Source organism: Acartia tonsa, chromosome 9 (genome assembly GCF_053477335.1).
Source record: "Acartia tonsa isolate MP-2025a chromosome 9, ASM5347733v1, whole genome shotgun sequence".
Lineage (NCBI taxonomy): Eukaryota > Metazoa > Arthropoda > Copepoda > Calanoida > Acartiidae > Acartia > Acartia tonsa.
Window position 1 is genome coordinate 8214388 of NC_137268.1, and position 126147 is coordinate 8340534.

Here is a 126147-nt window from a genome sequence, read left to right on the forward strand (position 1 = left end):
ATATTTAAACAAATTTAAAGTTATAAAACACTACTATTTTAACATAAAATATATACAAGGTGTAAGCAAATTAGTTGTGTTCAATTAGAAATAAAAATTAATTGTTTTTAAAGAGCTAAATCTTTCTGTTTTTTTTTAACAATTTCTAATATCTTTTAAAATCACAATACATTTTTACAATACAAAAATCTATTAAAATGATCCTTTTTCCATTCCAACTTTTTTCTATATTTTTCCATTTACCCTAAAAATAGCGATGTCGCGACGCGACAAAAGTCGTCGTGTCCAAATTCATAACACAGTGTCCAAAGTAGCGGCAGCCGTTACCCTAATATCCGGCGTCCCTGATCTGTTAGTAAGATATAAGCTAAACCAAGGAACGGACACAGTATTAATACCAGTTAGTCCAGAGCAAATACTCCAACATTAAACATCTTGGATTATAAATAATAGAAATAATAAAAAAAACATTAAGTGAAGAAATTAACTTTTAAGTTATGATATATAAAAGTGTTATAAAAAAAAACAGAAATAAGTTATATATAAAATGTGTTTAAATGACTACAAAATGTTGAAATTCAACATAATTCTATAATAATAAAAAGGAAGTTAATGTTATTTAAACTAAACATGGATATTCTACATCCTGCCAATCGGTCATCTGACAGCCTAACAACCTGCAGATCTGTCCAGCGGTTAACAGGCAATGACCGCGGTCATTATGATATTAATTGTGAAATTTTTAGTGAATCTACTTTGAATAAAAACTTATTAATAAACTATGGGAGCTTCGCGCTAACTATGGAAGAACAGAGGAAACTTGGTAAGTTTTTTATTTTATTTATTTTTAAATATAAATCTTAAACACAAATTAGATACACTTAATAAACTTTAGCATAAGTACACAAATTGAAAAAAATAATTGGCATCTGGCCAATTTTATTAATATTTTGTCAGATTTGGACTCAACGGGGAAATTTAGGATTTGATCTAGCATGGAAAAGAAAGAAAGGTCTCTAATGTAGATTAGCCCCTACACTGTTTAATCTTAATAACAACTATAGAATCGCCCCCAAAAGCGAAAAGACAGTTTTTTTTCTTGCGATTCTCAAATTTTCAACCAGTCATGACGTTTGAAAATAAAACTGTCTGGAAATTTGTTCCTATCAATAAATAGCATTTCTTTTTACTTTTAAATTCATGTAAATCACAAAAATATATTTAAAGCTAACAAGCTTTGCTTTACAGGGAGGGAGGGGACATTGGGTTGGTTATTACACTAGTCCCCAAAGTTTTACATATGTTTTCTTATTTGTTGTCTTAACAACTTTGGGGACTTTTATTGAATTTTTATTTGTTGTTCCTTGAAGTTAAGTGTCCAAATGTTTCAAACATTAATCGTAATCTACAGTAGGGGTAATTTTGTATGTTATCATTGGGGAAGTACATTATTTTATCGGCCATTGTCTTATCACTTTAGATCCTAGTTTGTTTTTATTAATTTAGTTCAAAAGGTAGAATCACAAAATGGCAAATAGGTATACATATTTTGGGGTTAGATAAACCTATTTTGCAAGTATTTAATGCTTTTTTACTATAGAAATGATTGCTTTAATATAAAAAGCAAAAGAAAAAAAATGCTCAAATTGTCAAACAAGATATGTAAACTGGAAGCAAAAATGTAAAAAAAATGGGAAGAAGGGAAATAAAATGTTATGAGGGGGGTTGGGGGGGGGGCTTTTCCCATAACCTTTCTAAGGAATTGTGATATGTCATGCAATAAGAGATAGATAGATAGATTATAGGAAAATTCTTATTGCTGCGTTATGCAGTTTCATTGGATTACAGAGTCATTTTTTCATACTGATTTGCAATTTGTTTCTCTCGATATGTTTTGTATCTTTTTTATGCTATGGCATTCAGGGATCTAAAGGGATAAGACAATGACCGATAAACAAAATTACCCCTTTTGTGGAATTAGTGGTTAAAATATTTAGACACCCAACTCAATAAAACAATCAATAAAAATTCTATAAAAGTTTAGCTAACAAATAAGGAAACATTAAACTTTAGGGACTAGTGTAATAAACAGCCTAATGTCCCCCCCCCCATCCTGTATAGAATTACATCATGTTCTAAGTATTTTGATATTTGTTTTATATGACCTAAAAAGTTTGTTCTAAATGAGTAACTTTTATTTTATTTGCCTTTTGAGTAACATACAATTGTCTTAAAAATAAAATTTCTTATCGCGTTTCAAAAGTGTTCTGGATATTTTGAACGTTAAATCTTTTTTTAAGGGGGGTGGGTTTATGTGTGTTTAAAAAGGAGTGATAAAATACAATTTTAAGCTATTATAGTTCACCTATTTTATAATCAGTAGAAAAATTTAGCTAATAACCATAACTCGAGTAAAAGCACGTTCCCCAAAAAAACTTCGTTCTAAATCTTTTTTTCTAGCTCAAAATATAAAATTAATTCGTGTAAAAGGCATGAAAAATCCTTCCTGTTGTTTTAAGCATACTCTTATATTATAAAGTAGTAAGGTTTTTTCTGAATCTAAAGACTTCTGAAATTGCTGATTGGAGCTTTTTAGATGCCTTAAGGGTGGTTTTAGACCATCAATATAACCTCCCCTGCCCTAACATAGAGGTTAGAGGCGTCGAAACTAGTATTTATTAAAATTTAACATAAAATAAATCTTTTCAAAAAGTCCTCCTGCCTTAATTTTTTTTCTAAAAAGAAGATGACATTATCCTAAGGGGTGAAAGAAAGAATCATGGGGGGTGGTGAGTTTTGTGGCGGGGGATGTAGGGGGTGTGTAACAACAACATTGATGGCCTGAGCTTTGGGGGCTGTAAAATAAAGTGCTCAAAATTCTAGGTGGGTGGTGCAACCTTTCACCAAAAACTGTAAACTATTCAGGAGATATTAAAGGATAAAACCATTTGCATTTTTTAAAATAAAACCTAAATTTAAGAATCTAAAATATGCTTTACAAAACATAAATTAACTTTTAAAATATTTGTAGATATCCTTAAAAATTGCTGGAATGTTCAGGCCTTTAGTGATTTTTGTGTACATTTCTTTTAAACCAATTCTTCTACATTTGGCTGCCTTTCTAAAATCACACTAGACCAATATTTTGCCAATAAAAAGGATAGTTTTGTGAGGGGTCAACTGGGATATAATTTACCAAAGCAATAATTAGCTTGATGAAATATTTAAAAAAATGTCACTAATAATCATAATAAAATTTGTGTCATCTTCAAAAAAATACTGATTTTAAACGGTCTTTAGCATTTTTTTATGTCAAAAAAGAATTTTGTTATTTTTTTTTTTTTTTTGGGGGGGGGGATGTTAAAAATTTGTCATTTGTTGTGACGTTTTAACTGTTAAACCCTTTTGTATTAAAGATGTGTTTATACCAAATATACAGATACTAGTTTATTCAGCTTGAACCAGTTTGGCCTATAAAAGTCAGGCCAATAGTATAGATAAACTATTCTTTAATAGATCTTCATTTTGATCAAATAAGAAACTCGTATATAGTCTTATCAAAATCAAGAAACTAATATTAACTGAAAAGATATTTAATAAAAAAAGAAGTAAATAAAAAATAAAATAAGATTTATCTATCTATCATATTAGCACGACGTTCATAGGCTTAGCTGTAAAAGATGAAAAAAAGCATCCGCCCATCTTTTAAAAAGCCTGTTCAACTGATAAAAGCATCCATATGAAGCTTAAGACACCCAAATTTTGTATATTTTAAATTTTAAACACAAACACAAACACAAAATTTTAAGCATTGTTTTGGGAATTAAAATAAATCTTTTTAACATGGGGTATTGATTTCGGTTTGCGCGTTTTTTTCTGCATTTCAAGTCTTATGTATCAAGACATAAAATGTAACTTTAAGATGCAATTTTAATTGCAAATCTTTTTTTAGAGATAGGACTTATTAAGAAAAATATATGTGTTATTTTTTTATAATAAGGGAGGGGGGGGGGGACATTGGGCTGTATATTACACCGTTTTTCTTATTCGTTAACTTAACAACTATGGGAACTTTTATTTAATTTTGTTTGGTTGGTTTATTAATTTGAGTGTTCTACTTATTATCATTGGGGATGTACATAAATTTATCGGCCATTGTCTTATCTCTTTAGATCCCTAAATGAAAACGTATTTTGTAGGCTGAAGGGGTTGAAATTTGTATATGAATTTTCATAATAAAGTAATAGACATACAAAAGCTAAACGCACACGAATATTTATTTACATATAGAGCTGTTAGGACAATTTACTAAAAAGAATAAAAAAAAATATTTCAAGTTGTTATAAAAAATAACAAATTATTATTTAGTAATACACTTTAAAAGTTGTTTTTAATGCCTAAAATTCTATAAAAATATTTATATTTTTTGATTTTATTCCGTTTTAGTAAAATTACCATGCAGCTAAGGGTTTTTTAAGGGTATGTCCCAATTTAGGGAAAAATAAGTTTTTTTGTTAGTATTAGAATATTTAATTTATGGACAGTTTACTTGCAAATGTTTAACACACGACGATCCTATAGTAGTATACCTCTTAAGCACCTCCCCCCCCCCCCCCATAAAAAATAAGATTTTAACCTCCCCCCTTCCCCCATGTTAATAACTTTCTTATACACGTGCTATATTATACCCCCCCCCCCCCCCTACAGGTAAACAGCCCTCCCCGTAAATTTTGACATTTGGTGTTAAGATATTCATCTATTACTCTTTCTTTCTTTTTCTAAATTCCCTTACACCCACCCCCCCCCCCAAATTTTTTTTGCAATCTCAATTAGTTAACTTCTTATTAGGTATACCTATTCTAGATAGGCATGTTCACAAATTTGTAACTAAGCATTTTAAAGAAAAAGGGTCAAAGATAAGCGTAGAAACGAAGTAATATAGTAAGGCGGGAGGGAAAGAAAAAATAAGGCTTATTAGATAGATAGATGGATAGTTGAATAGATAGATTGATATGTGTATAAGGGTAAACAACACATAGTCCAAATTCCAATGTGGCATTCTAAGATGTCAAGATTTAGGCGAAATTATTTCATTTATTTTCAAGCCCTATACTATACTTTACATATCAGGGAGGGAGGGGACAATGGGATGTTTATTACACTAGTCCCCAAAGTTTATTTGTTGGCTAAACATCTTTGGGGACTTTTGTTCATTAAGTTGAGTGTCCAAAAGTTTAAACCACTAATTGTAATCTACAGAAGGGGTAATTTTGTGTATCATCATTGGGGATGTACATCAATTTATTGGCTATTGTCTTATCCCTAAAAATCTTATACTGTATTCAATTGGTAATAGTCTAATCCTATAGTCATGTATTATGCTTTAAAAAAAGGAACCCTTTCAATGCTAATTTTGCTAACATATTGTATCTATTATGTCATGACTTATGTTATTCTAAATTGATAAAAAGGCGGCGTATGTGAGTGAGTGTGAGTGTGTGTGTTTTCTTTACTTATAAATAGCATCACCTACACACATGTTCATAATTACAGACCCGGTATTCATTCGCCAATAAACAAGGAGTTAGGGAAAAGACAATGGACTTTTTTATTCTTACAAGTTTTATTTTGTCTTGCAATCTCCCTAAAAATGTAAAAAAAAATCATAAAATATTTTTAAGATTGAAAAAAAGCTGATTTTGATATTTATTAATCTAGAAATATCAAATTTTGGTGATGATTGCCAAAAATTCCATTTTGAGTAGCGATATCACATTGATTGTTTATTCTAAGGTTAGGAAAATAGGAAGTTAATGAAAGATGTCTTAAAAATAATTTGCTAAAGAATCTTCAAATTTTCCATAAAAAATCTGTCAATATTTTTCAGAAAAAATCTTTGAATTATTATTTGTAAATGTTCTTATTTTCAAAGATTTAAAGTAAAGATTCCATGAATATTTGTTTTGAAAAAATACATGGTTCGACAGCCGCGCTTTAGTCACAAATAAATCGACGTTTTATAACTTTAAATATCAGCTAGATGTCTTAACATGTAAGACAGTCCATCAGTTGATTAATATTTTCAGAGCTTCGAAAAGGGTTTTAATTGGCGGCTTTTGCGCGGCTGCCGAGCCCTGTTGAAAGAACTCACGATCCTATCATTAACGCATTCATATGCTAAGTAGTTTGATTTAATAGGTAGGGAGGGGGGGGGGGGGATAGGTCACTTGTAAGCAAATAATAATTGATTTTTATTTTTAAAGCTTAAAAAAACTTTAGGAATTCCTTTCTAAAACTAATTTACCCTTTTTGTGGCGATTTTTTTTGTCTATTATCCTTTTGATAACATATATACAAATGTTTTCTTTTTTTCTCAAATGTAAACACTAAACAAGTGGCATTTTACATAATTGCAACAAAATTGCAAAAATTAAAATAGCAAGTTGGCTGTGAGAAATAAGAAAAAGAGAAATTAATGGAAATTTTGCTTGAAATTTGACATTTTAATGAAGAAAAATGTAAAATTTTTACTATCCATGGAAAGCTGTTTATAATACGGTACTATACATGATTTTTCCGGTTGTAATCCAGCGGATATTAATCGGTTTCGCGAAGCCATACTGGAAAAAAAGGCCTTAATTGTGTATGTGATCCCTCTCTTTTTCTCTGTTAATTGGAATATCCTTAACATTTAAGCCAGAAATTTCCTATTAACATTTGAAAATATGGAGTTTTTCTAAATGTCAAAACTGACTTTTATAAATGTATATACTCAGCGAGGTGGGGATAGAGCTCTTGAATGAAAATTATTAGGCTTTAAAAGTTCCTAATAAATAACACTATTTCACCTTCGGGAGATGAAAAATTGCATATTATGCCTTTTTTATCAGGTATCAGGTATCAGAATGTAGCAGGCCTCAGGAACTTGGGCGGCTTCGCCATCTTGTCCAAGGCAGGGACCAAACTTGTGCTACGCACTTGTCCACAGACCCATCATGCCTTTTTTAACTAACCAATAAGTTTGAGGCAAAATATATTTTTCACATGCCATATACCTATCACTGAAAAAAAAGAAAGACATGTTCTGTGGTAAAAGGATAAAAATAAAATAAAACAAACGTGCTGCGTTCAATCATTTCATAACAATTTTGTACATTTTTTTCTACCAGAAAAAAAATCTTTGAATGTCACATTTGATTCTATAAAATATGGGACCTCATTTTGAAAAAAAATTGATACACCTACCCACGTTCATAATACACGACAAATAGAGAAGGCCTGAAATGCCAAATAAAATTATATCCAAAAAGGTTTTTTTTCGTCAAGAGGGCAAAAAATGTTTGATATATGGGTTCTCTTGGTTTGTGTTGGAGACATTACTACATGTTACAAAATAATAAACCTTAAGAAAATAACTTACCTCCAGTTATCAGTAGAAGATAATCATTATTGGAATAAAATGCTATTATGGAAATCAAAAACAGTTTAATTGCCATATTCTTACTAGAGTATCTTGAACTAATTTCAACATAAAAGTAGTGTATTTTTATAATCTTATAGTGGATAAACCATGGCATATACATATATGTACAAATAAGTATGTATCATAAGGGATCTAAAGGGATAAGACAATGAACGATAAATTGATGTACATTCATAATAATGTTAAGCAAAATTACCTCTTCAGTAGATTACAATTAGTTTTTGAAACGTTTGGACACTCATGAAAATTCAATTAAAGTCGCCAATGTTGTTAGGCCATCAAATAAGAAAACTTTGGGGACAGGTGTAATAAACAGCCCAATGTCCCCTCCCTTCCTGGTATGTATGATCCTTCCATAGTTAAGGTTTTAAAAAGTGGCATGGGCCTGAAAATTAGAAATGCCAGGCCGTGGCACGAAATGTCTTTTGCCTTTTTTTCTTGAAAAAAAATTGCAGTATGCCACAGAAAAATTGAGGAAGGGTTAACTTACATAATGAGACATATACAAATCCGCCAAAATGCAAGATGATGAAGAGTCATAAAAAATTAGGTTGAAAAATCGTCCATTATGGTTTTTTCCCCTCCCAATAATGCAATAAGAAAATGGTTATTGTCATGCCAAAATCATTAAGACGCATTGATTGAATATTTACTGTAAGAAATCATATTCCAGTATGGCCTCGAAACCGATTGATATCCGCTGGATTAAAGCCGGTTCTCAGCCATAGTTAAAAATCATGTATACCATCGTATTACAGACAATTTCCCATGAATATTAAAGTAAAAATCATTAGATTAACACAAGTTTTCTTAGACTTAGCCTTCTGCCCCTAGGGTCTAACAAAACTGGGTTTAATCTTAAAATTTTTCACTTTGATATCTGCGGAAAGCTGTCTATAATACGATACTTTAAATAACCATTATGGGCCGTACTTCTAACGACACATTAACAAACAATCGAAGCATAAATATTTACTTATAATGTCCATGTCTAGCGTTGAATTGAAAATTTTTACAGACAAATTTTCATTTATTTGGTGCATTTTGGTTTCAACTTGATGATTAATTGTTGTTGCTGCCCAGTGCTGAGCGGGAGAGACTAATGGACACCTTTATATACACATACAATCAAAATGAATGATTTTTTCAAGAATTTAATGAAATGGACATTTTGCAAAAAAAAATATTATTTCATTTGAATCTTACCTACATAGAGATACTCTGCTTTTAAAACTTCTAAACTTTTTAAAAACTGCTTACAAATAATTTAAAAAAAAAATCAATTCCTTTTAATTCTGTGAAAAAATGATAAAAATGAATATAAATTCCCTTTGCATATTAAATTAAATTCATAATTTTACCAACACACAATAGTCATAACCACGTCATGGTAAATAGGGTAAAAGGTAGATTTTATTTTCCAGTATGGCCTCGAAACCGATTAATATCCGCTGGATTAGAACCGGCTCCAAGTCATACTAAAAAATCATGTATAGCATTGATTTACAGACAATTTACAATTAATATTAATATAAAAATCATAAAATTAGTATCAGTTTTGTTAGCACTGGCCTTCTGCCCATCGGGGCTAGAAAAACTGCTTTTAATCTTAGAATTTATGATTTTAATATCAGCGGAAAGCTGTCTATAATTCGATGCGATAAATAACTATTGTGTATTTCTTGTTATTACATGAATAAATGAAATATTTGTAGTGCATGACATTTTTTCATATTTCTAAACTTATTTCTTTGCTTTGCACTGGCTATTTATTTCTTTTTTGGTCTATAATATAGGGAACAAATTTTTTGTATGTTTTTCTGTCCCCCAACTGTTACAATGTTGTAAGCAAAGCATCTCTATAAAAAACTGTAAGTATGTCCTTTAACAGTATCCTGTATTTAAACAGTTTCGCAATAAATTTACTTACAATTTTGTTTAGACTTTCATATACTAATTTTAATTTAAGTGGCAAGTAATGTTCGTTTATCCTACCGTTTCAAAGCTTTGCTTTTAATAGATGTTGTCATCCTTGTTTAATACTTGCAATGTACACTTTATTGAATCCAAGAATTGATCATTTTCCCTCCATATATATTTATGTTTATTCATGCTAATATCATTGATCAAAAATTTTACGTCATTGGGGTAAACTGAGCAGCCAGTGTTGACACTTTACTTCTGTTGCAGGGAGGGAGGAGACGTTGGGTCGTAATTACACTAGTCCCCAAAGTATTATAATAACGTTTTCTTATTCTTAAGATTAACAACCTTAGGGACTTTTATCCAATTTTGATTGGTTGGTTAATTAAGTTGAGTGTCTAATCACTAATTGTATTCTACAAAAGGGATAATTTTGTGTATCATCATTGGGGATGTACATTGATTTTATCGGCCATTGTCTGATCCCTGCTTTTGTTGACACTTTTCAAAAAGGTGTCCAGAAAGTAATTTAGTAATTGCTTTTAGTAAAATTAAATTCATTATTCATAAAGTTATTACGTCACTGCTGGCTTAATATGATTAAAAACATATTTTTTTTTTGGGGGGGGGGGTTTGTTATTGTTAAATTATATTTTTAAAACTTGAATCAATTAAATGAATGTAAGAATGTACAGTTTTATTTTATTTTCATTCATAAAATAAGTTACAGCAGGGAGGGAACATTGGACTAGATATTACACTAGTCCCTAAAGTTTTATAATAACGTTTTTTTTATTTGTTGGCTTAACAACTTTGATAACTTGTTTTGAATTTTGTTTGGTTGGTTTATAAAGTTGAGTGTCCAAACGTTTCAATCACCAATTGTAGTATACAGAAGAGGTAATTTAGTGTATCATTATTGGGGATGTATATTAATTTATCGGCCATTGTCTTATCCCTTTAGATTATTGTTGAAAAGTGTTTCTTTATTTAATTAGCTTTCAAACAGCCATCAAATAATGTGTAAAAAATCAATAAAATAATGCCGTTTGATGATATAATACACACAAAAAACACATGTACATATTAAATAAACAGTTAATTCGTAATAAATAGGTAAATAAAGATTAGTTTTTCCTTCATTGAAAGTAATAATCATATTTTGTTATACTGCTGGGCCGAGACTTTTTTATTTTTGTCAAATTAGTTTTTATTATCTTTTTTGTCATGCTATGACTTTTGCCTGTATTATAAACTTTTTTAAACATGTAAAAGTTTCAGCTAGAGGGGAAAATGGGAATGATAAAATGTACTAGGACAAATGTATCCTAGGGAGATCGTTAGGGGCTGTTTTTTTTAAACTAGTCCTAAAAGTTGTATAATAACATTTTCTTATTTGTTCACTTAACAACTTTGTGGACTTTTTTTTGGGTTGGTTCGTAAAGTTGAGTGTTCAAGCAACTAATTTTAATCTAAAGAGCGGGTAATTTTGTGTTCCATCATTGGGGATGTGCATCAATTTATCGGCCATTGTCTTATCTCTTTAGATCCCTAAATATTTCCCAAACATAATACACATTTAAAAGCAAACAAAAGCGGCATTTTTGCCATTTCTATTGTGACATATTTTAACCAAATAAATATTTAGTTTTTTACTTAAAAAATGAGGAAATATGGATTTTCATTGCTCCGCCTATATTTCTAAAACCCCGCCTCCTAAAAAGAAGTAACATTAATGTGATAATTTAACACTCCCCCTCCCCTTGATGCACCAAAAATTCCTCATTTTTAACTCCACCCATTATGAGGGGGGCTTATCCCAAATTCTTTTGATAACCATAACTAGATAAGAGTGATTGGATATTATATGTGAATTATAATCTAACTGGTTATAGATATGATAACCAAAATTAGATAAACATCGCAGGATAAGGGACCATGGGAGGGGGGTTATATTCTATTCAGAGATCTAAATTAAGAGTTAAATTCATAACAATAGCCTTACCCCCCTCTATACTTAACCCTAGTATTATTGGATAAATTAGAAGGGGGGGGGGGGGGTTAATCCTAAACATACATGAAATAATTCTATAAACATTTATCTAATGTCCGGTTTAAGGTTCTCATAACAACAACCATAGACAACCAACTACTTGATAATTAACCTTTTAAAGCTTTCTTTTTATAATAGCTAGAAAGTCATATTAAATATTTACATGAAAAATTACTTATATCTTAAAGCATATAGCAATAAATGACCATTTATTAAATTATAATAAAAATGTTTAAATTATTTATATAAATACCTGTATATACATAATATATATATATTTATTATAATATAAATAGAGAAATAAAAATCAATATATTGATTTAGGTTTAATCATTATAACTAATAAACTATCCAAACTACCTTACCCCCCCCCCCCCCCCCTCCTTAATACAACGGAAAAGTCGGTGGGATTCCAAAAGGCAAATGAAAATAAATAAAAACCTTTATTTATCATAATATTATTATAATAAGTTTGGAAATTAAAAGAAAATAATTTAGAAATATAACCTATCTCTCAATAACAATTTAGATCTTTTTTATCTGAAAAAAAAATAATTTTTGATTTCTGAATATATTTGGAAGATTTTTTCTCCTACTAGAAAATCTGATTATCTTTCATTCTGTTTCAATGATAAAAATTCAAGAAGGTTTATTTGAAAATAAAGTATTATGCCTTTTTTTAAATAAAATTTTACATTAAAAATTTTAGAATTGTCCTTAGATTTTATATAATCTTTTTCAATTTTTATAAAATATTAAAAATTAAAATTAAAACTCCATGATCTAAAAACCTCTATGTGATGACAAACTATAATGTTGATATTATTTTTACGCTACAGCGATTTAAATCGCGTGCTCCGACCGTTTTTCTCCCGTCCTGCCACCTTTTTTTTCATCGAGTTGCAGAAAATTTTAATCATTGATACTTCAGAATCAATTAGGCACAAATGTCTTTTCACATAAATTGCATTTTTATGTAAAAAGTTATAACCTTAATTTTTTGACAAATTTTTGAGTTATTTTATTTTCTATTTTAAAAGCAAAGTTAGGCGACAGTAGTAATTTGAATTTATGCCGGGTTCTAATTATGCACTTTGCTGCCATTAGCCCCAAGTAAAAAATATACTTCAATAGTAACAATGACCGATTTGTGCAATGCCTTTCAAAAATATACATGTAAAAATACATTTAAAAGGGATATTTTAACCCCCCTTCCCCCGTCTTTTTCTCCCTTCAAAACATTTTGCTTGGAAGCCCTCTAATTTGACCAAAGTACCTAAACTTTTTGACAAATATTATTTGAAAAAGTAGTTTATAGCACGAGCTAGAGAGAGGGAGAGAGAGATAGAGAGATGGGGGGAAAGGGTTATTCTGCTGGTGTTGTCTGCCATTTGTGTGCAGAAATCTCGCGGATTTTACATAACAAAATTTGCGGATTTTTTCCTAAAATTTTTTTTTATTTCTAATCATTTTTTCAAATAACAAATATACTTAGAAAGCTTAAAACATAATTAATAAAAGTTTAATTTCTAAAAATGTATCCCTTTAATTCTTGTAAAAAATAATATGGTTTGCATAATAGTCGAAGGGAAATATGCAATTATACTTAGACTACATTAAAACCTTGCTATTTTTATTAGCACAGCCACTCTTTAACTGTATAATACTTTACTGTTGTTAAAACATTTTGTTAGTTCAATATCGCTTTATGTAATTGATTTTCATTTAAGTTTATTAAATTTTTATCTTTTTATGATGTTTATATAATAAAAACATCTCTTTTTATTTCTGTTTTTCAGTCCTCTATCTGCTTTTTCAATAAAAGAAGATCTATAGTTTTATCTGATTTGAAAGCAACAAAAAAGGTTAACTTTTAAATGTTTTTATTTTATCTTTAATAGCTATGTTATTGCCCCTAAAGAAATTCTAATTTTTTCTAATGGTCAGTCAATTTAGAAAACCCTTTTAGATTAACCTTTTAATTTAACTAAATTATCGATATATTTTCACCCCCTATAATATATCTTTATCTAGCTTTTAAATTAATGTTAAAATATAAAAAAAATCCATGTATATCTCACCATTTAACTAATTGAACTTAAATTTTGCTAAAATTTATATAGGGGTCAGAAATTTAAGGAAATAAGGTTTTGTTTAACAGAGAGAGGGGGTTTAATGGGGGAGGGGTTGTTAGAAAGGGAAAACCTTTCCTCTTCCTGTTTCAAAGGGTTAAGAAATATTATTGAAGGGGAGGGGGGATTTATTAAGCCTATAGTAGGCACTAAGGGGAAAATGTCCATAGGGGGAATGTCCAAGCAGGGTATGGGGTGAGAATGGCAGATGTTGCGTTGTCCAGCTGGTAAATTTAAGTAAACAGTGGCCATTATTATTATTATTATTACTTGATAACTTACACTACAGACTATATTTCAGTTTAAAAATATAAAAAATTAAATAAAAGTTAGAATTTGTCTTAAGATGTATGTACTGTACTTTTAGGTCATAAAAACTGTATCTGTATTGTATAAATGTGTGTTATATGGTTCGCCCAAGAATTAAAGGGATTTGAGAATTTTTTTTTGATTGGTTGGTTCATTAAGAAAAGTGTCCAAACGTTTCAATTACTTATAATAATCAACAGAAGCGGTAATTTTGTGTGTCATCAATGGGGATTACATTGTCTTATCTCTTTAGATCTCTGATTTGAGTTTGTAATAGAAATTATTCAAAACCTTTTGATTCCTGAATTCGCCTGCCAACTAAGAAGGCATCCCTTTAAAAAAAAAACTTGGCCCCAAATTCATCATGTTTTAAAAGTGTGTGTGAGTGTAAGCCTCATTTTTTGCCCTTGATCCCCTCTCGAGTACATTTTTTGCTTTTGCACCTCCTGGTTCACACTCCGTTTTACAGGGATCTAAAGGGATAAGACAATTACCGATAAATTGATCAACATCCCCTGTGGTGATACACACAATTACCCATTTTCTAGATAACAATTAGTGGTTGAAACGTTTGGACACTAAACCAACCAATACAAATTTAGTAATTATCACCAAAGTTGTTGAGCCAACGAATATAAACGTTGTCATAAAACGTTGGGGACTTGTGCAATAACAGTCTAATGTCCCCTCCCTTCCTGCTCCGTTAGAGCTTCCAAAAAACATCTTACAAAAAACATTATACATTTTTGATAAATGTACTTGAACATTTGTAAATCAACTATTAATACTTAAGTGTTAGTTAATTTTCAAAGGTTTCTTTAATGTAAATTACATAGATTTTAAAATACAGTTGTTTTAATATTTTACATATTAATGCTTTTAATATTATTTTTTACCCTGCCTTAAAATGTTTTAACACTTCCGAATTGGATATTATTTCACTGCTTTTAAATTAACCATTTTTACATATTGTTTGCTTTTTTAGCACACGTTGGGGGCACTCAAAATTATTAAAATGTTGTATTTTATAAGCTATTTTTAAGAGTAACTGGTTAGAGTAAGGTATTAAAGCTTGAAAAGTATTGAAATCTGATATAGTAGTTATGCATGCTGCAAATATTAATAAAACATTTTATATAAAATAAAAAGCTAAAAACTTAATATTTATTAAAAAGGGTAAAATTTAAAATTTGTTTGTGTTCTTACCAAGGGTGGCTTAGTGAAATTTTGATGGGTAGTTTATATATGATACTACTACTACAACTTTTATTTTTGAACATCTGACATTTTGACCACCCCCCCCCCCCCACCCTTCCCATCCTTCTATTCTTTATCAATATGGTTCAGATACAAGCCATCTTCCCCTATTACATCCCCCCCCCCCCCTACACGTTTACTATAAAATTAATAAAGAATACATGGATATGTAAATCGAGAATAAATCATTCTTTCCTCTCTAACTATTAAGAACCCAGGAATCTAAAGGGATAAGACAATGGCAGATAATTTGATGTACATCCCCAATTACCCATTCTGTAGATTATAATTAGTGATTGAAACGTTTTGACACTCAACTTAATTAACCAACTAATCAAAATTCAATAAAAGTCCCTAAAGTTGTGAAGTCCACGAATAAGAAAACTTTGGGGACTAGTGTAATAAACAGCCCAATGTCCCCTCATTCCTATTCCTTAATCCCTGGCAATTACTATAAGATTAAGTTAGTTTTATTGTGTCAGATACCTTAATGATTTACAGTTAAAGGACATTTTTCTTTTTGTTACATTTTATTTTTTAATAATTTGATTATCAAAAATAATTTTATACAATGTGTATTTATTCAAGAACCATATTTGTTCAAATTTGTATGGGGTGATGAGCTCTAAAAATTACCATTTTTAGAGCTCATTTTGGACAAAGCAAAAGGGCACAAAAAAGGTTGAAAAAGAAGATACTTTTTTTTAGCTAAATTTTGACCCAAAACACACATTTTCAAGTTCAAATTTTTACTATTTCCTCATTTGTTTTTTTGTTTAAAAAAGTGTCAATTTTTACACTTTATGCTTTTTGCTTGAAAAAATGTTTTTTTTTTCACACTTTACAAAACTGTCAGTAAAGAAAATTAAACTAAAAAAAGTAACATTTTGTTGACTTAAACCAATTATAAAACTGCCTTTCTCTTCCTTTTAATCTTTTTAAGTTGAAACCCTGTTTTAAATATGACATTTTTTGGTGGCACTTTGTTGCATAGTTAAGTTACACATTGCAGTGTCAACAATTCATTAAAGTATGAGAAATTATGTCTGTAAATTGTCTGCCTAGTGCACAGGCCTAATACTGGATCTAAAGTCATATTAAAGTCTATTTTTACTGTATAATATCACTCTTTTTAAAGCCATTATTCTTACTGTAATGTTATTGAAAAATTTTCTAAAGAAACCAAATTTTGAGTGAGGAGAAAAAAAGATAGTATGCTTGATAAATAAAGGAGAATTGAGATAGAAAAGTGGAAGGCAAAATTTTGTCGCCAAATTGTCTCATATGCTTGAGTTCAGAAAAAATAAGAGCATGGGTATTTTTAAAACATTTAACCTGTTTTCTTTCATGTGTGGCTTTTAACATTTAAGAAAATGTTATGTAAAGGAAAGCTTTTTAAGTATGTTAAACATGTTAAATTCACCTTGAATTAAAAGTGAAGATTCCTTAGATTAAGATTTTAACTTAAAAGTAAAAGAAATAGGTCATTTAGAATCTTACATTACATTGCTTGCTTTTGAATTAACATTTCTATTTTGGACTGTCGCCAATTTTTTGACATTTTAAAATAATTAACATTTTATTAAGAATTTGTATGATTTAGTAGGTATTGTCATATAAAATGCATAAAAATACTACAAATGTAAAAATGTCATGCCCTGTTTTGAAATGTTTGTCTTTTTATTTGGATTACATTTAGTGGCCAATCTGGACCGTTTTACAGTCAACATAAAAAGTCGTTTAAATGTTTGTTTATTTTTCAAACATGCACTTGTCATAGTATGCTTTAAAATGTTTATAATTTTATTGTAGAAAGTAGCTCTATATATTTATGAAACACATACATATATAAATGTATAAAGCATGAGTTTGAAGAAATAAAAATATTGCGGCTCTGTACCATTAAAGACTATTTTCTAGCTATTAAAAGCCTTTTCTCTTTGTTCAGGATTTATTTTATCATTTTGTCCAAGTCATTCAGCCTGAGCGCTGTAATGAATTACAGCTGGTTTCAATAGGCTGTAACATCATTTTAAATTGTTCAAAAATTTTATGGAAAAAAAATCGGGGAAATCAAAAATTTTGAGGATTTTTTCAAATCTTTTCCAAAATTTTTGAAAAAAAAACTCTCAGATGCTTCTAATTGTGATTTAAAAAAGCCTAAAGAACTCTGCAGGGGTAAGGGGAGGGGAAAGGGGTTAATTAGGATAAAGAAATTAATGTGTATGAGTTGAAAAATGCACAATGAAATCAGATTACGAGGCGCACCAACCAAAAATGTTTCAGACAAGTTTTTTTGAGCCCACCTTTTATTTTTTAGCTTTAACAAGACATTATTTTTTGATTATTATTTTGTGTTATTACATTTTATTTTACCTTACACTAAAGCGACACGGATCACGTCGATTTTTTTATAGCATCTTATTTCAATTGCTTTGGACAGTTAAAAAGTTAAAGTTGTATATCAGTAGTTCAAGTAATCGCCACCAGGGATTAGGAATGGGCGACGAGTAAAAAATAATAAGTCTGAATTATCAATTAGTATAAATTTTGCTTCCAAAAAGGAAATTTTAAATGGAAGTTTGATAAAGATTTTTATCCCTTACCCATGAAGGAAAAAAGACACACTAACACACATATCTCATAACTGCATTACAAAATGCCTCTCTCTCCTTTTCTCTTTCTCTCTCCCTACCTCCAACTTGCTTAATATTAATCTCCTTAAATAGCCTTAAATTGGTCAATTTTTTATGATACTCGCTACGAGACACTAAGTATTAAGTAAGATTAAATCAATGCAATTGGATTTCAAGGTTCTTCATGGCAGGGAAGGAGGGATATGGCTACTATAGAAAAACTTTTTTTCATGCTATGTAATTATCCTATTAGAAGTAGTAAGGATTTTACAACAAACAATGATTGAGAGAAACAGTTTAGAATGGTCCATCTTGATAAACATTCATCTTTACTAATTTTTAATGAGCGATCTTTGGCAATTAGAATTAGCAATGATAGTTGAAAAAATATTTCATTTTTAGCAAATATAGGGTACCAAACATTAAAAAGATAAAAATTTTCTTTGAGATAAATGAATTCAGGGGTATCATTATTAAAATAATAGTCTAAATATAAAGCAAGTGCATTTATGAAGAATTTTGGGTAAAGGCAAAAAAATAATGAATGTTCTATACTACTTTCTACATTACATAGATTACATTTGGTAGAGTCACTATGACCAAAAAGACCTAGTTTTCGTTTTGATACAAGAGTGCGGCATATTTGTTCAAAAAAGAAACTTTTAAAATATAGGGGTAGAGGAAGAGAGAATAATTTATTGAAACTCAATTCAAAAGACTCAGTGTCAGGAAAAAATAGACCATCTCTCAAACGAGTTTTTATTGCAGGATGTTGTTTTTTGAATTTATTTCTTAACATGATTTTGAAGTGTAGAGAAAATATTTGTGGATTAAAATTGTTTAGGTTAATGAGGGGTTTTCCTAAATTCATAAACTCTTTTTTGGTGACTACTGGAAAGTGGGATGCAATAGATTTCAAAACATTTAATTTATTAACTAGAGTAGTACATGCAGGGTTATTTGTTATTTTAGTATGTATAGTAGGAAGTATGATAATTCTATCTCCAATTATTCTGTGGTCAAAAATATTTGCAACTGTAATGATATTATTTTGTTTAAGAAGGGAAATTTCATTTGATGATAATTTGTGTTTAAGCATAGAAGTAGAGGTTAATGAAATTTTTAAACAAGTGTTTTTATTAGTTTCCAAATCTTTTAAAAATGATATAATTTGATTAAAATATCTATCATTACAGTTAGGGTATATCGATTTAATGGAGTTCTTATTTTGAAGAAAAGTAGAGTAACCAAAGTTACTTAAAAGGTTATTTAAATCTACATGTTTGTGACGAAAAATAATTCCTAGAATTGAATTTGGATAAATAAAAGCATGATGTAGAGTGTTAAGTAAACTGGGAATAAAAATAGATAAACTTTGATTTTCTGGTTTTAAAAATTTTAATCCTCCATTGACAAAATCAAGTTCAATTCTTTTTTCTGAGACTTTGAAACGATGTGATATACCATCCATAGATTTATTAGACCACAAGAATTTAGAAATGATATTCCATAGTTTTTTTATTTGTTCAATATTAGGACAGTAAACACGAAAAATATGGAAACACATTGAATTAAGTAAAGACATGCAAAGATTACGTCGTTTGAAGATATTGTAACTATTTCTAAGGGGAAGAAACTTTGCTTTTTTGTTCAAATTATTCAATAATTCATCATAAGTGATTTGGGCAGCATTTTTCATATCAAATGATAAATGGATACCCAAATGTTTAAGGCTAGATTGAATAGTTTCTTAATGATTTTCTTGAGTTTCTATTAAAACAAAAAAATAATATCTCATACTTCAAATGTACATGATTTATATTCCGTAATTCGTAATTTATCTATTATAAACATTTAAAAATACATAAATTCATAGTTTGTTTCATGTTTAACTCGAAATAAATTATATAAAAACAACAACAACAACAGAAGTAGTAAGGATTTTTGTATGAAGCTAAATATTTTAATAACTACTTAACTGATGGAGTTTTTTTTGTTTTAGGTAAGCTTCACACAGAACCCTGGATGTTCTTAGGCTAATCTATTTGTGGATTTAAGCCTTGAGATGGTTTTTGGCTACTTTTCTACCCCCTTCTTAATATCACTTTGGAAACAGAGCTCTTAGCCGCTAGGGGTGCAGTTGCTATAGTTATTACTAAACAGATTTTCAAGTCCTAATTAAAAACAATTTTCCTTTAAATTAGTTGATTTATCATTTGGAATTTTTGAATACTTAAGAATTATATTAATTAAAATATAAAATTTAAAGCGGATCTTTTTTAAGTATGAGTCAACGAAAAAAGGCATCTTTGCTCACTTAAGCCTGTCTGCAAAAACCAAAATAGCATTTTTTGATTTAAAAGAATGGCAAAAATTTGCAGTAGGGTGTTTTAAAAAGTTTACAGAAACACATAAAAACATAATTTAGTTTTTAAAGTCGGCTAGCTTGAGAATTTTGAAAATGTTAGGGTTCCAAGTTTTTATTGAATAACAGCGAGTTTTCTGTAATTTGCCTAAGGCAAATATTTTCCACGGGGATGGTATCGAACAAGGGTATATATTCTTTGCAATTGATAATAGATTTTTAAAAATGTATGATTTTTAAAATAGATAAAAATGCGCAGAAATTCTTTTGAATTATTTTGGAAGAATATTTAACATTCGTCGCGTGGCTATTTGGAAAGGGTTACACACCGCACCAGTATTGGGCAAATAATAGGTCCAACCAAGTAAATTTCCTACATTTTTTGTTATAAAAAACCCGCATTTTTATTAATAACAAAATATTTTTTTTTGTAAATTTTTTATTATGCTGGCCAAATAAGGTTAATTCATGATTTTTTACACCAAGTTAGGCCAGGAGAAAAAAAATAGGGGTAATGTTCATTTGCAGTTTGAATTTAGGGCCAAAGGTTACAAGAAATGTTGCAGGCCTAAAAAAGTCTAAAAAAGAGTTTACCATAAGGTTGCAAAGTGGATGGAGTTACAATCTAAAGGAATAAGACAATGGCTGATAAATTGATGTACATCCCCAATGAAGATACACAAAATTACCTCTTCTGTAGATAACTATTAGTGGTTGATACGTCTAAACAGTCAACTTAATGAACCAACCAATGAAAATACAATAAAAGTCCCCAAAGTTATTAATCCAACGAATAAGAATATCCTTGTTTTTTTCATTGAAACTAAACGTAGATATCTTATGCATAAATAATTTTAGTTTTCATCAATTGAAAAACATTTTGAAAGTATTATGTTTTATAATAGAAGTTTTTATTAATGTTTTGAGTACTAGGTTTTTTTTCCAAACTTTTTAGTACCCATTTCTTGGTGCTAACATGCCTTTTACATGGTTGTAGTTGTGTGTGTATATATATATATATGTGTAAAAAAGTGTATAATAGATGGACAGATTCCAAATTGTATGCCCCTCGCATATATTGTTGATTTTAACGCTTGTTAGCCACATACAGAGATATAGCACATGAAGATAATATTGTAGTATAGACAGCTTTCCGAAGATATCAAAATGAAAAATTGCATGATTAAATCCAATCAGCCCCTCGGGGCTAAAAAAACTGGTATTAACTTTAGGATTTTTGTTTAAAATTCATGAAAAATTGTCTGTAATACGATGCTACACATGTTTTTTTTTATGATTGAGAACTGGTTTTAATCCAGCAGATTTGAACGTTTTCGAATCCATACTGGAAAATATTTCTATTACAAAAGTTATCAAAATGTCTAAACTTAATTATAATATAGGTAAATCATTTATAAACAATTACTAATAATCAAATAAACATATAATAATAAATATTCAAGTTCTAACTTTCTTTAAATTGTCAAGGAGGAACTTTTAATACGAAATCAATTAATATAATAAAATATTTATGGTAAATCGGTTTTATTTAGGTTAGCTACACTTACCCACATACACACACACACTCACACACACACACACACACACACACATATATACATACACACAAATACGCACACACACAAATACACACACACACACTCACACATGTAGACGCCAAAACATATTCTTTTGGTGTAATTTAAAAATTTAATTCATCATAGTGTATTGAACTTAATAATATTTAAAGTAAAATTATCAATTTTTACAACAAGACCCTTTTTTATCATTACTTTTGCTGCATATGAATTTTAGTGTCTTAAGCAGGGAGAAACTTATCAGTAATTGGGTAAAATGCCCTCCTTTCCCTAAAAAGGAATAGTTATTTATCGCATCGTATTTAAGACAGCTTTCCACGGATATCAAAATGAAAAATTAGAAGATTAAAACCAGTTTAGTGAGCCTAGAGCTAACACGCTGATATTAATGTTATTTTTTCTTATTTCAATTTTCGTGGAAAATTGTTTGTAATACGATGCTATACATTGTGGCTGAGTAAATATTTTAAAACTTGCTTACTTATCCTTAAAAGTATAAAAGGAGAAAAAGAGGAGGGGGGATGGGTTTAAAAACCACCATCCTTACTCCACTGTTTAAAAAACTGTTCACAAATTATGGTTAAATTGCGCCCCTAAGCTACTGGCTTGACTTTTATACCCACAACAATTTTTAAATACTCAAAACTTTGTAGAAATTTTTGCCCATATTATTAACTACTTGCAGTTAAGTCTACTTTTTTCTGAAAAATGAAGAAAAAAATTGACTTTAAACATTAATGCGTGGAAGTCGTATTCAGTCGTTGAATTTCAAGATTATTTGATTTACATTTTTAGCCATTTTTTAAGTATGTTAATTGTTTAAGAACATTAATATTAATCTACTTAAAAAGAAGTTTTAAAAAAAACCTATTAAAAATATGAAAATCATCGACTTAATGTAGTTTATTGAACATAATTTATTTGTTCATAAAATGTAAGGAAGGTAGCACCTGCTTAAACTCATAGAAAATACATTAACACCAAATTTTTTATATTTTTTACTAAAACGTTTACTAAAATATATAGGTTCATTTTTTGCCTAAAATTTAATTGCTATTTTAAAATATGTAAAAAAAAAATTTCACAAAAAGTTTTCCAAACAGTAAAAAAAATACTTCCCGTCCCCTCAATTCTTATGTATGAAATTCTGCCTTTGTTAGTAAGTAAAGAAGGGTGAAAGAAAGGGTTGTTGATTACTTTAATGTCCATTGTCCAATCCCTCTATCACTGCCACTTTTCTTATGTTCTGGTGGTATAATAAGAAATTTGTTCAAGCGTAATCAATATTTTGGTTGGTGGAAACATAAAACAGCAGATAACATCCGACAGACAACCAACCCTTTCAGTGAAAATTCGCATAAAGCAAAGTAGTCGTCTCTGCCTTTTTATTAGTCAAGGCATTCTACTTTTATAAATCATTTTAAGCTTGCGTGAAAAAAAAGAGTAATAGGTTGATAGAAAGATATAAATAACGCGAAAAATTAGATAATATTAATTTTATTTTCAAAAAAAGATATAATACTAAAAAATTTTTTGTTGTTAAAAATCACCAGATAGTGCTAATACGATGACTACCCTTCTTAAAAGATGTGCGATGAAAGGGGTAAAAAAGAAATTAAGGGGGAGGAAGGGGTGGGGGTGGCTTGTTTGCAGCGAGCGTAAAACCGCTAAAATAACCAACAATAAAATCATTTGCAATATCCACACAGAAAAAGAGAGAGAAGGATGTTATCTATCTTTCTATCTTATTTTCTATCCACCTGTCTATATATTTTTGCTATCTTTCTATCTTTATGTGTTTATAAAAATAAAATATAAAGCGCCTATAATTTTTGACACCTTACCGTTTCTTAATGATAGAATTAAAACACGTAACTGTAAAAAAGTCAAAACTTATTTCTGGTTTAAATCAATTTTAAGCAAAATGGTTAAAATCCAGAACAGTTTTTATTTCACGGGGGGCTTAAAAAAATCCTCCAAATATTTTCTCTCGCCCACTTCTTCCCCCCTTTTCTCAGCTCACTATGTGATCGTTTTAATGGGCACCTATTCTTCAAATTAATTGAAAATGACAACGCACCTAGTAGTCAGGCATTTAGCGAATTCGGCTTTGCAACAAAAAATAGCGTATACATTATATTTTACGATTGAAGCCTCGAAACCGATTAATATCTGTTGGACTGGAACCGGTTTTTAGACATACTGAAAAATAATGTATATCTTTACAGCATTACAGACAATTTTCCACGAATAGTAAAATAAAATCATGGAATTAATTTCATTTTGTTAGCCCTTGGGGGCTATTAAACTGGTTTTAATCTTTTTATTTTACATTTTAATATCCGCGGAAATCTGTCTATAATACATTGCGATAAATAACTAATGAATTTTCCTATCACCAAATCCCTTATTTTTGTATCATAGTAACTTGGAAAGATAACCGTTGATATAGAACAAGTATCACGTTATCCCAAGCAATTCCAAGCAGTTGAATAACAATTAAAAAACATTTCATTTCCATAAAATGTTCCATTAAACAAGAAGCATATATTCCAAAGCAATAATATGATAATTTAAACATTTAATTTCCGAAAATGTAGCATTAGAAAAGATTTAATTTTTTCTTATGGAAAAACGCATTTAATACTTGAAATAAAAAGTAATATTATTGTTCATACCCTGTGAGACTTTGTTATTGTTATTACATCAACATAACATATGTTTTATTAAGTTCTTCTTTCCAGTATGGCTTAATATCCGCTTGATCAGAACCGGTTCTCAGTCATACTGAAAAATCATGTAAAGTATAGCATTGTATTTTAGACAATTTTCCACGAAGATTAAAATAAAAAGCTTGAATTTAATGAAAAATTTCCGTCAATACAACGCCTCAAAGTTTAGTGGGTATTAATTTCCCAAACTGCTTATAACTAAAACTAGAAAGTTAAAGTCCATGGGTCATGCATTAAATATCAGAGATCTAAAGGGATAAGACAATGGCCGATAAATTGATGTCCATCCCCACTCCAATGATGATAAACAATTTTCCCCTTATGTACATTAAAATTAGTTGTTGAAACGTTTGAGCACTCAACTTAAATAATCAACCATAAAATTCACTAAAGTCCCCAATATTGTTAAGCCAACGAAAATGAAAACATTTTTAAAAACTTTGGGGACTATAGTAATAAACTATAAATCATATAGAGTTTTATTTAATTATAGAGAGATATTATTGCCTTTAATGATCATTAAATGCAGCCGAGTGCAGTCTCTCTAATGATTTCCTTAATTTGTTCAAAGGACTTTTTTTATATTGTATAATAATGTAGTGCATGATAGTTACATCAAGACAAGTTAGTCTCAATCATGCAACTTTTTCTGGGGGCTTCGCGCCGGTTTTTAAAAATATTTCTTTTTACTTTTGAACTGTTTTTAGATCAACATAGATTCGTAGTCCTTTTACCCCTTTTGTAGATTAAAATTAGTGGTTGAAACGTTTGAACACTCAACTTATTGAATCAATCAATAAAAATTTACCCAACCCCTCAAAGTTTTTAAGCTATTGAATAAGAAAACGTTATCATAAACTTTGGGGACTAGTGTAATAAACAGACAATTGTTCCCTCTAACAAAATAGATTTCATTACTAATATCAAGACCCATCAAGACCCATCTTTCCAACAAATTTCTTTTTCAACACATAACATTTGTTTGCAGTTTCAGAGATCTACTAAAAACCCTCATCATTTAGCTTGTAAAAAATATTTTATTTCTGAACATTTCTTTAAACTCAAATTAACTGTGTGCACACCCCTCCTCAACCGAACTTTATATTAAAAAAATGTCCCAAACATTCGGACAATTGGGCGTTCAAATAGGACCTAGTGGTAGTTAGAATCAGTTGAGAACAAAATCTTAGCCGTTCCTTCTTGCCAGATATAGCCATTTTAAGATTTTAGTCAAATTACACTAAATAACCTGATACAAACTTCACTCTACTTTGAATATTTTAGTGTAATTGTAGTGGGACAGCCCCAAAATAGAGAATATTGGCTCCTCTGACCAAACTGACTGCCTGAAGTTCCTAACAGTAAGTGCCTTATTGTGTTAACAGAAGTTGGGATTCAAACCCATTCCCAAAACTATCCAATAAGAAATACACAGTCCATTCGAAGGTGATTTGACTTTTGTGTCAGAACCTAAATTGGGACATAGTCCATTTCATTACCCTAGGTTAGGTAACTTCATTTCACTTTTCAATAAAATCTAAAATGCAGCAGTTATTGAGAAAATTAGATTTGAAAATTTCAAGTTCAATTTTCACCCACTAGGAGATACCGCATAATCATGACAAGAAAAGCAAATATTATCTATTTAAAATTTTGAACAACTTTGCTTTTATAAAGTTTGTCATAAATTCTCTCTATATATGATTTATTTAAGGCTGAATTTCCGTGACCTTAGCAAAGCAATTGATAAAAATGGCCATTAATTAACTCACTTCATGAGTGGTTTTATGAAGAACTTTATAAAAGCAAAGTTGTTCAAAATTTTAAATATATAATCTTTGCTTTTCTTGTCATGATTATGCGGTAACTCCTAGTGGGTGAAAATTAAAGTTGAAATTTTCAAATCTAATTTTCTCAAAAACCGCTGCATTTTAGATTTTATTGAAAAGTGAAATGAAATTACCTAACCTAGGGTAATGAAATGCACTATGTCCCAATTTAGGTTCTGACACAAAAGTCAAAGCACCTTCATATGCACTGTGAATAGCTTTGTATTACAGCATGACGAAAGTAATGTGTCTATAAGGCTCGGGCAATGGATGCCCCTCTGGATACCCTCTGCTAATCCTGGCTGTTGTTGGTGATCAGGAGGGTCAGCTTGTTGAACTTGTACCTGGGGTTCCCCACAGCCAGGCCTCTGCACTGGAAGTTTGGCCTGGTCTTGACCACCATCTCTGTCCTCATGGTTATTTTGATGTGTATGGGCCTTCCCCAGGATTGGCAGGGCTGGGGCCACTGGCTTAATGGGAGTGGGGTAACCATGGCTACTCTCCCCACTGATCTATACCATCAGCATGGGTCCATCAAACAGTAATGTATCTCCCCAACTCCATCAGAAAGAACCCTCCCAGGGATGCTGTGAGTATTGGTGCAAAATATATGACGTAACAAAAAAAATAGCCACTGAGAGGCCACTATAAATTTTACCATTGGTCAATAATAGCCTCTCATTGGCTAATTTTTTTTGTTACGTCATATTTTTTGCACCAATATCACAGCATCCCTCCCAGGTTCAGGGTATGGTTCAAGATGCACACCAGCATCTTGAATCCTTAGCCTAAGTGCGGCCCATCACTTGCAGCTATCCTTCCATGGCAGCGGTGCTGATCTGGGATTGTCAGGGGAGCATCTCATCATAGCTCTACCCTGATCTTGATCCTCCAGAAGATCATGATGGTGTGTATCTTAAACTATGCCCTAAACCTGGGAGGGTTCTTTCTAAGGAAGTTGGTGGACACAGTTACTGTTTGATAGAGATGAAAGTAGCCATGGTTGCCCCCACTCCAATTAAGCCAGTGGCCCCAGCCCTGCCAAGCCTGGGAAAGGCCCAGAGTCAGAGCTCCTCCCAACACCAGGGACTAAGGGCAAGATTAACTCTAGCCGTACAATTAACTATCTGGCCAAGTCAGTTCTCATGAGGCCACTGTCAGACACAGCCATTGTCTACATTTGTTCAGAACTGACAGATGACCAGGATATGGGTAGCATGGAGTTGCTGGCCATTCCCATCAAGGTAGGGCCCCCAGAAGTTGAAAATGGAAAACTGGACAGGGGCTGTTCTAAGTTGTACACCCCCATGGTGTTCAAGGTGCCCCAAGGAGCCGCAAACTGGATAGGGTTAGGTTTACACATCAAACTGCCCCCCAGGAGAGAGATGGTGGTAAAGACCAGGCTCTACTTCCAGCGCAGGGGCCTGACTGTTGGGTAACCAAGGAACAAGTCCAACAAGGAGCTGACCCTGCTGGTCACCAACATCAGCCAGGATTAGCAGGGGGTATCCAAAGGGGCATCATTGTCCGAGCCCAATATACAAATAACTGTCATCATGCTGTAATATACAGCTATTCCTTATTGGATAGTTTTGGGAATGGGTTCGAATCCCAAATTGTGTTAATACATTAGGCACTTCCTGTTAGGAACTCCAGGCAGTCAGTTTAATCAGAGGAGCAAAGCTACTCCATTTTAGGGCTGTCCCACTACATTTACACTAAAATAATCAAAGTAGAGTGAAGTTTGTATCTTGTTATTTAGTGTAATTTGACTAAAATCTTAAAATGGCCATATCTGGCAAGAAGGAACGGCTAAGATTTTGTTCTCAACTGATTCTAACTACCACTAGGTCCTATTTGAACGCCCAATTGTCCGAATGTTTGGGACATTTTTTTAATATAAAATTCGGTTGGGGAGGGGTGTGTGTGCATTTGCAAATTTTTATAAAAAAACTTTTAAAACACAGTTAACATTTCAAAGGATTAAGCTTCTTTGATATTCAGGTTATCTTTTAACTCAAATCAATTATTTGCATCATCAAATTATACTTCCAAAATTCTCAAATAAGTCAACATTTTATACCATGTAGTTTTCATTTCATGTTTCATCAAAAAATGTACACATTTTTTCACTTTTTTGGTTAATTCAAAAGAACACCAATTCTTCCTCCATCCTAAAACCTAAACAAAGCAGGATATCATAAAGATTAAAATTTTTCCCATCTCAAGAATAACTCCACCCATTTTTTCAACAGATTTCAAAATCCAAATCTCCACCCATAAACAACCAAGGACAAAGATAAATCCACAACCTTTTCATAACCCCCCCACTCCTCCCACTTTTTTTTCTCCTCCCAGTTTTTTTCTGTCTCCGCCTTCAACCAAACTCACCATCCAAAACTCCGCCTATTTCCTAACCATCAAAAAAATTCCTTCAATAAAAACTATGCCCCGCCCCATAACTCAAACAAGGCCAAGAATTATTCCCTACTCCTCCTTTTTAAAAAACTAATGTTTTAATCTTTTATTCCAAACTTTTTCAGTAGTCATCTGTATTCTATGGTGATACCTAAGATTCAAAATAATTTGTGACATTGTTCTATATAAATGTATGTTTAATATCTTTGATCACATTTGCTGTTATCTAATGTCTCATGCCTATATTTTTTTAGACAAAATGAATTGAAAATGATTGCTAAAATCGAAATATATCTTCATGTCTTAGAATAGTGTAATTTTTTAAAAATAGGTTGAAAAACATACTAACTTTAAAATAATATCAAAATATCATGAAAGTCTAATAAAATATTTTTTTCAAACATTAAAAACTGTTCATTAATAAAGAGAGAGAGAAACGTGAGGAAAACTAAAGATTATTAAAGCTAGACTATAGACATTTCTATCGTTATAGATACAATAACTTTACATTATATTCAAAGCATATTCTAGCTATATATTATACTGTTATACCATGTCACTTACAGACTTTAGACCCAAGTATTTATGTATCGATTAAACAGTATTTAGAAAAAATTCTCTCTCCAAATTTCCTGAACTGTAAAAAAAGGCATTCCCAATCCTATGTAAACTTTTTTTTATCAACAAACCTCGTAGTTTAAAATGGCATATAGAAATTTAAAACCCTAATTGCGTCTCCAAGTGGTATATAAATTTGTTTATATGTGAAAGGGTGGTTATGGGGTTTATTGAGCGATATTATATCTGATAATACGAGGTGCAACCAAGGCCTGTATATTCTAGTAGCAAATTATCCAGAGACAGAGAGAGAGGAAGACAATGGGCTGTTTCTTACACTAGTCCCCAAAGTCTTATAATAATGTTCTCCTATTTGTTGGCTTAACAACTGTGGAAACTTTTATTAGATTTTGATTGGTTAGTTCATTTTTTTTTAGTGTCAAAACGTTGCATAAACTATACATAATACATAATTTTGTGTATCATCATTGGGGATGTATATCAATCTATCGGCCATTGTCTTATCCCTTTATATCCCAGGGGTTAACATTGCGCAAAATATTCTTATGTACACATGTATGACTTTGAGCTAAACCCATAGAAGAACAAGAGTTTAATCTATTATTTGCAAGTTAAAGGGCGTTCCTAAATAAATTCTTAACTGGAACTTTTTCCCAAACTAAAGCCACCTTCTGCCGTAAGTTAATTTTGTATTTTTTCCTTTTTTGATGTTTTTCGCCATCCAAATTTATTTAAAAGGCGATAAAAGCTGACTTTTTTTCATTATTTTAATCTAAAAAAAATTTGTTGAAATAATAAAATTTTGAATTGGGTCATAATGGATTTACATGTCACCCCGATAAACAAATTCATTACAGGGCTAGATTAATTGAAGATTATTTAGTCCTTTCCTAAAACTACCCCCAAAATATATCAGTCTAAGCAACCCACATATTATCATTTGGAAATAAAAATTTTCTTCAGTTAATCTATCCATGAAACCCTATTAAAAAAAACAAATATTTTAACATTATAACAAACGCTTAGTACTAAGTCCATTACTTCAGGGATCTAAAGGGATAAGACAATGGCCGATAGATTGATGTACATCCCCAATGATGATACACAAAATGACTCCTTCTGTAGATTACAATTATTGGTTGAAACGTTTGGACACTCAACTTAATGAACCAACCAATGAAATACAATAAAAGTCCCCAAAGTTGTTAGGCCAACGAATAAGAAAATGTTATTATAAAACTTTGGGGACTAATATATACTCTTCAGTTTCCATATTCCTGTATCTGTGTGTGTGTGTGTGTGTGTGTGTGTATGTGTGAGTGTATAAAGTGTAATATAATTAATTTCTCTTGACATCTCATGTTTTGTCCACCTTAAATTCAAATTAATTGGCGGAGAAAACTGATTAATAATTAATGCAGCCAGGGTTCGATCCTTAAAAAAGTTAAAAAGTTCGTCAAATGTTAACAGAATTGAAATAATAATGCAGTTATAGGACAAAAATCAATAAATATTTAATGAATTAATCAAAATGTAACTTTTGTTGACATAAATAATTTATAGATAAAAATTTAAGGATCGAACTGGGGAATGAAGAAGCTACACGTACACAAGCTTTTTATCAACTTTTTTATCCTCAAAATTGTTAAGCTTAATAATTCATCGCATGTCAATAAAGATTATTTTGGTCATTTTTATGCTTTTATGATTTTTGATAATTAAATTAAGGTTTTTTCTTTATGAAAAAGAAGTTTAATAAATTGTTTATTTTTTCAGGTTTGTTGGACTCGGGGCAGCAGGGAAACAGCGGCAGCTGTCGATGTAACCGCGATGCTTCCTCCAGCTGCCGCAGCAGGGAAGCCTCCCCGCGGCCATCACCATCTCCCCTTCCCTCCCCCCACCAACATTGCAATAACGGCTGTGATAATCATCAATTTGTCAGCGCCAAGGCGAAGAACAGCCCGGGGAAGAGCAATTGTGGTCATGAGTGCGACCACACTGAAGACCCCTCCTCCGTGATGACGTCACAATTATCACCATGCCAATTGCAGCAAGCAGCTTCTTCCTTTTGTCGTTCACACCAGTCTTCGATGCCGCGACGGTCATCAACAACCGCCGATTTATCCAAATCTACAACCGCCGCCGATAAAACCGGCGCCAATTATAGTCATACTAACCAAGCTTTTAATTCATCAACACGAAGATCAGAGAGATCATCAAGGAGTTTAGTGGAGACAATCTTTAGTCAGAGTGGACTGTTTTTGCTGTCATTTTACTTGCTAGTCATTTTTCTATCACCTGCAGGTTAGTATCAACCAATCCTTGCAAATAAATATCTTTTTTCCTCCAAGCTTTTTTTTGGAGATTAGAATTACATGCTAAAAAAGATTCTCATTTCAAACTTGTGTGCATTACTTGCTCGCTTATTACATTTTTATACACCCTTAATATTATATTTAATCTAATTCTTCATTTTAAGCCAAAAATATCGACCTCGTTTGGCCCGAAAGGTTTCACCTTTTGCCATAATTTTGCACTTAAGAATTTGGAGTATGTGTGCAAATTTTTTTATGTGAGTGTGTTTGGTTCAAGGAAGAATCAAGGGGAGAGGGGGCGTTTTGATCTTATTGCAATTTATTCAAGGATTGTTCTGCAAGGATGGAAATTTTACGCCGTTTTAGAAGTTTTAACTATTACAAACACACAATCATCCATCCATTTATTTTAGTTTGAATGATAAAATATTGAATTTTTCTTCAATTTTCTGACCTTTAAGTAAAAAAATCTTCCAAATTTGAGGACTGACGTTAAATACGGGCGTAATTCATAGGCCATACATACACTACGCATAGTACCTCTTCTTTTCACCACCCACGGACAAATATTCTCTCCCGGATAAATCTTCCCTCGGACAAAACTCGCCCCGTCATAAACCCCCTGCTTAGCTAAAACTAACACTTCTTCCCTATTTGACTTTGCAGTTTTTTTGTGCAAGGATTTTGCAAAAAATGTTTGGGAATTATCAGGTTAAGCGACATTACCCAACAATTTTGTTATCATAGAACTATAATTAGATGAATAAATTTTGTTCTGATAGTTTATTTTAAACTTTTATGTAAAGTGAACCTTGCAATCGATCAGACAATATCTGCCAACACATTTAGCTATGACTTTTCATTTTTAAAAAGGTGCTAGCTAAAAAAATCTGCATATTAGAATGAATAGGCAAGTTTTGCAATATTTTTAGGCCTTCATTAAAAATATTTTGTTAGAATAAGTAGCAGGGATGTGGCAATCGCAAAGTAATAGTTCCTTATAAAAACAATTACAGCATGCTATTTTCCAAAACTCAAAGAACAGATAGCTTTTGTTTTTGTTAAGATTTCTAAAACTTATTCCTTGTTGGCTGCTTTTAGATGGCCCTTTTTTATTAAATGTATGTATGTAGACATTAAGTATCTAAATATGGTCATGATAAATGTATACCCCCCTTTATTCCAACTATTTAGGGACTCCCTCGCCCCCCCTCTCCTCTCCCATACAAAATCTTTCCACCTACATATATTCTAAAAAAGTTCACTACTATCAGCCCTTCAAAAGGAGCATTTTTTGAGTAGGATATTTAGATATGAATACTTGGATTCTATCTTCAAAAGGAACCTGATTTTTTAGGACTTTTGTTCTAAATTCATTCATTGCTTTATATAATCTAGGGCGAAAATATTAGATCATATGATTTTTCTATGCCTATTTAAACAAACAGCTGTAGATTTTTTCACCTGTTTAGACAATTTTGCATATATTAGTCATATTTTAATTACATATACAATGCATGAAAAAACTATTGTGAAATTTAACAAAAGATTTTTTATAAGACTTCGACTAAAAAATCTAAAAACCAACGTCTAAATACATTTTTTCCCTAACCTATTTAAGTGAAAATTAATAGCTGAAAAAAAAATGCAAAGCAAACATATATTTTGATATCAATCCAGCCGCCAAAGTTAATTAAAGTTAAAAAATTATGATTTTCGCAAAAAAAAATTTATGTAGAAATTACATTTTTCATATAATTTCATACAAAAATTTAATAAAAAGTATACCTAATTGTTAAGTGAATCAGTTTTATGTTTTTGCAACTTTAATTAAATATTTCTTGAACTATAACTATGGCACATTCTCAACAATTAATAAAATATTTCGCGATGCACACACACATTCACACACACACACACAAGGAGGTCAGTGTACCGTAAAAATTAATTCAATTTTCATTAGGTAGAATAGATTAGCAAAATAATGTCCCGCTTAATTATAATTAAACTGTTATCACATTATTTAAATTAATACTTTTTTAAACATGCTAATTTTTATGTTTTTTTTTCTCAATGAATTATTATTTTTAGAACCTGTAGGTACATTTTATCCTTGTATTTTAAAGCCTAAATACTTTAGGATTAGGTATAAAAAATCTAAATTCAAATAACATGAGAGCACGATTTTCTTAGGGTGTATTTCCTTTGCTAACTCTTCCCTATTACTTTAATATACTGTAAAAAATATTTAGATTATTTTATAGGCTCTAAAAAAACATCAAAAATATCAATATTTTATGTATTTTTATTATCCTAAAAAATGCGTTTAAGTAAGATGATGTTTTTTTACAGTATAGGACAAAATCCTTTTTTTTACTCGTTGTGATTTTTATCTATATGTGGTATCTTTTAAATAAACAGGGTACCCCACACGTGCGCCCTAAGTTTTGCCAGGCCTTCAAGGTTGTTTATTAAAGGTAGATCTATTAGCTTTTTATTTTGAATTAAAATTTTTGGTGGATTTAAAAAAAATTCCCCGATTTTTCTTGAATATTTAGAAGATTTCTGTGCGCATAGCATGAAATAATAACGTAGCATCCTGTATGTATCACCCTGTGCGTCACATTCTAAATTGAATTTCCAAATCACTTTAATCCTTTTATGGGTTTGTAAGGAAATATGTGCTGTCAGTTATACATTCAGTGTTCATTTAGACTCACTAAAAAAATGCTTTTTTAAAGCAATTATAAAACAAACCTAATTTCTTCAATGTTTATAAATCGATTGTAGCACTTTGAATTACAAATAAATTGGTCTTTTAATCGATTATCATGCTATATTTGCTAAAAATTGTTTAACAATTGAACACTTCTGTAAACACACACATAGCCTTCTTTTTATGCCATGCACATTAGAGTTATTAGTAGAGATTGCAATTCCGTTTTTGCTATGCATATTAGTGCCATTATTAGAGCTATCTGTCCCTTTTTTTCATGCAGCAAAAATTGTTCATAACTTTGACAGTACGTCTTTTTGTCTATTGTTTTTTCTTCTAAATTCGACCTCATAATATCAACAATCAACATAATTAATAGGTCTACTGTTTTTATCTATGTATGTAATATACTTAATATACTATTTTTAAGGACATATAAGATGCTAAAAAAAGATACCAACAAAGTCCTTGATATTTTAATATGCAAAGTTTTTCATTTGAGGACAATAAATAAATAGCCAACATTAATATTGAAAATAAAAATAATATACATATCTGCTGGTATATAGGACATAAAAATACCATTATATAACTCGATATATGTATAAGAAATAAAATTAGGAATCATAATACATTATAACTTGTACTTTGTTAAAGACTAAATAAGCAAGATTATTTACTAAAAGTAGAGAAAACCATTTTTTTTATTATTTCTCATATTTAGTACTTATTTGCCTAACTCTTTAGAAAAAAACCTTTAAAATACAAAGTCTTTACGTGCCGTAAGTTTTATTTGACTGAAAACCGCCGTATATGCATGTGTATATATGTAAACGTTTTTGCATATTATATGCAGTGGTTTTTATACATATGTTCTTACAAAAAATCTAAATTAGAAAAATTTTAATAACTAAAAGTAGAAACAATTCATTAAAGCTTAAATATATTGACTAAAAAAGGCGCGAATTGTTAAAAGAAAAAAATTGGCAGATTTTTCTGCTGTTTAAAAAGGACACCTAATATGCAAACATGGTAAATTTCATTGCTAAATTAAAAGCTAATTTAGCAGAAAGAGTTTTACTATCCTTTAAGTATTCTTGGCGAAAATTTTATCTTTTTTTGTGGATTACGAATTATATTTTGAAATATTATACTTAGTAAATGCTACATAATTTAATTCAACTAGTTATATAAAAATTTAGAAAAATTAACCTTATTTTACTGAATTCTAAAAGTTTTTCTTATATTAAACATGGAATAAATTCTATTATACCACACAAGTATAATTTGTACATTTTGTTTACTTATCATTTTGACATTGTGCAGCAAATAGCTTTCCAGCAATAAAAAAATATACACCCATTCATGGGACCTATGTGAAGCTTAACTACCTAAAATAGAGGACCCTATTAGTTCAGTAGTCATTGAGATCTTAAGTTTTAAACAAATAAACCTTACTTCTATGTAATATAGGATAGAGACGCTTAAATTTTAAGTGATTTAAGAAAATATAGCATGCTGTTTTTTATTGAAGTTTTGAACCCGCACCCCCCCCCCTAAATGCAAAGTTACTGATTACTGAATATATTGAAAGATTGGAATCCAACTGCTAAAACAATTATTGATATGTTACAATTCTGATTGACTTACAGGGAAAGGGCACAAGAAGAAAAATTGACGATGTTTGATTTATATCCCCAATGATGATACAAAAAATTACCCCTTCTGTAGATTACATTTAGTGGTAGAAACTTTTCGACCAACCTATCAAAATTGAATAAAAGTCCCCAAGGTTGTTAATCCAACGAATAAGAAAGACTTAGGAGACTAGTGTAGTAAACATTCCAATGTACCCTCCCTCTCTGCGATTATAGGCACATTCTAATAATGATATTAGAACCATTTTCTTTTGTCGATATAAAAGCAGCTCTAAACTTCAACAGGGTCTTAAGAAAGGGAGTTATTTTGCACACACTAGCTAACAAGAGAGTTATTTTAATTCAAATGCAATTTGAATTTTTGGCTTTGCAACCCTGGTGTATATAAATGATGGATATAGTTGTAAACGTAATAAGTCATTAGGTAATCACAAGATCCGCCCATTTTGCTTCAATATCATTGCCGTTTATCTCTTTTTAAATTTGTGTACAGCAAAACACTTGTCACAAAAGTATTATGATTAAGTTTTCTTATTTGATAGCTTACCAACCTAGGGGACTTTTATTGAATTTTGATTTGTTGGTTCAATTATTCGAGTGTCTTAAAGTTTCAACCACTAATTGTTATCTTCAGAAGGGGTAATTTTGTGTAACATCAATGTGGATGTACATCAATTTATCGGCCATTGTCTTATCCTTTTAGATCCCCGAGTAGAATTGTGAAGTCAGACCTCGTAATGGGAATTATCTTATCTTCAACTTGGAATAAACCAGATAGTTTTATTACGCTATTTCAGATAAGGGGCGTTGCGTTGCGCGACGAGGGGTTGCTTGTCTGTTTGTCTTTAAAAAGGGGCGAATGGGATAAAGAAAAAAGAAACAAAAAATGTGAATCAAGTCCAATTTGTATAGATAAGCTTTGAGTGAGATATTTAAACTCAAGAAAATGTATTCTGGTAAAAAAATATTCTTAATTTCCATTAAATTTCAAAATAAAGGAATTTTGTGCGTTTAAACTTTTCTTCTGTTAACGTCGCGTAGTCGGCTATAATGACAAGTTAAAGAATGGGTTTAGAATTTTTGTGACTAATTTATGAAAGTAACGAAAATTGCTTGAATAGGGGTCTTTTAGTCGCATTAACCATTGTTAAACAAATGGTAAAAGACATTTTCCTCAGGGATCTAAAGGGATAAGACAATGGCCGATAAATTGATGTACATCCCCAATAATTAAGCACAAAATTACCCTTTCTGTAGACAATAATTAGTGGTTGATACGTTTGGACACTCATCGTATCGAACCAAATAATCAAAAGCAATAGAAGTCCCCAAAGTTGTTTAGTTAATGAATAAGTAAACGTTCTTATAAACCTTTGGGGATTAGTTTAAAATAGCCCAATGTCCCTCCTCCCTGGGTAAAAGACATTTTCCTAGGTGGCAGGAGGCGGGGGTGCTCAATAGAAAGGGTGGGGCACAAAACACAAGGATAGGGTGCTATGCAAAGTAGCGTATCTTTTTGAAACTTTAAAATGTTAAAAATATGCTTTATGTTAAATAATAGGTATGATATATTTTTAGATTTTGCTAAAAATATCTTTTTTGATAAAAAAAGACGCAATTTAAACTCGTGTGGTCCTCCCCCCCCCTCTATACAGACAACCATCCTTTTTTTTATTTAAAAGTTAAAACCAATAAGTTTTTAGCCGGTACAACAAAAGTTCTGACTGGGAGACAATTTATTGCTCTTTTGTATAGGGGCGTGTGTGCTAGGAAGAGGGAAATGGATTAGGTAAAACCGATGAATATCCGGTGAATTAGAACCAGTTCTGGATTATCCTGAAAACTCATGAATAGCATCGAATTACAGTCAATTTTCCACAAACATTAAAATAAAAATCCTTAAATTAGTACTGTTTATGTTGGCCCGGGCCTCTAGCCCCTCTGGTCTTACAAAACTGTTTGTAATCTTATATATTTCTCATTTTAAAATCCACGGATGCTGTTTATAATACGATGCGAAAAATAACAACACCTAACAATTTATTCTTTTGAATAATTGTCATAATTCATTTGAAAGGGCTTTTAAGGGTTCTTTTCTTTTCCTTTCTGCTATACATACAAGGTACAACTGAAAAATTTGTATTGGACTTTTTCTCTTTCTTCTACCCAATGGGGGGTCCCTAAAGATGATTTTTTGATCACTTATTTATGCTAAAACGTCTCTGAAAAGGACAGTTTTTGAAGCCCAACAGGAAAATTGATTTTTTTATTATTAAACATTTTTGCATAATATTAATTAGGGTATAAAAAAAGAAGTAGACTTTTTTCCGCCAAGTCTGTGAGTTCAGCTGCCTCTCTCTCTCTCTCTCTCTCTCTCTCTCTCTCTCTCTCTGTGCCTTTTTTTGTAAATATTTTTGTTTGCTTTTCATCGAAGGAAAAAATTGGAAAAATTGAGACATGAAATTTGTTATTTTCTAAACAGGAATAAACGGTAGGGAGATAAAAAGGGATAAAAAATGGAGGGGAAAATGTTTCACTTGAGAAATGTTAAAAAAGACGTCGAAATGCTTGATTTACATGTTTATGTTAAACAAAATAGTTTGATTAATTTTTATATCTGACATATTGAAAAAGAATCTATGAAATTTTAACAATTTATATTTAAACCAAAAATTATTATGCCTTTCTTAGAACTTTTTTTTCAAAGGGAAAAAAGATGAAGGAAAAAAAGGGGACATAAAATAAACATAGCTAAAGTCCAATAAGAGGACAGGAAATAAAATATCGCATTTTTATATTTCATCAACCAAATATAAAAATATAAACAGCTTTATTTTTTTAAATCAAATATTTAAGGAATATATTCTACAATAAATAAATCTTATCTTATATAATTTTACAAAAAAATCACTTTTTTGCTAAAAACAATGGCTTGTATTGGAAAAGCTTTTACAAAAATTAAGCGGTCACTTTCTGTTAATTTTAATGCACAAAAAATGTGCGAAAAATTTGCTAATTTGGCGGCAATTTTCTTTTGGGCAAATTGATTTTCTTTGCGTATTTTTTAAATCCCATATTTCTATCTTTCTTCCTCAAAACACATTGGTAAAAAATGAAATAATCTGATTTTCTATAGGTTTTTATCGGTCAAAGACAGCGCTAGAATTTCGGCGAACTACAATTTTTTTACCAACTCGAATATTCGATGTGTGCAATTGCAATAGAGAAAATTGCGAATTTTATGCGAAAATAATTCATTTAAGACTTGTGTGTGTGTGTGTGTGTGTGTATTTATTTGAAAGGAAACATTAAGGCGATGTTTTTTACCATTTTGAAGTTACTTTAAGTTGTTTAATGTGGGCGTTTGGGTTATCCCCCTCCTCCCCCCCTCCCAAATCCATGAAAAATCTAAATCTATTTAAATCACATAAATTTGACTTTGCATAGGAAAGCCATTTCTTAGCTTTTAATGGGCACTTGTCATTCATTTGCTATTGCTATATATAGAGATCAGTGTTGTTTATAAAATACTACAAATTTTTTTGGAAATTGTAAAACGGACAGACTAACAAATAAGTAAGATAAAAGGGCAAAAAATAGCCTAAACAAACCCAGACTCATTTATACAATTGAATAGTCTAAAACCCTCACAGGACCTATAAGAAGCTTCGCTGTAAAAGAAAACCATTTCAGTTCAGCAGTTAGCGAGATCCATCGCTACAGACAAAAAAGCTTACTACTTTATATAATATTTTTATTTTATTTTTATTATTATATGAGAAAGGTTTCACAGGTTTATTAGAAGCTTTTTTGTCACGTTTTGTTGTTTTTTGGCAGTTTTCCCGGACACCTTTTTAGATGAAGGATGAATACTTTATATGCTTTCCGTAAAATTTGCTTAATTAATGGTGCCAGGGACTTTAACCCGGTGATAAACCTACACCCACCACCTTCATTTACACCCAGCATCCGCAATGCAAAATAATGAATGGGGGGGGGGGGGGGAACTTTAAATCTTTTAAACATTAAAACATCCTTAACTGTCTTTTTATGCATGACGATTATTCTCTTTCTCTCTAAGGGCTTTAAAAGTGAAAAGATTTCCTTTTTGAAGCTTATAGACATGTGCATGTCAGGGATCTAAAGGGATAAGGCGATGGCTGATAGATTGATGATACACAAAAATACCCCTTCTGTAGATCACAATAAGTAGTTGAAACGGTTAGGCACCCTTCTTAATGAAATACCAATCAAAATTTAATAATAGTCCCCAAATTTGTTGACCCAACGAAAAAGAACGTTATTATAAATTTTGAGGACTAGTGTAATAAACAGCCCAATGTCTCCTACCGCCCTGTGTATAAACAGTTTTGTTTATTTTAAATTTGGAGACGACAATGGCCAGCTTTATTTCTATATCACTCAACCACTTAAAAATGATATAAATATTTAGGGAAAAACATTTTGTTTTCATAATATTTAGTCAATAAACAAATCAATATTTGTACTCCAGTTTTTAGAAGCGAAGCTACTCTGTAATTTTAAGTTCATTACTCTTTTTACGTTCTCTTAGCCTTTCAATAATAGATCTAAAAGCTTCGCTTTAATGGATGTTGTCATCCTTTTAAATCAGAAGAGTACAGTATTAATAAAAAGAAACATACATACATGATTAAAACATGCTAATTATTGTAGAAAACTATGATTATAGAGCCTCATTAAATGAAGAAAAACAAACATTATAAATTACAGCTTAATTAAAGCAAAAAATGTAAAATAGAATTTGAAAAATCACGCTATTCAGTTTTATAATTTATAACCACCGTTGATATGTTTTTGTATGTTTATCAAATTGCAATTTTTACTGCATTGAAAAATCATAAATAATAATAATATGAAGTAAATTTAATGAAAATTAAATAGAAAAAAAAGAAACTAATTAAATGAAATAATTAAAAAGGTCTAGCTTATGTCTAAATGTAAAAGCTGAAACTATTTTTTTCTCTCATTATTTATTAAAACAACAATTTTTCAATAGCATAAACTTTCCACATATTTTTATTTGACATTTATTTTTAACATTTTTATATGAAAATATGTCTCAAAACTGCATTGAATATGTCGCTGTTTTTAAATACCAATCCATCAGAGGACTGAATAGTTTCATGAAAGGACTGCGCGGCGGAAAATTGATAGGTTCTGGAATTTTGGCAAATCGCGTCGAAAATGAAAATTATAGGTCCAAGTAATTGTAGATTGCATTTTAATATACAGTAATAAATAAAGTTTTAAGTTAAAATAAACTATCTATCCATATATTCGTTCATTTGACCATCAACTTATCTATCTATCTATATTTTGTCTATCTATCTTTTTATTTTATCTATCTATACAATTATATAAAATAGATAGATAGATAGAACATAAATCAATAGCTATTATGATATATTGAACATGGTTTTTAGTATTAATGCATTTAAGAAATATTTAATTACTGTCATTTAAACTAAGATTGATATTGTCATTACCATTGCTTAACATATTAACAGCAAGACAATATTCAACCGAGAGAGAGGGGACAATGACACTAGTCCCCAAAGTTTTATAACAACGTTGACTTATACGATAGCTTTTAAACTTTGGGGACTCAAGTGAATTTTGATTGGTATGTTCATTTAGTTCAGTGTCCAAACGTTTCAACCAATAATTGTAATCTACAGAAGGGTAATTTTGTGTCTCATCATTGGGGATGTACATGAATTTATTGAACATTGTATTATCCCTTTAGATTCCTGAAATTTAAAATTAAAATTTGAAATCAAAATATTAATTTTTTTTCTTCCAAATATTCTTGTCAATCAATTTTTTTATTATCCTCCCAAAAAATTGCAAAACTACCATCTAAATACTTTTTTCCCCTTTAAACTAATTGTCATTACCTAAGAAAGACTCATCAATTAGGATCCGTCTGTATGTTTTCTCTATGCATTTCTTTTTAGGATAATTAATGTTTATGATTATTAGTGGACAATTTGCAGTTTTGTCAAAATAAAGGGATCAAAAGAAAGTTTAAAAAGTACCCATTCTTTTAAATACTCTTTAAGGTCCCCTTTTTACAGGGAACTAAAGGGATAAGACAATGGCATATAAATTTATGTACATCCCCAATGATGCACAAAATTACTTCTTCTTTAGCGTAAAATTGGTGGTTGGAGTATTTGAACACCCAACTTAAACAAAACAATCAAAAGTCCCCAAAATTATTAGCCAACGAGTAAGAAAACTTTGGGGACTAGTGTAATAAACAGTTTTTATTTGTCAGAGAATCGAACCTTTGACGCCTGTTGTTTCAGCGAGAATATGTTGTTTGCAATTTTTATTATTTGCACAAGTTTTACAAACAAAATTAACGGGGAACGTGAAGCAAAGAGATGGGAAGGGGGGAGGGGAGTAGTCAATGGACGTGAGGTTTGAATTAAATAAAAGTGCAAGGTGGATTTCAGCATTATGTCTTTAATTCTAATTTTCAACTTTTTTGTTGTGCTGTGTTTTTGTTTAGAAAAGGAAATTAATGTTTATGGATGCTTCCAGCCTACCAGGGATTCTAGGGATATGACAATGGATGTTAAATAAATCTGACCCCCAAAATTTAAACAATTGCAGCATGCTATAAAAAAGCAAAATGCCGAAATACAATATAGAAGACGAATCGGACAAAACAAGATTTTTTGTCAAGTAACATACATATCCCTGTAGATTTTGCATTATCATGTACTTTCGTTGTCAAGCAAAAATTTTATTTAAGAGGTAAAATAGATGTTTTTAAAGACTAATCTCAGCGTTCCAATGTTCTTTTTGAATCAAGAGAAATAGAAATATAGATAGTTGATTGAATAAACCAATGAAAGTCTAATTCTAGGACTTTAGACTCACAATCTCAATTTTCTCAGTACAAAAAGTGTCTTTACACTATTGTCCTTTTTTGTCTGCTGAATATTTGTTTAAAATTTTGCTTGGATTGGTCGACACACGCATCAAGCTTTTTGGATTGAATCAACTCCGCGTGACTTTAGGACTAAGCTGATTTCTGTTGTCAGCCTGTGATAGTAAAGGGTCAAATTGAAACATATCAGGGATCTAAAGGGATAAGACTATGGCTGATAAATTAATTTACATCCCCAATGATGACACACCGAATTACTCTTCTGCAGATTAAAATTTGAGGTTGGAATGTTTGGACACTAAACCCAACCAATCAAACTTAATTAAAAGTCCCCAAAGTTGTTGAGCCAACGAATAAGAAAACATTATTTTAAATCTTTGGGGACTAGTATGATAAACATCCCAATGTCCCCTCCCTTCCTGATATCTAAATCTATCTTTAAATTAAAATCAAACATGAAGAAATTGAATTTTAAGTAAATCTTAATTTATTTGATGGTACAAGTTAATAGAAGTTGTCTAAATTTGAGATTAAGTTTAGAATCTATGAATTTTGATTACATATTACAAGCCAATATGTGAAGTACCGCAGCAATAACAAGTTATTTGATTTAGCAAAGTTGGACGTACGGAAAAGCTCTGATTATGAAGTAGCTGTGCTACTAAAAACCGTGGGACTCTGAAATCTAACTTGGCTTATTATCTATTCAGCTATGTCTTGAAAATTATTAATTTCACTCTCGATTTTGTTGTAATAGCTTGTGTAGCATTAGGAATAATAATCAGAGATTGTCTTTGGCGCATTTTTTTTTTACAAAAGTTAGAAAATTTTAACATTATGTTATTAAAAATTACTGCATATTAGCAGGCTGTATATGTTATCAACTATTCAAGTTTTTATCATTTGTTTTATTATTCTACCTAAACAAATTGATAATTTTGAGTTTATTTCAAGACCTATTTAACCAGCGGACCTTATGGTATATTCACCTTGGTCGGGTATATCACTAGCCAAATTAACATGGTGACAAAGGGGACCACACGAAAGGGCACCCCCCCCCCCCCCACCCAACATAAATAATAAACCTTTCCTTTATATTCATAGATACTTGTACACCCCCCCCCCAAATTTACCCAGCTATGGGTTTATGATACCCCCCCCCATGTTTTTGGTTCCAGCTGTGATGGAGGAATTTCTTGGTTTGATAATGGGATTATTAAGTTGTTGTGCTCCGTGTTGGTTCCAAACAGAGACAGGTCATCCCAAGAAAAAGATATTTATAAGTTGATGTTCATCCGCAAGGATGATACACAAAATTACCCCTTCTGTAGATTACAATTAGAGGCTGATATTTTAAATACTCTACTTAATGAACCATCCAGTTAAAAAAAAACCAATAAAAGTCCCCGAAGTTGTTAAGCTAACGAATAAGAAAAAGTTATTATAAAACTTTGGGGACTAGTGTTATAAACAGCCCATTAACAAAAATTAAATTAAAGTTACAATTTTAAATGACTGAAACGTTGGAGGCTAAAACAATTGTTTTCATGTGCCATATCTCTTTCCATTGTACCTTAACCATTCGAACATAGTAATACATGGTATATTTTGGTGCTTTGGTTTTTCAACCAAAAATTTTAATTACAATAATTCTCAATCTTTTTTTTGCTACAAAACTTCAATTGGCCTTTACTACATATAAATGCTTCTTATGGACAAATTTGTTCTCGTTAAAAATCAATTTGCGGATTTTTTTTGTTGCAATGTAATCATACTGAAGATTATAGCCCGTGCCTTAACTTTCTTAACCCCTCCCCCCTAAATAATATTATTTGGATAGCTATAAAATTTACTATAAACTCATTATAAATTTCAATTAAAAATCAAGGTTTAGATAGATATGTTTATTAGAACTTAATTTAAAATTGGAATATCAATACGCAATTTAAGTCCAATTCTAAGACGTGAGAGAGAGGGATATTTAACCTGAAGATAATAAGTTACAGAGTAGCTTTACTACTAATTGAATATGAAACATTGAACCCATTAATTTAAAGACATTGGCAGCCTATAATTAAGAATTATAATTGAAACCAGATAGCCACGCGTTTCATAGGAAGCAGATTTTCTTCAAATATTAATAATACAATAATTATAGGTGAATATTTTTCAAAGTGGTCATTTTCACATCTGCTAGTCACCCCCTACCCAACCCCTTGCTGCCCCAATTAAGAAGAACAAAATTGTCGCTCTGGATAATTGGCAATAAATTGATTTTAATTAGAATTAAGTGTTTCGAAGGTCATAATGGTCAATGACAACCAAATGTCTTTGGCTTTTCTTAATAATTTAATGAGCTTTATTTTAAAATTTCAAATAAAGCATGCCTTAATTTCTTCAATAAATAAACTAAATTACTTATTTTAAATTTTAAGGCGTTTTCAATAAAATTCACAAATTTTTACCTAACCAAGTGATGAAAGAACAAAAAAAGATTATTTATGTATAAAGCAAAAGAGCTTAATCTTTAAGCATATAAAAAAGGTGGTGAAGAGGGAAATTCCCTCTAAATCCCCCCCCCTGTACGCATTTATCTACACTTTATATTGTGAGTGCGATTGCAAAACCGATATTTTTAGCAGTAATTTTTTTAGGTTAAAATGTTTTTGTTAACTTAATGATCATTTAGGGTTGCCCTACAATTATCTCAATTTTGCGGATTTTTTGGCTATTTTTTTAGATTTCTTTTTATGTGGACACTCTTTATATAGTGGTGAAAAATGAGAGGATATGAGGGGGGATGTGTATATGTGTAGGGGGCAGAAAAGGGGAAGGGTGTAGGTATGGCAGGTGTCTCCATGGATGGATGCTCTCACCTGCCCCCCCTTGTGGTAAACTCAGACTAAATAGATAGATAGCCCCTTCAGCGGGGGACGAGGGTGGTAAGGGGGGGGGGAATAAAAAAAGAGATGGGTTGTAACACTAATAGGTGCAATTCAAGGGGAAGGGGGCGGGGGGTAAAGAAATTTCTCAGACAGAACCTTCTCTTTTATTACATAATTAATACCACCCACCCCCAATCTTTATTTTATGTTCACAAAAGGGTAATTATGATCATTTTTTTGGGGTAATACCATGTGATATAGTCTGATGTAATAACTTTACTGAATATGTCCAGTAGAGGGGGGAGGGTGCCCTCCCATAAGGGGGTGTTAAAGGCACTATGATGAGGTCAATCGCCCCCCTTATAACAACATAACAGACCCTTACTTCCGTAAAAGCCTTAAAATTACTGCTTTAACTCAAATAAGGAAGGGAAAAAAGTTTGATAATTTTTTTTGACTACAGGAAGGGTCAGAAATATGAGGAAGTTTGGGGCTTTTAAAACAATTTTATATGGTTTTATTTCAATTTTATTCGGTTCATACTGATATAAATTAGAGCGATAAGTGGGCATAAAATTTGTTTATGTAAATTTACTATAGGCTTAAATCTTAAACACATAATACACACCAGGAAGGGAGGGGACATTGGACTGTTTATTATACTAGTCCCCAAAGTCTTAAAGTTTTCTTCTTCGTTTGCTTATCAACTTTGGGAACTTTTATTTATTTTTAGTGGTTGGTTCATTTAATTGAGTATCCAAACATTTCACCCCTTAATTATTATCTACAGAAGGCATTATTTTGTGTATCATCATTGGCGATGTACATCAATTTATTCGCCATTGTCTTATCCCTGATAATGTAAAGGAAGGTGGTGTGTGAGGGGTTTACACCCATCCTATTTGGACTGTGTGCAAATGTATGTTACTGTTCCACTGCTCCTAGCTTGCTAAATTCAACAGTTTGTAGGCCATACTGACGTACGGATAAATGGTACACTTGGCACAATGCTCAATGTACATCTTACAAAGATTGCAGGAATAGGCCAACAGACAAAAAAAATTAATCTTTAATCCCAATATTTTAAAGCCATATTAATCCAAGTTCGTGAAATTTTTTAATGGAAAATAAATTTATCTGCCATTGTCGCATCCCTGTTTCCCTGAAGGTACATCCTTTATTTTTTGCCAGTGCCGTTTCCTTGTTACTTTGATAGATTTGCATTACACCAGTGGCGTACCAAGGGATGGAGGATATCTATCTATCTATCTATCTATGTATCTATCTATACTATCTATCTATCTATCATTTCTATCTATCTATCATTTCTATCTATCTATCTGCCTGTATATTAATCTATTTGATCTATCCATCTATATATCTATCCACCTTATCTATCTATCTATCAATATTGAACTATATCTATCTATCCATCTTGTATTTTTGACAAGTTCTAAAAAAAGGTTGCGCTTCGCACTAGTTTTGGAAAGGTGTTTGATCTTTGGACATCCAAGTTAACTGTTTACCATAGGATTGATTAATTTGGGACAGTCATATGTTATGTTCTGGTTGTAATATTGATAACGATTACATCTCAATTGTTGGATAAGCTTTATCACATTTAAATAACAGTTTTGACAGGCGAAAAAGTTAGGACAAATAAATTTAAGTTGAAATAGTTCGATTCGTCCGAATTTTACAGCATATATTTAGGATGTAAAAATTTTATTTATTTAAAAAATATTACTAGGGTGGCGGGGGGAAGAAATGCCCCTACTCTCAAAATGAGGACGCCTCGTAAAAAGGTGAAAAACACAACTTAATTTTGCACCAATTAAAAGCAGATAAAACAGTTTCATCCCCTTAATTATCTCTCGATTTCAAATAAAATTTTTAGCCTTTTCATCGCTTAAGTGTGTGTGTTCGTTTGTGCGCGTTTTGTGTGTGCGTGCGTTGAAGTTTAGGCACGTTTATAGACCTTATTTAATCACAGCACCTTATCATATATACTCCTACTTAAAATCTACTGTAATTCTATAGTTTTCAATAAAATTAGACCCCAATATGAGTTGGAAGGTTCTGTAGGATCTTTCCGCCCACGCAGTTTTTTTGCCGCAAAATTTTTGAAGATTTTCCTTAAAATTAAACAACGCTAAACCGGTTATTGTAATTTTTAAAGACTCTTAAAATTTATATAATATAAGAGTAATAAAAGCATAGATTTTTAAAGGCCTAAAATAACCAGATTTTCTCATGTACTCAACTTTTGAAAATTTTTGGAAAAAACCTTAAAAAACTGCGTTTGCCTAGTGTGCGTCCATTCCTTATCCTTCATGAAGAAAAGAGATACAAACATTATAAAAAATAGTCCCCAAAATTTTTTTGATAACGCTGTATTATTCGTTGGCTTACCAACTTTGGTGACTTTTATTAATTTTTTATTAGTTGTTTCATTGAGTTCAGTGTCCAAATGTTTTAACCAGTAATTGTAATATACTTAAGGGGTAAATTTGTGTATTATCATTGGGGATGTACATAATTTATCTTATCCCTTTAGATACCTGGGTTAAATTAATAATTATCATGTCGTTTGACTTTGTATATTTTGTTCTAATATTTGTATTTCCAATTATGTAGGTAATAAGTATCCCTATCTTAAAAGCTAGCTCCTAAATTAAAATCTCTACTCTAATTCTGCAAAACTAGATCTCACAAATGCTCATTAACTTTTTGTCCTTGTTCAAAATTAATAAGACAACTTTTTTGTTCCAGTTTTTTTGAAATGGCGGATTTTAATTTTTAACTTTTATGGAATTTTTCTTGATTTTTCCCTATTTCTCTATGTATTTAATCATTTTTTATTCATTTTCTAGGTATGTATCAAATGATGAAAATGTAAAAATTGACAAAAAAAACATATGTAATTAACTGTCGCAAGTATAAAAGCAAACTAAAAGGAAGTGGCGTTTAATCATTTAAAAAAAAACTCTTATTGCATATAAAAAGCTTTAATGCATTTTAATCCTTTGAAAATATGGAATTAAAGGCATTAATAGCGCATTTTTCTACCCTTAAGTGAAGTTCTTTTTATGTATTTTTTTTCATTCATTTCAAATCAAACATGTATTTTTCCATACCGCTTCCCTCTAATTAAGATATGTTTTTTTTGTGTAAATTTCGCAAAAAAATAATACAGGAATATTCCTTCTGAAAATAAATAGAAAGATATTACAAGAAACCCTGTAAGGAAAAGGTTTAATTGGTCTGAAAAGGCAAAAATATAAATGCATAAGGGGTGTGAAAAAGCCTCTTAACAAAACATGACATTTTTAGAGATACATTAGACTGCTTGTATTTTTTTGAATTCACCTTATAAATAAAGCTGTATTTAAACAGTAAAAAAGCATTTTTATATCCTCTAAAAAACCTCTAGTAGAAAATACCAAGATAGTCCTAAAAAAGGTTGCTAACATGTGACAACATTTTTGATATCATAGTTGACATAAAGCTTTCCAAAACATGCTTCATTTAGCATAAAACTCCTTACTCTTTATATGTTTATTAGCTCTTTTTAGGCTAAATAGAACACACTAAATTGCATGATTTAATACCTAAAAATGCAATAAGTTTAGGGGATATAAATGTTGGGAGGGGGGGGGAATTAACATGTGATATAAAGTGGGGTGGAAAAAAGGCGAGGAAATTAGAAAATTAGCCACTTTTTTGGTCCGTGTGTGTGTATAGGTGTGTGAGTGTGTGTACACATCTAACTTGAGAAAAGGTTGTATAAATGCTTGATCTTAAAACCCCCTGACAACCCATCCCTCCCCCCCCTCCTAACACAAGAAAAAAAGCAACATGTCCCATGCGAAATTAATGGGGAGGGTGATTACTACACACGGTTAAGAAATGGAAAAGAAGTCATATAAAATGCACATTAGACTTTTGTCATCGGGGATTTAAAGAGATAAGACAAAGGCCGATAAATTGATGTACATCCCCAATGATGATACAATAAATTACCTTTCTGTATGATACAGTTACTGCTTGAAACGTATGGACAAACAACTAAATGAACCAACCTATCGAAATTCAATATGAGTCCCCAAAGTTGTTAAGCCAACAAATGAGAAATCTTTAAAAACTTTAGGGACTAGGGTAATAAACAGCCCAATATCCCCTACCTCCTTGGTTTTTAATACATATAAATATAAAAGTATGGAGGTAACATTTGAAAAAAGGTGCTAAAGCACGGGGGGGGGAGGTGTGTGTACTATATGTCACATGACCAGGGAGGAGGGGACCTTGGGTTGTTTATGACACTAGTCCCCAAAGTCTCATAATAACGTTTTCTTATTCGTTGACTTAACAATCTTGGGGACTTTAATTGAATTTTGATTTGCTGGTTCATTTAGTTGAATGTCTTAAAGTTTCAATTACTAATTAAAATCTGCAGAAGAGGTAATTATGTGAATCATCATTGGGGATGTTCATAAATTTACCTACCATTGTCTTATCCCTTTAGATTCCTGCTCCTGACGGAATTAAGGAAATTAAACATTTTTTCTGCGCTACAGATCTGATATGTGAAAATGGCTCTGCCACTTGTAATTCCGTAGTTCATTTATTTGGGGTTAATTCATTTTTTCATCTCATCAAGACCTTCCCCGCTCCAAAAATGAATATAGGGGGGAGGGGTTGGAGTACGGGTAGTGTCCCCCATTTTATTTCCAGCTATAAACAAGGAAATAAAAAACATTTGTACATCCCCCACGAAATAAACATTTGAAATAAAAAAAGAAAAATTACAAAAATTATTTTTAATTCATTACACTTGTTTAATGATACTAGGACATATATTTGATTTTCATCTGTTATTACAGTAAAAAACTTACATTTCAAAAACAGATAAATCTTTTTTTTCATGTTTTGCCTTTAAAAGAATACAGGAAAAAATGAATAAAAATTAATAATAAATATATCCATTTCAAAGTGTTTTGTTACAGTTTTATGTATTAAGACATTTGATATTTTTAAAAACTTTAGAAATTTCAAGTTCAGCTATATATCCTAAAATTAAACAGATTAAAGTTGAGTGTCCGAATGTTTCAACTACTAATTGTAATCTACAGAAGGGGTAACTTTATGTACTATCATTAGGGATGTATATTAATTTATCTGCCATTGTCTTATCCCTTTAGATCCCTAATTTTACATAGAGCTATATTCAATTTACTAAAAAACTGTAATAATTATGCCATCGTAAATTTCAACCTTTCTTTATTTCTATTACACTATTGGTGTATATTGTATTGCAGGGATTGTAGGAATATCAAAATGAAAAAAAAATAATCTTCTTCTGAAGTTTTTTTTAACAAACATTATAATGTGTTGGACGTATGACTTCGAAACCAATTAATAAACGCTGGATTAGTACTTTCTCTCAGCCATACTGAAAAATCATGTACCGTATCGTATTATATATAATTTTCTACGAATATTAAAACAAAAATCATTAATACATTAATCTTTAAATTTTCATTTTCATATCTGCGGAAAGCTGGCTGAAATATGATTCGACTATTATAACTATTCTAGCTTCATAAACAAAAGATTTGAGGGAATCAATTTAATTTTGAATGAACCTATCCTTGTATCCTAGGTTATATACATACAAATGTGCATATGGCTATTAGGGCAGGGCGTTGTGCTAGTACGTACAAATGCAAGCATGATAAAAAAAGTTAGCAATGGAAAATGGTTCGCATCGTATTATAGACAGCTTTCCACGGATTGTAAACGAAAGATTATATTATTTTTTATTTTATTTTCATAACCGTGGAAATTTATCTGAAATACGATGCTATACATGATTTTTCGGTATGGCTGATAACCAGTTTTAATCTAGCGAATATTAATCGGTTCTGAAGCCATAATTTGAAGAAAAAAATCTAGTTAATAAAAAGAGCAAAATTGATAATCGTCAAGTATAATGTTATTAAAAAAGTTATCTTCATCTAAGATTTGAAATTTTTGTTAACTTGAGTGTACGTACTCTCTCGCTGGTAAATCGTGTTGCAATATCATCTATAAAACCATTTTACAGCCACAAAAATCATTGACCAAACACTCTAAAAAAATACATTAAAACTCTATTAAAAAATTGCAATTAAAGTTTTTCTGTGTCTATTGTTGTATTATGATTCTTAAAAACAAGATACTTAAACAAAATATTTTATATTATTTTTTTTAAAATTAGGTTTTTTTTACAGTATTTGATTTTCCCTCCTTTAACGTAGTTTTACAGCCGTTTTATAGGTTCAATGTTTACAAATATAAGCAACATTAAACTCAAATCAAAATACCGTTCTTTTTTTAATGACATTTTGATTAAAATAAATCTATAAAAAATTAACCATATTTATTTTTGAACCGCGTACAGCTGTATAATAAGATTAAAAAACCTAAGCCTAAAATTATCAAATTAATTATTGGGATTGAATTTAATTCAATTTACTAGCTGCGTTGTTGTCGTCGTTTTATTTGTATGTAAATCACTTGTTTTGTAGGCTATTACGCTGGTTATTGACAGGTGCCTACAGAGGGAACATCTGCCTGTTTGACCGCCACTTGTCCTGCAAAACAACAAATTTTTAAAAAAAATCCGCAAACTTTTATTGGAAAACATTGTGGATTACAAAAAATACACAAAAATATACAACAAAAAACATACTTTTCTTTTAAATAATTAATAATAAAATTTTTGCTATATGCAAAAAATGGCTGTTTTTAAAGACCAACTGACCGCTAAAGCTACAGTGAGACAGTTACTTATTAGGCAAAAAGGGGGAAGGAACCAAATTAGGGTGACCTACTAGGGGCGGTATTTAGGTCAGTATTGGGCTTCAGAAGGGGCTTGGGGAGGAAATATTAAAACATCTGCTCTGATATGCCATTGGAAATTATACTTTTCAATTTGTAATCAACTTTAACTTTCCGTAAACAAGTGAAATTTCAATAAAGTCAATTGAAAAACGTTTAGGATTAAAAACATATATTTTTTTCTAAAATTTAGCATTTAAGTATCCTTGAGTTTTTTTTTTAAAGAACCTTGATTTTTAAAAGTAACAATAACAAATATGTCCATAAATAGTGCAGCAATAACATTTTAACAACAAATAAAAAGTTTATTAATATTTGAAGATTATTTATAAATACTTTCCAACTGATTCAGGCGGAGCGACGTACATAATATGACATATTTAAATTATAGAGTAGCTTCGCTTCTTAAAAAATATATACTATTATTGATTTTGGGACTAGTGAAGCGACACTTAATTTCTATACTATGTTAAATAACCCAGTAAATGGCTTTCAAAATGGTTATTGCACCCTTCCTCCTCCCGTAGCCAGCTATTTACTTAATTTTCAACTAAAGGTCGAAATTAAAGTCTTTTTTTTTGTTATAAAAAAAATTCATAAAATAACATTGCTATTGTTTTTCTTTATTGATGATATGCATTTATGAATTTTGTGATCATTTCATATTAAAACCAAATCTCTAACTTAATTTATATATATACTTTATTTTTCCAACTAGCAGCTACCTTGAAAAATTGAAAATATTGATTTTATTATTACTTTAATGATAAAAGGGATATAAAGTGGTAATATATTTTATTATCCTTAATAATGATAAAACAACAAAAGAAAATAAAAAATCTGCTAAAAAGTGTTCTGCTTCAATTGGTATCACCCTCCCTTCCCTGATTTAAAAAAGCAGACTAGTTTTTCTCTCCTTTGCCATTCCCCTTTATTTGTTTTCCAATCAATCAACACCCCCGCCCCCCCCCCCCTTTAATTTGGCGGGTTTGATAATAATAAATGTAACAAATCATAATTTTAATTCTCTCTCTCTTTATATAAAAATTAAACAGAGGATAATAAATAAGAGTTGTATATCCCAGGAAAAAAGGAATTTGGAAAATGCGAAAATTATTATTTTTTGTAAAATTGTCTGAAACTTAAAATTATACAATCAAATGCCTAAGAATAATAAAACAACAATATTTATTTTCTAATAGACGCCTTATCCCCTCTACTTTAAGTCCCTGATATTTTATGTATATGTATATATATATAACAGGACATTTTTTGTCCTCTTTTATCTCCTTTATTTATTTACGCCAAACTATGATAAGGTCCCCCCCCCCCTAATTTTATTCAGATGGTATTTTTACAATATGAAATAGAAAAAAGAGTAGTAAATAATAGGTAATTATAAAAAAGTATTTGGCTATTTACACTTACCCTATAGTTGCACGACCTTTAGTTAAAAGTATAATAATTTTGAAAAGAATAAAATTAAATTTTTCATAAGCACACCCATTAAATTGTTAGCCTATACACAAGGAGTGTAACTATAAATTACAAGAAACTACCATCGCTATAGTCTAGTATTCCAAAGAATAATATTATTAATGAAAAATGTGCATATTAACTAATAATATGAAGGGATCTAAATGGATAAGACAATGGCTTTTAATTTGATCTAAATCTCCAATGATTATACACAAAATTACCCCTTGTGCAGATAACAATTCATGGTTGAAACGTTTGGAGAATCAACTTAATGAACCAACAAATTATAATATAATTATAGAACACAAAGCCAACGAATAAGAAAATGTTATTATAAAACTTTGAGGACTAGTTTTTATAACTTTGGGGACTAATTGTCTGTGTTGGTGGGAGCTGCCACCTTGGTCAATCCTTATCATATTAATGACACCATTTACCGGCAATTTAAATTCAAAATTCATTTTATTTCAAGTCCATCTATAGAATGGCTCACAAAACCTATCTGGGTTATTTTTTTAGGGGTTAAGTTGGTTGACAATTTTTAGATTTTTAATATTTCATATATGCTACCAGCTAAATTGCTAATTTATTCGCCAGGCTAAAAGCAAAAATTTGGACCAACCTAATGGCTATTTAGTATGAATAAGGCAGTCCCATAATAGCGAATGTATGAGAATAAAATTTCAATAGTCTTGTTCATTGTTCTTGTAGCTAGTAGTCCAACATAATCATAAGTATATTCTTAAAATGATAGCATGGAAACGTGGTGTTATTAAAATTAATATCTTGACCAGGGGATCCAAGAATTTTGCTTTGGTGGTTTTCCAATTGTGTCCAGTCAGTTTTCTGATTTGTCAAGCTTCATAATTGTCACAGAAATTGGACAGTTTATGGGTATTTATTACGTCAAACCCTCTTGGTGGGCTAAATTATAAAAGAACGAGGGGACAAAATACAGCAGGAATATTTCACCCAAAGAAAAACGTTTATATCATTAAGATTATTATCAATACACTGATACACAAAATTAGCCGTTCTGTAGATTACAATTAGGGGTTAAAACCGTTGGACACTTAACTTAATGAACCATACATCAAAATTCAATAAAGAAACAATTTGCTGAGCCAACAAATAAGAAAACTTTGTGAACTTCTGCAATAAACAGCTTAATGTCTCCACCTGCCCTATGAATTGTTATCTCAATAGTAGAAAAGTTGCAATTGCCCCACCCCTGCCCTCCTCCAACCCTTTCTAAGAATTAACAATACTATATGAAAAAGAATACCTTAATATTTTAACATGCTGTCAATTGCTAATATGTTAATTAAAATCACATGTGTAAAATAGAATATTTTTACAAATTAAAACAAAATTATTTTAAAATTTATGGGAATATAGAGCAAAACCATACTAACATAACCTAACCCTTAAATAGCTTACATAATTAAATACTTAGGGAAACCTATATTAGGGTTGACTTCCGTATTTTCGGTCAAATTATCCTTTCATTGTTACTAAATTATTGATTTAAATAGATAAAATTTAAAGGAATTAATATTTATTTTTATGTTATGTTAAAAATATATTACATTCAATAAGGAGGTCGGCACAATATCGTAAAATATAATTTCATAATTATTGGCCAAAAAAATTATTATGGCTTATAGTTAGTTTGGTGGAAAAAAATTAAGACATAATCATAAAATATTATGGTTAGATTTATACAGCTGATTATTCAGGGTTTATTTACTAAAAGCCATAGAAATTGGGGTTTAGTAGTAATATGTCATTGAACTTATTATGATTTATTCCTTGTAACCTTAAAATATGTTTCTTATTTCTATGATTTAAACTACAATTTCTATCAATTTTTGGTAGATATTTTTAATAAAATTTATAATTAAATAACTTTTGTTAATTAATCCTTGGGATTATTAACATAAATGTTGTTAACACATGATAGCTTCTATAGGGTAGACCAAAATTTGGTTTTTAAAAGTAGCTGAGCTTCTCAAAAACTTAATTAAAATAAGATAATTTTAAGCATTGAAAAATAATTTTAACGCGTTAATTCTTTTTGTTTTTTGGCGAAAAGGTGATTAGACTGCTTTTTTTGTTGCAGTAAATGGCCGATAAAGAACTTTTTGCTGCATTCATTTGGATATTTTGTTTCTTGTTTGTTTTTCCAAAGATACATAATGTACATCTCACATGTATTCATTCTTGTTATAGTTATTTTTTTTCGTAAAAAAAACTTAATTTTTACAGCTTTTTTATGTAAGTTTTGGTTTATTTTATGTCCATCCGTTTGTATGTCTATCTGTCTGTCTGTCAGTCCGTACTTAGCATCTAACTATAAAGGATATAGATAGGTAGGAGGGTTCGGGGGGGGGGGGGGAGATAACATGATAATGGTAGTTCATGGTTCAATAGTTTTAAGGATAGAAAGATGATTATTGCTAAGTGGTCTATGTGTCTGTATATTTTTATAATTTTAAGGGGGATGAGAGACTAAAAAAATTGTAAAAATTACATTTTTCAAAATTTTGATACAAAAAATTCCCCTTTCACCAACTTCAATAATCTTTTATTTTCATCTCTTTAGGAGATAAAACAGGAAGGAGGTGGAGAAAGGGGGGTGGGGGGGATGTAAAGGAAATGCTTCTGAGTTTAAACAAAGAAAAGTATGCCTTTCTACCCCCCCCCCCCTCCCCATGATCAACATCCCTTATAAATGTCCAAATTTCAATAACTCCACCCTTGTTTTGACCCCTTGTTCCCCCCCCTCCCCACCATCACATTTTGTGTTATATGTTATCAATATTTGAAAAGTCAAAACTAATTGGCATCACAATGTGACAAGGATTTGTCACTAAACGGCTGGAAAACGGCATTTCTTTAACTTTTTGGCAGCTATTGTAGCTAAATCCATATAATTTAGAATCTATTAATCTTGAGGGGCCGAAAACCCAGTGTAACAAAACTGGTATTAATTTTATGATTTTTATTTTAATATTCGCGGAAAATTTTCTGTATATAACGATGCTGGAAATTATATTATCAATATTAGCTTAGTGATTTTAACGCCTTTTTTCTATTTCAGATGCTTGCTCGTCCCGTTCCACGCCAAAACCGCGTCCGCCTTCGCCTACCATGCGGCCGAACATCACCTTCCAGACGTACGCCTGTCCTCCCGCCTATGCCGCCTGGTATTGCCTGAACGGCGCAACCTGCTTCACCGTCAAAATCGGCATTTCTATCCTCTACAATTGCGAGTAAGTACCATATCTTGTTATCAGGGATCTCAAGGGATAAGACAATGGCCGATAAATTAATGTATATTCCAATGATGATATACAAATTTATCCTTCTGTGGATCAATAGATTAGTGGTTGAAACGTTTGAACACTTAACTTAACAAACCAACCAATCAATATTCACTTAAGCCCTGACATTTTTTTAGCAGATCACAGAGCTTTTTTAGAATCAGACAAACCAAAAAATGCATATTTTTATCAGGTCCATATTTTCCTTTTTGTTTCAAAGCAAATTATAACGTTGGACTAATATAATATAAAGGCTTTTGGTTCTGTTCAAATTAAGTTAGGTAGAGTAATCAAAAACATCGTTTACTCATTTATTTATTCATTTAAGATTTAAATCTATTTAAATCTTGCAAAGTACAATTATATGCCGTAATTACTAACAATACAGAATTTTTATTGGTGAAAAAGTTCTATACAAAATATGGGTTTGCTAGGTCTTTACATCAGTTGTCTATTGTTTTCAAGTCTGGCCCTATAAGTATCGTATATGCACTTATTCTTGTAAATCATAATGATCAAAAGGCAGCTCGAGCCCCAGCCCTATAGGCCGAGGCGAGAGTATCAAAATAGAATCTGCACAAAATTTCTCAGAAACCCACCTTAACATTACTAATCACACACACACACACACACACACACACACACACACACACACACACACACACACATACGGATCTCTAGTTAGAATAACAAAAATAGTAATTTTTCTACCATTCAAACGATATACTTTCCCTTTCGTAGCTGTGCTTGATATTTTTCTGAAAAACAAATTTGTCCTTCTTTATTGTTATTAAGGCTTTTCCATGTAAATTTAGTAAAAGTTTTATTGGGAAAAACAGTAGTTTTATGTTAGTTTCTATTGAACTCTAATTATAAAGAAAATATAAAAAAGTTCCATCTGTAGGAAATGACTTGGTATCATAAACTAACCAATGTCATCATACCCAGGGAGGGAGGGGACATTAGGATGTAATTTACACTAGTCCCCAAAGTCTTAAAGTTATCTTCTTCGTTTTATATTAAGTCTTTTGAGGCGTGTATTGAATTTTGATTTGTTAGTTCATTAAGTTGAGTGTTTAAACGTTTGAACCACCGATTGTTATCTACAAAAAGGGTTATTTTGTGTATCATTAATGAGGATTAAAAAAGTTTTTTTTTGCCATTGTCCTATCCCCTAAGACCCCTGCATCACACTAAAAATTAAACTCCTAATACTAACTTTTATTTTTAATTCTATGAAACTTAAAGTTTTCGAAAAGATCTTTTTATGGAAAATTTGTTTATTTTTCTTTCTTTCACAAGAATTATTTCTAAAACCAAATTGGTCTGAATTTTTCCTTATTGAAAATTTTATTTCTTCGAACCGTCTAAATTTCAAATTCCATAATAATCAAATAATCAAGGAGGGAGGGAATATTGGACAAGTTATTACACTAGTTCCCAAAGTTATGATAATGTTTTCTTATTAATTGGCTTAACCACTTTGGGTACTTTTATTGAATTTTGATTGATTGGTTCACTTTCTTCTGCTTATTGTAATCTACAGTAGGGATTATTTATTGTATCATCATTGGGGATGTACACCAATTAATCGGCCATTGTCTTATCCCTTAAAGACACTGAAATGAAGTTATGACTTCAATTTATCCGTCAGTCTGCCAAATGTGAGAAAAAATTAAATTATCAGTGATTTGAAATATAAAGAAATTTGGCCCAAATTGTAATTATTTTCATTGAAAAAACAAAACTCATCATGAGAAAATGAAATTAAAAAAACTTGCATATTTATTGTCTATGATAATTCACCAATCAAAACGATACACAGACACACAGTATTGATGGGAATAAATAGTCTTAAAAGTAATTTTAAACCGCTTTTAACCCCCCTAAAAAAGTATTCCTTTTCCAGAACTTTTTTTGCCTAATTTTTATAGTAAGACAAAACAAAAAATTTTAGAAATTTTTATTCTAGTTTTAATTTTAAAATTTTTGTTAAAAATGAAACTTCAAAAAGCAAACCGTTTTAGTTGAAATTATTATTATTTAACTTTATTTTTGTTACTGTCTTTTTCTAGTGTTTATTTATCAGTAACCATAATATCATATGAAAAAAAAACATGCAACTTGCTAAATGGAAAAACGAAATAATAATACTTTACCTCGTTCCATATGTCATCAAAGCAAACAGTTTCTCATACAAGCTTCAATTAGTAAGTCTGTCCCATATTTCTGTATTTCTACATCACGATGATCTAAGCTATTGAAATATTTAAAACAGACACTTTTTGATCATTTGATGGGTGCATAAATTTTTACTATGAGATAATACTATAGGAGGTATAGCTCACGGATATAAAGGGATAAGACAATGGCCAATAAAAATATGTTCATCCCCAATAATAATACACAAATTCTGTAGATTATAATTAGTGGTTGAAACATTTGAACACTCAACTAAAAGAACCAACCAAAAAAATTAACTAAAGTCCCCATAGTTGTTAACCCAACGAATAAGAAAATTCCATAATAAAACTTTGGGGACTACAGACAATTTAATAAACTGCCCAATGTCCCCTCCCGCCCTGGGTATATCTATAAGAAAAGAACAACAGGCAATATTTGATTTATTCTAAATTCTAAATCGAGGGCATTTGTTGTATGCAAAATGGTTTGCAATACTACAAGGGGCGATATCCACAAAAAAATTCTGAAAAATAAATATTTTGGTAGATTTTCTAAGTTTTCTTTCGAAAATTTTAAAAATAAATTAATTTTTTTCTTATTGAACTAGTGAACTGACTTTATAAATAATCATTATGAATACAAAATGTACTGTTTCCTAATCAAATTAAAGAATATAATGTTGTAATTGTTGTTAATAAAGAAATATTTTGAAAAGGTATAAATTATGAATACATTTCCAAACGCTATAATTAGTCATACCAGTCCTAACATCATTTTTTTCTTAACTTTTACCATTTTTTTCTGCCAATAATTTGTCAATAATTTGCATTTCCAAACCGGGGGGGGTGGTGAGGGTTAGTTGAATCATCCAAAGATTAAGTCAACTTTACCCTCCCTTACCCCCTCTCCCCTTTACTTTATGTAAATTTTTAACACTTATATTTTTAGATTGTTTTCCATGAAATATGTATTGACAAAAATTATTTTAGGATATATCAAATTATTATGCATTCAAGAGCTATGACTATTAGTCTATTTCTATTACTAAAAATGTATCATAACTATTTATTTCCCAAAACTTAAGTATGTTATGCATAAAGAAGGAAGTTTTTCATTTGCCCTTCCTCTTTACAGTTTTAAGTTGAATTTAAATGATAAATAGGGGGGAGGAGTTTGAAAAGTTTGGAAATTGCAACTATATTATTAAGTCACCGTAAATTCAGCGAATGGACACAGCGTAAAATTAAATAGGATATTACATATGAAGAAAAATTATTTTTTCTCTAGATTTTCAATTTTCAAAGTTGTCAATTAGAAACTGAAAAGTTATTTTAAGGTTTTCGTAATTCTAGAAAAAAAACTTTTTACCGAAAATTTTAAAGTTTCCAGAAGTTAATTTTTTATTGATTTGAACTTTAGAAACTTTAATAATTTCTAAATATATTAACCGCTGAACTAATCATTTGAAATAATCATTGATTCTATTTGCATTAAAATTAAATCATCTACATAGGAAAAGATATTGACCTAATACCCTTTCAAAACTTTAAATGATAATTTAATTATTTTTTTACAATGGTGATTAAGATGGTTGGTTATGAAACTAATTTGCATTAAGCCACCAGCTAAGAATAAGTCATCGTACAAAATTTCTTATCAGTAAAAACTTTCTTTTCAAACTTTGAATTATTATTTTGCAACTTTTATATTTATATATTTTAAACATATGATCTAATAATTAGAATGGTAATGAGTAAGAAACAAGGACAGTTTTGAGCATAATAAGCGCAGCTCGAACATAAATATTGAAGTCTAATTAACCATTCTGTAGACTACAATTAGTAGTTGAAACGTTTGGACATTCAAATTTATGAACTAACCAATCAAAATATTATAAAAGTCCCCAAAGTTGTTAGGCAAACGTATAAGAAAACGTTATTATAAATCTTCCTGCTCGAATATACTCATAGTTTTTATAGTTACAGACGGACTGACATACAACAAAACTATGTAGCTTCGCTACTAATAATGCAAAGAAATAGAAACAACTTTTTTCAGACAAAGTTTTTCCGATGGTTAATGAAAAAAAAGTTTCTTGAAGGACGGGGTATATTGCAAGAAGCATTTTCAATATCGGCTGGCTGATTTATAAAGGCGAAAGTGAATTTTTTCTGTATAAAATTATCAATAAAGTACGTGAAAAGTCTGATGAGATATCATTTCATTAAAAACAATTAAAAACTCATCTGTGGTGGTATTTTACTTTTTGTTGTACTTAACATAGTCTATAAATATGTCTGAAAAAATGCAATTAAAGATGTGTTTAACGGCAGAAATGTAAAAAAAAATATTGGCTTATTATAGCTTTGATAGGATGATCTAATTTAACTCATTATAAAATGCTTTATTAGTAATATTTATGTACTAAAATTTTTCAAAGATAACTATGACTTAAGACTAAAATCAGACTTGTTATGATAATATTTTATAGTTATTTATCGCATCGTATTATATACAGCTTTCCGGGGATAATAAATGAAGATGTATAAGATTGAAACCAGTTTTGTTAGCCCCGAGTTGATATATATGCGAATATGGATATTTTTTTTTATCAGAACACAAATCCCCCTGATTAATTCTTCCAAACTAAGAAATAATTGCAAAAGACTGTAAGATGAACTCATTACCCCCAACAACTTTATTACAAACTCTCAAGAAAAAGGGGGAGGGGAAAATAAAAGAAAAAAAACTTGGTAGGATGATTAATAATCAAAGTTTCTATTTTATCTGAAGACTATACAACCCCTGCTAAACCTTGAATCACAGTGTTGACATACAGTTGTAATCATTTATGTCGACTATTTGTAATTAAATACTCGGATCTAAAAATATATGGACAATAACTTGATGTACGTCTCCTATGAAGGTACACTAAATTACCCCTTCTTTAGATTACAATTAGTCATTGAAAATCCAAATAAAAGTCCCAAAAGTTGTTAAGCCAACTAATTAAAAAATTAAAATTAGAATTAAAAAAGTTATTAAAAAACTTTAATAATGAAATCAATTTAATTTACCAAAGCTTACATATTAAATAAATATTATAGGCGTTGATATTTATCTAATTGTTGTTTAAACAGACGGTTGAATCTATCATCTACTCTTTTATATATAAGAATTATCATCTGTTGATATAATAAAGAACCCAAGTATAACAGGATAGCCAGCTAAACAGTCATTTTTAAAGTAAAGTTTTGCATTAGAAAAAAAACTAATGAAATTATGTCATGAGGCCGTTGATTATTGGTTCATACTACAAAATAATAAGTTTCAATTTCAATAAATTCAATTTGAATTTCTCATTTTTTTCAATTCTTCTCGATGATTTCATTTACCAAAATCATTTAAATTTGCAAAAAAAAATGTTTTAGTTCAGATGTTAGAATTATATTTGCTGTTTTTTGAGATCTTAATAAACAAGAAAGGCCATACAAATAAAGCACAATGTTAAAAATATATATCTTTGAGTGGGAGGTTTGGTGATAAAATGTTGTATGAAGTTATCTGTATGAAAAACCAACTCTTAGCCTCTGTTATTATTAATTTTGGTTAAAACTTAATAAATTACATTCAAACATAACATAGGATTATTCATTAAAGGTTGCAAATTTAAATGATTCATTAGACATTACCTGCTAAAATCCTAGAGTATATTAGGTACAAGTTAAAACTATATTGACTTCATTTTAAAAAAAAAATACAATATAAATTACAATGCTATATTAAGAATTATTTTTTAATCTTTAATTTTTATTCCTTGATTTAAAACACATAATTGCAAAAACTTCCCAATTGATTTAAATGAAGATTTTTACGCAAATGTTTGGTTGTTCCTTAGTCCTAAAATATACACATGTGCAAATGTTTTAAATGTTTTATTTACATTACAAATCTTGTATTATTGCATTTTTGCGGCTGTTTAAATGGCATTTTTTTATTAACTTGCGAAAAAATGTATTAAATTATGATAAATATAATTTAAATACACATAATAAAATATGTTTAATTGTGTTTGCGTTTAAGCATTTTTTTAAAACTCTGGTTAAGTAAAGAGTGGTGAGTCAGAAATAATAATATTCCAACAATTTAATGTTGGAATTCATTTTCAAAGATTGTTATCAATTCTTTGGAGTCATGGCTTTTTATTTATTTCACCCCCTTCCCATTTTCTTTTTATATTCATTTCTTCATTTCGGTATGATTTAATACTCACACACTCACACATACACACACACATAATATTTTGTTTAAATAGTATATGACATAATTATTTCAAATGCATGTCTTGAGCTATTTATAGGATTTATTAATGATTTTAAAGTTGTATTTTTAGAAGACCATCTTTTTTTTATTAAACTTTGAAAGGTCTAATAAGATATAAAAAAAATCTGCTGATTTTCTTGTTTTAAATTTCTTACTGCGCTACTTTATCTAACCCACCATGTTGGTTTTAATGTTAAAAGTTAGTAGGTGAGGAAAGATGGATGCATTGACTCTTAAAAAGAATTGTCTGTCTGTCCGTTTTTTTGTGTGTATCAGCCAAAAAAAACATAGAAAAGGAATATGCAATGACAATAAATTTTTCAACCAAGAATTATTTTTTTGTATTCTAGAAAGGATTGATGAAAATCATTTAATTTGAAATGTTTTACCTAAATTTCATTGTCCATTCCCCCCACTCCCTGTTTATGTGTTACAGAAGGGTGAACAAGGCAACCACTGTACACTTTCAAATAAAAGTTCAACAAAAATTGTTCAATAGCAACAAACTTTTAATAAGATGTATTGACCCAAATTAAGTAAAGGACTAAATTTCTTAATAAACACCAAAAAAATGTTAGAAAATAGCACATTAATATATTATTTTTCCCAATAGTACACATAATGGCAGTTTTGAATAAACCCCCAATAACCAAACAGATAGCCTTTCTTTTGCACATCTTAAAGACAACAAGAACAATTTCAATGCAAAGTAATCCTTAAAAATATTTATATTACAAGCACTAGGCATAAATGGGGGGGGGGGGGTGTTAGCAAAGACGCCCCAAATAACTCCGTGACTTTAAGTTTTAGGATTGGATTATCTTTAGCATAGGATAAATTGTTTAGGGGGGTAACACCCAAAAACACATATACACCACTCCTCTTGTATATATTGTTAACAATTTTAAATAAACTTTTCTCTTTAACAATAATTTATTTTTCAAAATGAAATAGTTATAAAACCAGAAGGGTTAGTTTTAAATACTTATTAATTACCCCCCCCCCCCTTTTTTTAAAAATTACCCGTTATAAAGGACCACCTTAGTAAATTTTATATCTCTATTAATATTATTATAACCCCCCCTCCCCCCCAACCTTCTTAAAGTTTAGATAAAAAATAATCTGTGTCTTTTATCGTTTTTCTTTTATGCGCCTTATTACTGCAATAATTTACCCCCTTAAATAATAAACCTTTATGTGAGCAATATAAGAATTCTTGTTCTTTTTTTCCTAACACAATACACAACATTTCATCTTCTATTCACCTTCTTATGTGGGCCGCTGAAAGGTTTAAAAAAGGAGAAAAAATAAAGAAAAATGGCCACCCAGGATAATATTACGAGACAAATGCAAACTAAATAGAAAGAGAGGGGAGATAAATAAAATGGATTTTCAACGCCTTAATTATTATCATAGCGCATTATGTAAAAGGTTTAAAAATAGAACATACAATAGCGAGGAATTTTCAACAAAAATTCCATTGAGTTTGAGTCATTGTAAGATCTTATTTTTTTATGAAAGACGGATGGATTAAAGAGCTACTGGTAGCATTATTCGTAACCGCGGTTAATTTTCAACCTTCTGAAGAGATATCTTTATCTTATTTAAACAATAAATTATGATGGGGTAAAAAATTAAGTATTCTATTTATTCAAATATTTTGAAAACTTTATTAAATTTGCCTTCAAAATGATATTAAGATAATTGAAATAAAAACTGTTTTCCAGTATGGCTTCGAAACCGCTGGATTAGAATCATTTCTCAGTCATACTGAAAAATCGTTTATAGCATCTTATTACAGACAATTTTCAATGAATGTTAGAATAAAAGTCGTAAAATTAATACCAGTTTTGTTAGACCGGTCCTTCAGGGCTAACAAAACTGATTTAAATCTTTTAATTTTAGATCTGCGGATAGCTGTCTATAATACGATGCGACAAATATCTATTTTATAGTGACATATCACTGTTTCCTGTAAGACCATGAAACTATTAGTTAAAGAAATATTGAGATTTTAATCACAGTTTATCCAAATTTTTAAGCAGCTAATCCATTCATTGATAACCCTTTGAATTCAGGGGAGGGCGAGGAAGAGAGGGGGGAGGCGCGGAAGAATATTAAAGGGTATTAAATACAATAAATGAAAACTTAACTCTTTTAACTTTGAACCATTTTGAACAAATCAAATAATTGAAAATTCCTAATTGACTTTTGAAAAGGTGCTAAGTAGCACTGAAACATTTAAAAATAGATCAACTTCTTTATTAATCTGCTAAACTATTGACTTTTGTTTTTAAATATTGACACCTTCAAGCATGTCATGATTAGGATAAAATATTTTAAAACTTATCAAAATTCTTTTTGCTGCAAGTTAAAGACAAGTAAAACAAAATTTTCTAAATCCTTGAAGTGAAAAATAACAAGCAAAGGAAAATAGAGCAACAGAATATCAAAAAGTCACAATTTCATTTTCCCACTTTTTGTCGGTTGGACAAGTTTCAATTATTTCTCCCTTTTGCCATTCTCTCTCTTTTTCTATCTCTCTTTCTCTTTCTCTCTCACTCACTCTCTACTTCTCTCTCAATGCCTTTTACTTCTAAGGAATACTTTTACTTTCAAAGTAATAAAATCAGTTTTATTCAATGATTTATCTTCTTAAAATATTTAAATATTAAATCAAATAAATTATCATTTAACCTTCTAAAAACCTACCCTTCTAAATTTAATGCCAGCCGATATTAAATAAAATTAGCAAAAACAAATAACAAAAGTCTTAAGGTTAAGGTTAGAATAAAATATTTTCTTGTTATGGAAATTGAACATTTACTAAACTAGTTTTGAATAATAATATTAAAAGTTTTCACTTTATTTCTATGATAGACCAAATCGGCCAGTCATGGCTGTTTTAACCCGCCCCATCTACTTGGACCAATTGACATTTATTTCAGGGAGGGAGGAGACATAGGGCTGTTTATTACACTAGTTCCCAAAGTTTTATGATAAAAGTTTTCTAATTCATTGGCTTAAGAACTTTGGGACTTTACTGAATTTTTATTGGATCAATAAGTTGAGCGTCCAAATGTTTCAACTACTAATTGTAATCTACAGAAAGGGTAGTTTTGTTTATCATCATTAGGGATGTAAATAAAATGTTCCTTATGTCTTATCCCTTTAGATCCCTGCATTTATTTACTTACCTACCACCAAAGTTGGCCTTAGGCTTCAAAGTTGTCAACAAAAACTGTCTTAAACAAATTTCAAAGTGCAATAAATTAAAATGAAAATTGTTTAAGGGATAGTTGTATAACATTTATTTTTTTTATAAGTGTGTGACCTAATTATTGAACTACCCGTTTTAAAACCGCCGCTGCCTTTTGATGAAAGATTAAAAAGGTTTTTTTTCATCAGATATAAGCTACAAAAAGAGAAATGAAAAAAAATATCAGAAAAATTTGACAGATTTGGTTTATTTGTCTCATTAATCATTTATCTAATTTATATTTGGATTTATCACTGTAAAAAAATCATCCAAAATATTTTTCTACTTAAATGATTTTCTTTGAAATTGACTTAGATAACAAGTAAAAAACCCTGCTCTCTCATCTAATATAATTGAATACTTTAATCATATCATTAGCTTAGGTAATTAAAGATAGGTTTTTTATAAAAAATGGACTATTATTAAGTAGATTTTTGTATGTAAAAATTTTGTGTCGTTTTTTTTTTACAGTGGATATTGCTTATCACATACATCTGAATGAAGGTATTGCATGCAGTGATTGGCTGGCCTTAGCTAGGGATGCACTAATTGAATTTTGGTTAGACCAATAGGAAAGGGACATACTTTTGTAATAACAAATCATAGAAAAGAAAAAAATATTTCTAAAAATAACAATAACAGAAACAATCATATAAAAATATAAAAATTTTATAAAAATAAATTTTGAAAAAAATTATTAAATTAAACATATGTCCTTATTAAATGCATTTGTTTCTAATTTGCGGTGCTTTTTTTACCAATATAAATTATGCTTTTTTTTTGATGAATTGAAAACTGATCAAAGATAATTGGCATTATAGCAATATTGCTACTAAAAGTACATTTGAAATAAATCAATTTCTATATAATTTTTAAATGCAACATGATTATATAGGAGCCTAAGTACGTTGGTGGTTATTTCAAAATTGCATAGACTTTTTTTGTGATTGAAAAAATTAATGTTTTTCTCTTTTTTTAGATGTGCTGATGGATTTATGGGACAAAGATGTGAGTTTAAAGATCTTGATGGAACATATTTACGTAAGTATTAAAATATTTTTCTTTAAATATATCAAAATATAATCTTTATAATTTGTTTATTAATTAAAATACAAAAAATCAATAAAATTTCTTTTTTTTAGCAACACGCGAGAAATTAAAGATGGCGCTTGGTCAAGTGCGCGATGCCGCGTCCAGTCTTCCCGTTGGTCTCCTCGTTATTGTCATTCTTGTGGCGCTGGCGGCCTTTGCCTTCACCAAACGGAGGACAACAGCAAAACTTCGGAGGATAGAAGCTGAAAGGTAGATACATTTTATGTTATTTAAAATTTTTATATTGATAAAGTAAATTTTTCACCTACGCCATCTTGTGTCAAAATTTATAACTAAATTATTTTTAGATCTGAAGAAGAGGATGAGCCGTCGTATGAAACAGCTGACACCTCCTTCAGCGAGGCCAGCACGCAGTCTCCGGATGATTTTTGGCGCGAAACTGAGTCTTGTTCACCCGGCAAAGCCTCAGCAACCACCCAGACTACAAATGGATCCATTCTCAGCCCGCCGCAGACACCCCTGACAACCTCTAGAAGCTCAGTGGACCAGTTCTATGCCTCAAGCTCCATTGTAATGCCAAATAATTACCTACCAAGTGCAGTGAGTAGCCCCAGGGGTCTTGAGCAAATGTACAGCCTTGAAACTGAGCTGAGCAAGTTGAGCAGTAAGAGTCGCAACACTAGTAACGACGACATTAGCACAGGATCACCAAAACGTGGCATTGTGACGTCATCATCGCCACGCGTTCACCAGTTGACCGTCCAGCCGCTGGTTGTTAAGCCAGCTGCAGCAGCAGAACAATCCAGCCAGCAAGATGTTGATCCCGAGTCCCCTGTCCAGGGCTGTGATGACACACCAGTCACATTCTATTTGCCGTCCGCAACATCAACCCCAGCTTCATCATTATCATCTAGTCCATCCATCCTATCCACAGCTCCGTCATATTCCTCGCCCACGCCCTCATCAACCAAGAGCTGGAAGTCAAGACGGAGCCCCGGAGGAAGCTCCCGCAGCAGAAGTGCCCGCAGCGCCTGGATGGAGGATAATGAAATGTCTGTGATGGCCAGTACTCTCTCATTCAAACTGGACTCTTCAATATAAAAGGTGTGTAACATTTTTTCAACATTTTCTAAAGGGATAAGACAATGGTCGATAAATTAATGTTAAACAAAATTACCCCTTCTGTAGATCAGTATTAGTGATTGAAACATTTGAACAATCAAATCCCCAAAGTTGTTAAGCCAACGAATTAGAAAACGAATAAGACTTTGGGGACTAGTGTAAAAACAACAACCCATAGTCACCTCTCTCTCTGGCTCGTAAGGCAAAAGTGAAGTGTTTTGCAATTTGTACAAGTGTATTATTTAAAATTGAAAAGGAGTCAAGCTAGACTCAGGCAATTGTTTCAAGCAGTCAACCATCTAAACCCAATTACAACACTTTTCAGACACGCCCCTCAGCTGAACAACCCATATGGATAAGATAAAGGAAGGGGGGGGGGTATTTATCTATTTATTTATCCATGAATATCTTGTCTATCCCCCCCCCCCCCTATATGTACTTACAAATTTTCCTATTTGTAAGTCAGACTTTTGAAGGATCTATTTGTGTATGTTATACTATTATGTGCATATTTTTAACTCATATACTCTGAACAATCAATATTTTATACCTTATTTTCCTTTTAAATAATTTTATGGGGCCTTATACAATACAGGGATCTTAAGGGAAAAGACAATGATAAGTAAATGAAATGTTTGAACACTCAACCTAATAAACCATCCAATCAAAGTTCTATAAAAGCCCCCAAAGTTGTTACGCCAATGAAAATGAAAACGTTATTTTGGGGACTAGTGCAATAAACAGCCCATTGTCCCCTCTCTCTCAGCGCCTTATTACATTTTGAAATAAATACAAGTTGGGTAAAACACTTTTTGACCAAAAATGCAAAAATAATTCTTTAATTCACATATTGTACAAAGAAGTTTTTTGTTGGGCGTAGCCTGGGTAACCTTTTTTATCTTAAAATTGGACTTGGAGTTGTGATTATTTGAATTGTTGGTGCCAATTTTAACTTGGTCTTGGCATGCTCAGTGCTTCAATATGTTTAACTAACAATGATTTTTAGATAATCCATACATTTTTGATTATGAAAAGAATAAAAAAAAACACCTTTTGCTTGATAAAATTGTTTAATTATTTATAAACTGTCCCCCCGAAATTATATCATGAACACCCCTGCATATTTAGGGTTAAGATGATTTTTGTCATTCATTTGCATTCATTTTATACATCCTTCGCCCACTTATAACTTTTTATCTTTCCTTTTCAAATTCAAGTTTCAAAAGTATTTCATAATCTTTTTTTTAATATAGACTTTACAAAAGTTATATATGAATTTATAAATCATAATTTAAATGATCATACTTTAAGCAGATGTGACAAATATAAATTTTAAAATGTTGTTTAACATACCCTTTCTTTAGCCTCCTTCATTCATATTCAAAATTTAAGTCATTCAAAAAACCGCCCATACGGGTCCCCTTTAAACCAAACATAAAAAAATTAACATTCTAGCATCTAATACAAAAAAAATTAGAAAAAAACTGCTCAGTTTGAATCAATGTTTAAATTTATTAATTATTATTTAGGATTTTTAAGAAATTACTATCAAAGATGACATAAATTTATCTTTTATGAAAGGGCGCTAAAATGAACTGTATCACGTAGTTGGAGCTCTTTTGAGTCATCCATATAAATATGCTCTTCACATACACTAATACTATTCTGATGTCATTCTCTACAGGGAGGGAGGGGACATTAGGCGGTTTATTACACTTGTCCCCAAAGTTTTATAATAATGTTTTGTTATTAGTTTGCTCAACAACATTTTAAACTTTTAATGATTTTTTGGTTTATGAAGTTTAGTTTCTAAACATTTCAACCACTAATAGGAATCTACAGAAGGGATACTTTTGTGTTTCATCATTGGGGATGTACATTAATTTATCGGCCATTGTCTTATCCTTTCAGGTCCCTGCATTCTCTCTCTCTCTCTGATTCTTTCTTATGTTACCCGTTTTGGTATGATCCTGGAATAAGATTCATTCATTGCTGCCATATACAGTTCAAAAAAAGACATCTTACACCTTTTTTGTTGTCTATAGTGGTCAATTTAAAAATGAATACTTCTGTTTTGTATATTATAAAAAAATATTTTAAAATATGATAGCTTTATATCTAAAGCATTTTTAAAATAACCATCTATTACTGGGTTATGGTTCAAACATATCCATTCAAAAAATGATTGAACAATTTGAATAGAATGCATAGAATTGTAATGGACAAATTTTTATATTCTTTTTATATTTCAGGTTGAAGATATTCCAAATAAAGAGCTGCCATTCCAAATAAACCAATTCTCAAGTCAACATGTGATCTAAAAATCAATCAATCAATTGCTCTCAACAAATGCGGGAAGGAAAACATACACAAATGATTGCGGCATTCCTTCCTTCATTGCGCACACATGCAACAAAAATGCGCGCAAATATGAAAACTACAAAAAGAAGCATTTTTATGAAATTGTGAATTTAAAAGTCCAATAATAATATAATAACTTTGTTACCAAAATACAATTATTACAAACAGTTAAAGAACTAATGGTCTCGTAAATAACTTCAAATCTGTAAAAAAAATAGTAATGATAAAATTAAAATGGCTACATTTTTCTAACAGCTTATTTTTTTTTCAAGCCTCCAGTTTTTTTCTATGTAAAGAATTAATTGTTATAATTAAATTAGTATAATTAATATGATCTCATGCAACTTTAAGTCCCATGGCCCAGAAAAAAGAGAAAAATAATTATTTAATTATTAATCAATCCTTACAATGCATATAAATATTATTTAGGAAAATATCACAGTAAAAAAAACCATTAGAACAATTAATTTTAAAATTAACATAGAACTTTAGTAAATGATTAATTTATGTATTAAGTAAAATTTTTTCTTGTAAAACAAAATATAGAACACAAAAACAATAAAATTTTAATTTTATGTGATTTGATATTAATTGTTATGATCATATTTAAAAATAGCAACTTTTCTTATGTTATCCTTTTTCTCTAATCATTTGGAGCTAAATATTTTTACCACAAGTAATTAACCAATAGAGTTTTATTTATACTTTGCTTAATACTGTTTAGTCAATCTTTAACCCAAAAAAATAATGGGTTTTTAGGGGTTAATCAAGCCCCCTACTTTGTTACCAATTATCCTTGCTATTTTAAGAAATGTTATTACCCAAAATTTTGAATATTATTATAAGATCTCTATATGTATTGTAAATTAAATGGAGTATTTGTAGTGATTATATTTAATTAATATATTATGTAAGAACTGTACCATTTTCTTATAGATTAATTATAAAAGAATGGTATTAATAAGATTCTTATAATTACATAGTTATAATATGTTATACTTTTATTACCAAGGGGCAAAAGAACATTTCTTCAAATGACAATTCTTGTGTTATTGTGTATAAACACCCCAAATTTTAGTGGAGGTTATCACACAAAGTAACACAAACAATTACTACACACACTATACTCTTGTTATTGTTTTAACTAATGTAATAAAAATATAAAGTTATAGAATTATTAATAATAAATGAAATCTACTAAATTTATGTCTTTATTTATTATCTATAAAAATTATTATGAACAAGTATGAAAACATTCATAAAAGCGAAGATCTCAAATGTTAGGAAAAACGAACACTAACACTTGTAGAGTGTCAGAACTGAATAAACAGATTATAAATGTAGTAAATGTAGTAGTCTAAAAAAATTGTAAATAATTTTGTAGCAAAACTGCTTTTATACAGGATAAAGTTTAAGAAAATACTTGCATTTTTGAGACTTTATAACAGAGAAGCTCTGCTTGTAACATTATACTAAGTTGTCCTTGGAATCAGTATTCCAAAAATCAGATGTATAGACTATAGGATAATTATCTCATATGAAAAGATTTTATCAAAAAAGCTAAAAAATCGCATTGACTAAAGCTAGTAAAAGTGGCTGACTCAGATTATGACGTCAGAAAAAAATTAACCAATGAGAGGCTGGTATACACTGTAATTGACCTATGGTAAAATTTATAGTGCCCTCTCATTGACGTTATAATCTGAGTCAGTCACTTTTACTAGCTTCGTATGGACTTACTGTTAACGATTACAGAGTTGATATGCTTACTGAATCGTACCTTACTGTTAATAGAATCACCATACAAAGTTTTAAATGGATAGGACAACTATAACATGAATAAATTAGCGAAATGAACTAACTAAACTGACGGACCGACCCTATAGGATATCAATTTTGAATAGTAGCGCCCCTGAAACAAAATCACTCTGCGAGGTTTGAATATTCATTAACCCGTAACAGTCGGGCCCCTTGCCCAGTCGGCGGTCGGCTAGAAAACGGCGGCGGATCTTTATGAAATTTTAATACCTTATGTAGACATGTGAGAAAAGCTTAAGTTTAAAATTTGACGTGTCTAAGTCAAAAATTGCGACCACAGGAGTCTTTTAAAGATTCTGGAGACCTGGAGGATCATACCTGGAACCTGAAATTGACTTGAACACCTGTATTTCATATGAGAATGTACTACTAGAGGATATTTTAGTAACTTGGTGAGATAAAATGCTTTGTTTAAGTCAAAAAAATATTTTTGCTCTTTACCTGGATGACCCTTCCAGGTTTGCTGGCATCCTGTGCCCGCCAGGATGGAGATATTCAAAAAATTTCAAATCTCAGTTATGTGTCATACCCATACTTAAAAAGTCACGCAGTTTGGGCTCTTTATCTTTCACACACAGAAAATGAGATAGAAAAAACCGGAGGGGGGGGGGGGGAGCGTTCAACGCTTCCCACCCCGAACTTTAAGGGTTAAAAGAAGCTTTTCACTAATGAAAAGTAGTAAGAGTTTTTTATCTAAAGCCAAATATATTGGTCCAAACTGTTAATACTTAATAATGTCCTAGATGGTTTTAGGCTATTTTCCTAACCTCCCTAGCTATTTCCTAGAGGTTAGATGCGAAGCTACTAATGTCATTGTATGTAAGCCTCTAGAAGCCTCTAGTGGCACTTTAAATGTTTTTGTTGCGTTCAAGTTTCTACGATACCTAGGTATGGTGCGTAGGAGTCTCTATACTTAAAATAAAAATTTTGATTTTTTGTGATTTCTCTTAGGACACTGCATGATAGACTCGAAATAAAGTATTACCAAACTTTACCAATAAACTGTAAACAAATATGATAAATATACAAGCAAAATAACAAGTTAATGTTGAGATTCAATTCCTTCTCGTTCCTTCTTAAGCATAAAATGAATTTGAAAATTTTTAACATAAACTTTAATATCCTTATCAGGATGTTGATTTTATATGTCGTCTTTATGACAGGTGAAGATGTTATGAATATATTTCTTAAATTATGTATATAAAAAAATATTGTACGGTAATATCAAATTAAATTGAAAATAATTTATTTTTTTTTGTTTTTTTTTGTACCAGAATCATCCCAGCAATGAAAGAAGAAAAAAATTTGTTTTGTTTTACATAGCAGACTAAATGTATTATGATAACATACAACGTCTCTTTGTGAGTTCATATTTATAATATTGATTTTTATAAATGAATTAATGAAAAAATATTTGTTTGAAATTTGACTAAATGTCATATTGTATAATTTACTTAACCCTTAACAGTCGGGCCCCCTGCCGCATCTTTATCGGTCAGGGGTGAGGGGGTGGTGTTCAACGCCCCCTCCCCTATTATCTGAGCCACTATTAGAGCTAGAGGTCTTAAAATTTCTGTGTATGTCCCCTGTTTGATAATAATGTTCCGACTATAAGTGAGTCAAAGTAAATTTTCGCTTTCTTAATCCTTTTATTTAACAACCTTTGTTTTTAGGTCCTTTTTTACTTAAATATTACTAACGGCTGCCTTTATTTTATTTTTTATTAATATTTTTATTAATTATTAATATTTTATATTAGAAATCTAAAAATATATCAGCAAATTATAACTAACTGCTAGACAGATATGGTTTTTCTTTACATTAAAGCTTTATATATGTCCTGGCCATGTTTATAACTATTTTAAGAAAGGGTACCTCCACAATATAAAAATTGCTCCTAACAAAAAATAACCCTCTAAAATTTTTGAAAAACTAAGATCTTAAGTGTAGTTGTGACTCTCCACCCCCCCCCCCCTCCCTCCCTTTCCTATCCCCAAGTGTCCCTAGAGGATTTAAGGGTACGTAGCCGCTAGTCCTTATATGGAAATAACGGGATGTATGTATATCTGTCTCTAGCAAAGGAACTCGTTATCCGCTGAACAGATGTAGTCCTTGTTTTTTTTGTAAAACTTAAATTAAAAAATAGAGGGGATTAAATTCTAGTGCCCATAATGATTGCTGGGGGCGTAGCGTTTTTAGCATGGCAAGCATCGTTTTAGAATTAAAAAGAAAATAAATGTTTCAGTTAATAACAACCCAACAAATGATGTCTATAGCAATTTGATCAGCTGATTGGTTTTAATACTAGATGTTTTTTTAAGTAGCGCAGCTACTCTAAATCTAGGACATAAATCTAATTTTGCTTAGAATTTACTTTTAGGTGTTTTAAACGTTGTAAATTGAAGATTTTATTTTGATAATTAACATTTTACAACAATACCCTCTATAAACTGTAAGGAAGTTTGATAAAATTACGTTTATTTTGCAAGCTTTTTTGAAAATACTTCATTATTTTTAAAATTCTGACAAAATAGAATTTCTGTTTAAGTAAATAACATGGCCACAAAAAGGTTTAAGCAGTTATTGAAATATTTTATTACCATTCTTGCTAATTAAATAGTCGTTAACTATGTTTAATTTGCATTTTTTTAAAAGACAAGAAAAATATCCTACTTAAATGCTACTTTTATGAAGTTATCTTAAACCTTTTCCAAAAGTTTGTTTTATAAAAATATTTTATTTTCCATTGATTATATTGATTATATAGGTTAAAAATATCAAAAGTATTTTTTAAAGGCTATAGATTAATTTTGATTAATTCCGATTTTTAATTTTTTTAATTTTTTTCAAATCTGAAAGAATATGCCTGTCTTTTTAAAGAATAGATTATATAAAAAACTAAATTAAACATATTCAGGCTATCAAAAAGTTAAAAATATTTTTTTTTTACTATTAAATCGCTAATTTTTAAAATCATTAGATTTTAAGCTTATTTTGCATGGAAACACACTTTTTCAGTCATTTCTTCTCAACAATGGATCTTAAATGATTATTACTGAAAACTTTTATGAAAATGTTATTAACCAAAACTCCAAATAAAGGAAATAATTGCCGTTTGCGAAAATGTGTGCAAAAAGTTGCCAATATCTCGTTAGAAGGGACTTAATGGATTTTAATTTTTACTGCTTACGACTTAGTGGACTATAAACTATTAGAAAAGTATCACTTCAAGGTGGAATTTTAAGGGTCAACTTTTTTTCTTTTAAAATTCGCAGTGAGGAGGGTGGTGGTACCCTCCCCCAAAATAGTTATAAACCTTCCCGGGACCTTTGAGAGGCTACCCTGTTAAGGAGAACCCGTTCGGTTTAGTGGTTAGTGAGATCCTTCGGTACAGACAAACATCCTGTTACTTTATTATAAGGATGTAATAATAGTAAAAGTAAAATCGATATTCTATTATTTGGATGTTGTACTGGATTTTCAAGTAATCTGATAAATTAATCCTTGCAGCTGGCTAAATAATTTCACCTCTTTACCCTAACCCCTAACCTCGTACTGGAAGAACAAACTGACCAATAAATGAGGTCCATGTTAGCAACCTAAATTGATGACAAATTTTCCCCTGTCAATAAAACCACGTATATTCTAAAGTGTGTTACTTTTTTATATGTTTCATCAATATTTGGCCACAACTCAGTCAAAAATGCTTACAAAATAGACCTTTTTCGACCTAAGATGCTCAAATACTTCCTTTACAAGCACCATCAATCAGTTTTGAGATATCTCCATATTTCAAGGAAAATTGACAAAAAAGGCAAATTTGGGTGTTACCTTTTTACCCAGCCAGAAAGTAGCGTCACTATCGCGCTACTATAGCGCACGATATTGTGTAGCAATCGAGCACGAGTTCTTACGATATCGCTAAATAGTCGTCCAATGCACATCGACGATATGTTACGATAAATGGTCAAAAAGGTACTTAGAGCTGCGCGATACACCTACGAACTCGTAAGCGATATCGTAAGTATCGCGCGCGATGTCGTACCAAAATCGTAAATAAAAAGTACATTAAAAAATTTATTTAACATCGTGTAGTTTTAGGTATGGAAATGGTTACGTAAAACAACAATATTCATGACATAAACTAATTGTACTTTCCATACAGAAAGAGAGAGAGAGAGAGTGTGTTTATCTCTGTATTTCCTCTGAATTTATAAGGGTGATATTATATCTGTTTCCATTATAATTATATTTGTGAGGAACTTGGAATTTCTTACATAATTTATCTTATTTTAATTGCCATTTAGACATTTTTGTACACTTGCTGTGGTTTAAAATGAAAATGATTAAAAAAAAATTTTTTTTCAATAAAAGACCATTAACACATTATGATATCATGTTATACCAGTTTTTAATTTATTTTGTTTGAAAACAGAAAGATTTTAATTGTCTATACAAAGTAATGTGAATACCTAGTGGCTAATTTATAAACTATATTTCTCACACAATGATTTTGAAATTGTTGGTTGTGTGTCTGTTTGTATGTGTGTGTTGACAAACATAAAATGCGAGATACATACGATAGTCACGATTTTTACTACAAATTCGAATTAATCTCTATAAAATCGTAAATTCGATTTTTGCTATAATATAGTAAATATCTCCTTACGATTTTCCTTACGACGTTTCTGGCTGGGTATATGCTGAGATACCATAAAATCAATAAAAAATACTTATTTTTACTTTTCTCTTATTTTTAAAGTTTGATTAACAGAATCAAACTTTAAAAATGAGAGAAAAGTATATAAAAAAGTAACACACTTTATATCCATTATTGAAATAACAGAAAGAATAAACATTTTTTTAGATGAACGACGACATTTGAAACTTTCATCAGCACGAAAAATACTTTTCAGTTTTCATTATTTATATGAATTGTAGTTGTTTTCACACGAAATGCCAAGCACAGATAAGTTGAGATGGTAATTTTCAACTTCTTACTCTTCCCAAGCGGAAGGTTCTAACCCTGTGGGGCCTATTCCTGCGTGGCAGGCACCCCATATAACCTTACTTAATCTGAAAACATACAAAAAACTGACCCCATCCTGAATTTTTAAATTATTTAAAAAATAATGGGTGGGATTTATCAATGCACAATGTACTTTGTGTGATATTAAGGGACAGACGGACGGACGGACAGACAGACAGACGGAAAGACAGACAGACATTATTCTACTTTGTATTATGGACATCAATTACCTCACACGGGTGAGGCTACTGTCCATGACACTCTAACGTCAGGTCCAACAACCTAGGGTAACTCTGGGGAGCCAAATCTCTCCTTTTCTGTCCAAACATCCAGGGTATTAGTATTATTATTAACATTATTAATATTATTAGTATTAAGTAACACAAAACATACAACCAACTCTTTGATTGCACGACCCTTGTCTGGTAGTCCTAATTGTTCGTGGCAAAGAGTTGCGCCTGTTTTGGACCAAGGCATTCTCCCTACTCATTCTATAAATGTCGCTTAAATAGAAATAGAAGAGTAGAAGAATATTCTGAACCCTTTTTTCGTCAAATCTAAGAGAGAACATTCCTAGCAGACAAAAGTATTGTTTACTTTCGACTCAAGCTGATGTGGATTCTTAAAAAATGATAGACTCGCTATTCGATAGTGAGGCAAAATTATTTTTGTGAAAAATCATCCAAAAGCACATTAAAAATCTACAAAAATTAAACAAAATCATATGTTAATAACCCTATTAAGATTTTATTTCATTTTGGTAAATTTTTTTATTCGATTTTGGAGGTTTTTTCACAAAAATAATTTTGCCTCACCAGCGAGTTGCCAGCCTAACTTTTTTTTAAAGAATCCAACTTTGTTTCAAGCTTTCAAATTGTAAACGAAATTTTTGGGCAATTAATTCTGATTCCGCAAAGCTTTCTACTAAGAAAATATACTTTTAACAGCTGACTTTTATGTATGTATGAAATGAAAAAAAACATGCCTTCGTAGGAAAATGTGTACATAATTTCAACCAATGAGATCCAATGTAAATTCCGATGCGATTCTCCTATTGGCTCAATCAGACATTCCCTCTCTTTCTTAGTACCTTTATTGTCGCTTATTTGACATCTGAATGTTTTTTTAAAAGCTTAACTTTTCAATATCTTATCTTTGTGTATTATGTACACTTTTTCTGACAGGCCATATAAATTATGAAATATTAAATTATTACATAAAATCAAGGTATTAATAAAACATCCAAGACAATCTAATTAAAGTTCTTTTTTAAAATTCTGTGTTACACAACAAATTGCATGGCTCGGCAGCTTTATTAGATTGAAAACCAATCTTTGACAAACAAATATTTAAGCCAAGCTGTTAGAATTGAACTGATGTTAACTAATTTCCCCTATTGGAATTATAAATTTTTAACAAGTAAACTTAATTTCAAAGGGCTTGTGCTTTTTTTAACTTAAAGATCAACCTTGGATAATTTTGGGGGTTCATCCATAAAGTGTAAACCGTCAGAAAGGTGAATGTAGGGGTGTACACCTAAGCCCTAGGGGGTCATATTGACCTCCATCTTTTTGCCAGGGGTGTTGATGCACCCCTCCTAATCCATCTCCTCACCAATGATAAATGCTAAAGCCGAAAAAATTATATAACAGACAAAGAAAGTTATGATAGTAAAATTAATTTTATTAAAATTGAGAGCGCAAGATAATTTGATCTACTTTTATACAAAACATAAAGTTTTCTAAAGTCTTATCTGTTACAAAATAGGTATAAATTAAATGACACACTAAAAAAGTTTACATTTACTTTACATTATTATTGAGTTAAGCATACATTTAAGTTTAATCAATAATTATAAAATGTTCAAGTTTGTAATTGCTTCAGTTTTATTAAGGTAATATTTTTTTATTTTTTTAAAATTCATATCTTCTAGTATCGACATAATTATGTAGGTATAATGTCATCAGAATTTCAATGTTTTTTCAGCCATAACCACTTTTATGGCATATTTGGCATACGACATGTTATATGTCGATGATATGTCAGTAATGTCCAATTTTATACAATACCTTAGGTATTGAAGTTGTATGTCTAGAAAATGCTAACTTTTCTGACAAGGACTGGCTAAACTCTTTGCAATCCATTGTTTAATACCTATATTTGCGACAACTTTTATTACACACAAACTTATAATTTTAAACATTTACAAAACAACTTGCCTTTTGTGCATAAGTACCTTCACATTGAATAGGCTTATACATATTTAAGCACTTATTTAAATCTGTACTTGCCTCTAAATTGGATTGCATCAACCTTTTACATATATGTTTCTAAATAGTCTTTTTGTTTAGCTATGTGCTGGCAGACACTGAGATGGCTCCTTATGAGGTGTTAAAGGTGAAACTTTTGTTAATATCTAGAGAAAATCTATTTTTCTATCTGCTTGAAGAAAAAATTCTACTAAGAAGCTTATGGATTACACTTTCTAATATTTTTCTTATCCCAAACCTCTGTGGGGGACTGTAATCCTTCGGGGAGTATACATGGAGTTCCCAATCCAAGCAGGCCAACCAGAACATGATTTTTTTTATTTATAAGAAAAATTTAATTAAAGGAATTGTGAGGGGAGGGGGTTTTGGTGATCAAGAGGGTATTTTAAGGGAATGCATATATCCCTCATAATTTAAAAGCAATATATCTAACTTTAGGCCCATGAAGGATGGGAAGAAAGATCAATGCCTGCTTTGAAATGGATTTCTGGAGATGGATTTGATATCAGACCCCATGATGGAGAAAGCGCTCAAAGAGTAAGCAATAAAATAGATAACTATTAACTAGTGTTAAGTGCTCATTGATTGATTTAAAGCCGAATATCCCAACATACTTTGTGACTTTGGATGAGGGGTTATCAACAACTATCTTGATATTTTTATTGTTGGTTGCAATATTTTCATTCCAATTTACCAATCAGTATTATATGGAGTTTAACAAATAAATGTATCAGATAGATGTATAACCCAGACAACTACCTGGCCCAAGTGGTAGAGACCATTAGCAAATTGCTTTCTGCTCTCTCGACTTGACTGTGTTTATATTTTCAACACTGTTATTCATTGACCCAATTAAATGTTAGCACAGGGTACCACACCATGGACAAAGTTATAGATAGCTTATGTCCCCTCTATTCTTTTACTCTAATATTTATCATTTAGATTTTTTGGAAGCTGTTTTCATACATTGATGGTGGTAATGATCAAGGAGTTAAGATTCCTATGACCACTCCTGTCTCTTACAGAGTCATTCCAGGTATGAAGATAGTAAGATAGATAGAAAGATAGCAAGATATATCAATAATTATTAATTTTCAAGGAGTTAGGATTCCTATGACAATTACTGTCTTTTATAGAGTAATTGCATGCAGGTAGTTTGTATGATTAGATTATGAATTTGAGATTCCTCTGACAACTCCTGTGTCTTATAGATTTATTCTGTGGAAGAAAATATTAGAAATTTAGACAGATAAATAGACACTTAGTAATAATCAAGGAGTGAAGATTCCTATAGTTATAAGGCACTCATCAGAGCTCTGTAATCTTAAGTAGAAAAACTGTTATTAAGTTTGATGGATAGTAGGATGAATAGATAAATGTAAAACCATGGCTCTTCAAGTACTCTTCTTTCATACAGGGCATCTCTATGAAGAAAGATAGTTTGATAGCAAGATGAATATATTGTTTTGACTAATTTCTACCCTCTCTTTGAAAGTATGTTCTTTATCTATCTTTCCATGTACTTTTCTTTCTCACTATCTCTCAATTTTTCATTGCTTTACTACTTATACACACAATTGTTCTTGTTTCATTTTCAATACTTCACTTATTTAGGAGAGGGACCCAACTGTGAGGGTAACTTCACCATGTCTTTCTTTATCCCCATGGCATTCCAGGAGAACACTCCCCTCCCTCTGGACTCTGATGTCTACATTGAGGAGAGACCTGCCATGAATGTTGCTGCTATCCAATTTCCTGGCTTTCCTGGTGATGTTGACTTTGGAATTAAGGTAAGCTTTTTAGGGGAAGATGTTATTAGTGCTATACTATAAAACCAGCGGCTACGCCCCATTCATGTAGGGGCTCTATATTCGAAGTGAAAGGGGAGAAGAATAGCCTGAAACCATACCCAGACTTATATGTAAAAATAAAATAGCATAAAGCCATCCCGAGACATAGAAGAAGATTCACTGTAAAGGAGAACCATATCGCTTTAGGGGTTAGCAAGATCCTTTGCAACAGAAAAAAACTTACTTCTTTATGTTAAAGGTTTGTTGGTAGGGATTTTCTCACATTCCTCATATTTCTCAAGTAAAGAAAGAACAGTAAATAGATAAACAGAAATTAATTGTATATTTTTTAGGGAGCAGAACTCTATGAGCTTGCTGCTAATGAGGGTGTGAATGTAGCTGATGTACCTCTATGGACTGCTAGTTATGATGGTCCTAATATCATTATTAACAGGTAATTCAAACATTATTAACCTACAATTAAAATTTTGTTCATCATGATGTGACATAATAATGTGAAAAGTATTCTTTGACTGACATTTTCAGTGAAGGTCATGCAGTTAAAAAATGTCTGCTTAAATTTGTAATCTTGTCAAAATAGGTAGCTAAAAAGTATTTACCTCAATTGTTTCTTTTGCAAATATGACTGAAATTTCTAGAAAAACATTTAAGTTTGAGACAAATAAGTATTAGAGACACAATCTATTGAAATTATAAAAGATGTAAAATTATGATACAATCAAAAAATATTCTTAAATATTATATTTTTAGGAGAAATGAAGTATGGCTTGAAATGTAAAATAATTATTATGTTCTCATGTATTAAAAGTATTTCAATGTAAAATATAGTTATGTAAAACAAAATAAAAAATATGTTATTTGATGATGAAATCATTAATTAATTTTCTATATCTTAGTGTTGTCTGTTTGTCCAAAATACCATACCATAAGAGATGTCTAGTTAAATGATATAGTGACTTTGAGTTTAATTGCTATAAAGTGTGTTACTTTTTTATATGTTTCATTATTAATTGGCCACAACTTGGTCAAAAATGCTCACAAATCAGACCTTTTTCGACCGAAGATACTCAAATGGTTCCTTTACAAGCCCAATCAATCAGTTTTAAGATATCTTTATATTTCAAGGAAAATTGATGAAAATACCAAAAAGGGCAAATTTGGGTGTTACCTTTTATATGCACAGATACTATTAAATCAACAGAAAAAAAACTTATTTTTACTTTTCTCTCATTTTTAAAGTTTAATTCTGTTAAATTGGCTATTCTTGAAGGGAGATATGCATTGATTATACTGATACATGATATTGGGTAGAATCAAAATATTTATTTCAGTCAACATATTAAAACAGAATTATATGATACGAATATTTACATAGATATATTGTTTATATAGTTTTTATTTTATTTTATTTATTTTAATTCACAAGAAATATCAAATATGTTGCCTAGTGGCAGGACCTAATGCAAAACACAATGTGTAAATTTTTTAGTATAAAGTGGATTATTAAACAATAACATTGTGATCATGTGGTAGAAATTAATGTATTTCAAGGAAAGAAAAAATGGAAAAAAAGAAATTCGGCCTCTATCACTTCAGAGGACAGCTGCCAACTCCAGTTGACAGGATGTAGTTAAATACTTGTAAGCAATAATAATTAGCCCAAAAAGTAAACAAAAAGTTTTTTAATATGGTAAAAAATGATAATCTAAACCTTAATTTTGGGGATGAGGATCTTAAGGCCGCTCTTTCTGGTGGTGATGATGACCCAGATGGTATCAAAGTACATGAGCGTTATGGTAACTCATCTATTGAACTATGGTCCAATTTTGGTATTTGTAGCAGCCTCCAATAAAAAGTTGTAACAAGAAATAATAATCATCTTTTAAAGACTACTGTATTTACAGTTATGAATTGGAGAATTTAAAAACCATGATTATATGTTTTGGGGTTTCTCTTGATTGGAGAATGCTACAAATACAAAAATCGGACCATAGTTTAATAGAAAAGTTGTCATAATGCTCATATATTTGTGTATTATTTTTGTTTTGACTTTATGCGGTCTTGTTTTTAAAGAATTCTAAAGATTAATAACTAAAGAAATTTTTATAACAAAATTTATTATTAAAAAAACTGAGAAGTAAACAATAAGAGGAATCACATAAGATACATGCTCATCTATAATCAGACAGGCATCTCTATCTAAGAGATAGGGATACCCTTTTCAGTATGGCTTTGAAACCGGTTCATAGCCATACTGAAAAATCATGTATAGCATAATATTTCAGACAATTTTCCACAAATAATAAAGAAAAATTCATAAAATTAATACCAGTTTTTTAGCCTGGGCCTTCATCACTTTGAGGTTTGCAAAACTGGTTTTAATCTTATAATTTTTCATTTTAATATTTGTGAAACGCTGTCTATTATATGGTGCAATCAATAACTAATATACACTATGTAATTCTATAATATTGAAACACTTGTTTCTTAGATCTCAAGCCAAACCTCGTTTCTCCTGAAAAATCAAATTCAAATTATTTGGTTTGGATTTCAAACTCGAAGACGACATTTACAATTTTCTGTGTTTTCAAATTTCTGATCTTTTGACTATAGTTCCATAACAGATTGTTTTAACATCGCTAAATTCAACAAAATCAGCTCAAGCAGGGCTTAACTTCCCTTGCCTAACAGCTTTGTACTTTTAGAGACAAAAGATTAATTTTAGGCAGGTATTTTAGCAATTTAATGTCCTTTTTTTTTGGCAAGAATAAGGTTTTTTTTCTCTTAAACAGATGTTTTATTAAAAATTAATTTAAGTTAAGTGAATTATTCAGTGACCAATAAATGTAAAGATTTCGTTTTGTAATAAGTTATTCTGTATTAAGTTATCTAATGTTCACAGTGTGAATGTATACCTGTTAATAATAACATTAGGACCATCATATGAAGCTTCCCACAGAGGTGCAACAGCTGCATTTACTCCCTCACTGGAAGCCAGCTCAAACAGCTCAGCAGCCTAGAAAACACAAGAATGATAAGACAGGGACGTCCAAGCTTTATTTGAGGGGGGGGGGTAAAATAAGGGGTTTCAAAGGTTTGAAGGGTAATCTTATCTATTTTTTTATTTCAAGGGGGGATAGGGTAAAATGGGGCTCTCAAGGTTTAAGAGGAGTAAACGCCACCTTCACCCTTGTACGTCTATGTTATAAAATATAAGACTGTTGAGAGGATAGAAAAAAAATAAAGGTATTAAAAGGATAGGAGATAATGAGGAATGTTAAAAAATTTGAATGTAAAGAGAGTGATAAGGTTATAAGTTCAATAAATATTTACAAAGCTACATATTGTTACCTTGATTCCAAAGTCAACATCACCGGGGAAGCCAGGAAACTTGAGGGCAGCAACATTCATGGCAGGTCTCTCCTCAATGTAGACATCAGAGTCCAGAGGTAGTGGAGTGTTCTCCTGGAATGCCATGGGGATAAAGAAAGACATAGTGAAGTTACCCTCACAGTTGGGTCCCTCTCCTTAAAAATATATGTTATATTGGGCATTCATAAAGAATTCTATCTATCTATTCTTCTTTCTTGCTATCTATCTATCTATACCTGGAATAACTCTGTAAGAGACAGGTGAGGTCATGGGGATCATAGTGCTCTGATCAAACTATCTATCTATGTATTATTCTTTCCTGCTATCTATCTATCTATACCTGGAATAACTCTGTAAGAGACAGGTGAGGTCATGGGGATCTTGACACCCTGGTCATTACCACCATCAATATAGTGGAACAGCTTGTAGAAAATCTAAAATTATAATAATAAAATTCAGCTATCTATCTTTAATAATGGCCGAGAAAATAACATTCCCCCACAGTGTTACGGACATAATGGCAGACTAACTAATTTATGGATGGTCAAAAAAGTGAATTATAGGATAGCTCTGCAACAAAAAGCAAAAAAGGTACAGTATAGTACATAAACAAATATAAAATGTTGTCAAATCTGCATAGAGACTGTAGAGATAGTCTCCAGATTGCTCCAGATTTTCATATAGTGCTACTCGCAGCTGGCTAATATAACGATACCCCCAACCAACCCTTTTCCTCTTCCTCTCCACTACTAATGGATGAACGTTCTGACCATTTAATTAGATCCAAGTTAGCAACCCAAATTGACGACAAATTTACCCTTGTCAATATATCCACATATTCTATATCCATTATAGTAGATTAGTTTATCCAGGGATCTAAAGGGATAAGACAATGGCCAATAAATTCATGTTCAACCCTAATGATAGTACACAAAATTAACCCTTTTTTAGATTACAATAAGTGGTTAAAGTATTTGGACTCTCAACTTAATGAACCAACCAATCAAAATTCATTAAAAGTCCCCAAAGTTGTAAAGCAAGCTAATACGAAAACGTTATTTTAAACTTTGGTGACTAGTGTAATAAATATCCCAATGTCCCCTCCCTTCCTGAGAGTTTACCTTATCAGCACTCTCTCCATCATGAGGTCTGATATCAAATCCATCTCCAGAAATCCATTTCAAGCCTGGAACAGATCTTTCTTCCCATCCTTCATGGGCCTAAGGTAGAAAAACAAATATTATCGGGGATATTGAAAAAAATATGTTTTTCATCTTCATTGCAACTGAACCGTAGCATCTATGGGAGGGAGTGGCGAGAGGGAAGGGCAGTACAATATGCTAAAACCATTCAGGACTATTTAATATGTTTACTATGACTAGCAGCTACGTGTCCCTAGAGGCCCCTCTATGGGCAATTAACCGGGGGGGGGGGGGGGGGGAGTGAAAGTCGATATTTAATTTTAGTTTTTGAAAGAAAAATTTAATCTTTTTTTAGGGTGGGTTTCTCTTGAAGTGGTGGTAATACCCTCCTCTGAAAAGTTATTGACCTTCCCAGGACAAATAAGAAGCTACTTCGGTTCAGCAATAGCGAAATCCTTTGTTACAGAAATGCAGACAGCACACATCCTGTTACTTTTATATAAAAATTAATATTTGAATGGGGGAATAAATAAAAATAGATTAGCATACCTTTAACACCTCATAAGGAGCTTCTTCAGTATCTGCGGCTAGAGCATAGCTGAAATTCAAATACAAAAATTAGTAAATTCAAGAAAAGAAAATTTAGAACTTTGTATTATAGATATTAAATTAATTTATCAATAAATAAACTGCTTTAAAATTCTAGTTATTAACAGAAGATTTGATAAAATCTTTGAAAGATTTTTTTTGTAATTTTGGAAGATTTTTACAAAAATATTTTTATAGATCTTGCTACCCATAGCTGAATGGGCAATACATGTTTTTTTAAGAACATCAACTCTGGAATATTTGATTATAAATAATCTCACCTTAACAAAACAGAGGCAACAATTAATCTAAACATTTTGAAAGATGTAAATGCAAACTGTAGCTTATAATACAAAGCAATACAATGACTATGAAATTTTCAAACTTTCATTCTCTTTTATACTCAATTATTCATTAGATAAGACATTAAAAATTTTATATTTCTTTATATAATCATTATATATTTTATCTTTTTATATTTTATACAATATATCTAATTATATTTTTTTATGAAATGAATATACAGGGACTTAAGTTGTCAATTTTTTTCAGTAGCGAAGCAACTCTATAGTTTTCGTTCGAGTCGAGATTTCTATGTGCAGAAATGCAGAAAATTTACTTTTTGGTTCACTTTTTCCACCATTTAAGTTAGAGGAACTTTTTAAAACAAATTTTCATTTTTAGGTTAGATATGATTTACAGTTTTTTAGACAACATTTTTATGCGTTGAGGTCAACTGCCATCCTCTGAAAATTTAATGACTCAAAAGCATATAAGAAAATTTAAGTTTGTCTCTAAGTTAAAATTGCAGCAACAGTATTCATTCAAATGTTGCCTGGAAATTTGGGTGACCTGGAATCTAAAACTGGCACTTTTAAAAATATCTTAAGCTAGAATGTTTTTCAACATCTTTATACAAAAGTAACAGGATGTCTATGTGTTTGTGTGTCTGTACCAAAGGATCTCGCTAACTGCTGAACCGATGGGGTTCTCCTTAACAGGGTAGATTCTCATGGGACCCGGGAAGGTTTATAACTAGTTTGGGGGAGGGTACCATCCCCCCCCCCCCCAAGAGAAATGACAAAAAAAATTGAATTTGGGAGACTTCAATGAAACACAAAGAGGTATCGTAACATAAAGAATTATCGTAGAGACTTTAACAAACAAAAACATTTAAAGTGCCACTAGAGGCCTTTAGGGGGCGAAGCTGCTAGTATTTTAAATATAATATTAAATAGAGTATTTTGCTTTTACCCAATATTTTCAAATTAATTTATCTCTTGTAGGAAAGAATCGGAGATGAAGAAAGTCCCTCTTTTAGGGGTTTTCTTTCCCACTCCTCCTCTCCTCATCCCTCATTTTTATGACGTCATTAATGGACTTTCATCGTCTTCGAAAGAATCAAGCAATAATATTATAGCTTGGTCGTTTTAGACTTTGATAAACCAGTGTTTTATCAACTTTTAATGTTATTCTAATAGTCATAAAATTATTTTGTGTTCTATACTTGGAAGAGCCATTTAGATTTTTCTGGAATCCTGTCTGCCTGTCATGATGGTGATATCTAAAAATTCTTAACTCCTTGTTGCTTTGAAGTATTGAACTCATAATTTTAATTTTTACAGCCTTTATACAAGGGAATAGAGCAGAAAAAAATGTAAGTGACATTTTAATTGAGTTGTGGGATGTCACCAATTATCTTGAGCTCTGTACCTGGATGATCATTTATATTTTTCTGGAACTCTGTACCTTCGAGGCCTTTATGAACAGAAAATGACGTAGAAAAACAGTAAAGGGTCATTTTGATGACGCACCCTGTATTTTGTAATGCCTAGTTACTTGTTAATATAGTATGTAGCATAAAAACAAGAATTAAAACATCCATAAGAAATAAACTGTAGTATTAAAAAGAAATCTCATTTCATTTCTGTAAAACAATAGAGACTGAAATAATAATCATTCGTAGGCTTAAAAACTTTTATTAAATTCTTATGGTTCATACCAACTAACCATCACCACACTTTTCAGGCTATAATTCTAATCTACCAAGGAGTTAATTTGTGAATTTCAATCGCATATTCCACATGTGCGAGCCAAGAAAATACCCTTAATCCAATAGTGGATAAACGTAAGGGAAATCTTCTCTAAAAGTTAATTAAGAATCCTATGTCAATAAGCAGCTTAGGAAACCTTTTTGTTCTTAAAGCGTTTCAGTCGAAAAAAATTAGTTAAAAAAAAGGTGACGGGACAAAGTTTCCAAAAATCAGCCATGTGACGACAAAAAAATGAGGGATTATCCATTTTTGGGGGGGGTTTTCTTTCCCACTTCTCTTCTCCCTTATTTTTATGACGTCACATGGCTGATTTTTGAGATACTTTGTCCCACTACTAAAGTAGATTTAATTGGTAATGAAAATCTTCACAAAAAATCTATTTTATATCCTGAAGATTACATTTCCAAGTATGACATATTAAACTATAAAAAAGCTTTACTACATAAAATATAGTACTATATTCCTATCTTGTAACGAATTAAATTGTATAAAATCTATTTTTAAATTTTTTAGACGTTTATCCATTCGTAATATATAAATTTTATAACGAAGAAATGTTCTTTAAAATGCAAATAAACTATAATTAGGGCTTGTATGAATATATACGGGATATATTGACATGATTTGATTAGCATCTTAGTAAACTTCTTTTGTTCTTAAAGTTAGAAAAGGGAAAAAGTTAGATATAAAATTGAATTGATTGGTAAAGGGAATCTTAGCAAAAAATCTATTTTATATCTTCTATGGCATCATAAAAAAATTCCGTTTCCAAGTATGACATATTGAATTATAAAGAAGCTTTACTACATAAAGGATAGTACTATATTCCTATCTTGTAACGAATTAAATAGTATAAAATCAAATTTTTTATACTTTTATCAATACATAATAAAAATATTTCATAACGATGTAGTACTAGGAAATTGCAAAATGCTAAATTACTATAATAAGAACCTGTATGTCAAGCAGCAAAGCGACTTTATAACTTTAAAACAAAATTACACTTAAGTGAAGAATTTTTATGCATTGAATGTCAGTGCTGAAAGTATTCTTATAACAGGCGTTGTTCTTGCAATATTAAAGTAAAAGAATAGAGGGGGCAGGTATTAAATAATATTATGCCCATGGGGTGGGGACCTTGTGTTGACTTTCAACAGGGTCAGCCGATAGCGTCGGAAATATAAGCACAGCCAAGTTGCTACATAAGAGTAGCAATCAATTTGCTAGGAGACGAAAAAGTCCCCACCACTTGAACCAATTACAATACATCTATACTTAAACATTTATTCTTGTAATTTTGGTCACAAGATTTGATATAATTGACATAAATTTTAAGGAGAGCCATATCAGTCCAGTTCAGTGCAGTGCAGTGGTTATCGAGATATTAATCAATAGACAACTGATACATAGACACAGACAACCTGTTACTTTTACATAAGGATGAAAACTCTGCTTAACAGTTTGTATAGAAATGATTGATTTAATACGTAAGCCACATTTCAAGACAGTTATCATCATTGCTTTAATAAGAGGGACTAATTATTTATTTATCATTGTCCTATCACCGTTTTACTGTGACGCCAACGCAGAAACGTTAGAATTCATAAAGTAGTATTTGTTTTTTATTTGATTTATAGAAAATGTATAAAATTTTGGTGTTCTTTTAATTTTACAAGAGAAGCTTTTTTTGCCTAATCAAATGACATCATACTGGCCTACCATTGGTCAATTAAAATGTATACTGGCCTTCCATTGGTAATTTAGTCTGTGTATTGGCCTATCATTGGTCATTTGTATTGTATGACGTCATTTTTATAGGCACTATAGCTTCCTTACTAGAACTTGTTTGTCATTAAATACCTTTGGAGACGTTAGTATGGACATCAACTTATCAGAGCCAGACCTCCCAGCATAGCTACTGAAGACAACAACCCTTTGATAGAACAACCTTTGTCTGGAAGTCTTTCTATGATTGTCGCTCATCTGGCATAGCAGCAGTAGGTCTTTAAGTATGACGCAGTTTGAGCCAGTATTCGATTAATGACCCATTTCTGTCAATGGTAAGTGGGTTAGATAGTTTAGTTCTATTTGAAAACAAGCTGTAACATGCCTAAATTGACGATTTGAAATATAAAATACTTACAGATGGATGGACATAAATATTGAAAAGCTTTGTTTTAACAAAATTTCCATTATGGCTCCAAAACCGGTCAATATCCGCGGTATTAGAACCGGTTCTCAGCCATACTGAAAAATCATGTATAAAAACGTATTACTGACAATATTCCACGAATATTAAAATAAGAATCATGAAATCAATACCAGTTTTGTTAGAACGATCCTTCGGCACCTCGGGGTTATAACTTTTTTTTGCGGAATATTTGTCTATGATACGATGCGATAAATAACTATTGTGGTCAGCTAAACAAGTTTTTAAGATGCATTTTCCCAACACCTTAGAAAACATCAAAAAGATAAAGAAAAATTCTAAAACAAATAAAACTTACATAATCTGACATAAATTTATTTTTAAAATCATTATTACATAACATTTTATTATTACTAAAGTTTTTACGTTTTTATTCAATTCCAAGAAATTGAATGTACATTCTAATTTTGGTATTTTATGTTTTATAAGATTATACTTTTATTTAAAATTACAATTTCGAAAAAGCAAAAAAAAATGAAATCATATAATGTCTGTTAGTTTTTTATATGTTCGATCAGAACATTACATGTGTTTGGCCATAACTCTGTCAAAATGCTTACAAAACAGACCTAAGATACTGAAACAGTTTCTTTACAAGCCAAAGTAATCAGTTTTGAATCATCTTTTAATTTCATCGACAGAGTTATGGCCAATTACATGAAATGTTACAAAACATCTAAAAAAATAACAGATTTTATAGTATATATGTATCTAGTTTGATATACAGGTAGACCTTCTTTAACAACATAAAGGATAATCATGATATTTTCAAACTTTTAATCGAAGCCAACATTTTCTTTGCCCATCAGAATGGATGGCCCTGGGAGAGTGCGGGGTTCGAGTCCCTAAAATAATTACACTTTTAATGTCAGGGATCTAAAGGGATAAGACATTGGACAATAAATTGATGTATATCCTCATGATGATTCACATTAAAATTATTATTTGAAACTTTTGAACAGCCAATCAAAATTCAAGAAGTCCCCAAAGTTGTTAAGCCAACGAATAAGAAATCGAAGAAATCGAAAACGTTTCATAAAACATTGCGGACTAGCGTATTGTCCCCTCTCTCCTATCTAAGTATAATGTGAGATGCATGAATAGGAGTGAAGAATACATCATAAAAGGTGAGGGCGTTTTAAGGGGAGTAACAATCGATATATGATTACTTGAATGTATCACTATAATTTCACCTACTCTAATAATATGGTCCTTCCAGCTGGCAAATATATCAAAACCCTCCGTCCCTATTACACCATCCTCTCCCCTCCTTCTGGAGGAAAGTACTGACCAATAAAACTTTATTGACGAAAATATTTCTCCTGTCATAAAATCCAAGTATGCAAAGTCCATGTGGCCGTAAAAAGTGTCGAAATGGAGTTTTAATGATAATACCTGTGTAGCACTTGGAATAACTTTGGAGGTATTCTCCTCACCAAATAGAAAAGCAAATCTCTCTTGCCTTAAGATAAAAATAATCTGAATAATTTTCTATTGCATGGTATTGTAGACAGCTTTCCGCAGTTAATTAAAGTTAAAATAATAAGATTGAAACCGGTTTCAATCCAGCGCATATAATAAGTTTTGAAGCCATGTCGGGTAATCTAGATCCTTAATTAGTAAATGATACCAACAGAAATATTTTATACACATTATGTTTCAAAGCTTTACTCTAAATATAACAATATTGGTCCAGCGGTTAACAAGATCCCTCAGTACACAAAGACAGACAACTACATAGACATCCTGTTACTTTTACATAAGGAATACCTTCTAAGAGCTACCCAATGGTTAACGTCCCATATGTCAGCCAATGGAGTTCCAGTTTTTGGATCACATATCTTAACAAAACATTTAATTAATTAAAATATAAATGGTGGTTTTCCCTCAAAGAGTCCCCCCCCCCCTCCCTTCTTTTTAAAAATTAAATTCCAAAATTAGTCAAATACAGTATAATTTATATGGACAAATTTACACCTTAAGACACGATTATAGAAATGCTTAACTTAGTATAAAGTTTTTATGGTTTCTAAATTGTACCAAACTGTTACAGGATTCAACATGCCAAGTTTGAAATAGATAAGACAACTCAATCTTTCCAATTAAAATCAAATATATGAGCTATCTCTCAAGAAACGTACTGACTGGTTTTAAATGAGGAAAAGCTTTGCTTTTAAAAGCAAAAAGTTGATCTACCTGATAATTTGGTGGTCCATGTTCTGGGGTCATGGTGACCTCCTGTACCCCAGCTTCGGATAGGGACAACCAGATCTTATCCCACCACCTCTCATGACCTTCCATGTACTCCAGCCAACATTCAGCTCTAGAGATAGAGAGAGGTTTTTTTTAGATAGATAGATAGTAAAATAGTTGGTTAGATAGGTAGATAGATAGTTGGATATATGTGTAGTTAGATAGATAGGTATAGGAATAGGTAGTTTGGTATATAGGTTGTTAGATATGTAAGCTAGATAATTTCTAAATGTTTATAAAGTTGATAGATAGATAGACAGTTAGAGATTCAGTATGATTGATAGATAGATATAAAATAGATACCTAGGGTCAGGAACTTGAGGTCCATGATCGTAGCCAACTCTACAATGTGTATGCTCAAATCTAAACAAGAATAATTATATCTATATGATCGTAGCCAACTCTGCAATGTGTATGCTCAAATCTAAACAATATTAATTATATCTATATGGTTGTAGCTAACTCTACAATGTGTATGCTCAAATCTAAACAAGAATAATTATATCTATATGATTATAGCCAACTCTACAATGCGTGTGCTTAAATCTAAACAAGAATAATTAAATCTATATGATCATAGCAAACTCTACAATGTGTATGCTCAAATCTAAACAAGAATAATTATATCTATATGATCGTAGCCAACTCTACAATGCGTGTGCTCAAATCTAAACAAGAATAATTATGTCTATATGATCGTAGCCAACTCTACAATGTGTATGCTCAAATCTAAACAAGAATAATTATATCTATATGATCGTAGCCAACTCTACAATGCGTGTGCTCAAATCTAAACAAGAATAATTATGTCTATATGATCGTAGCCAACTCTACAATGTGTATGCTCAAATCTAAACAAGAATAATTATATCTATATGATCGTAGCCAACTCTACAATGCGTGTAGCCGAGAGTAAGCTTTTGAATTTTTAAATTATAGAGGGTTTACCACATTTGGGCATAGCTGATTTCTAAAATTATAAAAAGTAGATTTCACTAAGGGTTACATGCGGCGGCATTTTTTAGCTACAAAGCAAATTTTATAATTTTAAATAAATTCTATTAATATCAAAACAAATAAAAGTTTTGTTTCCTAAGAATCTAGGTGATAAATTTTAAATTAAACAAGATCAGTAAAGTTTAAAAAATAACTAATTATTTTAATTTCCTTAGCTTATTTTTTTTCAGGACATTAATAGTTATTTATCGCATCATATTATAGACAGCTTTCCATGAATATTGAAATAAAAATCATGAGATTAAATTAACAATTTTTATTTCAATTTTCGGGAAAAATTGTTTGTAATACGATGCTATGCATGATTTTTAGTAAGACTGAGAAATGATTCTAATCCAGTGGATATTAGTCGGTTTTGAATCCATACTTGAAAATAATTTATTGATATAGTAGCTTAGCTGCTAAACTAAGATTATGTAAAGAAAGACATTAGCACAGTTTTACATAATGCATTGTATTTTGTTATCTTTCAAAAGTTAATAATGTTACTCAAATTTTGAAGCGTCATTAATTTCATAAAAAAAACATTTCAAAAGCCATCCTAATTTTAACAAGAAATAAGGACAATAATGTGCACAAATAGCGCAGCAAAATCACACTAAAAAACAATAAACTGCAGCACTGTAAATTGAATGAAAATTTACCTTTCTGCAAATTTTTCAATAACCCTTGTCAAATCAGGGTCCATTGTATTTGTTTCTGCTATGTTAATCCAATGGGACAAATCAGCTACAAGCTAAATAGATAGACATATAGATAGTTAGATTAACAGATAGATAGACAGATACATAGATAGATTGAAAGAGGGTTTGATAGGTAGATATAAATGTATTGGTTTCAGCTATGTTAATTCAATGGGACAAATCAGCTACAAGCTAAATTGATAAATAGATAGATAGTTAGATAAACAGATAGATAGACAGATACATAGATAGATTAAAAGATAGTTTGATAGATAGATAAAATGTATTGGTTTCAGCTATGTTAATTCAATGGGATAAATCTGCTACAAGCTAAATTGATAAATAGATAGATAGTCAGATAAACAAATAGATAGATTCAGATACGTAGATAGATTGAAAGAGAGTTTGATAGGTAGATAAAATGTATTGGTTTCAGCTATGTTAATCCAATGACATAGATCTGCTACAAGCTAAATAGATAGATAGTCAGATATACAAATAGCTAGTCAGATACACAGATAGAGTGAAATGTAGTTGGATAGATAGAAAAATGTTTTGGTTTCTGCTATGTTATTCTAATGAGATAGATCTGCTACAAGCTAAATATAAGATAAATAAAGATAGTAAGATACATAGTTAGATAAACAGATATATAGTCAGATCCATAGATAGATTGTAATAGACAAAAAGGTAGCTGGATAGATAAACAATCAATTAGATGGATGGATAGTAAATTTACAGAACGATTTTTGGATAGATACATCGATACACAGACATACAAATGAAAATATATAATAAATAGATAGACAGATGGATAGGAACAGATAAATAAATATACAGATAAATGAAAAATAGATTGACAGACAGATAGATGGATAGATACATAAATAGACAAACACACAGATGAATATATAGTATATAGACAGATAGATAGATAAATTGACATTAAAATAGAAATAACACCTTAAGTTCAGGGAAGTTAGGGATAAATCCTCTGGCAACCCAGGGAGAGTGCAGATATCTCTTTCTATGCGTTTCATGAAGTACCCTAAAATGATTATAGAACAATTATTATGAAATACCCTAAATTTATTTATTTTTAAAATACTGGCGGTTACGCCCATAGCATTCAGTGGATCTGTATTAGAAGGGGGGGGGGGGGGAGGGGGCAGAACTTTTTCAAATATTCTGAACTATTATGGGAACTATATCAAGCTTCCATAAAACGAAGAACTTTTTCGGTTCAGTAATTAATCAAATCTTAAAGCTTACTACTTTTATGGAATAGATTAAAGTAGCCTATTGTAAACTCGAAGATTGGTCCTTTTTTGATTTGGTAGGGGGGGGGGGGGGGCATAAAAAACAATTATTGCCTATGGCCTATGTTTATTACACTAGTCCCCAATGTTTACTGTAACGTTTTCTTATTTGTTTCCTCAACATCTTTGGGGACTTTTATTGAATTTTGATTAGTTGGTTCATGAAGTGTCCAAGCGTATCAACCATTAATTGTAATCTATAAAATATGTAATTTTGTCTATTATTATTGAGGATTTATATCAATTGTCTTATCCCTTTAGATCCCTGCTTTTCTAACCCTTATTCCAATAATCTAAATAAAACATTGTGCCTATCAATCAATCAATCAATCATTTCATTGACTTATCTTTAACCTTCTGCTTTTTATGGTTGAAAAAGTTAGTCTTTCAACATTTGGTCTAATAGCAATAAACCTCTGTAACAATGGATATAGAATATAGGTGGATACAATTGTCGTCAATTTAGGTTGCTAGCATGGATATCACTTAATGGTCAGTTCGTTCATCCTGTAAAAGGGAAGGGGATGGGGTAAAGTGGATGGATGGGGGGATCATTATTGTAGCCAGCCATAAGTTTCATTTAATTAGAGTACATGATAATTTAGTATAAGATCCTAGTGGTTATAAATACATTTCTGTTCCCTATATCTAATTCAACCTAACCTAATCTGTTGTGATAAATTTTCCTTTATTAGTTCTCCCCCATTACTATTTTAATTTTTGGTATAATGCTCTTTCTGAATGATTTAATAGGTGCCTTCTCACAAAGGTAATGTTGAGCAACATAGCCCACTTTCTTAATTTTAAATAAATTAAAAGGGGTGCGCCTTAGTTTTATTTTCTATGCCAAATCCCTGCGGGGCACTGGATATAACCTTACCTAACCTAACCACTGGGGAAGGAAGGGGGCAAGAATTTTCAGTGCTTGACATTTGAGTGAAAAGCTAATTTTTTTAAAGATTACCATTTATATTTTGAGTAAAAATTTTAATTTTTCTATATTTTGTAAAATTAAAAATGTGACAGCGCCTCCATTTTTGTTATTGTTTTTAAATTTTATAAAAACCTTTATCAGACCAGACAGGAGCAAATCCAAGGAGAGGGAGAGGACATTGGTCTCAAGATTACACTGGTACCCAAAGTTTTATAGTCAAGCTCTATTATATGTTGACTTAAAAAGTTTTTATACTTTATCAAATTTTGATTAATTGGTTCATTAAGTTGAGTGTCCAAAAGTTTCAACCAACAATTTTGATCTACAGAACCTGTAATTTTGTGTAAAATCATTTGGGATGTAAAGCAATATATCGGCCATTGTCCAATCCCTTAAGGTCCCTGTTCAAATCAAAATAAAGACAACTAGCTTATTAATTAATAATTGTGTTTGTTAAAATTTTATTTAAATTGTAAAATATCTATTTTGGAATTGCAACTTTTTTTTATAAATTTTCTGTCTTTTAAATTAATCTTCAATATCAATTATGAATCTTCTAATCAATTTATTGATAAAAAAGGAAGCAAATAAACCGAAAAAGCGGTTTAGGAGATTCTAAGAAACTCAAGGAAGAATATTTTTTATACCATCGTGACAGATTTCCGCAGATATTAATATGAATTAATCCAGTTTTGTAAGGCCCGAGGGATGAAGGCCAGGTAATTCGTGGAATATTGTCTGCTGTACGATGCGATACTATATTTGATTTTTCAGTATGGCTGGAAACCGGTTCTAATCCAGCGGATAATAATCGGTTTTGAAGCCATACTGGAAAATCCTTTCTAAGAATATTCGCTGATTAATGTAAAGAAAAAACAAACTTGCGTTAATAATTCTCATATTACAGGAATGCCTTGGCCAAAAATCAGAATTTATGCACATTAAACTTAGTAAATTCGGCTAGCGATATCAAAGGCATTTAAAATGTTTTTTTTTTTAAATACAAAAACAAAATTTGTACTCACTAAAAATAAATGATTAAATACTTTTTCTCTTAAAAACTTAAAATGCCAATACACGGGTGCACCCTCAGATGTAAAAACTTTATTTTAGTGTTTGGCCAAAATGACTTAGCAATTGTATCTGTAAGTACGTCTAATAACACCCTTTGCTATTTTTAAAATCCTAGAAATTTTTTTTGGCAAGAAAATTGCATAAATTCGCAACCTTTTTTAGCACCACTACTTAACTTGAGTTTTAAAACTTTTTATATAAAATCCTTTTTACAAAAAATATCAATAATTACTTAAAATTAAACCTGAAAGAAAAAAATTCTCATTACACGTGTTAATTTTCATGTTTTAGGTTTTTTTTTGAGGAAAACATAACTTCTCCTTTTTTGACAATAATATATTTTTTCAACAATTCAAAGTAAAATATTATAAAACTTAAACGATTTTTCTTGAATTATCAGTTGAAAATTTCATCAAACATGCAATTTAAGTGATGAAAATTTAATAAAATCATTTTTTGAAAGTTTAGAATTACCAATTTTCTACATTTAAAACAAAATGTTAACAAAATTTAAAAACATTCTAACATATAACTTCAAAAATCAATAACATTTTATAAAAAGATGTTTCAAAAAATAAATCATTAAAAGGTATTAAAATGCATTTGAAATTACTTAAAATTAAAACAAGAACATCTTTTTACACTGTATTCTGTGTAAAAGAGTTTAAATGACATGATTAGTGAATGAAATATTTCCTAAACTCATTAAGCCTTTTTGTGACTATATTAAAAATAATTTATTTTGTTTATATTGTTTTTTATTCAAATATTTGACAAAATTTTCCCTACGTCAATAAAATAAAGTCAGTTTTTTACTGTTTCCAGGTTTTTCTTTATAATTATAACAATTAAATATAATATAAATCTTCATTATCTTTTATTTGAATTATCATACACATTAAAATGTGAAGTATAAGCTAGAATAGCACTTTTTTCAACGAATATTTTAATGACATTATATCAAAATAATTCCTCTTAAATATCACACAACATATGATTGGGAAGTATAGCCATTTCTTGGAGGTATAATATTTACAAAAATACCATTAATTCTGTTTTTATCAGAAGTTAAAAAAATTGAACAATTCTAAAACAATGGTTCGCTGTCTAGATATTGAGTACACTAAGACTACGCCTCTGTTCTGTTGAAATAACGTTGCAAACAGAGGGGTTCTGAAAGTAATCTACCTAATTTTTTTTAAAGAACCAACAAGTACTGTCAGTATCTTTTTTCTTGTAATCTAGCAGACAATCAAATCATAACACAATCACATGATAAAATATTCAGGTTTCTACTTCACATTTTAAAAAATATACTGATCAATAAAATGTTCAAAATTTTACTTTGTACTAATTGAAAAAATATGTTGTAATTCTTATTTTAAAGTTACATTTTTATCCCTGACAAAATCATAGACGACTTTTAAAGGCATCTTATCTAAACTTTTTGAAGAAAAACTTAAAAACGTTAATTAAGTATGAAAACTATTTTCTTCGATTTTTCTGAAGTTATTATCGCATTCTATGGGTTTTTTATTATCATTTACTTATATCAAAAGTGCCAAACATTGTACCCCAACTTATTCATTTAATAAAAAACGAAGCGTGAATAAACAAATTTTAGACAAAATACTTAATCAAGTACAAAAAATGAGGGAATTATGAAAAAAGTGCAAATTTTTTATTCTAAAAAGATTTCAAGGTTATTTAGAGAAGATTTTGCAGTCTTTAATTTTAATCAGGCCTCGGCAGCTCCACCTATCGACTCACAGAGAGAGAGACAATAGGCTATTTACTACAGAAGCCCCAAAAGTTTTATAATAACGTTTTCCAATTTGTTGGCTTAACATCTTCGGGTACTTTATTGCATTGATTGATTGATTGATTAGCCATAGTCTCTTAGGGTTTGGACCTAAGTAGTCATGGAGTAGGCTTAGACACTTTTGTATAGCCACTAGGGCTATCAAGCTCCACGTTCAAGCACATTATGACTTAACCCGCTATCTCATGAGAGCTACTCATTATTACCTCACCCTCGCCGAGTATGGCAGGTGTCCCAAATTAAGTCACCGTAATGAATGACGCTCTCCGCAGAGGAGCTTGGGATAAGGGTAGTACTGATATTATGTACGTGACTATTAAGTATCCAAACTTACTCAATTATCCCCTTCTTACACAACCAGGGGAAGTTGCGTGAATGTATTCAACCGAGAAATTCAAGTTGCCACATAGGGACTAGAACTCGAACTCTCATCACCGTAACTCAGTGCGTTACCACTGAGCTACGACGCCCCTTACTTTATTGCATTTTTAATGGTTGGTTAATTTTATTGAGTGCTCAAACATTTCCACCACTAATTGTAATCCACAGAAAGGGTAATTTTGTGTATCATTATTGAGGATGTACACCAATTTATCGACCATTGTCTTATCCCCCTTTAGATCTCTGAATTTGTCTAAATTGTACCTTATAGCGATTACCATTAAGTTAAACCTGGCAATTAGCTAACACTGATAAAACCTCACTCAATATTCATGAAAAGTACTAGAAGAAGGTGAGGGGGGGGGGAATGGTAAGTAGTCTATACTATTGACTTCAAATAACTCTTCTGGACAAAAAATAAATCTTAAAGCGGCTATTTATATTTACTCAATTTAATTTTAAAATTGAAATCACGAAACCTATAACAACATATAAATAAACAAAGATGAAAACATGCATAAACGACAACAAATTTGAGAAGAAAAATAATAAGAATAGAATTATATTCTTTTAACGTTGGAAGTCTTGCAATATTCAAGAGATAAAACATTATTTGTTATAGTCCTAGTAATCAGATGAGTGTTTTTAAAACACTATAAAGTAAGCATGTTTAAAAATAAAAATAATAAAGTTAGGTATACAAAAATTATTTATATAAATTTTAAGATTGTTTTTAAGATTGAACGTCTAAGATTTACTCATTGAATTTGTTGCATAGATAAAAAATGTGATAGAAAAGTAGCGTGATATACATACAGACAGACATACAGAGTGGGGGAAGCTTTCTTTTCTGGAAACATATACTTTTCAGTATGGCTTTGAAACCGATTAATATTCGCTGGATTAGAACCGGTTCTCAGCCATACTGAAAAATCATGTATAGCATCGTATTAAAATTAATTTTCCAGCAATATCAAGATTGATGTCATATAATTAGTACCAGTTTTGTTACATTATTTTAATATCCGCGGACAGCTGTATATAATACAATGCGCTAAATTACTATTATATTTTTTTCCAGACCACAGTGCATCGTTTGTAATGATGGAAAATACTATAATTAACAAAGATTTTTCAAAAACAAATTATTTCATTTCAGGACAAACAATTTACAATTTTTGATGATGTAGTTCACCCCCCCCCCCCACCCCCTTCAAGCAGTTTTGTTTCCCCGTTTTTCAAAAGTACCTCGACAGTTCAACGCACTTTTGGTAAATGTTTTTTTTTTCGTAGCACAACTACTTTATAAGTAGTCTGTACTTCTTATCTTGTTCTGCTAAAGCTGCATGCTCTTTATTAGGTTTATTTCCCCAGAATAAATATACTACGAATCAGAGATCTAAAGAGATAAGACGATGGCCGATAAATTGATTCATATCTCTAATGATGACACACAAAGTAGTGGGTAAAAAGTTTTTACACTCAACTTAATGAACACACATATCTGAATTAAATAAAGTCCCCAAAGTTGTTGAACTAATGAATAAGAAAACGTTATTATAAAACTTTAAGGACTAGTGTAATAAACAGCCCAATGTCCCCTCCCTCCCTCACTACCAATTAATCTGACTTTAACTCGGCGATTACACGCTAGGTGTCTCTTGAGCACTGATAGTTCTTCCATTATTTTAAAGAATGAACTGAAATAAGGGAGAGGATAGTTTTTTTTCTATTCATAACCTTTGTGGGACCTCTACTTGCGGAGCCATAACCCTGCAGGGCTACCAGGGACTTAATTTAATCTTACATAACCTAACCTAAAGTAATAGACCATGAACAATAACTATCACCCCTCCCCCCCCCTTATTTTCTATTTTCTTTAAAGATGATTGAGGGGGTTAATTAGTGCTCAACAAGGTACTTTGTGTGAGAGTTCTTTTAATTCAATTTGGCAGCGAAGCTTCTCTACGAGGGATTTTATCCTCCTGTTGTTATAGTTGACATATATTTTTTTATTTAAATCTACTCTTCTTTTGTCTTTTTCCCTTCGCTTTAGTTAGATAATTAGTAGGGGGTAATCAGGGCTCAGCCCGTAATTTGTGTAAAAGTACCAATTCCCCCGTTTTTGGACGCTATTGTCCTTGTTTTATTTATATTGTTGTGTACCCAGAAATGTTTGACATAAACAAAACAATTTTAAGGAACATTAAGGATGACGTTATTGAGTGCGTAGTTTCTAGACATTTAAGAGCTAGCCGATGGTTCGTCTATACAGCTTAACGTATTGCACTGATATTAAATTAAACATGTAAGAAATATGTACCACAAAGGATTTATTATTACTTGTATCTTACACAAGATTATCAAGCACTCTAATAAAATTAAACTTGTAGTTGGCTAAAATAACGAACCTCCCCCACACCCCCTCCACTCCTAATGGATGAATGAACTTACCAATAAATAATGATATTAGCAACCTAAATTGACGACAATTTTTTTCCATCACAGTATCCATCGAAACCTCACCCTACTATATTTTATTTAAGATGGAATCTAGCCCCCTTACAGGGTGCTCTAATTTTGGCCATATCCATATGGAGTACAATCCCTGTTACAATTTCCCTTAGAGTGCCTTGTTGAGCAAAAAAACACCTTCTCATTGAATTAAAAATAATGGTGGGAGGAAGATTTTTTTGTTTTTATTTGTATTTTAGTTTAGGTTAGGTTACCGAAGGCAAAGTTCCCGCAGGCATTACGCATAGGTTAATCATATCCCTCTCTAAAAACAGTGCAGTGGGGAGGGTTCAGTGTTTTAGTTTAGGTTAGATTACCGAAGGCAAAGTTCATGCAGGCATTACGCATAGGTAAATCATATCCCTCTCTAAAAACAGTGCAGTGGGGAGGGTTCAGTGTTTTAGTTTAGGTTAGATTACCGAAGGCAAAGTTCCTGCAGGCATTACGCATAGGTAAATCATATCCCTCTCTAAAAACAGTGCAGTGGGGAGGGTTCAGTGTTTTAGTTTAGGTTAGATTACCGAAGGCAAAGTTCCTGCAGGTATTACGCAGCATAGCTAAATCATATCCCTCTCTAAAAACAGTGCAGTGGGGAGGGTTCAGTGTTTTAGTTTAGGTTAGATTACCGAAGGCAAAGTTCCTGCAGGCATTACGCATAGGTAAATCATATCCCTCTCTAAAAACAGTGCAGTGGGGAGGGTTCAGTGTTTTAGTTTAGGTTAGATTACCGAAGGCAAAGTTCCTGCAGGCATTACGCATAGGTAAATCATATCCCTCTCTAAAAACAGTGCAGTGGGGAGGGTTCAGTGTTTTAGTTTAGGTTAGATTACCGAAGGCAAAGTTCCTGCAGGCTTTACGCATAGGTAAATCATATCCCTCTCTAAAAACAGTGCAGTGGGGAGGGTTCAGTGTTTTAGTTTAGGTTAGATTACCGAAGGCAAAGTTCCTGCAGGCATTACGCATAGGTAAATCATATCCCTCTCTAAAAACAGTGCAGTGGGGAGGGTTCAGTGTTTTAGTTTAGGTTAGATTACCGAAGGCAAAGTTCCTGCAGGCATTACGCAGCATAGCTAAATCATATCCCTCTCTAAAAACAGTGCAGTGGGGAGGGTTCAGTGTTTTAGTTTAGGTTAGATTACCGAAGGCAAAGTTCCTGCAGGCATTACGCATAGGTAAATCATATCCCTTTCTAAAAACAGTGCAGTGGGGAGGGTTCAGTGTTTTAGTTTAGGTTAGATTACCGAAGGCAAAGTTCCTGCAGGCATTACGCATAGGTAAATCATATCCCTTTCTAAAAACAGTGCAGTGGGAAGGGTTAAATGCTTAAAAAGGCACTTGAAGGGAAAGCACTTAAAAATATACCTATAGCCCTTCTCTTTTTGCCAAGCAAGAGCCTCAGTGAAGAATTCAGTTGCCATTTCTTCAGTAAAATAATCCTGAATTAAAATGCAAGTAAAAAAATGTAAAAAAAATAATTAAGAGCGAAGCTTATAACAAGTACTGTTCATGTCTGTCTGTCCTTCTGTCTGTTAGTCACCCTCAAATACTTTAATCTAGAGTAAAAAGTTGTCTGTCCGACAGACCGCCTGAAGCCACACATTTCTGATTTCAGCTGATTACACCTTGGCAAATCATGTTTTTTTTAGAAAAGCTATCTGGAGGTCTATTTGTTTTTATTAAATTTTTTTCTCTTTTTACTTTAAGGAACTAGCTGATTTGGCAATTATTTGAAATATATACGTGGATATTATGACAGGGGAAACAATTTCATCAAGTTTAGATTGCTAACATGAACATCATTTATTTGTCAATTCGTTCATCCAGTAGTGTGGAGGGGGGGGGGGAGGATGAGGTAAAGGAGGTGGATGAGGGGGTTCTTTATTTTTTCTAGCTACAAGTTATATTTTTTAAGGCACAGAATAATCTGGTGTAAGATCCAAGTATTGATTAATCCAATTGGCGCAATCGCAGGTATTGTCATAAAATCAACTTACCTTCAACGAGTGAGAGTTTACCAGGGTTGGATTAAATTTCTGAGCACCTTCAACCTAAACAAGTATGATTTGCAGTGATATAAAGGGATAAGACAATGGCCGATAAATTGATGTACATCCCCTATGATGATTGCCAAAATTATCTCTTCTGTAGATTACAATTAGTTGTTCAACCGTTTGGACACTCAAATTAATGAGTTAACCAATCAAAATTCACTAAAAGTCCCCAAAGTTGTTAGGCTAACAAAAAAGAAAAGTTTATAATAAAAGTTTGGGGACTTGTGTAATAAACAGCCTAATGTCCCTTCCCTACCTGATGATTATATCCAATCAATAGTAAGGAAAATAAAAAAGGATTAAATTATTTACAGTCCTTATTTAGGGTTCTATAAAAACCTAACATATGTTTTTTTTGAGGATCTAAAAACTCCTTTTCCTTTGAGAATCACTTTTTAGATTGATTGAAAAAAGATGTTTAATGTATTAAGCCTATAAATTTAATTTAAGATTTCATTTATTGTCTTTTCTAATGTATTTATTTATTATTTAAACATTTTTCACAGCATATTTTTTCGATTTTGCATATTCTAAAATTAGGCTAACACCCCCTATGGTATAGGAAACAAAAAAAGGTTCTTTTTAGGTCTTACATTCTTATTGAGAGATAAAAACTCTCTAAAAAAAATAAAGGATAGATATAGACTTGGCCAAAACTATCTTAGACTTCGTGAATAAGAAAAAAATCACATTAATTAGATATTTCCATTTAGTTAACACTGCTTAAATAAAAAATAAAATAAAAGAATTATAATAAGTAAATGATACTAATCTTATTGCCAAACATGATAGGTTTTAACAGAAAATTCTACTATATACATGTCTATGGATTAATCATATGAAAGATAAAAAAGTTCCATAGCGAAACCTAGCAAATAAATTTAATACTACATAGAATTAGATAAGACAATTCTTATAATGAAGTGACAGGATCTCTGCCTGTGTGTGTTTTTCTGTCTGTCTGTCTTTACCAAAGGATCTCGTTGACTGCTTGACCGATATGGTTCTCCTATACAATGTAGCTTCTCATAGGTCAAGTGAACCTTTATAACTTTTTTCGAAACAAAATTAAAAAAATGGACTTGTGTCAACCTAGGGAATAATAAAACTGGTTTTAACTTTATAATATTTTATTTTACTAACCGCGGAAAGCTGTCTATAATACGATACCTGTTCTTTAAACACCCTGAGGTGGTTTTGTACCAACTGCTTCTTGTCGGACTCCCCAGGTTGGGAAGGAGGTGTAAATCCGGGATAGGGGCCCCCAAAAACAATTCCTACACAATATAAAATAGATGAAAATGTTTATATTTTCTTTACTTTTATATATCACTAACGGCTTTGCCCCCTAGAGTTCTCTAGGTGCACTTGAGAAGGGGAAAGTTGAATTGGAAAAAACAATTTTTTTTAAAGATTTAAAAAGAAAAAGTAAAACAATTTTTTTGGTTAAAAAAAGTTAGAAACCTTTAGGACCTATGACCAGCTACCCTGTAAAAGAGAACCATATCGGTTAAGCTATTAGCGAGATCCTTCGGTTCAGACAAACAAACAAACATACAAACATCCTTTATTATAAGGATTTAGCTGTTGAATAACCTCTATCTAGCTATCTGACTAGGGGCGTCGTAGCTCAGTGGTAACGCACTGAGTTACGGTGATGAGAGTTCGAGTTCTAGTCCCCATGTGGCAACTCGAATTTCTCAGTTGAATACATTTACGCAACTTCCCCTGGTTGTGTAAGAAGGGGATTATTGAGTAAGTTTGGATACTAAATATTCAAGTATATGATATCAGTACTACCCTTATCCCAAGCTCCTCTGCGGAGAGCGTCATTCATTACGGTGACTTAATTTAAGACACCTGCCATACTCGGCGAGGGTGAGGTAATAATGAGTAGCTCTCATGAGATAGCGGGTCAAGTCATAATGTGCTTGAACGTGGAGCTTGACTGACTGTACCTGAGCCAGGCACGACAGGACCATCAGTAAAGACCTGGAAGCTCTATCTATCTATCTGACTGTACCTGAGCCAGGCACGACAGGACCATCAGTGAAGACCTGGAAGATCTATCTATCTATCTATCTTACTGTACCTGAGCCAGGCACGACATGGCCATCAGTAAATATTTGGAAGATCTATCTATCTATCTGACTGTACCTGAGCCAGGCACGACAGGACCATCAGTGAAGACCTGGAAGATCTATCTATCTATCTATCTTACTGTACCTGAGCCAGGCACGACAGGGCCATCAGTAAAGACCTGGAAGATCTATCTATCTATCTGGCTGTACCTGAGCCAGGCACGACAGGACCATCAGTAAAAACCTGGAAGATTACTCTCAAATTGTATTTCTCCAATAGTTCAGAAAACCTAAATAAAAGAATTAGTTTGTTAGAGAATTAAGAGTTTTTTTATATAAAAAAAAGCGCTTACACAACTAGTGGCGTCTAGGGGCACTTGAGGTATGTTGGAGGGGAGAACCCAACATTAAAAATATTGGTTTTTTAAATCTATGATACAAAAAATGTTTTTTTTAGGGGTGATTTTTCTTGTGAGGTTCTTCCCTGGATCTATGAGAAGCTACATTATAAAGGAGAACCATATCGCCTAATTCAGCAGCGGGATCCTTAGATAGATAGACATTCTGTTATTTTTATGTAAGGATATACTACAATCTGTACACATTTTCTATAGTAATAAAATGATTTTTAAAAATAAGTTACTTACTTAACAAACCTAATTTTAATTATAGATCACTAAAACATGCCTTTAATATTTTAATTTTATTTTAATTTATTTCTCCATAGTGCAACATAATCTTTAATAGAATTTATGTATTTCTTGCGCCCCTAGCATCTAGGGGCTTTGTATTAGTAAGAGATAGATAAAGGATTGAAAATGGCCTAGAACATTGGCTTAAATAAAAAAAAAAACGTCTAAAACCATCGCAAGATCTATGTGAAGCCTCCTGAAATGGAAAACCCAATCAGTTCAATAGAAGTTGAGATCTTTAGCTTCAGACAATATATCCTTACTACGGATAAGTAAACGAAAGGAAAACAAGGATTAGTTGCGAAGCGATAATAAATACCATATTGAAAAAAAGAAAAACGATCCAGAGGCGTGCGAACCGAAGGGGGCATTAAAGGCGATTGCCGCCCCCCCCCCCCTCCTAGCGCCTAAAAAGCCCCCCCTCCCCCCCCCACTAGCCAAATTTTCCAAATTATTTTCAAAATGAGAGTTTTTATCTAGCCCCTACCGAATTTTTTAAAGGTGGATTTATCATTCTTTTGTATCATCCTCCCTCCCATAAAAAAGGTTTTAATTCCATAAGGGGGGGGGGGCGAGGGGGGGTGAATATTCTTTTTTTTCAGATGCCTTTTAGCTGAAGAGATGGGGATGAAGAGATGGGGGATATAGATGTGGGATAGGGATGTGGGAAATCAATGGGGAAGATGGGATAGGAATTAGAATGCTTATAATCAAGTATTTTCCCACCCCCTTAAAACGCCCTTATTTAAAATAGGTACATATAATCAAAATGCCCCCCCCCCCCCTAGACAACGCCACTGAAACGATCCCAATGGACTAAATTATTAATAATCTGAAGGGATGGATTAATGGAGTATAAATTAATGTTCCCACTAAATTACCCCATATGTTGATTAAAATTATTGGTGGAAAAGTTTGTTTTAAACAGCCAACGAATGTCAAAACGTGTTAGTAAACTTTATCTAAAATTTATTCTTCTTTTGGGAAAACGGCAGAAAGCGAGGGAAATTTAACATATGAAAATTGAAAATTAAAAAATTATGTTAGATTATATTATTAATCTTTCATTTTTTTATGTGAAAAAGGGGAGGAAAAAGAGGTGGAATAAATGAAATATCTTTTCATAATCCCCTTCTTATCTAAATGACCCTTTTTAAAATGCTTTCAATTTTGTCAGATTTTTTGTCAACAAATATTGTATTGGCAGCTTCACTGAGAGGAGAGAGGATTAGAGTGCCAGACATGACCAGGGGTGTCACAACTTTTTTGTCTGTCTGCCCGTAACGCTTTTAAGGAAACGTGATTTTCTCGGCTGCTGTTCAAGGTAGATGGTTGAATATTTTGTAATAAAGATTCCTTATGTGTATGAGTATCCAGTATATAATTTACTTGGTTTGTTGATCTGTCAGTCATACTACAAAATATCAAAACAGGTGAAAGGTTTTTCTGATTTCCCCCAAATAAATTTTTATTATGCTCTTAGCATCGCATAGACCATATTTCTTAGTTTTTTTTTTGTGATTCTTAATAGATGTTGTCATTCTTTTTTTAGTAAAGCATACTTCATGGGGTGTCCATATGTCCATCCAAAAGATTACTTTAATCATACAAGAGGTATATTAGAATTGACCTAACCTACTAGTTTATATACTAGGATAGAAATGGATAATATATTTTTATGTACTCGGATCTTACACTCGATTTTATGTTTTCTAAAAAAGTAAAACTTGGAAGTGCTAAAATAGCGATACTCCTAATCAACTCACTTTACCCCTTTTCCTCCTCTCCTACTGGATGAACGAAATGACCAATAAATGAGTTCCATGTCAGCAAATAAACCGTAATTATACTTGTTATAATATCCACATATATTCTAGGATACATTATATTATAAACACATAAACAAAATAGAAAAAAATAACCTCTGACACTGTATTGGAAGTATAATAGTGTGATGCGTTTGTGAACTCGAACCTTTATCCCTTTTGTTTTCCTTATCATTATTTGCAGTTTAGAAAGTTTAAATAAAGTTCATAATTGAACGCGGCATTCAAAACAACGCTTGCACAAACCAAAACAAAGCTAGCGTGGCCATCTTTAATCTTTCTTTCAAGAAGTGCGGAATATCTGTGTGATAAAAAACCATGTATAGTCAAAAATGTGGTGTTATCCGTACTGAAAAATACCTTTGAGTGCTTCCCGGCTTGACAAGATCAATGACCTTGGTAAGAATTCTTCCTTTAAGCATTTATAATAGAGTGGAGTGATTTTCTTTAAGACGGCAAATTAATCTTTCAATTTCATTAAAATTAGACCAAGTAATTAATTTATTTTTGTACCAGAATATTTTAATAGTAGTCTATGATGATTTTATTTATGAATTTCAAACTCGCATTCAGTTTTGATTAATTTTAAGCAAAAAATAACCCTAGCTTTTTTTATACATTTTGAAACATAATTTCGAAGTCACGCAACCTTTTATAAGGAATAGACGATTGTTCCAAATAAAAAAGACTTATTTTCTTTTACAAGATTTATTTTTATAATGTATTTAACATTTTAATATTTGATTATTAATTTTGTTATTTTCTATTTCAGCATGACCGTTTTCATACAATAAATTGTATTAGTAACTATGCTGGTTTTGATTCTTGTGGGAAGTAGCAGGTTTCGTACGTTTGTACGTAAAGATCTGGTAAACGGCCAGCCAAATGCCGTTGTACCGAAACAGACACCCTGTGGATGGCGGACACCATAGTAAAAAAAAAACGTAAACAAAATAGAAAATTATAACCTCTGACACCCTGCGGATGGCGGACACACATGTAAAAAAAAACGTAAACAAAATAGAAAATTATAACCTCTGACACCATGCGAATGGCGGACACCATTGTAAAAACAACAAAAAGTGCATCACAACATTATTTTATAAAATTGAATATTTTTGCCAGTTGAAATAAAAAACAGATGGTTTGTTGACCCGAGGGTTCGGATAAGAAAGGTAGCAGATATAGATTAATTGTTAGAGAATACCTGGATATTACAACAAGGGAAAAATTCTAGTCAATTTAGGTTGCTAACATGTAACTCATCTATCGGTCAGTTTGTTCATCCAGTCAGAGGGAAGGGGATGGGGTAAAGTATGTTAACGTTAATTTAGCTCACTGCGGGTTTCACCTTATTATAGAACATGAAAATTTTGTGTAACACCCAAATAATTATTTACTAAGTATATTTGCGATTACTTTTATTTAATGAAATCTTCCAATTTTTAACATTTACAAAACAGCCTGCTTTATTGCATCAAGATCCATGACAGATCTATATAGGAAATAAACGTTTATAAATGAGCTCAAGTCTTCCAATGGTAAAGTGTTTAAAACTCTTAGTGCTCCAATAATCCTCATTAAACTCTCATTGACCAAAACGATAAGACCTTTATTCTATTTGTTTATGGAATGAATTAAGTTTTTCACTTCATGTAGATATTTGAATTACATTGAAGTATTTAATCCTTTTTTTCATAAATAAAAAATATACGTTCATAATAGAGTAAATCTAAGAAAACTGTATTTTAAAAGAATTCGATTGTGGCGACACTTCCTTTGTGTCAAAATATTAAAACTAAAATTTTAATCATATTAACCCTTTGGTGATGGTAATGTGAAAAAAATATAATTGAAAAATATTTTTAAAAACATTCAAATTAATAAATATTTACTTCTTTCTTTTAGATAATAAATAGCAGGGGAGGAAAATTGATTTATTGAGAAATAGATAAATAGATATGTACTTATAGAAAACTAGCCAATAGCGATATAGTTATATTGAGCCAACTCTAGTATATATAGATTAGGAATATTTTTTATATCAAAAACATTTAGTTACAATTTTGAAGACGCAGCAAATCTCTGCTATTTATCAGAAAGACTGTATGTAATTTTTTGTAAAATAAAAATTGTTATAATAGTCCTATTTTTTTTGTAAAATTAATTACTGGCCCGATTAGGAATAACAAAGTCTTAAACTGTAATCATTGTCTATATCATGCATTATGTATTTAAGTAACTTTTGCATATGTTTAGTTTATACGAAACTATTGTTTAGACATTTGAATAATTTCAATATTAAATGCTTTGTTACTCTATATTAGTTTATATTGCTTTATGGATGTTGTCATCCTTGTTATATTTTGTATTCTAAATAAATCGTTCTGCAAAGAAAGGATATAGAATATATATTTATTAAGGTTGCTAACATGGACATCATTTATTGGCCAGTTCATGCATCCAGTATTAAATGGTAAAGGGGGGTGTTATGATCGGTTGTAACTTTAGCCTACTACAGCGTTCACTTAATTAAAGTACATGATAATCTGATGTAAGTTCCAAGTAATAGCAAATATTTTGCAAATGTTTTGGGGTGAAATGGTTTTACCCTCTATTGTTGTGTATGTCAATTGACAGTTTACATCTTATTGTCCAGCCAATGAAAAGCTACTCCCAAGGGCCAGTTGGGAGGTAGATTAATTTTCTTTTCTCTTAAAAGATATTTAGGGTTAAAACTCGTCTCACTGAATTAAATTTAGGCAATGTATCTACTCAGGGATCTAAAGGGAAAAGACAATGACCGATAAATTGATGTAAATCCCAATGATGATACACAAAATTTCCCGTTCTACAGACCACATCTAGTGGTTGAAACATTTTTACGCTCAACTTAATGAACCAGCCAATCAAAATTTAATAAAACTTTCTAATATGTCGAACCAATGAATAAGAAACGTTATTATAAAACTTTGGGGACTAGTGTAATAAACAGTCCAATGTCCCCTCCCTCCCTGGTTATTACAACTATCAAAAAAAGTTTTTGAAAATTAATAATTAATGTTTTTCAATGTTTTAATGTTATTTTTTATGTTATTCGATGTCAACTTTAAGGACAAAAATGTAAGTTGCAAAAAGGCAATTTCACAAATCAAAATAAACTGGAAAAAACTGTGGCTTTTAGCTTTTAAACTAAAGAAATCAATTTTTCTTAAATAATTACAATTCTTAATATGATTAAAATGAATTTTGTTGTACAAAAAATGTTCCAAAATATTTATTAAAATCGTCAGAATTGAATTAAAATGAATAGTTATTTATCACATTGTATTATATTAAAATAAAAAATTGTAAGATTAAAACCAGGTTTGTTTGCCCCGAGGTACCGAAACTGGGCTAACAAATCTTGTATCATTTTTATGATTTTTATTCTAAAATTAGTCGAAAATTATCTGTAATACGATGCTATACATGATTTATCAGTATGGCTGAGAACCGGTTCTATTCCAGCGGATACCAATCGGCTTTAAAGCCATACTGGAAAATATTTTCTAAAGAAAAGACAATTTTTCACCATCCCAACTGTGGGCAAGTGGACATTTTTGTTTAGTTTAAAAAGCCGATCATTAGACCAAGGTAAAACAATACAAAGGTCCAAAATTTAACATATTGATATTCTGTCTTATTACAGTTAGAAGGTTGAAACTATTTTTATAAAAGCAGAAATATAACCTATGATTTCCTCCTATTTCTAGTTCTTTTGGGGGGCTATAACCCTACAGGGCAAGCATTAACATTTGCCTAACATAACCTAACCTAAAATAACCTATCAAAAGATACTGTGAAAATACGACGAAACCCGCTACTGCGTTTTCTTACCAAGATCTTTTTAAATTTTTTCAATTATACATAATATTTTATATCTTAGGCTAGAGAAAACAAAAAGCTTATAATTACTTTGTATTCTAGGATATGCGTTCTCATTATGAATTTTAAGAAACTAGCGGCTTTGCCCCAAGAGGTGAAAAAGAAATTTTTTTGGCGAAATTCGTAAAAGTTCTAAGGAAATCTTTAGCAAAAAAATTTTGTTTTTGTTTTTGGGGGGGTTGGGGGTGTCCCAACCCCCAAGAAAATAGCCTAAAACCACCACAGGACCGAAGAGTAGAATCCGATCGGTTCAGTGGTTACCGAGATCTTAAGGGACGGACAGACAGACAGACAGACGGACGGACAGACATCATTCTACTTTGTATTATAGATGTATCAATTTTCCAATGAAAATTATGTATGTCATTATTGGTGATTAAATGTTAGTCACCTCATTAATGGCTTCAATAAAAAAGATTTTTAAAATCGAAAATGGTGCGATTGAAAATTCACCCAAATAGCACACGCTAACAGCACCCGACCTTTTTTGAATCGTGTACAATATTGTATGAGTACAATTCCACAGGGAGTAAGGGAGGGGACAATGGGCAGTTAATTCAATTTTATAGTTGTGACCCTTTAAGGTTGAAAACCCAGATATTTCCAGATAAAACAAGTATTTGCAATATAGCAACCTTTAGTGGAAATTTTTGACTTTTTGAATTGTTTTTAATTCGAAATGCACCATCCTTAAACTGATGCTTTACAACAAGCCTTTGATTCTAGAGATCAAAACACTTGTTTACAATTCATTTCCATAATTGTTATTATTTAAACTTCGGAAAATTAAGGAAACATACCATTTTACTTTTACAACATCTTTTACCCAAATTTTTTTATTGTATTTATTAAAAAGCATAGACATGAAAAAGCCTTTAAATAATTATATTACAAAACTTACAAAAACAATTACCTTCCTACAGAACTTTTAACTCAAGTTATTTCATTTAACGAAATAAAAATGAGATACCTTGCGTCAAAATTTCATACTACATAAATAAAATAGTTGAGAACATAAGTACATCTTAATTTTAAAGATCTTAAGGTTTAAGTAACATATCTTAGGATAACTGGTAGCTGCGCTCCTAGCATCCAGGACAGAAAAATAAAATAACAACATCTTGAGATTTTAATGATAAACAAACCTTGAACAACTCAGGACTTCGTGAATTTTCCCTAAAATTTTGAAATTAATCGGATCATTAATTACAGAAATATTAAGCTAAAGACAAAAAACTTTTGCCTTTACATTAAATCAATAAGAAACATCTAACATGTCTAAAGTAACGAAAAGAGCTAACCGTTACGGACGTACAAATGTGCGGGACCTAATTATAGGAAGGCTTTGCTCATAATAACTAATAATCTTAATATAATTTCTTTCTACAAAGCACTAATCGGAATGAATTAACATCAAACAAGAATTAGATATAAAAAATGTAATGATTTAATTTACAAAATAATTTTCAAAATCAAAATATTCTGTCTGCTTGTTATTGTTTATCTTTTTGTTGACCCGCTAGTTTGCCGCGAGATTATGCATGATTTTGCGTGACGTCATTCATAATTGGTCCCCAAGATTGGTTAGAAACTGCTAAATTCTTGCATGTTCCCTTTAAGCCAGTCCCCAAAGTCTGAGACTCCTAAAAATTGAATATTCGATCCATTGTCCCCTCCCTTACTCCCTGACAATTCCAGGACTTTTTTTGGGAGGGGGGGGGGGGGGGTTAGGGGGAATCCAATGTATTTCCAAATGGAGTTTCTTTAGTGGGACAACTCTTTACCCCTCGCCCCACCCTCCCCCTTGACAACCTTGGTACAATTCTATGTTCCACAAAAAAAAATAGAGGAAAACCTAAACTTTAAACTTTAGGTAAAATATCTTTGGAGACACCAAGGATAAAAAACACAAAAAGTAGGATAGCTATGGGAAGAGATATAGCATTCAAAAAAATAATTTTTCTCAGGACGTCAATGCATCTTATTTCGAAGGGGGTAAAATGAGGTGTTTTTATAGATTGGAGGGGGGTTAACTAATGTATTTTTGAAAATTTTGAGGGGTGTCAAAGTTCGTGGTGGTTAAACACTCCTTTATCCCAACCTTGGACGTCTATGAATTTTGCTATACAATAGTAAAAAAGCCTTTGCTATACAATAGTAACAAAAACCTTTTGTATAATACACAATTTTCTTTTTTGATAACAATTATAGCATTTGTATTTTACAATCTTATGCCGTGGTATGTGTTTTAGAGGGTAAGGGGCTGGTAATTCCTGGTAATTAAAACTATTGAAATAATTGAAGAATACGCATTCTGTAATATAACACATTTCCCCACCATTTTATATTGATTATAACTTGAAAAGTATCTTTCAGGAAATGCAATGAGGTCAGGAGTAGGTTTTATGCTATTTGCTTTAAATTTATACATAAAATATATAAAAATTAACAGGATGTTTTTCATTCTGTAACTTAAGATCTCACCACAAACGCATAAACAATAATAATATGTTTCCTAGAAAAAAACGCGACAGAGCTAGACTAAACAATAAAGAACAGGTCTCTGCAGTTAAACATATATTTCACTTTATGCATGCCTTCTCAATTCTAATACTTTGAAAGTTTCTGTACTGTTACACATGGTTATCCTACAAAATTATGCTGCGTTAAGGTCCACGGAAGGTTTGCTTCTAGAGGCCTTTAGAGGTGTAGCCGGTAGTATATCATAAAGTGACAGGAAGTCTATCTGTATGTATATCCAGCAAGAGAAAACAGAAAATAATAAACTACTAAAAACTACGGAGGTCTTTTGGAAATGACAATGAAAGCCTGACAAAAACTGCTACAAAGTTTTCATGACTTTAGTTTTACCTGTAAATTTCTGAGAAATACTTGAACTAAACTTTATAAAACTCTTATCATCCTACAAAAAGAGCGAAGCTAATCTACAAATTAAAAGTTTGTTAAACGAAAATTGGAACAACCTTAATTATATCTGAAGAAGTTAAAAACTAGCTTTGGGTGTGTGAAACATGATGTCTGTCTGTCTATGTGTGTATGTGTCGATCTGTCTGTTTGAACAGAAGGATCTCGCTAACCGCCAAACCGATATGGTTCTCCTGCTCAGTTAGCTTCTCATAGGTAATGGGAAGGGTTATAAACATTTTAGATGGACGCACCACTACCATTCCAATAAAAATCGCCCATAAAAATGCTCCTTCACCGGAAAAAAATACGTATTTATCCATATTAAATGTTAACATTTGTCACGATTAATTTAAAAGCACCTTGACATTAGCAAAGCTTTTGTTTATCTTAATTATGTAAAAGTAACAATCTTTTTAGTGAATCTTAACATTGATCATGGGCAGGGTTTAGGCTACTTTCAGGAAAGAGTAGAACTTACTCAAGAAAACCAAGAAATTTTTTGATTTGTAGATAAAAAAAAACTTATTCTAAACTAATGTTATACAAGGGATTATAGATTTTATTTTTAGAAAATGAATAATCTAAATGTCATATAGTGTACTGACTATTAAAGAAAACTATAACAAAGTAATAAAAACAACTTTTATAATTGTTTAATATTTCTTTTCCTTGTTACTTTAAGCTTCATGAAAAAAGTTGTCTTTTTAGAACTAATAAAACATTCATTTTTGATATTTATGAAGTATAAAACATATTGAATTTAAGAATAAAAATTTCTGAGATGTTAATTCAAACACAGAAAATGATGTCTTCGCAATTCAATTTAATACTTTTCAGATATATAAAATAATTTGTTAACTCTAAAAGATCAGAGTGGAAGGAGGGTGAAAACAGTTAAAAAGAACAAAAAAATAAAGGTTTGTAAAAAAGAGATTTACCAAAAGAAAACCACAAAGCAATTTTTCATAGGAGTCGGATTGATAAAGGGGACATTTTAGCCCTCTAACCCTCCATCCTGATCTATTAAGGTCCTGCTAGGGACCAAATTTTTAATGGGTTAAACATTCAAGGAGGAAAGATCCCTAAAGTTTTATGATAACGTTTACTTATTCGTTGGCTCAACAACTGTAAGAACTTTTATTGACTATCGATTAGTTGGTTTATTAAGTTGAGTGTCTAAACGATTCAACCACTAATTGTAATCTACAGAAGGGATAATCTTAAAACGCATTGGGGATGTACATAAATGTATCAGCCATTGTCTTATCCCTTTAGATCCCTGATAAACATTAGCTTTAAAACTCTGGGCTAGTCTATCACCTTGTTCCAATAGCATGAGTTTTATAAAAGTCACCACTAAATAATAGTTCATTCATTACAGCAAATTTTCTTTCTCAAATTATTATATGTTTACAGGGTTATATTAAATTTAACCGCAAATAGGAACTAACAAAAAAAGGGAAATGATTGTAATGATTTTATTTATGTCTTTTAAAAATATATAAGGTTTTGCTATCAATTAGGATTGATATTGAAAATCAACTTATCTGTTTTAAATTTTACTTTTTTTGCTGAATAGTATCCGCATAAAATGGACTATTATAAATTTGTCATAAGACTATAAGAGGTCTTCACAATGGACCATACACGTCTAGAGGTGGACAAAATTATAAAATTCTAATCCACATATTCGATTTAGAATTTATGTAGCTTTCTGAAAACTCACAAACTAAATTTATCCAGTTCTATCCCACTGTGTCTGACTGACCCATTGTCAAATTTATCCAGTTATATTCCACTGTGTCTAACTGACCCAGTGTTAAATTGCACTGTGTCTGACTGACCCAGTGTTAAATTTATCCAGTTCTATCCCACTGTGTCTGACTGACCTAGTGTCAAATTTATCCAATTCTATCCCACTGTGTCTAACTGACCCAGTGTAAAATTTATCCAGTTCTATCCCACTGTGTCTGACTGACCCATTGTCAAATTTATCCAGTTATATTCCACTGTGTCTAACTGACCCAGTGTTAAATTGCACTGTGTCTGACTGACCCAGTGTTAAATTTATCCAGTTCTATCCCATTGTGTCTGACTGATCCAGTGTCAAATTTATTCAGTTCTATCCCACTGTGTCTGACTAGCCCAGTATCAAATTTATCCAGTTCTATTCCACTATGTCTGACTGTCCCAGTGTCAAATTTATCCAGTTCTATTCTACTGTGTCTGACTGACCCCAGTGTCAAATTTATCCAGTTCTATCCCACTGTGTCTAACTGACCCAGTGTCAAATGTTGACAAAGTTTTGGAAACAATTACGATATTGTCTTCATTGTAAATTTGTCTGTTGCTTCCAAAAATGATCTAACATATAGATTTCAAAATTTAATTTATATAAGCATTAATGTAAAAGAATAGTTAGGGCATGAGCTATATGTAATTCTGTCTATGGGGTGGGGAACGTGTCCCAATTTTGTATTTGGTCTTTGAAATCAGCCAAATTCCTATTAAAAAAAAGTAATTTGCTAGCAGATGAAAAGAGTCTCCACCACTTGGACAAAGGTGTAAAAAATTTTTAAATCATCATCCCTGCAAATGCATAAATGTAAATTTCATATAAAAGTAACGGGATGTCTGTCTATCTATCTGTTTTTACCGAAAAACCTCGCTGAACCGATGTTTCAACAGTATAGCTTCTGATAGTTACTGGTAAGGTTTATAACTATTTTGGGGAATGGGAACCACATCTCTCCCAAGAGAAATCTCCCCATTTTTTTACTTTTACTTCCCCACTCTCACACTCAAGTGCAAAGTTCCTCTAGGGGTAGCCGTAAGTCTCCAATATAAACCAATAATCATTAAAGCAAAGGATCTCTGAAACTTCTAAGCCGACAAACTTGTGTTTTTTAAAGCTTTTTATAGTCCTTGAGATGGTTTTAGGCTATTTAGCCTTCTAGAGAACAGAGGCTAGTCTTTATATAAATAGTCTGTGAAAGTTGAGTACAGAAGTTGTTTTTATTTTCTATTATTAAAAGGAAATGTTATTATTAGACTTTTATTTGAAAAATAGAAACATAGACTTTACAGTTAAAGGGTTAGGAAATCTAATTTTGAATGATATGCCGTGTTATACACTTTTGTGGCTACGCCTCTGTGGGCACTCAAAGGAAAGGGGCTTTGGATTTCGATATTAAAAAGAAAATATTCTAGGGGCGATTTCTCTTGGAAATGTGGTGGTGGTACACTTCTCAAAAATAGTTAACCACCATAGGACCTATGAGAAGCTTCACTGAAAAGAAGAAAGCCTACGGTACACACAGACATACACATAAACATCCTATTAATTTTAAGATATGTACTAGAAACATCCTAAGTATTTAGAAAAAATAGGTGCGACCTACCCAAGTTTAATGTTAAGCTTTCTAAAATGGAATCGGTTCAGCAGTTTTTAAATCTTAACGAACCAACAGATAAACCTTACTTCTTTATAAACTATTGGCTTCGCTACTAGCATTTAGGGGCTCCCTTTTCTAAGTGAGAGGTAGGCATCTAACTAAATACATCCCAATAATTTAAATAGCCTAAAACCTATATGCAGCCTATAAGAAGTTTTAAAGTAAAGGAAAACCATATCGGCTCAGCGATTTGGTACACACAGACATATACATACAATACATGGTTAATTTTCTTTTCAATAAATGAAAAGGATTAAATCTGCCACGAGCTTTTAATTGTTATTTCTCTTAATTTTTGTCTAGCCATTGAGCCGTTTTTCCTATTCCTTTACCCCAGGAATAAAAAAAGACCCCGCGGTGACTTTTACATTTTTAGAGCAACTTGTAAAAATAAGTGCAGACAATAGATTTATAATCAAAGAGTTGTCATAGAAGGTAAAACGTTAACAGTTATTTATCGCATCGTAATATAGACAGCTTTCCGAAGATTTTAAAAAGAAATTGTAGAATTAAACCAGTTTTGTTAGCCCTATGGGCCTAAGGCCTTGGCGAACAAAACAGTTATTATATTTTTTATTTTATTCGTGGAAAATGCAATGATAATTCTTAATAATCCAAAATAGATGTTCATAAACTCATTTCAAACATACTGTTTATTAACTTTTTAACAACAAATTTTTATGTGGTATAATTATCTGATTGATCTGATTGTTAGAAGGACAACAAAGTACAAGGTTACAAACGAAGCTTCTCTTTAATCTAGTCCTATAAATGTAAGTAATGATGTCATATATCATTCTCCTGTATTTTAGCAGTTTTCTACCCTTTACTACCCCATTAAATCCCATTCTACTTGATGAACGAACTGACCATTATATAAGGTTCATATTAGCAACCAAAATTGAGGATAAATTTTCCCTTGTCATAAAATCCAGTTTTAAAACATATCTGCTCTATAATCTTAACATAAAACTATTAATCTATCCAAACTCTAATGTCTCTAAAAAAAAGGTCAATGATATTGTCTATCAATAAATCATCAAAAATATTTTTGAAAAAAACATGTAGTGACAGTACATAGCACACAGGTTATTAGGTAAAATGACACCTAACAGACAACTAACGTTTTGAAGAAGTGGGGGGGGGGGACATTTGACTTTAAATTACACTGGTACCCAAAGTTTTAGACACACATACTATATCATTGGTTGGCTCAAAAGCTTTTATGAAATCTTGAAGACAAAAAAAAATTTGGTTGGTCATAATTGGGGATCATCAATTATTCGTCCATTATCTTATTAATTCCTGATATGCCTTAAGAGGAAGAATAAATTTAAAAGGATGGTTTATGTTAGTTTGATTTTAGCAAAATGTTTAATGTTGACCAATTTTAGCAAAAAAAACCTAAATCTTCATAATCATATGTTTTTTTTATAATATACATTAAAATTTAATGCATATGGATGTAATATTCTTAAGATTCAAAAAAGCACTTGAAAATATACAGATAATTTGTATTGTTTTTGATATATTATTTTTTAAGTCTGTTCAATGATTCGAAAAATATATACATAACAAACAATAATCACGCAACCTTATAAAATCAAATAATTATAAATGAATCAAGTTGATTTAGTTTTTATAAAGTAGGACGTTTCTACTTGTAATGCTTTACAAATAGAGTTTTTAACCTTGAATAATAATTTCATTAAAATCTTTAACCTATAGGATAAACAAGAAGAGTTGTAGATTTATCAATACTCGGATCATACATACCATATACTCTAATAAAGTAGCCTTGTAGCGGGGTAAAGTAACGATCTTACCCATACCCCCCTTTACCCGATTCCCTCCCCTCCTACTGGATAAACGAACTGACCAATAAAAGACAGGGAAATGGCAACCTAAATCTACGACTATTGTTTCCCTCTGTCATAATACCCTCGTATATTCTACATCCATTGTTAGTTTAAATGTAACCTGTTAATGTTTCAAATTTGTAAGATGATTCTTTTTACCTGTCTCCCCCAACTAGAAGGGTAAACTTGAATGGAACTTCAATGCCGTCGTAGCCAAGTCTTGATATCTCTTTCAATGCTAAACAATATTTTTTGTTTGTTTTAAAAAAATCATAACAACATCCATCAAAATGAATATAGAATACGTAGATATATGGACAGGAGAAAATTTTTGGTTGCTTATATGGACCTCTCTCTTATTGGTTAGTTCGTTCATCCAGTAGGAGTGTAGGGGTTGTGGTAAAAGTGGTGGATGGGGGGTTTCGTTATTTTAGCCACCTGGAAGTAAAACTTAATAAAGTACTTGAAAATATGATGCAACATCCAGGTTATAAACATCGATTAATATCGATTTAAATAAAGGAATTGTCAATAAATTGCATACAAATATGAACAATTATAGACTGCCAGAGTTTATAAAATTAAAGTAGCCCCAATCTAGCTAAATAAGAACTCCATTTTTAAACTTTGTTAATTTAAACTTTTCTTATAATATTGTTACTTTACATGTACAATACTTATATATAATCATACAGGTAAGGAATTCCAACTAGGGTTGGGCCGGATATCCGGACAACCCTTTGCAATATCCGGCCGGATACCGGATATTAAAACTATCAAGATAACGGATATCCGGCTTGTTTCTAATGCCGAATATCCGGTTATCCGGTAATTTGCCGGAAATCGTATGTTGGCCTGATATCCGGCCGATACTGGATATACGGCATTATAATTCAGCGGGATATCCGGTATCCGGCCAAAAAAGTATCCGGCCCAACCCTAATTTTAACAACCCACAGAAAAAAAAAGAACTCTTAATCATGGCCTTGTTATAGAGTAGCTGTGTTATAAAAGAAATCCAAAAATTTTACCTTCCTCAAAATCCAGGAAAGGGCTGCTAGCCCTTTCGCCATCAGTCTCTGTCAGAACCCCCCACAGACCACGGTACATACGAAGCTTCATTGCTAATTTATCTGCAGATTTGAGGTAATTACAAAAATGAATATGGATGCACAAAACCTTCACTCTTATTTTTGAAATAAGTAAAAAAAGGGGGAGAAGGTGTAGTTATTAAATCTATGGCTAAACCAATATAACCTTACCTTAATCTAAAGAAATAATAAACAAATAAACTTAAAACTAACCCTCTTACTTTCAATTTATTAAAAAAAACAAGGATGACAACATCCAAAAAAGCAAAGCACTGAAACGGTAGGACAAACCGACATTAACACTTATATAGTGTCAGAACTGAATAATCAGAATATAAATGTATATGAATCGAAGCAAAATTGTAAGTAAATTTGTTGAAAAATTGTTTAATACAGGATAATGTATATGGACATACTTACATTTTTAGGACTTGATTATAGAGTTGCTTCGCTTATAACATTATACTTTGTTGTCCCAGGAATCAACATACCAAAAATCAGATCAATTGGATGATTAGATCACATAAAAATTTCTTGTTAAAAAAATATAAAAAATTAAACATGCTTAAAATGGACGTACAGACATTCTTGTAACGATTATAGAGTTGCTACGCTTTCTATATCGTACTTAACTACGAAAGGAATCACCATGCAAAGTTTGTAATCGATAGGACAATTATAACATGCCTAAATTAACGAAAAAAAGCTATCCGTTCCAGACGGACAGACTTACGGACCGACTATAATTATAGAAAAGTTTCGCGTTTGAAAAATCACTACTATGTATAATCTTGTTTTAAAATCATATGAGTTCCGCTAATAACAAACACAAACTAATAAAATGTAAATGTTTTATATCTTAAGACTTTTAACCGCAGTTATCAGATTTTACATTATCATGTTATTAAAGGGATTATAAAGGGGGGGGGGGGGGGGAGGTATGAATTCATCGTCTATGCACAAAAAGGTAAGGGGGGGGGGGTTCTTTCAAATATTTTTGTCAAAGGTTTAATAGTACTGTAGATTTTCTGTTATAGAGACTAATGGGCATAAACGTAAGGGGGGTTGATTGCCCCCTTCCACCCCCTTTAAAATGACTTTTTAAAAAAAATTATTTAATTCTAGGGCACCAACAAACTTGAAATACCCCACTATTAAGAATTGGAAATCATAATCTTTTTCCTAGAAAAACGAAAAAAATATGGGTATAGTCCTTTCCATGACATCGCTCCATATGGGGCGATGATTTTAATTGATCGCCTCTTATGACAAGGGGCGATGTATTGGCTCCTTGAAAGGAGCGATTTAATAGCCCCTTATAACAAGAGGCGATGTTATGACTCCTTGAAAGGAGCGATTTGATAGCCCCTTGCCCTAAGAGGCGATTAAATGATCCTTTATCGCTCCATAATCGCTCCTTCTAAAGAGGTAATGATATGTCCTCTTATCCCAAGGGGCTATTTAATAAAATATCGCCTCTTCATGGCCCCTTCACGATTTTATATATATATCTGAGTTCCTTGATGGCCCCTACATCGCTCCTTCATCTCTCCTTCTTGAAATTTATATTACATTGTACTTACTTTGATGGCCCCTACATCGCTCCTCCATCCCCCCTTCATCGCTCCTACATCGCTCCTTCATCTCTCCATCTTGAAATTTATACTACATTGTACTTTGATGGCCCCTACATCGCTCCTCCATCGCCCCTTCATCGCTCCTACATCGCTCCTTCATCTCTCCTTCTTGAAATTTATATTACATGGTACTTTGATGGCCCCTACATCGCTCCTCCATCGCTCCTCCATCGCCCCTTCATCACTCCTACATCGCTCCTTCATCTCTCCTTCTTGAAATTTACATTACATTGTACTTTGATGGCCCCTACATCGCTCCTCCATCGCCCCTTCATCGCTCCTCCATCGCCCCTACATCGCTCCTTCATCTCTCCTTCTTGAAATTTACATTACATTGTACTTTGATGGCCCCTACATCGCTCCTCCATCGCCCCTTCATCGCTCCTCCATCGCCCCTACATCGCTCCTCCATCGCCCCGTACATCGCTCCTTCATCGCCCCTTCATCGCTCCTACATCGCTCCTTCATCTCTCCTTCTTGAAATTTATAT

General features: G+C 31.2%; 4 protein-coding genes across 4 annotated transcripts; 2 read left to right on the forward strand and 2 right to left on the reverse strand.

Moving 5' to 3' along the window:
• The first annotated feature begins 303 nt into the window (after positions 1-303).
• On the forward strand, positions 304-73022 carry LOC145328141 (uncharacterized). The gene is made up of 7 exons (XM_080171719.1): positions 304-823; positions 31091-31618; positions 57296-57467; positions 68264-68325; positions 68427-68586; positions 68685-69441; positions 71712-73022. The coding sequence occupies exons 1-6, from the start codon at positions 613-615 to the stop codon at positions 69436-69438; spliced, it is 1887 nt and encodes a 628-aa protein (XP_080027845.1). The 5' UTR covers positions 304-612; the 3' UTR covers positions 69439-69441; positions 71712-73022.
• A 7400-nt stretch (positions 73023-80422) lies between these two features.
• Positions 80423-83740, forward strand: LOC145328143 (heme-binding protein 2-like). The gene is made up of 7 exons (XM_080171722.1): positions 80423-80561; positions 81019-81064; positions 81376-81474; positions 81880-81973; positions 82552-82727; positions 83081-83181; positions 83499-83740. Exons 1-7 carry the CDS (start codon positions 80527-80529, stop codon positions 83524-83526), a joined length of 579 nt encoding a protein of 192 aa, XP_080027848.1. The 5' UTR covers positions 80423-80526; the 3' UTR covers positions 83527-83740.
• Positions 83741-84848: 1108 nt separating this feature from the next.
• LOC145328142 (heme-binding protein 1-like) lies at positions 84849-88357 on the reverse strand. The gene is made up of 7 exons (XM_080171720.1): positions 88132-88357; positions 87812-87860; positions 87242-87340; positions 86461-86554; positions 86100-86275; positions 85664-85764; positions 84849-85263 (listed from the first exon to the last, which is right to left on the reverse strand). The coding sequence occupies exons 1-7, from the start codon at positions 88164-88166 to the stop codon at positions 85236-85238; spliced, it is 582 nt and encodes a 193-aa protein (XP_080027846.1). The 5' UTR covers positions 88167-88357; the 3' UTR covers positions 84849-85235.
• A 4056-nt stretch (positions 88358-92413) lies between these two features.
• On the reverse strand, positions 92414-124117 carry LOC145328144 (uncharacterized). Its single transcript, XM_080171723.1, has 13 exons — positions 123961-124117; positions 123089-123167; positions 108453-108532; positions 107332-107438; positions 106105-106158; positions 105473-105546; positions 97030-97114; positions 96028-96119; positions 94670-94729; positions 94310-94436; positions 93884-93954; positions 93509-93575; positions 92414-92958 (listed from the first exon to the last, which is right to left on the reverse strand). The coding sequence occupies exons 1-13, from the start codon at positions 124049-124051 to the stop codon at positions 92890-92892; spliced, it is 1056 nt and encodes a 351-aa protein (XP_080027849.1). The 5' UTR covers positions 124052-124117; the 3' UTR covers positions 92414-92889.
• Between the last annotated feature and the right edge of the window lie 2030 nt (positions 124118-126147).

What these genes read in the sequence shown, in the direction of transcription:
- LOC145328141 (XM_080171719.1), top strand. Translation starts at nt 613, where the DNA reads ATGTTATTTAAACTAAACATGGATATTCTACATCCTGCCAATCGGTCA. An exon ending in GGAAGAACAGAGGAAACTTG is followed by an intron (nt 824 to 31,090) that starts GTAAGTTTTTTA and finishes TTATTTTTTCAG; the next exon opens with GTTTGTTGGACTCGGGGCAG. An exon ending in CATTTTTCTATCACCTGCAG is followed by an intron (nt 31,619 to 57,295) that starts GTTAGTATCAAC and finishes TTTCTATTTCAG; the next exon opens with ATGCTTGCTCGTCCCGTTCC.
- LOC145328143 (XM_080171722.1), top strand. Translation starts at nt 80,527, where the DNA reads ATGTTCAAGTTTGTAATTGCTTCAGTTTTATTAAG. An exon ending in CTCTTACAGAGTCATTCCAG is followed by an intron (nt 81,974 to 82,551) that starts GTATGAAGATAG and finishes TCACTTATTTAG; the next exon opens with GAGAGGGACCCAACTGTGAG. An exon ending in CCTAATATCATTATTAACAG is followed by an intron (nt 83,182 to 83,498) that starts GTAATTCAAACA and finishes TTATATTTTTAG; the next exon opens with GAGAAATGAAGTATGGCTTG.
- LOC145328142 (XM_080171720.1), bottom strand. Translation starts at nt 88,166, where the DNA reads ATGTTTAGATTAATTGTTGCCTCTGTTTTGTTAAG. An exon ending in GTTGCCTCTGTTTTGTTAAG is followed by an intron (nt 87,861 to 88,131) that starts GTGAGATTATTT and finishes TTTGAATTTCAG; the next exon opens with CTATGCTCTAGCCGCAGATA. An exon ending in CCTAATGTTATTATTAACAG is followed by an intron (nt 85,264 to 85,663) that starts GTATACATTCAC and finishes TTGATTTTTCAG; the next exon opens with GAGAAACGAGGTTTGGCTTG.
- LOC145328144 (XM_080171723.1), bottom strand. Translation starts at nt 124,051, where the DNA reads ATGAAGCTTCGTATGTACCGTGGTCTGTGGGGGGTTCTGACAGAGACT. An exon ending in TCCTGTCGTGCCTGGCTCAG is followed by an intron (nt 107,439 to 108,452) that starts GTACAGCCAGAT and finishes TATATTGTGTAG; the next exon opens with GAATTGTTTTTGGGGGCCCC. An exon ending in ATGGACCACCAAATTATCAG is followed by an intron (nt 93,955 to 94,309) that starts GTAGATCAACTT and finishes TGTTTTGTTAAG; the next exon opens with ATATGTGATCCAAAAACTGG.